At 46.7% G+C, this 119,305-nt stretch overlaps 3 protein-coding genes across 8 annotated transcripts; 1 reads left to right on the forward strand and 2 right to left on the reverse strand.

The window, feature by feature from the left end:
* Window positions 1–3,877: 3,877 nt before the first annotated feature.
* On the forward strand, window positions 3,878–29,731 carry Nde1 (nudE neurodevelopment protein 1). Of its 6 annotated transcripts, none has more exons than XM_027387921.2 (9): window positions 3,878–4,021; window positions 8,085–8,208; window positions 9,017–9,170; window positions 14,121–14,269; window positions 20,437–20,573; window positions 22,562–22,741; window positions 24,626–24,717; window positions 26,767–26,912; window positions 28,471–29,731. In XM_027387921.2, exons 2-9 carry the CDS (start codon window positions 8,126–8,128, stop codon window positions 28,562–28,564), a joined length of 1,035 nt encoding a protein of 344 aa, XP_027243722.1. In that variant the 5' UTR covers window positions 3,878–4,021; window positions 8,085–8,125; the 3' UTR covers window positions 28,565–29,731. The 6 variants fall into 6 exon arrangements, with proteins under 6 accessions (XP_027243722.1, XP_027243727.1, XP_027243725.1 ...); XM_027387926.2 differs by having other exon boundaries at window positions 28,345–29,729; XM_027387924.2 differs by lacking the exon at window positions 28,471–29,731 and adding an exon at window positions 28,166–28,333.
* Window positions 29,732–38,738: 9,007 nt separating this feature from the next.
* Window positions 38,739–118,988, reverse strand: LOC100771006 (myosin-11). The gene is made up of 31 exons (XM_035453412.1): window positions 118,641–118,988; window positions 111,993–112,149; window positions 96,888–96,915; window positions 91,558–91,660; window positions 87,888–87,980; window positions 85,718–85,781; window positions 85,009–85,107; window positions 79,929–80,072; window positions 75,362–75,457; window positions 73,310–73,428; window positions 72,438–72,590; window positions 70,639–70,812; window positions 68,690–68,863; window positions 67,554–67,668; window positions 65,321–65,514; window positions 62,696–62,817; window positions 62,524–62,593; window positions 62,203–62,363; window positions 60,638–60,750; window positions 52,344–52,348; window positions 48,555–48,617; window positions 48,069–48,317; window positions 45,466–45,678; window positions 45,056–45,268; window positions 44,663–44,824; window positions 43,701–43,829; window positions 43,375–43,463; window positions 42,370–42,493; window positions 40,930–41,138; window positions 39,019–39,127; window positions 38,739–38,918 (listed from the first exon to the last, which is right to left on the reverse strand). Exons 1-31 carry the CDS (start codon window positions 118,983–118,985, stop codon window positions 38,742–38,744), a joined length of 4,266 nt encoding a protein of 1,421 aa, XP_035309303.1. The 5' UTR covers window positions 118,986–118,988; the 3' UTR covers window positions 38,739–38,741.
* On the reverse strand, window positions 58,333–58,975 carry LOC118239729 (myosin-11-like). Its single transcript, XM_035453411.1, has 2 exons — window positions 58,688–58,975; window positions 58,333–58,592 (listed from the first exon to the last, which is right to left on the reverse strand). Exons 1-2 carry the CDS (start codon window positions 58,844–58,846, stop codon window positions 58,350–58,352), a joined length of 402 nt encoding a protein of 133 aa, XP_035309302.1. The 5' UTR covers window positions 58,847–58,975; the 3' UTR covers window positions 58,333–58,349.
* Window positions 118,989–119,305: the final 317 nt, after the last annotated feature.

Raw genomic sequence — 119,305 nt, forward strand, 5'->3', positions numbered from 1 at the left:
TAAGAGTTTTTCTATTTGGGCTTTGGAATCCAAGTTTTAGACTTTTATTAATTTTTCCCATTTTACTCCTTTCACTGGCTAAGCTGTTGTATCAGAAGTGTTGAGACCTTGTGTCAAACAAAATAAAAGGCAAGGACCAACATCTGAGATTGTCCTCAGAACTCCCAGCTCTCCTTGCTCAGCTTTCAAATTTCTCTTAAGCACTTAGGAAGGCTAGGACAATCATGTGTTTGAGAGAAGCCTAAGCTACATAGTAAGAGCCTATCTACATCAACAAAGCTAGAGAGAGAGAGAGAGAGAGAGAGAGAGAGAGAGAGAGAGAGAGAGAGAGAGAGAAATGCCCTATTAATTTTATTCCCCCCCTTCCTTATTTTTTGTGAGACAGGGTTTTTCTGTGTAATTCTGGCTGTCCTAGAGCTCACTAATATAGACCAGTCTGGCCTTGAACTCACAGAAATCTACCTGCCTCTGCTTCCTAAATGCTGGGATTAAAGGCATGCTCCACCACTCCTGAATAAAAATAAACAAACAAGAAACTTACTTTTGTAAACTAGGAATAAAATTGAGCTACGCATGGTGGCACATGCCTTTAAGGCCAGCACTCAGGAGGTAGAGGCCAGCTTGGTTACAAATTAAGTTCCAGGACAACACAGAGAGACCCTGTATCAAATAAACAAAAACAAACAAACAAAAAAAGGCTTCATTGTTTCTTTTTCTCAATAATAATCTTCACGTTTATGAAACAGAGATGACAGATTTGTTTTTGATGTTTTAGTAGCTACTTTGCGCTTGATTCAGCTCCTCAAAGACCTAAGCTAGTAAAAAGAGTTTCCCTCTTCTACCCATGAGGACAGGCAGGCCCCAAGGAAGAGGCGCTGAACATTCTGCTACTCAAGCTCAAAAGCTACAGGGAAATGCATTGATTTTTTTTTAAAAGTGAGAACAAGGCCAGGTACAGTGGCCCAGGCCTTTGATTCCAGCTACTTAAGAGGCAGAGACAAGAAGATTGTAAATTCAAGGTTTACCTAGGCTACAGGGTGAGTTCAGGTCCAGCCTGGGCAACTTAGAAGGACTTTGACTCAAAAGAAAAATAAAAGTGAGCTGAAGGTATAGTTCAGTAGTACAGCACTCTCCTAAAGGGGGCAAGGGATTGATTGATTTCTTTTTGTTTTCAAATTTTTTAATTAATTTATTTTTTTGCATTCCAATCCCAGTTTCCCCTTCCCTCCTCTCCTCCAGCTTCCCTCACTCTCCCGCCCCCTCTTATATGCTCCTCGGAGAGGGTAAGGCCTCCCCTAGGAAGTCTAGTAAGTCTGTCCCATCATCTAGTTGAGTCAGGACCAAGGCACCTCTTCAGCCCTACACCCCTGTGAAGGACTTGGTTTCAATCAATGCTATGGCGTGGGGAGGAGTGGAGTAGGGTTGGGGGGGTTGTTTAGAGTTTTACCCAATAAGCAAACTGTTTTCCAGACTTCTGTTCTTCTTCTGTTCTGTTGTTTTTTTGTTTTTTGAGACAGGTTTCTCTGTGTAGCCTTGACTGTTCTGGAACTCTCTTTGCAGACTAGACTGGCCTCAAACTTGGAGATCTGCCTCTGTGGTCCTGAAATTAAAGGCATGCATCACCACCTCCTGGCCCAAATTTCTGTTTTGTTTTTTGTTGTTGTTGTTGTTTTGGTTTTTTTTAGGTTTATTTCTTTATTATGTATACAGTGTTCTGTGTGCATGTGTCCTTGCAGGCCTGATCTCATTACAGGTGGTTATGATTCACCATGTGGTTGCTGGGAATTGAACTCAGGTCCTCTGGAAGAGCAGCAGGGACTCTTAACCACTGAGCCATCTCTCCAGCCCCCAAACGTGTTCTTAATAAAATCTTATTATTATTTCAGCACTGTATGTAGAAATTTGAAAATTATGAACCCATTAGTTAAAATGGGTTGATTGATATCATTTGGGTAGGATCCACACAGATACATTTCTGCTTTACACTTTAGCTTATAAACTGGGTGCTGATTCCTAACCAGAATCCTCACAATGGTATAAATCATATAGAATTCTGAAGGTGGCAGGAAAAGGCTTTTAATGTATTAAAGATGATTGAGGGAGAGGTAGTAGGCCACTGGAGAGATGGCTCAGTGGTTAAGAGCACTGTCTACTCTTCCACAAGACCCACCCAGCACCTACATGGAGGCTCACAACCATCTACAACTCCAGTTTCTTTGGAATCCAGTGTTCTCCTCTGGCTTCTGCAGTCATCAGGTATGCTTGTGGCAAATGTGCACACAGACAACACATCCATATACATACAGTAAAAATAGATAGATTTGAACACACTTTGGTACTTTCTTCATTTTGTTTGATATAGGCAGTAGGGTTCTTGCATGTGCCTTGATTTCTTTTAAGGAACCATCGAGGAGTCATAGAAGAATTAGAGATAGACCACCCTAATGGGAGATGGGAGGTAGGAGGCTTTACTTGAGTAGCTCATGGGCAGAACATTTTGAATAAAAAAAAATGTGGGTCTGAAGCTCTGTTTGTTATCAAAATACCTTGGGCAACTTACTAGATTTCCTGTAGCTTTATTTTCCCACCTTTTAAACAACTACAGGGGGTATAGCTCAGTGGTACAGTGCTTGCCTAACATAGCAAAGGTCCTAGGTTCAAGCCCAGCATTGTCCCAAAATATAAGATAACTATGTCTTTCTGTCGCTCACCAGTCTCTCAAATAGTAAAATCTGGCATCTGAAATTGTGTTTTGGCTTTACTGTGTAAGGTCTTTGAGGTCAGATCTTTTTTGGTTTATTCACCAGGTTGTAAGATTACCTTGTGCCTAACGGTACTCAATAAATACACTAGTGAACAATTAGAGTTGTTTAATGTCAAGAATTAACAGGGCCTAAGATCCCAGCCAAAAATAAGGCTGAGGCAAGATGCTCAAGAATTCGAGGCCAGCCTAGGCTGTATAGGAAAAAAAACAAAAACAAAAACACAGGGCTGAGATTAGATTCAGTTGGAGAAGCGCTTGCCTAACAGGCCTGGAACCTTGCGTCCATCCCCAGCACCTCATAAAATCCTCTAGGTTGCACAATCCACACCCATAATTCGGAGGTGGGGCAAGACTACCGAAACTTCAAGAGCAGCAGCGCAACAAGTTAGAGGCCAGCCTGGACAATACCAGCCTGGACAATACGGAATGGATAGGCTCAGAAAACCAGCGCCACCACCCACAAAAGAACTTAGCATTGTGCCTGAGTGCCTGATCGTTTAACTAATTCATGCATTGTACTTACTATTTACAAAGCTCTACAGAAGCGTTTTACAACTGATTTAGCCATGAGCAAAACCCCATTTTATCCACGAGTAATTAAACGACTGCCCCAATATCACACAGCTAACAAGTGGAAAGGGGTAGAACTCAAAGACAAGCTCTTCTACACTAAATTACGCTGTTTGAGAAGAAATTATTGCTAAAGATTCTATTTGGGGTGTAAAGGTCTGAGAACAAGGGCCCTTGTGCGCTGGGCGAAAGGTTGTTGTTTCCTACGCCAGTTTTGTCTCAGTGCATTCAAGGGTAGTGTAGCATTTCTGGATTTGGGTAGGGAGCTTGCAAGTGCAACCCGAAACCAGCTAATCTAAAGCCCGGGGTTCTCCGACCAACGGCACCTTTGTCTTTTCTGGCGCAAGAACAAGAACGGATGAATGTGAAGGAGAGGAGTGCGGGTGTTCTCCGGTGCGTGGCACCGCGTGCATGGAGCCGCCTGCAGGCCCTCTTGCACACCCGCCTTCCGGGCCACCGGCCCGCGCCTCAGGAACCCCCTCCCGCCCAGCACCACCGGGGCTTGGTTGGCGGCGACGCGCCAGGGCCTAGGAGGAAAAGTTTCCAAACCTCGCTTCTCGGCGCTGATTGGTCGAGACAGACGCGGCAGCCAATGGGAGACGCGGGCTGCGAGGGGTGGCCGGAGCTGGGACCGCGGTCAGGCCCTGTTGGCCCGCGCCTTACCGGGATCGTCGCCGCCCGGGCGGGGTAAGTGAAGCCAGGTTGCGGGCCGGGGGTCCCCATGCCCCGCAGCGCCCAGCGGACGAGTCCCCAGGCCTGACCCCCCACCTTTCCACCTTCCATCGTGAGTTCCGCCGCTCGCCCTGGCCAACTCTGTTCCTCTTCTGCTGACCCTTCCTCAAGCCCGGGTCTTCGCCTGCCCCTTCATCCCGCAGTGGCGGTGTCCCCAACTGCTGCCGCACGGGTACCGGTTTGTGTCCAACTTCCTCCACGGTGCCTCTTGGGTCTCGGCCGCCGAATGTTTCAAGTTTCTCCAACATCAGTTTAGATGGGATAAACCCAGTTCACCTACCTCTTTGAGGTCGAGGGCATCCCGAGTCACCTTGGCTCCGAAGCGACTTTATCTTTCCCTAGTCATCTCGGTTTTGTGCCAGGCTGTGCATCCATCCTCTTGCTTTTTAGCTGGAGCCTTCCTCGATTTCCCCAATAAAGAAGAAGCCTTTTGCAGCAGGGTGGAGGTTTGTGATTTTTCTCTGTCTGCTGGCTGTTTCTGGGTATTGTGTGCTAGGATAACTTCTTAGGGCTGGGGTCGGTGCTTTTGGAGTACATCTGACACAAACTACTCCCCAAACCTGAAGTTATCTGACCATGCACTCCTCCCAACACACTGGTATTCAACCTGTTTTGAGATTTAAGCAATTCCTTTTTACAGCGTTCTATATGAAGTTTTAAATATCTGTGACCAACCAATCCCCTTGAAGTCTCAGGGGCCTCTGGTTTTTATATGTTACCTCTACTTGGTTTGCTAACTTGGTTTATCCTGTGAGGATATTATTTTTGCTTCCAACGTGTGTTCTACTTTAGAATTTGTGAGCCTGGTGAGATTAAATCTCCTTTCCTTCAGAGGGAATTTCCTAGTGTGAGCCTCTACAGCCTGCACTGGGGTGCTTGGTATATAGCCCAACTCTGAGTGGGTATTAAAGAAATGATTGAAAAGAGTTGGAGGGGGCCTAGGCCACTGTAGGAAGATTCCCTGGCACCTTGATCAATAGAATAAAATGACCTTCCAACAACAATTTGATTGATTTGTTTTGATTCCTACTCAAATATAATCCTCACCCCACCCCCAGTAATGGAAAGTGAACTCAGGGCCTTGGGCATTCTAGGCAGGGCTCTCTATTCATGAGCTACATCCTTAGCCTACCAAGTGTAACCCTTTTAAAATTTCAAATGTAACCATATTTTCAACTCAAAAACACAGTTCTCTGTTGAGGTGAGCAGAATAATAGTTCATTCTAGAACCCAATAGGAATGACAGTGGCCCAAGAGCAGAGATTCTGGTTTCCTCAAACACCATGCTTCACTGCTGGTTACATGAGGTCTTACTGGTTACAGAATAAAGAAAATAATAAGTTAAGGTGTTTAACCAAATACAGTGCTAGGGGCTACAGACACAGGTCACAGCAGGGAAAACCCTAGTAGAGTTTGGATTAGTGGAATCTAGAAGTCTTCTCAGAACACATTTTAGGTTTGATACTTACAAGGACCTTAGGTCAGATACTGGGATGGGCAATGAATAGCTTTCAAAGGTACTAGAAATAGCATGAGATAATTGGACTCTGATATGCAACATTTTTTTAAAGATTTTATTTATTTATTTATTTATTATGTATACAACATTCTGCTTCCATGTATATTTGCACACCAGAAGAGGGGGCCAGAGCTCATAACGGATGGTTGCGAGCCACCACGTGGTTGCTGGGAATTGAACTCAGGACCTCTGGAAGAGCAGTCAGTGCTCTTAACCTCTGAGCCATCTCTCCAGCCCGATCTGCAACATTTTTAACTCTACATTATTTTGAAGTTCAGGTATTTGGTTTTTAGAATCGTTAACATAGGTGCGGCCTGCCTGCCTGCCTGCCTGCCTGCCTGCCTGCCTGCCTGCCTGCCTGCCTGCCTCCCTCTCTCCCTCCCTGCCTTAGCTTCTTTTACCAACAAGTCTGTTGTAAAGAAGTGTGTCAGGAGCAAGTACTTAGACTCAGTGCCTGTTCTAGCCCTTCTCTGGCACTTTCCTCCCATCCCTTTGTATCCCTGTTGCAGAGAAGGAAACAGCAGTTACTGTGAGCGCTCTTCTACTGTAGTGCATTTTGTTCTTATTTAACATCATCAGAGTTCTCCCGTTGTTCTCTGCTGGTGCTTTTCCATGTTACAGAATGGTAAGGACATGTCCTTGCATGTCTTAGTACTTAAGGATCCTGAAGACAGAAGCTAGGCTTACTGACTCTTGATGTATTTCACACTTCTGTAAGTGCACGCTGTATTCCCATCATCATCATATTGGTTATGTGTGAATATTTGGCTCCTTCTTTCTCTTCTCTGCCTCCCTTTCAGCTTTTTTGTTTGTTTTGAGACAGGTTTCTCTGTATAGCCAGGCTGGCCTCGAACTCAGAGATCTGCCTGCCTCTTCCTCCCAAGTACTGGTATTAAAGGCGTGCTCACTCTCCACTTGCTTTTTTTTGACCATTTTATACAAGTGTATAATACATTGTGGTCATATGCAGCCCTACACTCTCTTAGATCCCTACCCCTCAAATTCCCATTCCACTTTCATGCCTTGTTTTGGTTTTGGTTTTGCTTTGTGATGCACAGGTTTATCTAGGGCTAGTTGAGTCTCCACCTTTTTTTTTTTTTTTTTTTTTTTTTTTTTTTTTTTGAGACATGGTCTCTCAGTGAATCTGGAGCTCACTGATTGGGCTAGACTGACTAGCCAGCTCTAAGGATCCCCCCCCCCCCCCGTTTCTATCACACAACTGTCCGGCACTGAGGGTGTAGCCTAGCTTTTTACGTGAGTGTTGGTTGGGGGCTGAAACACAGGTCCTCATGTTCATGCTGTGTGGCAGGCACTGTGCCCACTGAGCCATCTCAACCCCCCTCTCCCCCCAGGTCTCACAGTGTTGCCCAGGTTGATTTAAGGTCCCTGACTTGGGCTGCAGCCCTCCTCCTCCTTTCTTGGACTCCCAAGTGGCACCACTGTACCAGACCCCTGTTGCTTTCTAAGGGTCCCTGGGCTCTTCTCCCTTCCTCTGTATTCTGACTTCTTTTTCTACCCAACTTCTTTTTCTGGATCAATGCAAAAGATCCCCATTTTACTCCTTGGCCCTCCTCAGCCAGCCACGCCACCAGGATGAACCCCTGCGTTGAAGAGTCCATCTGCCACTCTCCACACTGTGCCCCAGTGGCATCCAAGCATCTTCCCTGTCTCTCTATCTCTCCTTTTTCTCATTTTTTCCTTCCCTCTTTCCAGCGTCTTTCTCTGTGGCTCAGGTTAGCTTAGGATCTCTCTATTTTCCTGCCTCAGCTTCCCAAGTCTGGGATTACAGGAGTCTACCACTACATACAGTGGGCCAGTAAATTTGTTAATGTGTTTAAAAAGTTGCCTGTGACTTAACCCCTGGCTTTTAATCTGTTCTATTTCCTCAGCTCCCCCACAAGCCTAGCTACTTTTTATCTGTGTATCTAGTGTCCTCCTTTCCCTCGTCCATCAGCTCTCCTATTTTGGTTTTCTTTGAGATAGGGTCCCACACTGTCCTTGAACTTGCCATCTTCTTGCCTTGGCTTCCTGAGTGTTAGGATGCCAGGAGTACAATGCTTTCCCATGCTACTCATGGGTCACCTTCCAGCCTGAATTTTGGACTCCCTGAGCTCACCTAGGGCTTTGTAAAAATTTACAAGTAACTTGCATCTTCCACAAGTCCCCTTGAGAGGAGCAGGAAGAAGGTATCTTATTTGGATCTGAGGTCCTATGCTAGGTACCAAATTCAGGGATCTCTCTCTCTCTCTCTCTCTTTCTCTCTCTCTCTCTCTCTCTCTCTCTCTCTCTCTCTCTCTCTCTCTCTCTCTCTCTCTCTCCCCTGGGCTGTAACTGGAGATAGGATACTTTTTATTTAGTTTTAGTTATTGAGAAAGCATTTTTTTTCCATCTGATCTAACATGAAGTTCAGGGCTTTTAAGTTTAATTTTTTTTTTTTTTTTAATTAAAGACCATCTGTTTACCCAGAAGTTGCTAATGAATTTTAAACTTTTCTCCTAGACACCATGTCACAGGAAGAGTGAGGTCTGGGCCATTTTACCATGGAGGACTTGGGAAAGACTTTTGGATCAGAGGAGGAAGAAGCCAACTATTGGAGAGACCTGGCCATGACCTACAAGCAGAGGTTAGCCTTGCAGTGTCCCTCACTGTTTCCTCCTGGGATGATGGTGGCTGCCTACATGGCAGCCCCGAAGCCAACACTGCTGACCCAGGAAGAAACTAGAATCACCTTGCTCTACAGAGGCCCCTGAGCCTTAGGGAAGGCAGTCTGCCTGTGGCACAGCTGGGAGAGGCAGAGTTGGGATTTGAACCACAAATACTTGAGGTGCCTAACCATCCTCTTACCTCGTTGTATATTCTGGATTGGTCTTTATCTATTCCTAGATGTCAGGTCTTCTGTAGGGGACCTGTGCTATCAAAATAGGCTGGAGAGATGGCTTAAGGTTAAGAGCACTTGTTTCTCTTCAAGAGGATCCAGGGTTAGTTTCCAGCACTCACATGGTGCCTCACAACCATCCTTAACTCCAGTTCCAGGGGATCTGATACCAGGCAAAACACTCATACACATGAAATAAAAATGAAAAAAGGTAGGTTCGTTTTAAAATCTGAAACTGGTATTCCAGTGCACATATCTAAGAGGTGTGTGTGTGTGTGTGTGTGTGTGTGTGTGTGTGTGTGTGTGTGTGTGTGTGTATTTTGGGTTCAGAACTATGTAGTTCAGGCTATCTTTGAATTCTTGAGCTTCTTGCCTCAGCCTCCTGAATGCTAAGATTACAGTTGTGTGCTTCAGTGCCGGTTCTAACAAACTGTCTTCTTGTCCATAAAATTGGAACAATGGTGGCTGAATAAAGTCATGATCCACAGACCCCACTGCAGCACAAATACCCAGCATCATTAATTCTGTGATAAATTTATTTGTAATCCTGCTTCAGGGCAGAGAATACACAGGAAGAACTCCGAGAATTCCAGGAGGGAAGTCGGGAATATGAAGCTGAATTGGAGACTCAGCTACAGCAAATTGAAACCAGGAACCGGGACCTCCTGTCAGAGAATAACCGCCTTCGAATGGAGTTGGAGACTGTGAAGGTGAGGGGCCTAGGGGACATGTGTACAGGCAGGTGTAACGTGAATTTCCTAGCCTGGCAGATCCCGCTGCCCTTCTCTGCCCCAAAGAAACACTGGATGCTATATTAGTATAAAGCTGTTGGCTGGTGACTAGCATTTCTTACTGTCTAGTTCTGACTTAATTATTAACTCATTTCTATCAATCTTAAGTATTTCCACGTGGTCTTGGCTTACCAGGAATGCCGGACCTACATCTCCTTTACCTGCTACATCTCCGCAGAGAAGAGAGGAGAGCAATTTCCTGTTTGTCCCTGCTTATATTCTGATTCTGCCCAGCTACATCACTTCCTGCCTGTCTGTACGGACCTCCATAACTCTATGGTTAGCTAGTGGCAGATTCTGCCCATCTACGTCAAGTAGATGGCATGCAGGTGTTGCATAACTAAAGAAGCAGTCTTGTGGGGTGAAGTGACTGCACGCAGGCCCACTCCCTCCTGCAATCCTGTCAGGTGTGTTTTGCCCCAGTGGGTGGAAATCTTTTTTTTTTTTTTTTTTTTTTAAGATTTTATTTATTTATTATGTATACAACATTCTGCTTCCATGTATATCTGCACACCAGAGAGGGCACCAGATCTCATAGCGGATGGTTGTGAGCCACCATGTGGTTGCTGGGAATTGAACTCAGGACCTCTGGAAGAGCGGTCAGTGCTCTTAACCTCTGAGCCATCTCTCCAGCCCAAATGTTTTTTGTTTTTCTTTTTTTTGTTTTTTTGTTTTTGTTTTTTTGAGACAGGGTTTCTCTGCGTAGCTTTGGAGCCTATCCTGGCACTCTGGAGACCAGGCTGGCCTCGAACTCACAGAGATCCACCTGCCTCTGCCTCCCGAGTGCTGGGATTAAAGGCACGTGCCACCAACGCCCGGCTGTGGGTGGAAATCTTTGGAAAACAATTCTCACACTTGGCCTACAGCCCTTCTTGGTGGTGGTCTGTATTGGTTTCACAAAGGACATGGCAAAGAGAGCTCATCACAGGCTACAGTGTCATTAGAATTACAGATTCTTGAGACTGAGTAGGTAGCCCAGACTCACTATGACCAACCCTGAACTGTAGCTGAGGATGGACTTGAACTCCTGATCCCCTTACATTCACCTCCTCAGTGCTAGGATTAAAGGTGAACACCATCATGCCTGACTTTAGAATGACTGCTTCTTATATATTACAAGGTATAACATGGTATCTCTTAGTGACATGTGGCTATTGAAATGAAAGCTATTGAGGGAAAAATTAATTCTTCTGGTAACACTAGCCACAGTTCAAGTGCTCTGTAGCCACATGTGACTCATGGATTTTACTTCTGGACACAGGGATCACAGAATATCATCTAGAACATTCTGTTGAACCATGGCAGTCATAAGCAGGTTTATTATCTGGGTACTGTAGTTCTATTTGGACCCTTTGTCTGTAGTTTATTTATGTTTTTATTTACCAGTGATCAAACAAAATCTAAAATTTTAAATGGGAAATTCCAGACATAAACAATCTATACGTTTTCAATAACTTAATATGGTGTAATGTTATAATCATTCTATTTTGTAATTATTGTTAACTTTTTTTCTTTTTGAGACAAGGTTTCTCTGTAGCCCTAACTGTCCTGGAACTTGCTCTGTAGACCAGGCTGGCCTTGAGCTCATAGATCTACCTGTCTCTGCCTCCCAAGTACTGGGACTAAAGGGGTGTGCACCACCACCACCTGGCTATTGGTAATTTCTTAGTTTGTATGCTAAGTTTTATCACAGGCAAACGTGGGAATAACAAAACATGTATAGGGTTTGGTGGTGTCTGTAGTTTTGGAGGATGTAGCAGAATGTCTTGGAATGTGTTCTTTCAGACAAGGAGGAGGCACGGTGTTGCTTGAGACTGGACACTGTTGTGAGGGGCCAAACTTTGCACTATAAGATAGTGAGTAGTACTCCTGGCATTCATCTGCCAGAAACAAATAGCACTCTGAACTCCTGAGGTTGGGATAGCCAAAAATACTTCTGGGCTATCGAGATGGCTTAGGTGGTATAGGCGCCTGCCACCAAGCCTGATGCCCTGAGTTTGATTCCTGAGATCCACATAGTGGAGGGAGAAAACTGATGTCTGCAAGTTGTTCTCTGGTCTCTGTATCCACAGGAGTGGGTTCTCTCCTTCTGTCTATCATGTGGGCCCCAAGGTCATCAAGCTTAGCAGCAGTTGCTATCTTACCAGCTCAGTTTCAAGGTTTAAAAATATGTATTTAAGAGGGCTGGAGAGATGGCTCAGAGGTTAAGAGCACAGGCTGCTCTTCCAGTCTTGAGTTCAATTCCCAGCCACCACATGATTCTGACAACCATCTGTAATGAGATCTGGTTCCCTTTTCTATCATGCAGGCATACATGCAGGCAGAACACTGTATATCTTATAAATAAGTTTTATATATATATATATATATATATATATATATATATATATATCATAATGAAGCTTCTCAGAAATATCAGGATTTCTAACTGTCTTTGAGAGATGGAGTCCTGGCTTCTTCACAAGGCCTGCATTGTCCACACCAATGAATAGCTGAGCCCAGCCTGTCCTGGTCACTGTTGGAGTCCTGATTTTTCAGTATATGTCCAAACATTGAGGAGAGGTCCATTGTCAGGGCTAGAAGCTGTGGGGAGGAAGGTTTGTGGCATGGACAAATGTTGGGGGAGCCCTTAAAGGCCTTTCATAGGGTACATACATACCTTCAGTGACTTGAGTAATTATATGCTTCAAGACTTGTCCTGGAGCTTGCAGAAAACCTCTTCATTATACCCTCTGGCCAGAGGCATGAGGCTCAGTAGAGAGACTGAGAGAAGAAATGCTGTGGAGAGAGCCTGCCACCTGTAATTGCCTGTCAGTATCAATCACCTATGGCAGGTGTGTCTTCAGCAGCCTGTGAGGCATCAAACAGCACTGACTGAGGCCTCCATCAGCCTTTCACAATCAGTCCCAGATGGAAGCTCAGTGATGCATCAGTTTTCATGTCCCCAAGTCAAACTATCTGAATCTATGCAGGCAGAGCATCTGGGTCTCCACATCTTCCTGGGATCACAGTCAATGATCTCGTATCCAGTTTCTTTTTGCTTAAGTGCTGTCTGATCCTTGCCAGGAAACCCCAGAAGCCTTAGGGTGTTGAAGGCCCCTCCCTGTTGTCATCTGGCAAATCATTTATTCCTTTTGAGGGCCATCATCCCACCTCTCAGGCATGGGTACCATGACATCTCCTGGCACATCCCATTGTCATAACAGCTTTGTTTCTTGAATCTAGTTAAGAAGAGGAGCTGGCCTTTATGTATTTATCTATTTAAACTTTCTTGATGGCCTGCATGGAAATTACTGAGTGTCCTTGCTTTAATAATACATGCTCTGGTGGCCCTGATCTTGGCTTAGTTGTTTGTTGCAATGCAACCTTGGACCAGGCAAGTAACTGAGTCTTAGTTTCCATATCTCTTGCATGGAATCAGATGAATTAACACATACAAGCCCAAAGGCTGACCCACAGTAGGTACATGTTATCTGTTCCAAATGGGCAGCAGCTAACCAATGAGATGTCATATGGACTGTTCCTTGCTCTTGGAAAGTACTGGCCAGTCAAACTGAGCTTCTCTTCCCTTACACTGCTGGGGAATGTCTTGGATCAAAAAGTTAGGATGGTTGTTACACTAAGTATCTGATTGTTTCCTTTTGTGAGGTACAAGCAACTAATATCATTCCTGCTATTTTGCTGAAGTACAGTGCTCATGTGTGAAGCAGGGCCATATTGAGTTGTAGCTGAGTCCTGGGCGAGTGCATGTGGCTTCCTTTGGCTATGGACACCTTGAATGAAGGTTGTTGGGCACTGAAGGGACCAGGTGAGCGAGGACAGGAAGGCAGGTGCTGAGAGGATTAGCAGGAACATGGTTGGGAAAGTCAGGGCATGCATACTTTGAATGACTGTTACTAACCCCCAGCATCTTCTGTTGTCCTGGCTAGTTTTGTGTCAACTTGATACAAGCTGGTGTCATCTGAAAGGAGGGAACCTTAATTGAGAAAATGTTGCCATAAGTTGTTACTGTAGGGCATTTTTTAAATTAGTGATTGATGGAGAAGGGCCCACCCCATTGTGGGTGGTGCCATCCCTGGGTTGGATCTAGGAGCTATAAAAACACAGACTGAGCAAGCCATGAGGAGCAAGCCAGTAAGTAGCACTCCTCCATGGCCTCTGTATCCGCTTCTCCAGGTTCCTGCCCTGCTTGAGTTCCTGTCTTGACCTCTTTTGATGAACAATGATATGGAAGTGTAGGCCAAATAAACCCTTTCCTCCCCAAGTTGCGTTGGTCATGGTGTTTCATCACAGCAGTAGTAATTCTAGCTAGTACAACTGCTTCTCACCTGAAATTTCATGTCTGTGGAGAGATGTTTACTGAGCCTAGGAGAGGCTGGGAGAGGAGGCCTCGAGCTGCCTCACAGGAGAAGTTAGAAGGGATAACTCAGGAACCTAAAAATGAAGGGAGAGACACTCCTTAAGATATTGGGGTCATGTTGAGGCTGTGCCTCTGTTGGAGACTGAGAATGCTCACCTAGCACGCATGACACCCTGGGTAATTGGAAGCTCTTGCCTGTAGTCCTAGCACTTTGGAGGAGGAGGCAGGAAGATCAGTTCAAGATCGTCCTTTGCTTCTTGGGTACACAGCTGGTGTGAGGCCAGTCTGGGATACATGAGACACTCTCAAGAAAAGAAGATGAGATACTGTTGCTGGTGTGGGAGGAAGGGGAAGAACTTAAATTCAATGCCTAAAGCCATCACATGTATTCCACAGATAGATGGCACCATCTGTGAGTGACGTCCCATATTTCATGTGTTGGTGATGGGATGTGAACGTGGATTGTCAAAATCTTCAGTTGCTGACCTGGCTTCTGTTCTGTCCTGAAGGAAAAGTTTGAAATGCAGCATTCAGAAGGCTACCGGCAGATCTCGGCCTTGGAAGATGATCTGGCTCAGACAAAAGCCATTAAAGATCAACTGCAGAAATACATCCGGGAATTGGAACAAGCCAATGACGACCTGGAGAGAGCCAAACGGTAGGTGGGGCAAGGTTTGTGAGGAAGCAAATACTGAATTGAGTGCGAAGAACTTGGTGCTCATGGGCAAGATGGAACATGCTTGGTGTTCTTCCTGCCTTCCTGAGGATGCGAGTTTCTATCTAGTTTCCTCTTGCTCCAGTTTGAAAGACTACCCTCAGGATCTCTAACAGGGTAGGACTGCTTGTAACAGACTTGTGCTTATCTGAAAATATCTTTGTTTTGCCTCCATTTATGAGGGCATGTGTGGTATGGTGTGGTTACCCATGTGCACCCATGATCATTCATGTGTGTCAGAGGACAACCTGGAATATTCAAGGCCCTAGCCTTTCATCTTAGACTCAGGGTCTCTTTTTTTGTTTTATCCTGTGTATGTCAGCCTAGCTGGTGTGAGCTTTCAGAGAAGTTCCTGCCTTCTGTCTCCACCCACCATCTCGCTGTAGGAGAGTTGAGACTGCAGACACTCCCATTGACAGGTCTGGCTTTTACATGGACTCTGGAGATTAGAACTCAGGTTTTCACATTTGTGAGGCACTCTCGTCCAAGTGTTGACAAGTTTCTGCTGTGCCTACAGATAACTGCTTCTCACGCTTATTGATTTGTTTATCTATTTATCTATCTATCTATCTATTTATTTGAGACAGGGTTTCTCTGTGTAGCCTTGTCTGTCCTGGAACTCACGCTGTAGACCAGGCTGTCCTGGAGCACACAGAGATCCAACTGCCTCTGCCTGCCAAATGCTCAAATTAAAGGTGTGCGCCACCACTACCCTGCTGCTTTACACCTTTGTTATGTTTACTTTTTTATCCTCTTGGTTAGAATATGCCTGTCTAGTTTGGTTTTCTTCAGGTGGATACACACTGTTTATTTAACCTTTTATCATTTCCTCAAGGGTATTGAACTCAGTTCCATTCCATATTAATTTTTCATTTATCCTGGTATCTATTTTTGGATTTATATTTGGTCTAGTCTATAGTTTGTGGTATGTGTCCTGGATAGTTTTATGTCAACTTGACATAAGTTAAAGTTATTTGAGAAGAGGGAACCTCATTTAAGAAAATGGCTATAGGCAGGCAAGCCTGTAGGGCATTTTCTTAATTAGTGATTAATGTGGGAGGGCCCAGTCCATTGTGAGTGGTTCCATCCCTGACCTGTTGGTCCTAGGTCCCATAAGAAAGCAGGTTGAGCAAGCAGTGGGGGAGCCAGTAAATAGCAACCCTCCATGGCCTCTGCATCAGCTCCTGCCCTGCCTGAGTTCCTGCCCCAATTTTCTTAAGTGATGAACAATAAGTGATCTGAAAGTGTAAGCCAAATAAACCCTTCCTCCCCAAGTTGCTTTTGATCATGGTGTTTCATCACAGTAATAATAAATGTAATTTAGACAGTAAGTGAAGCCACATTGTGAAGCGAGCCACTGTCATTTCCACACATATATCTTTGATCAAAAGCAAATCAAATGGTCACACTGAGTAAGAGAATATATTCCACCCACAGTGGGGCTCCAGTGAGGGTGTGGGTGCGGGGGCAGATAAAGAATTGGTACCAATAATGCAGTTTCCATGCCGGAAGATGGTGACAAACCTTTAATCCCCACACTCTGGAGGCAGAGGCAGGAGGCTCTCTATGACTTTGAGACTAGCCTGATTTACACGAGTTCCAGGACAGCCAGAGCTACACAGTGTAGTCGGAGTTTTCCTCTGCCCACAGCCGCTCCCAAATAATCACTCAGAAACTTAATATTGATTATAAATGCTCAGCTGGTAGCTAGGCTTGTTATGAGCAAACTCTTACATTTTATATTAACCCATATTTCTTTTCTACACTCTGCCAGCTGGTGGTACCTATATTAGCATCCTGCTCCCTTTGTGTTTGACTGGCGACCCCTCTGACTCTGCCTTTTCTCTTCCCAGTATTCTCTCTGTGTCAGGCTATCTCACCCACCTAGTCTCTTCCGGCCCAACTTCCTTTACACTGTGAGAATATATGTCGCTATGATTAACTTCATAAGCAAGCTGACTAGTCAATAGCTGAACAGGTTAGGCAGGAGAGCCAAACTGAGAATGCTGGGAAGAAGAGGGATGGAGTCTGGAGTCAGCAGAAGAGAGAAGCAAGATGGGCATGCTGTACTAAGAAAAGGTTCCAAGCCACATGGCAAAGCTGCCATGTGTGTACTGGGAATTGAACACTGGTCTTCTGGAAGAGCAGCGAGTGCTTTTAAACACTGAGCCATCTCTACAGACCCTTTTTTAAAGATTTTAATTGTATCTGTGTATAGATATGTATATGTAGGTGTCAGTGGATGCCAGAGGTGTGGATTCCCCGGATCTGGAGTGCCAGGCATTTGTGAGCCACATGACATGGGTGCTGGAACTGAATGGGGGTCCTCTGCAAGAGCAGTACAGTATGTACTTTTATCTGCTGAGCTATCTCTAGCTCCAGAGGTTTGGTTTGTTTTTAATGGAAATTAAAACAAACGAAAATCAAAACTGTTCAGCACTCTGTCATGAAAGTGGGAGGGGCTCGTGAGACCCCCCACATCTTCCCAAGGATTGACAGATAGTTAATGGTTACAGCTGAGACTTCCTTCAGTAGTGCAGAACTACAGTGTCCATACACCTGGAAGCAACCGCATTGGCTCATTGGGTCACACATGCTAAAGACATAAAAAACGAAGGAAATAACACAGGAGGGGGGTGGGTGACAAAATAGGGTAATGAGTGGTCATGGTAAACATGATCAAAATGATGTTCATGTATGAAAATGTCATAGAATAAAACAAAAGGCATTGTTATCCTCCACCTCAGGTCCCCCATAACAGAGTACTTTGTACTCAGAGTTGGACATCTTGCTTTTTCACTTAACAATGGATGCTGGAGATCTCTGTCTGTGGAGGACATAGAACACCCTTGTTTGTCTACTGAGTGGTTGACACTGGCTGATACTGTGATGACTGACTTGTCCGGCTCATGGGACTGGATGGATGTCTTACTGCCTCCTAGTTCCTTTTCTGACATGTGTCTCTGTAATGAGCAATCTCCTCTGATGTGCACCTATGCAATGGGGTCCCATAAGTGGAATGGCCCTGCCTGATGACACACATCTGTCAATTTATATTCCCAGTGGCTCTGTACCAAGTCCTTGTTTTCCAATTTGCCTCTTTAACACGGTGTTTTTTAGACTTAGGGTTTCTGCCAATCAAATAGATGAGAAATGGGTTCACCTCAGCTTTGAATTCTAAAAGACCTGTAGCTATGGTATTCGTTTTCTATGAGCTACATTTTCACCCACCATCCCTCTCTCCCTCTCTCCCTCCCTCCCTCCCAAATCTGTATTTGGAATCAAATTGAGAGTTATCTGCATACTGGACAAGGGCTCTATCACCGAGCTAGGTCTCTCACACTGGTTTACACTTTTTTTGTTTTGTTTTTTGAAACAGGGTTTCTCTGTGTCATGCTTTACACATTTTGAAGCTGGAGTTTGGGGGAGAGTGAAAGGGGGTCTTCTAAAAGTTTAGACAGGGTTTCATGTAGCCTAGACTGGCCTCGTACTCACTCTGTCGCCAAGGATCCCTTTACTCCTGACCCTTCTGCCTCTACCTCCTAAGTGTTAGAATTAAAAATGTGTCACCCTACCTGGTATATTGAAACTGGATTTGTGTGGGTATATTCATTGTTTCATCTTAGTCTGTGACATGACCGCAAAGTATCTGGAGGTTTTTTTGATTTTGTGTAATGTGTGCTTTAGTTAGTGTGCTTGGGTTGACTTTTGTGTATTCGTAACAGTCAGTTAGGAGGGCCTTTTGTTATCCAGTCTTTTGAAACACTTGACTTGTGCCAGGCATGGTAGCACACACCTTTGATCCCAGGACTGCGGAGGCAGAGGAAGGCAAACAAACGAACAAACAAACAAATAAATAAATAAAAAAGGTACTTGGCTTATGTTTTGATTGGTTGTTTTTCTAGTTTGGGAGGGGGCAGGGGAATGAGACAGTGTTTCTTTATTTACTCCATGCTAGCCTTGAATTTGTAATCTTTTTATGTTATCCTCCCAAGTGTTAGGATTACAAGGATATATAGTTACACCTGGCCTACTGTTTATATTTGAGACTCTAGGGAAGTGTGAGTTTTCTACCTGTAATGATTCTTCACTAATAGTCTTTCAAGTCTGTCTCCTCTTGTGTCTGTTGTAGCCCACCCACCCCACCCCCACCACTAATACCAATTGATATTTTTCTTAAGGTAGTAATAATTTAACATTAGCTTATTGAAGAATCTTTTTTCTTTTCATTTTTTATGTATGTGCAGTGTACATGTGTGTATATGCATGTTTTCATGTGTGTATATATGCATGTGAGGTCTGAGGTTGATGTTGGGACTCCTCATTGCTCTTACACCTTATTCATTGAAGCAGGGGTCTCTCAGTCAAACCCTGAGCACACCTAAATGGTTGATTGGTCTAGTCAGCTTGCGCTGAGATTCTTTGTCTCCACATTCCCATACAGAAGCTACAAGCAGACCACCATGCCCACCGGTATTTACATGGCTTCTTGGGATCCCAACTCTGTCTTTGTACTTGTAGCAGTTTCTTTAACCATTGTACCATCTCCCCAGCCCAGAGGACCAGTTTCTTTACCGCTTGGGCCTCCTGAGTCCTGAGCACGCATCTGTTTTGCCAGAAGCATCCATGTCCCTCTATCTAGAAATTCCTAGATGTTTGATTTTCTTCATTGTCATGTCAGGGATATTGGACATGGAACAGATCCTAATGTTAGTCTCCTGAATGTTTTCATTTTGTTGTTACTAAGTAGGGGCCTTAGGTAACTTTATCCCATCTGCTTTCTTCTAAGACCCTTTGAGAACAGGTGCTAACATGATGTAAATAGGAGTGTTGAACAAGCTAACAAATTGAGCCCTCCCCTGCAGTTGCAGGAACAAGACCCCAGGGAGCTTACAGGGAGGAATATTGTGTTAATTGTAGACTCCAGACCTGCTTCCTAGATGCCTTCTGGGGCAAACACAGGGCCTCTACTTAAAAGTGCCACCATGAACATATCTGTATGAAAAGCCTGTGGTTTACTGCTTGGACCACTTTATTCCTGCCTCATGTCACACAGATGCCCTTACTACCCCTGATTTCTGTATGAGGAATCAGATTCGGAGAAAGTAGCTGGGTTAGACAGAGTTACACTAAATGGACTCTTTATTATTATTATTTTGAAGCTACAGCCCTTGGTGCCTTTACCACAATTTACTACTGTGTTCTAGTGAAATACCTACCCTGTTCACACAGGAGTGACTTTTGGAGGGCAGCTGGATGGAGGGTTGAGTGCCCAGAGCTTTTGAAACTTCAGTTTTTTATCATCACATGTGTGTGCATGGGGAGGGAATCCCCCTGCCATGTTTTTAAGAGGGTCTGTAGGTGAACCTGGAGCACCCTATCTGGCTAGGCTGGCCAGGCAGCCAGAAAACCATCTAAACTGGCATAATAGGCTCACGTCACGCTGTGTACCCAGCTTTTTATGTGGATGTTGGGGTTCTTAGCTCAGGTAGGCACTTGAGCACTTAGTGACAGCCATGTCTGCAGCATCACTTTCTTAACTTTAAAGTCACTAAGAGATGAATGCTGGTCTCTTCTCTCTCTCTCTCTCTCTCTCTCTCTCTGTGTGTGTGTGTGTGTGTGTGTGTGTGTGGTTGTGTGTTGTGTGTGTGTGCGCGCGCGCGCGTGTGTGTGTGTGTGTGTGTGTGTGTGTGCGCGCGCGTGTGTGTGTGGGGTGTATATGTGTATGTCTGTATGTGTGATGTGTGTGTATGTATGTGTGTGTGTTGGACTATTCTGAATGCTAATTAGCATTCCTAGACAAGCTGGAGCTGGTTGCCATCAATGATGGGACAGAGCATGTGGTCCTGATGGGCAAGGCCTTAGGTCATCACTAAGTGCTATATGGAAATCGCCAGACTTGACCCCAAACACAACCTGGCGCATATTCTCAGCTCAGATGATGCCATTTTGTGTGTGAAGATCCTGAGGTCCAGGAAGCTAACAGACTTCACAAAGCCTGTGGTATTTAGGATAGCCCAGGCACATCTGCTGTCACATCTTCCAGGTCCCCAGGCACCAACAGATGCTGCCATTGCTATCTTGGATAACTTTGTGTTTCTTCTACCCAGAGCCACAATCATGTCCCTGGAAGACTTTGAGCAGCGCTTGAATCAAGCAATTGAAAGAAATGCCTTCCTGGAGAGTGAGCTGGATGAAAAGGAAAATCTTCTAGAATCTGTGCAGAGGTTGAAGGATGAAGCAAGAGGTCAGAGGCTTCCCCTGTATTTCCCTGTGTGGCACCTCTCTACCCAAGACAACATTATTCTTGGCCTTGTCTAGCACTGCCTTCCCAGGGAGTCTGGAGCTGTTTGGTATATGAGCAGGCCTCACAGAGCTGAGGGACAGCTCTTTGTGGACACTTGCCAGGATGGGTGCCCAAATTATCCAAGGCTGTCAGTGATCACTGGGATGGCTGTCAGACACCTCCTGTCTGAAGGAAAAGCCTTGGGGTGGACAGATTCAGCTCTGTTCATGGGTTTGTCCTCCTCGGTTCAGGAATGACTCTTCAGAGAATGATTCCACACATACCAGGCAGGCTTGAGACCCGGCAGAAGCACAAAGGTTTCTTGGGGATAAAAATGCCATTGTGTTGTTGGCCAACTTCTCCTCTTGGTCCAGGCATGAAGATGTTAGAATGATGAGACCTTCATTGGTGAGCCATCCAAGCTGAGTGCTCAAGAGAGTTTGTTCCAAGTCCTAATTGTTTATTTTTATTTTTCAAGACAGGGTTTCTCTGTGTAGTCCTGGCTGTCCTGGAGCTCACTTTGTAGACCAGGCTGGCCTGGAACTCACAGAAGTCTGCCTGCCTCTGGCTCCTACATATTGGTATTAAAGGTGTGCCGTCATGCACGTCCCTTTATTCTTTTTTCTTTCTTTTTTTTATGACAATTTAATTTCCAATGATGTAGTCACTAGATAGGGTTTTAAGAGCAACAGTCAAGTTTAAGTAGTTTTAGATTTCAGAACATGTTGGATCCCATTAGGAGTACTCACTGGAGCTGGGCTCGGTGGTGCAAACCTGTAATCCCTGTACTTTGGAGGAGGATCATACTTGGCTTCAGAGCAAGTTCAAGGCCAGCTTGGCCTACAGAGACCCTGTCTGAAAAAACAAAACAAAACAAAAAAAACTTTGGATGGGAGAAATTCTCAACTGATTGATAAAGTCAATCAAAATTTAAAAAATTAAAATTAAAAAATTAAAAAACTCTGAAATCTGGAGCACATCTGGTCCAAAACATTTTAGATAAGAGCTATTGGCCTCTTCAACCTGTAGCCATCAGTAATGAAGATGCCAATAAATCATAGGAATTTGTTTTGTGGAATGTTAAACAGTTATTAAAATGAGTGGGCTTTGGTAGACATGTCATGGGGCAGATGGGCCAGGCCCTTCATGGAAGGGGAAAGATACAAGTGGCACATCTACCTGCTAATGTTTCCTAAAATCATTTGTATCATGCTCAGTGGGAGCCTCTAGCACATGTGAACAGTATACAGAGGAAGTCTGGAAAGGCCAAGTGGCGGTAGACACTTGGTGACTGGGAGGATCTTTTTGCTGGATACTTAGCAAAAAGGCAGTCATCTGCTGAGCCTTTGCCTTACTGATCTACAGGTCTACCCAACTTTCTGAATTGCTTTTCCTTCTCCCCTCTGTCTCTTTCCAGTACTGACCAAAGCCTGGCACTTTGGGCTTTCTTACTCCCTCTGAAGGTTTCCTCACTCCCTTGCCATTGCTGAGTGCATTAGCCTAACTCAAAGATGTGGCTTCCTCTCTTCCTTTTCTCTATACTTCCATCTGGTAGCTGCTGAGATTTCAAGCTTGCCTGCTTGGGTTTCTCTTTTAAACTCTAATAAAATTGTCCTCAAATTTCAAAAAGAAAAGAAAAAAAAATAACATGCAGAAAAAAACAAGACTTGGAAAAGGACCTGGGGGTGGGAGTTCACTTGGGATTCTGTCTATACCACAATGTGAAGTCTTTTTAGCCATTCACATTGTGAAGCATGTACCATAGTTTTACATTCTTCTGTATTTCATTCAGAAGGAAAGTGCGTTGTTTTTTCACAACTGTTAGGAGGGCATGTTGGTGTCCCTCCAGTCAGAGTTTCCAGTCTGATTTCTAGGTCGTAGTCCTCTTGTTTTGGTCCTGTCCTCACCCAAAAGTAAGGCCTCACATTCTGGATCCTTTCCCTGCACAGATCTTCGGCAGGAATTGGCTGTGCAGCAGAAGCAAGACAAGCCCCGGACACCCATGCCAGGCTCCGTAGAAACTGAAAGGACAGACATGGCTGTGCAAGCCACAGGCTCTGTGCCATCCACTCCCACAGCTCACCGAGGACCCAGCTCTGGTTTGAACACACCAGGAATATTCAGACGTGGTGAGGAAATGGGCCAGAGGGAGATTTTTTTTTTTTTTTTTTTTTTTTGATTCAAGGAGTTTGCTCTTAGGCCAGATGTTGTGGTGAATGCCTTTAACCCCAGTACTTAAGAGGCAGAAGAAGGTAGAGCTTGGAGTTCAAGGCCAGTCTACATAGTGAGTTTTAGGATAGCCAGGGCTTTGTAGAGAGAGAAACTCTGCCTCAAAAATGAATGGATGAATGAATTAATGAGTGAGTGAGTGAATGAAAAATTTGCTCTGGCAAGAACCTCGTGTGGGTCCTGGATAAGATGGTTCATGTCTGGCTCAAGTTAGAGAGTCATGTGGGGACGATGGTGGGGCAGGCTGAGTGAGGCATGGCACATCAGATCTATCTAGAAGAGCGTCAACTCTTGCCTCATGCTACAGAAGGTGTGGATCTATCCTAGCAGACCTCTCCTTGTACCCTCAGAGGCTAGAAATCCAAATGTCTAAATACTACACACAAGTAACAGTCAAAAGCACCATGAGTTGGGCATGATGGCACCTATCTGTAATCCCTGTGTTCTGGAGGCAGAGGCTGTAGTATTGAGAGTTCAAGACTAGCCTGGTCTATATAGTGAGTGCCTGTCTCATAAATAAGTAAATATTTATGAGGGGAAGAGGAAATGGGTCCAATGTAATTGGTGTGGTTAAATTGAACATTTTGAGTTCTGTCTCCAGCGTTTTGACTGATTCACCTGATGAGTCAGGCCCCTGAATGCAATAGACAATTATCAAATGCTTGTTGTATGCTAGACAGTCTTTACAAAACTTCATAGTAGGTAGGACCTCACAGAGCTCTGTCACAACCTGCCCTGCAGGTGGTAGTCCTATGTCCCTGAAGTCACCTAACCAAGCTGGCTGGTTCCAGAGCATAAGCATTAGCTCAGTGTAAGCCTTGCTTGCTGTGTGGTTTTGGGGTCTCAGCCCAGAGCAGTTTCCTGTGTTTCAGGGTTCACATGACTCAGTTGGTGTCTTAGTCGCTGTTGCTGTGAAGGTACCATGACTCAGGCAACTCATAAAAGAAAGCACTTAACTGCAGGCTGGCTTACAGTTTCAGAGGTTTAGTCCATTATCATTATGGCAGGGACCATGGTGGCAGGCAGGCAGGTACTTCCTGATCCACAAGTAGACATACTGGGCCTAGAATGGGCTTTTGAAACTTCAAAGCCAACCCCCAGTAACACTACCTCCAACAGGACAACACCTACTTCAACAAGGCCACACCTCCTAATCCTTGTAATCTTTCAAACAGTTTCACCCCCTGGTAACTGAGCATTCAAATATATGAGCCTATTAGGGCCATTCTTTAATCAAACCACCACATGGGGAAACAAGTTAGTGGTACCAGCTGTGTTGGGGGAGGAGCTTATAACAAGTTTATATTTACTTAAGGGGGTTGCCGTGGTGTGCTGGTGGTTAGGCCATCAAAGGCTGTGAGTGCTGCTGTTTGATGTGGGTTGCTCAGCTGGCTATGATGATGCGTGGCTACAACCTTAATGCCCAGACTGACAGGAGGGACGCCGCCTCCCTTCCCAGATTGTGACTTTGTTTTCACCATGCGTATATCTATACTGGTCATTGTTAATATTAATGAGCTATGTGGAATTCTTAGATGTGCCTTGGCTTGGTTTAAAAAGATTAACCTGTAAAAAAATAGATGTTTAAGACAATCTTACCAAGAACTCAAAAATAGACTGGTGGACTCTTGGTATGTTGCTCAGTTAACTCCTTAATGAAATAAGATGGTGACCAGAATCAAAGTGAAGGTGTCACTTCCGTCCCCATCCCCACAGTCTGAGTTTGGTGACAGTGGGACACAGACTGTAGGATACTGTGTGACCCATGCTTCTTGCACACCCAGGTCTGGACAGCTCTAATAGTGGAACACCACTCACACCTGCAGCCCGGATATCAGCCCTAAACATCGTTGGGGACCTGCTTCGGAAAGTTGGGGTAAGCGCTGACCTCTGCAGGGTTTTGTCTGAAGGTGATTCTAGACAGGGCCTCTTTGCACAGAGATCTGAGTTTTAGATGAGGCTAGGCCTTCTATGCCTTTGAGCATCTTAACTCATGAGGTGGGAGTTTCATTGCAGAGGGGTCGGGTGCTCGAAATCCAGGTCTGCTTTTCCTTCTCAGACATCTTCCATCTTTCCTCCCAAGGGATTGGGGATAATAAGGTGGTGTCTATGCTTGTGTCCCTTTTTCCCTTCCTTCCTTCCTTCCTTCCTTCCTTCCTCTGTCCTTCCTCCCTCTCTTCCCTCCCTTTCATCCTTCCTTCCTAAGATTGAGTCTCATTTTGTATCTCAGCCGCACACTCCTCCTGCCTCACAGTCCCAAAATCTAAGATTATGGCTGTGGGCTACAATGCTCAGCTGTAGATTGTTTCTTAGTTTGAAGAAAAAAAAATCCAAGGACCATTTTAAAATGGATTAGTCCTCTTTCCTCCCCCCTCTCAGTCTGTCTATAGAACATCTCAAGAAGAGAGAGCAATATTTTTAGGTTTGTTTCCTCCGAGTTCAAAGCCTTGCTTTGGCCCTCTGTGCAGGCTTAATGAAATAAACAAGTGAATGGTTCCAGAAGACGATTACTATTGTTGGTATTTGGTGAGGGTAGTTCTTTTTTGGTTTTTGTTTTGACACAGGATCTTGCTATGTCACCTTGGCTGGCCTAGAACTTACAGAAATTCTCCTGCTTCAGCCCCTTGAGTGCTGGGATTACAGGTGTGCATCACCATGCCTAGCTCATATTTCACTAGGTGGAGTTAATGATTTTTCTGGGAAGTTTCTGGATATTTTAGGTGGGTAGTTTTAGTCCTTGTAGATGTACTGGGTTCTACTGAGGACCCCTCGGAATCTTGGGAACACAATTTAGGTTGTTCTCTCTCCCCTGGCTCCCATCTCTGTTTTTTTGACAAGGGATCTGGAATCTGGTTTTGCTGGACTCACACAGATCTGCCTGCCCCTGCCTTCTGAGGGCTGGGGTCAAAGCTATCATGCCTAGTGGCTCTCATACTTTTGCGTCCCTGTCTTTTTTGTTTCCTTGAAGGCTGAGGGAGGGTGTAATAGGAAGAGGGTCAAATGGCCCAGAGTGGCCTCAAGTTTGCTGTGTAACTGAAGATAACTTTTAACTTCTGAACTTCCTGTCTCTTCTACCTCCTGAGTTTTGGGGTTACAGGTATGCCATACCTGTTGTGCCCAAGTCACAAGGATCCCCTAAGAGACCAGGGAGACAGACCAATAATGCAAACGCACAAGGTTTATTAATTGTTCTATCCTACTGTGGGAGGGACCCCTTCTAGCAAGCTGATGCAGCAGCCTCCCAGAGCGGGTGAAGTTCCCTGTCTATTGCTAGGTTTTAAAGACAAAAGTTACAGGATTACGTCAGTAGGTACGGGTAGGTTTCTGATTGGCTGACATTTGGGAAACAATCAAGAAAGTTTTCAAAGTCATGTTTTTGGCATGAAATACCTGTGTACCAGGTATTCTCATTGGTCAGTGCTGAGAGGGAACATTCTGTGGTTTCTATGGCTTTGTCTTATTACTTGCAGGTGGCCTGTTGTACACAGATACCAGTTGCTTTCAGAACTGTATCCTGGAGACAATAGGGGAGGTTTTGTTCTCCCCTGGAGTTTCTTTTGTGACCAAACAGTTCCCAGGAACCAAGTACCTAGGAGGCTGGGGGGATCTGGAGTTTCTTTGTGTTCAGTTTTGGTCCTAGGCTCCTAGAGGCCAGAGGATCTGGAGTTTCCTTGGGTCGGAGGTCTATATGTCTTTTCTGTAGCCTGTCATGGCTGCTAAAGCAGGGGCTGAGTGAGGGTCTGGTCCCTTCATTCCTAGAAGTGAATCCTTTGAGTTTATTTTACCCCTTTCAATACCTAGTTTATGAATTGCGGGGGATCAGATCGTGGGCTTCATAAATACTTGGCAAGCACTCCCTCCTCAAGCTAGATATTCTCCAGTCCCTTGTCTATACCTCAACTGATGAAAGTACGTTTCTTCCCAGGCCCTGGAGTCCAAACTAGCATCATGCAGGAACTTCGTGTATGATCAGTCCCCAAGCCGGACAAGTGGGCCAGCCTCAGGGCGAGGAACCAAAAACAGAGATGGTGGTGACAGACGGCCAAGCGGCACCAGTGTGGGTGATAAGGGGTCAGTACCTTTGATAAACTCTGTTGGGAGGCATTAGGCTGCCCCATATCAGACACTAGCCTCAACCCCCTCCTTGTCTCTAGTTTTAAGGCTGTAGGATTATTGCAGCAAACCTTAGCTTCTACTTCCTTTTTGTGAGAACTTCCTCTGTAGCCCAGGCTGGCCTTGAATAAACCCTTTGCTTGCAGCCAACTTAGATATCTATTTTGGGCAGGCAAACAAGGAGAGAGCGGAAGTCCTATCCAGATCCCTTGCTGGGGAGTTGCACTTCCCCCAGAACATTTTGTGAGTTGGGATACAATATATACTTGTGTATGTGGAGGCCAAAGGTCAACTTTAAGTGGTGCCCCTCAAGTGATGTTCACCTTGATTTTTGAGGCAAAGTCTAATTGGCATGGAACTCAAGTAGGCTAAGCCCCAGGGATCCCCCTGCCTCTGCTTCCTCAGTGCTGAGATCAAAAGCATGAGCCAGCATGTTTGGCTTTTTACATGGGCATTGGCAATGAAACTCAGGGCTTGATGCTGCAAGGCAAGCACTTTTACCAACTGAGCTATCACCCAGCCCTTGTTTTTAAATCTGTAAACCTTCAAGAAACTAAGGTACTGAATCAGTCCAGCCAGACCAGATCCCTGAAAACTGCCACAGGAATGGGAAACAGCACTGATGCTAATGCTGCTTTTATTTTCTCACCCATAGAGCCCATAGCTGCCTCTAGATCTAGGAATTCACCAAAAGAAGCCTGCACTGCCCTGGGCCCAAGGCCATGTCAGTCTGACAGCTGTAAGGCAGGCACTGGAAGGAAGTGAATTGATAAACAGTGCACACTTAGCTTCTGGACCTTTAACACATATTTTTAAGTGTATTTATTTATTTTCAAGACCAGGCCTCACTGTGTAGTCTTGGCTGGCCTGGGGCTTGAAGGGGACTGTGCAGACCAAAGAGCTGCCTGCTGTGCACCCTGTGTGCTAGGATTAAATGCATACATACCACCATGCCCAGTCAAAATTTTTTATTTAAAGTAGATTTTTAAAAATTATAGTTATTGTGTGTGTAGTACCCACATATACACAGTGTGTTTTCTATAGTTCATGTGTGAAGGTCAGGGGACAGCTTGCAAAAACGTCAGTTTTTTCTACTGAGTGGGTTCCAGGGTTGAACTTAAATTTTTTTTTAGGCTAAGCAACAAACATCTTTACCTGTTGAATCATCTCTTCAACTTTAATTTTTTTTTTCTTTTTTTGCTAAATTCAAGGAGCTGGAAATGTTGCTCAGTAGACATAAGCCTCTGGGTTCAACTCTAAGCACTCCCTACTGTAAATGAAGTGATCAAGAAGTGAACACTTTTGTAGGGTCTTCTGAGATTGGGGGCTTTTTCTGCAGCCTTTGAAACCAGGGGACCAGATAGCCAGTATCCTTTTCTTCATTTCACAGGAGAGAAAATTGAGACCCTGTGAGACTTGTTCCCGCTCTTGACATTTACTCTTAGAACCCCTGGGGCCCTGTGTAGCATCTGGGAAACTGCTCTCATCCAATAAATATGGTTTGCTCTGTCTGAAGGTCAGGAAAACGCTTGGAGTTTGGGAAGCCAGCCTCACAGCTCTCGTCACCAGCGCTGCCGTCCACTCAGGGTGTGGTCAAGCTTTTGCTTTAGGACGCTTGGGAACTGTGCCCTCACCTCTCTTACCCCTTTTGTATTCAGCTTTTGGTTGTTTTATTTTCAAGTTAGTTTGAGAAATAAGAGCCAGCATCACCACCATCCACTTGGTGCTGTGCAGCCCAAGGTGATGGGCTGTTGGCCCAGTTCCTGGCAGTGTGTGTCATAGAAATGAGCTGGTTGTCGCCCCCTCCCCTACCCTGCAGGCTGCTGATGGGGCCACACTGTCATTTAAACCTAGAGTTTTAATGGTCTCCAGAGGTGTTTTGAATATGCATGATCTTCAGGGGGAACTAGAGCCCAGCTCAAGAGTTCTCCTCTGCAGCCTATTTCCAGCTGAAGCTCTCTTCTGGAACATTCTCCCAGTGCTTTTACAACATGGTTAAACTGTGTCTAGGACTGGGAGATTACAAAGGCATTTTTTGATTACACAGCATTTCTCTGTGTAATCCTGGCTGACCTGGAACTTGCTATGTAGACCACACTGGCCTTGAACTCATGGAGATCTGCCTGCCTGCCTGCCTGCTGGGATTAAAGGCGTGTGCCACCATCACCCAGCTCTTTGGCACTCTTAATCTGCCTCATGAAGGGTTTTAGAGATGGGTCTGACTCTTAGGTCGTGGGAGATTATCCTCTGTAGATAAACCCAGCTTTCTATCTTTTCTGAGTCCCTTTCCCTGATGTAGAGGTGACATCTGCATCATGACCCTGGACAACTTGGAGTTGGACTGGCCCTTTGTTAATGCCATACCTAAGAACAAGACTTCATCCAGACACTGTAGAATAACATTGGATTGAGATCTCTGGCTCCCTTGGGATGCAAGGAAATCAGCACAGGAACTGTAACCCCAGACTCACGTCTGTCTGTCTGTCTGTCTTTCTGTCTGTCTGTCTGTCTGTCTGTCTGTCTGGGGTGAAGCACTGCCTTACACTTCGGTCTACAGAGAGAAGCGCACACTAATTCCAGAGCTGCTAACTTATTTTCTAGTACATGGGGCAACGCTGGCCATGAATTGGGCCTGGGATTTTCTGAGTGCTGCCAGCATTCGCAAGGTGGCTTAAGCTGTGTGACTATTTGTTCCCCTCAGACATTCTAACCTGGGAAAAAATAGACTTTATTTTTTATATTAATAACAATAATAAAATGGAAAGAAATGCCTGCTCTGCTGCTGTGTGTTTGTCCTTCCATGTCTGTGCACAAGGCCCTGAAGTTCATTTTTGTTTAGCCATATGCAGTTGCTTGTTTGGATTTGGAGGCACCTGTGCACATGCATGGGGCTCAGAGATCAATATCTGCTATCTTCCTCAGTTGTCTGGGTTGTGTGTGCAGGTGTATGGGTGAGTATGTGGGCACGTATGTGCACAAAGTTTGATTGGTGGCTTACTTTTTGAGGTAAGGTCTCTTATTAAACCCAAGTTCATCCATTAGGTTAGGCTGGCTAACAAGCTCCTAGAGTCTCCTTTTCTCTGCTCTTCATGCCCAGCTTTTATGTGGGTACTGAGGATCCGAACTCAGGACATCATGCTTGCAAAGCATGAATGAATCTCACACACTGAATCTGTTCTTTGAAAGTTCCTGTTGAAGTCAGCTTTTCAACAGTGATTTGGGGGAAGTGTTTGTATGCCGTTCCAGTTATATTAGCCATCCAGTGGAAGGACAGGCTTTCTTGGTGTCTGTATTTCCTGTATCATCTTTTTGTTTTTAACCTGTTGAATTGGGCTTTGGAAAAGTTTGTGTGGACTATAACTTTCGTATAGCATGTCTACCTAGAGTACTGTGATTGGGAATTAAAGGGCCCTGGCCTGCTACTGTAGGGTCTTCATGCTAAGAACAGTTTCTTAAATGGTTATTGGGGGGGGGGCGGGGTGAGATAGCCTCAGCCTTATGGTCAATTCTGCCTCAGCTTTCCAAGTCCAAGGATTATAGGCATGGGCCACCGTGCCTAGGTGTTTGGGTTTTTATATTTTTTAAACAGTTTTGTTTGAAGATGAGTGTGCTATGGAGGCAGATGTGGCCTACAAGTCTGAAATATTTATGTTAAGTCCACTATTTTTGTGTGAAGGAGTTATTTGCCACAACACTCACGTGGTATTCAGAGTACAGCTATCTTTATGTGAATTCCAAGGGTTAAACTCAGGTCATCAGGCTTACACTTTTATGTTGTGAGCACCTCTCTTAATTATTATGTGTCTGGCTTTTGGAGGTATTTTGCTGACCCACTCTGCTGGACAAAAATACAGTGTTGTAATTTAAACAGATCAAGAATCCTTGTGGAAAAAAAAAAAAAAAGAATCCTCGTGCTTAAAATTCTGATTGAACATGCTGCCCTTGAAAGGCTTGGGACCAGAAGTACCTAGTGTGGTGAGACTTTGTGCTATAACAGATAAAGCTTGACTGAAGATCAGAGTGCAGAGCTATCCACACTAGTTAGCAACAGAGGTCAGGCAATGATGGCACACACCGTTAATCCCAGCAATTGGGAGACAGAGGCAGATGGATCTCTGCTAATTCAAGGTCACCCTGGGCTACATGATCCAGTCTAAAAGGGAAACAGCTCATAGAAAGGTGATCCCAGCACTTGGGATCACACACCTTTAATCCTAACACCAGGGAGGTGGAGACAGGGGTGATTGGCTGGGCAGAGAGGAATCTAAGGGAGGAGGAGACGAGAGAAGTGCAATCTGGGGGTTTGTAGAGGCTGATGCAGTCTGTCAGTCTGAGGATGCACAGTCAGAATTCCTTCAGACAGGGTCCCCCTTTGGTCTGAGGGTTCAGTAGAGGTAAGAACTAGTGGCTGGCTTTTTTGCTTCTTTGATCTTTCAGCTTCCCCCCACCCCACCCCCAATATCTGACTCCAGGTTTTATTATCATTAATACTGATTAGAATTCGTACTAGAACCTAAGACTTTGTGTATTTAGGATGTTGTAATATTTGTAGCTTGGAGGAAGGACCCAATTCTAAACACAGAATTCGTTGGGCCTTTATGTATGCCTTCTACATGTAGCTTGAAAGTAATTTTTCAAACAGGGTCTCATATATAAATCATGCCATCCCAGAACTATGTAACCCAGGACTTTAGGTTTTTCATCCTCCTACCTCTCCTTCTCCCCCAGCAAGTGCTGAGAGTACAAGCATAACACCCCTGTGCCCAATGCCTGAAGGTAATTTTATTCAATAATTTTAATGTGTCTGAGTTTTGATCATGACCTATTCCATTTGAGATTTTCCAATGTTGGTGCAAAAGTGTCTTCAAAGGTGTTGGGACATTTGGATTTCCATACCAGATACTCAGCAGAGACAGGTTTGGTTGAAAAACGCTGTCCTTAGTACTTCAGTTACACAGGCTGGTACACAACCTCCCAGCTGCTTGCATCCAAATAAAGTCCCTCACTCAGGCATGTTGCATCTCTCCATGTTTGTTTCCCCCAATTTATGAAATAACCCAAAAAGGGTTACTGAGAAGATTAAATAAGAACACCCTGCCCCGTCCTGTATAAGACAATAGCTTGATAAAAGAGCCAACTCCATTCTCGTGATTTACAACCTTTTATTAGTGAAAGTGTCCATGGGTACAACCTGGGTGCAAGTAAGACAGTGTGGTCTCTGTTCTCAGCCCTTGGAGCAGTGTTTCCTTTTTAATTCACGTGACCAAAAAAGTCACTTGGTCTTGGTGAACTGTGCGTGTCTGAGGTGTGGCAGCCAGGGAGGGAAGGGGAATTTTCAGACAAGGGCTTTCATCCTGAGCTGGAGTGACTGGCTGGTCAGGGAATGATTTGGGAGTGGGCTTGGGGCAGTGGTACCCAGTTAGGTAACTTGCTCATTTCATGTAAACAAAGTTGCTAGTGACTGGTGACTGTGATTGTTCTAAAACCTTTATCTGCACAGTCCCAGGGAACCCAAGGTCTGGCCTGCATCTCTTAGTTGGGTTTTCTCTGACAGCACATCCTAAAACCTGAATTCACACCCTTTGTATAGGGCTGTGGGTCAGCTCATGGTGAGGGGTGGGGTGATGTCTTCAACTTGAGAATGAATGGAGCCAAATGCTAAGCAGAATCTGCTGGGTTCTGCTGTCTTTAGTGTTTTGTTTCCCTGCCATGTATATAATTCTGGATTTATTCACTGGCTTTGGTTCCATTGAAGTCTGAATCCCGAGCGTCCATTTCTTCTTCAGAACCATCTGTGTTTTCAATAACTCTGCGGCCTCCAGCCCTTCTGGAAGGAACAAACGAGGCCTCATTTCCTCTCCTATAGGTTTTAAGCAGAAAATACACATCTTTAGTAAGAAAATCTCCCAGCAGATTGGAAGAGGTTTTTTTTTTTTTTTTTTTTTTTTTTTTTTTTTTTTTTTTTTAAATCAAGGGCTGAGATCAAACACACACTCAATGTGACTGGGTCACAAACAAATTCAGGGTGAGTCCCCACCAGTCTTAATAGTCTGGGTGGTTCCATTTATTCAGTTGGCATGGGATGACTGGCTTTTAAAACATGTCTGGTTTGGTCATTTAAAGATACTTAGGATTCTGGTCTGCCATTGCGTTGGGCTGGGAAGAGAAAAAGGACGAGACAGGTGGAGAGTAGCACACACAGGCCTGGTGAGAAAACGTGCTGTTTATAAATTTCTGTCACAACTGTGGGAATATAAAGGCATGGTTTTAGGTTTTCAAAATGGACTTCAAAAGCAGAGTGGCAAGACAGTTACACAGAAGACACTCACTCCTTATTGAGTGACAACAGCGCCCTCCCCTGGTGTGGAACTTCCTGCCCTGAGTCTCCCACGGTGGAGAGATGGTGTCTGTCTGCCTTTGCTCATTTTCCTCACTACGGTGGCATGATGCATAACACAAAGTGGATGCTCAATGAATATTTGGAAATTGTTAGTCTGAGGTGCATGTTTGTTCTAGTGGGCAGGGCAGCCCTGAACCTTCACAACCTTGTGTTCAGCCTCTGGCCTGCTCCTTCCTGGCTATCCAAGTATACCTGATTTTACAGGAAGGGCTAATTATATAGAGTGCAGCTTTGGGTGAGAGGGGCAAGTAGGAGGAAAGGTGGAAAAGATCAGCTTATTAACAGCTAACCTTTGCTATTTCACAGAAGGTTATATGGATTTTCCATGATCCAACATATGATCTTGTTGGGCCCCCACCAGCACAGCCCTATTTGACCTGAATTTGAAAACAGGTGCTAACACATTTTATACAGTTAAGGAAGCCAGTGTTGGGTAACAAAAGCAATTTTCTGGTCATTCAAAGTCTGGAGGGAAAAGCCATGAGGGTGTGCCCACCCACTGACCCATTCTTTAGCCCAAAGGAACAGCTGAGACAGGTGACACACCAGAGGCACAAGCAGGCACAAACCAGTGTGAACCTTTTGGGATTTCCCAAGACGAAGCAATCAGGAATAAATACTTCAAAAGTTGTAGCCACTCCCAAAGTAAGACACCTTGGTCAACTTCAGAGGGCCACTTGAAGGGCCACTTCCTTGTTAGAAGACGAACTGCCTATGCCCATTTCTTCTCAGTGCTGTGGGTCAGTGAGAAGGGGCCTAGAGTACAGTGTGGAGAGGTAACTGTCGGTGGCCCTCTCTTCATACAGCTACGCTCTTGCTTGGGAACCCGAACCCAGTGGGTGGTGGCCTGGGCTGGAAACAGTGTTTAAGTCTACATCAAGATTATAGTTACTTTGCCTCTTTTGGGACAGTCTATATTTGCTGACTCAAAAGGTTTGTCCCTTGACCTCAGAAACAAGGCATGCCCTAGTCATCAAGAGAGTCTGCAGGGTCATGATTCCAGTGCAGCAATCACTACTGGAGGAGGTGGTTCCAAATCTAGACAAAAGGTTGATGATACCAGCCTGTCGGTGGTGGCTCATGTCTTTAATCCCCGCACTTGGGAGGCAGACGCAAGCAGATCTTTGAGTTCAAGGCCAGCCTAGTCTACAGAGCAAGTTCCAGGAGAGCCAGGGCTACTCATACCAACTCTCAGTTATAGGAAATAAGGGGACCCTGCCAAAGGTTTTCTTAGAGGGTCTCATCCTGGAGAATCATGGGTATTTCCAAACACTTGGGGTTTATTCTAGGCACTGTGAGCAGAACAGGCCTCCACAGGAGCGTGGAAGCCTCTGCTATTTTGCCAGGACTTTGTGTCCTGTTGACTGGAGAAGACTCCTCTGCTCCCCCTTGCATCCTTGGGTATGCTTTCTGTCTGCAAAACCTCAACCAGCTTTAAGTCTTTGGCAAGAAGGGCAAAGTTGAAGTTCTACAAAGGACAGCAAACAATGGTGTCCATGGCCTCAGTGTGTGGGACTGGAGGCTCCATTGAGCCTTTGTTATTGTTGCCTGGCTATACCATACCAAAAAAAAGAGGGGGGGGGTGTTGCTTAAAATCCCAGAGAAGCAGAGATCTTCTTGACAAGTACCTCAAGTACTTTGAGTCCATTCCCCTGTTCATGAACGTGTGCAAGCCCACAGGCCTTCAGAAAAGGCTCCTACAGGTAATGTTCAATTCCTACCCTCATGCACTGAAAATGCTGTGAGCATTGAGCACAAGTTCAAGCCATTTGAAGCCCTGGTATCTGTGCTTTGGCAGGGAGTCCTCATGTCCTTTGGACAGGACAAGTTTAACAATGAGTAGATGAGTTTCAGGGCTGTGGTCACTGTGGCCCTGTGTTTATTATTCTGGACTGTGGCCCAGGCCATCGAATAGAAGCAAGGTCATTCTCTAGGGGTTGTGTACCTGTTTATAGAGAGTGCACTGTTGAGTATCCTGACAGTGTACGAGTGGCCTCTCGTGCAGCTAAGAACAGCCCCATCTACGATGCACGAAGCCCTGGGCCCCATCCTCAGTGTCACATAAAACAATGCAGTGGTGCCTGCCTGCAACTGTGACACTTGGGAGGCAGAAGCAAGAAGATTTCTAGCTTAAGGTCACCTTTGTCTACATAGTGAGTTCAAGGCCACCCTGACTCAAAACAACAAAAGCAAAAACAAAACAAATGAAAAACAAAACAAATCATGCAGACTTTTAAAATCTAGTGGAGATTATTATGATCAAGGTGTTTTGCTAGAAGTCATGTTGGACAAAATGCCAGAAGGATGGATGATAACTCAAGAGATGAGGTCTGTTCCTTTCTTTTACAGTTCTGAGCTAATCCAAGCCTTCAGATTTTTTTGGGGGGGGAGGGTCTCACAGAAATTTGCAAGGACTTGGAAAAGGGAGGACACAGGGAAGGGGTGCTGGGCACAGAGGGAAGGGGACAAGGAAGGGGTGCTGGGCACAGAGGGAAGGGGACAAGGAAGGGGTGCTGGGCACAGAGGGAAGGGGACAAGAAGGGGTGCTGGGCACAGAGGGAAGGGGACAAGGAAGGGGTGCTGGGCACAGAGGGAAGGGGACAAGGAAGGGGTGCTGGGCACAGAGGGAAGGGGACAAGGAAGGGGTGCTGGGCACAGAGGGAAGGGGACAAGGAAGGGGTGCTGGGACGGAGGGATGGAGACAACATGACACACAGGAGCTGCAAAGCTGGAGGCATGAGATACCTGGTGGCTCACTGCGAAGTTTCCTGTGTGGGGGGCCCTCTGAAACAGAGAGAGTCCCCAGAGGTTACCATCCACACTTGGGAGGGAGCCAGTTAAGTATGCTAACAGCACTAGCTTCAACTGAATAATGAAAGGTACTTCTAACTCAGCATGAACCAGAGAGCCAGCCTGGAGAAACTGGCACTTTAAACAAGGATAGGCACCATTTAAACTGTCCTCCCAAGTCACTTGAGAACCACCTAGAAGTCCCGGCATTGTACAAAGGTAAGAACATTTGAAAAGGCCAGTCTGAAAGGTCAGTGTTGGAACAGATGCAAGTGTGTGTGCCCTGTGTGGATGTCATTGTCATGGACACTGCCTACCTTTTTTTTGTTTGTTTGTTTTGTTTTTCAGACAAGGTCTCACCTGCCCAAAGTTTACCAATTGGGCTAGGCTACCTAGCTGGAAAGTGCAGGAATCCTCCTGTCTCTGCCTCCCCAGAATTGGGATTACAAGAATGTGCCACCATGCCCAGGATTTATGGGATTGAATTTGGGTCCTTGTGTTCGAAGACTAAGCCCTTTACCAAGTGAACCACTGCCCTAGCTCTGGTCTCTGTTGGCTTTGGCAGCTAAGTGGGAGGTGGCAAGCAACATAGCAAATGTTTCAGGCACATGGAAGGGCATTTACCCAGCCAACAACACTGAAACCTGCTCAGTGATTTCTTGTCTGCTGGTAGGGTTTACCAACCTCATACAGCTCTAGGGTTTCATGTTTCTGTGCACCTAAACTTGGAGAAGCTGATACATATTGGCATGACAAAATGGTTTGGTTCTATCTTGAGCCTGTACCACCTCAGGTCAAGTAAGTTAGGCAGAACCCACAGAGATGGTCAACAGGACCTCAAAGAACCATTAAGTCTTAGAGAGAAGAGCGACAGGGGCAGATAGGTGAGATGACTGTCCCCCAGCCCTCTGCCACTCAGAGCAGAGGGCCCAATCCCTACCAGGGCACATTCTTTGGGTCACTGTGGAAACAGTCCCTGTGCACTGATTAGCACTGGGGCATCTCCCACACCTCTACTAGACTCCAGAAGCTGGGAAGGATGGTCTCTGGCCTGTCAAGTAGGACCCATAGCACTCTCATCGTGAGGGATTGGAGGCTTCTTGTAAAACAGATCACTGAAAGTGGAAAGATGAAAAGGAAGTGAGATGGAACCTGGGTAGTCCAAGGCTTGATGGATTTGTGATGGAGAAAGAGGGACAGTCAGGGGAGTGAGCCCTGTGAGGCCCAGGGAAGACAGTGTATTCAACAAGAGGTCCTGTGATGGACACTCTACCATGAGCTATTGGCAGCCACGGTGTAGCCTAAAGAAGGCCACTGATTGATGCTACCTGCACATTGTGTGTGGAAAGGGGTGGTAGAAAAGCAGGACTAGGGTTTTTCACTGAATGGAATAACTGAAGGAGAGTGATACCACAACCAGGTGCATTCTGGGGATGCAAAGCTGATGAGGGCCAGGTTTAGCAAGGCCTTGGCTATGCCGCAGAGCTCAGCACAGATGTCAGGGAAAGCTGGTATGTATTTCATTATCAACTCTGTTTTCAAGTTAAAACACAAGTGAGGTAGGTCATCAGTGGACAGTTTAATGGGAGATGAGAAATCCACTTGTGGGACAGATTTAGGTGGTTATCAGAACACTCAGAAGGGAAGCAGCAGTTGGGGTGGCATCTGGTTTGTGTCCTGGCTGTGCAGAAAGTGTTATGCTAGGTTTGGGCTGGGCACCAGCCAAACGAAGCCAGCAAAGCAGGAGAGGGCTACAGAGTGAAGAGGCATAAATGCGCAGGAGCATAGCTGACCATGGAAAGAAAGCTGGGGCTCCTGGGGGCCATGGAAGAAAACATGGAGGGAGCAAAGACCACAGGGCTAGACAGGTAGCTATCACGGGCAGGATGCCCACAGTGCGGTTAGAGTCTAGGCTCTCTCATCATATCCCAGAGTGCAACAAGGTCAGGGGACAGAAAGCAAGGCTCCTGGGATATTAAAATCACAGAGAACAGGGGCGTGAAGAGAGGCTGGCGTGTCCAGAATGACATGGTACAGAGTGGGAGGCAGCCTTGAGCAAGAGGACTGAACCCAGTCCCCACGATAGTGTGGGCAGGGCATCTTCATGAGGGGCCACCTGGCGACTTCTGGAGACATTGGTAATTGTCACAGTGCTGGGTAGATGGGCCTGCTAAACACCCTATATGTACAGCCTAGCCCAGCCCTTCCTGACACGGCAGTGTGCCTAGGGTGAGAACCTGAGGTAGAAGGTTCAAAAAAGAAGATAGGAAGTGAGGGATGTCCTCCCTGCAGTAGTTGTCCATCCTGCAATGAAGGATAGGATTCAAGAGATGGAATCTTCCTCAACCTCCTCCACACAGAAGGGGGTGGGACATGTGGGTTAAAGAATAGGAGTTGAGTTTCTCAGAGGCCATGCCCTGGTCGCTCTATGCCTGCTTCAGCGCTAGACAAATAAAAATGTGCAGTGAGTCACAAAGGCGGGAGAGAGTTGAGGGGGTTTTGGGGTACAGGGATATGGAAGAGTGGAGGTGCAGGGCAGGCACTTTAGGCTGGCAAGTCGGTCTTCCCCCCCCCCCCGCTACCCCCTCCTCAGCTCCTCACCTGAGCTTGCTTTTGAGGGCATTCACTTCTCGGCCCATGGCCTCATTACTCTCAGTGGCCTCATCCAGCTCCCGCTGCAGCTTCCTGCGGTTGGCATTGATGCGCTGGGACTCCTCCTCGGCCTCTTCCAGCTGCCTCTTCAGCTGCTTGACCTTGGCGTTTCCTTTCTCTGCCTGCCAAGGAGAGGACAGTGGGTCAGCAAGGCTGTATGCGTGGGGCCCCAAAGCGCCGGGTGAGGCCAGAACAGTGAGGAAGGGCCGCAGCAGTGGCTACCTGCTCCTTGTACTGTTCTGCCATCTTGCGTTCATCTTCCACCTGCAGCAGGACCTCCTTCAGCTTCTTGTCCTTTTGCTTCAGTGACTTGGTAGCAGCTTGTTTCTCTCTGTGGTGGGGAGGAAAGGAGGTATCCTTGTGGCTGGTATGTTAACTAAAACATGGCATCCTGTCAGGAGCCATGTGGCCTAGTTTTGGACCAATGGATCTCCAGATGAGGTAAGAGACCACAGGGATGGTCTCACTCAGCAAGGACCATTGGACTTCGGGACAGCACAGAGCATGGCTGGGACCTCAAAGCCTATGTCTCTTTTTTTCTCTCATTACACTCATGATTCTCTTGGTAGTTTTAGTGTCACTTTGTCAGTCATGCCTGGGACAGATGTAGTCATTCCTGGAAACCCCATTTTTTTCTCAAATATTTTCCCTTGAAATTCTTTGGGAGCTGATGCTTCTCAGGCTTCTTGCCTGGAGATACCAGCTGTCACTTCAGACCCTGGAAGGTGTTCTAATTCAGTGCTGACAGGATCAGATCACCCCTATTTCTGTAAATATTCTTTGAATAAGATTGTTGTTCTTGAAAATGTGTGCCTCTGTCAATCACCTTTTAGTTTTGTGCAGATAGGATGTACCTGGCTCAGTATTTGGCTAAGCTAGCAAAATGATGTGTTGTCTTTGGTTTAAAGATGTTTTGATGTAAAAGTTGGGGGAAAAAAACATACTTGATGCATTTGCTTTTGCCAGAGGTTAACATTGGAGGATGGAAAAAACCTGTTTGTTAGTATGGAAAAACATGCTTTTTATGTATAAATAAAAGTGGCTGGAGCTATTTGGGGAGGGCCACTCGTATGAAACTCATCTATTGGTCAGACAATTAATTTCTTTGCACTGAGACCCCCCTTGCCCATCCCAGTATCTGAACCCGGGCTGAGGCTGGACCCCAGCAGCATCCCAGCTTCCAGGAGCCTCAAAAGAATAAAGAAAGGTGAGGTATCTAGACATGGTACAGCACAAATGACCTAAAAACCTCTGGTGAAGAAATGAGCCATCTACAAAGGTTCCCATTTAAACCTTTGTGAGATACCCCTATAGGAAAATGTTTGATCCCCAGCAGGACCAGCTGTTTGGCAAGGTTGTGGAACGCTGAGTTGTGGATCACATGGGTCAACAGAGGCAGGACTCAAAGGTGATAGATATTTGCTTCTGGTTCATCCCCAACTCTCTGATGCCTGATCCATCATCTGCAGGCGAGCTGACCCCAAACCAAGCTGCTCCATAATGACTTTCCCGCATGATGAACCACAACAAGCCCTTTAGTTTGTCACAACAATGAGAAAAGGAACCAATATATTCAGCATAAGCTGTTTCAAAGTGGATGGTTAAAGTTGGGGATGATGGAGAAGGAAGGACAAAGAGTGTTTTTGTTGTAGTTGGGGGTTTTTGTTTCTTTGAGGTGATGCAAATATTCTAAAACTGTGATCGTTCTACACATCTGCAAGTAAACTAAAACCCATGAAAGTGTGTGAATCATTCAGAAAGTGGGTGTAAGCAGCTCAGAATCTTTAAAACATTAGGTTCCTATGGTTAAGCAGGGAAGCCTACTTGTGTATGTGGGCTGGTAGCTAGACCTTTTAGGAACCTGGTGGCAGGCAGGCAGGTACCCACCAAGGCTGGCTCATGTGTGGAGGACCATCACCATCCTAACACAACTAGCATTTGAAGGGTTTGCTCTTGGCTAGAGGGAGGTCTAGTATTTCGTGTCTCCATATTGTCCTTAGCACATCCTTGCACTGTGACCACCCGTGAACTCCATTGTCACACACCAGAAATGAGGCTCTTAGGGTAAATGATTCCCCTGTTGTTCCTGTCCAGTCTCCAGAAAGCTGGGACTGCAGCTCCAGGGCCGCATACCTGGCCTCCTGCTCCACCTGCTCCTCCAGTTGCGCAATCTTAGCCTCCAGTGCCGCCACAGTAGACTTGAGCTTGGCTTTGACAGCACCCTCTACCTCCTGCAGCTTGCTACGGAGTTCCTTGTTCTGGCGCTCCAGCTGCTGCCTTGCACTCTCATTCTTCTGAGCTGCACTGCGCTCTGTGGCCAGCTCATTGCTCAGTTGCTCAGCCTGAGGAAGAGGAGTGGCCATGAGGCAGGAAGCTAGGGTGGATATCAGAACAAGTCTACTGCCATGGGTCCCTGAGGCTCTCTCCAACAACTGCATTCCTTGTCACCCTAAGACTCATCTCAGAAGCTTCCTGTGTTACCTACACTGAGCCAGGGACCTTCTGTTCAGTTCTTCCCATGCTCCCTAGACACTGACAGGCTACTGGTTGGTCCCTGGCACCTACCACAGAGGAATGCTCAGGACATTTCCACTCCACAGAGGCACCAAGGACCCTTGGGACTGGGCAAAGAGTGGTGAGGGGAAACACCAGAGCAGTTCACCATGGCCATGTGATAGAGGGAGCCAGATAAGAACCTGCAGGTCTGCCCATAGTTTTCTGAAGGTAGCAGACAGGTATAGGCATGGCACTAGTGATTAGGAGTGTACTTGCTGGTTCTCTGTGTCAACTTGACTCAAGCTAGAGTCATCAGAGGAACGAGCCTCAGCTGAGACAATGCCTCCTTGAGATCCAACTGTAAGACATTTTCTCATTTAGTCATCAATGGGGGAGGACCCAGACCATGGTGGGTGTTGCCATGCCTGCACTGTTGGTCCTGGGTTCTATAAGAAGGTGAGCTAAGCAAGCCAGAGGAAGCAAGCCAGTAAGCAGCTCCCTTCCATGGCCTCTGCATCAGCTCCTGGCTCTAGGATCCTGCCCTGTTTTGAGTTCCTCTCCTGACTTCCTTCAGTAGTGAACAGCAATGTTGAAGTGTAATGTAAGCTAAATAAACTCTTTCCTCCCCACCTTGCTTTTCGGGCATGGTGTTTTGTCCCAGAAATAGAAACCATAACTAAGACAAGGAGGAAGGACCCTGTGCCTTGTTTTCAGGTTTCCTTTCTCTCCCCCATCCCTGGAGCTGACACAAAGTAGGCCTATGGTGCATGTTACTTAGCCACTCCAGGGCTTCACCTAGACCCAGTCTCAGGAAATCCAAGGCACTTTGTTCCTTTGTGGGGAACATGGCCAAGTAGTTTTGCCTCACTGTAGCCCCCAGATGATCTGCTATTTTGAGTCTAATGGCTGAGTGCCCAGTACAGGCTGTCCTGTGTAGAGCAGAAGCAGCCACCCTGAACTAAATGGGTAGGGCAACCAGACAGGGGTAGGTTGCTTACTGAGCCCACTGTGCTAATTTAAATGACCCAAGGAGGTGTTCCCTCCTTTTCCCCTCACCCTGACCTCAGTATCTCCTACCTGCAGGGTAGCCTTGCGGACCCTGTCACTCATGGCCTCCATGTTGCCCTGCTCTTCCTCCAGCTCCTCCTCCAGCTGGGCGATCCTTGTCTCCAGGCGGCGCTTCTCATCCTGCAGCGTATTCCTGAGGGGAATGCAGAGCTGCCTTGGTACCCATGGGCCTTCCCCAGTCATAGGACACTCTCCCTGGAAAGCTGCTGTCTCAGGTGGCCTTCACTCTCTAACTCTAGAAGCAAGCTCAGGGGAGACTAAAGTCACCCAAGATCACCTTGTGTCATGGTTTGAATGTGACATGTCCCTCTTGAACTCATGTACTAGGGGCTTGGTTACCAACTGGTGGCCTCTGATAAGTGACTAGATTCTGAGGCTCTGACTTAATAAATAGGTTAGTTCCTTGATGGATTCAGAAAGTGATGAATTCCTGGATGATGAGAAGCAGGACACAGAGGCTAGTTGGAAGAAGTGGGTTGCAGAGGGGTAGGGTAAGTGTGTGTCCTTGGGGACTCTACTCTTCTTAAATCCACACAGACATTTTCCTGTCTGCCATGAGGTGACAGCCTCTTCATTATGCTCCTGCCACCGTGATGTTCTGTACTAGCCTGAATCCAGGATCAGCTGAAGATCTTGGGGTGAATCCTCTGAAATCACGAATCAAAACAAGCCCTTTCTCCTTTAAATGGCCTCTTGAGCCATATCAGAGCAAAATTATATTGAACCAGCTAGGAAGTGCTGAGCTGGGACTCACATACAGACCAGCATCAGCAATGGGACAGGAAGGATGTCTGCCTTTGTCCCTGCCACCACTCACTCAGAATGAATGAAATAGCACATTTCCAAATCAGTAGGTGGGAAGACCACAGGGTAGACCCTTTCCCCAGCCCGGGGTCTGTCCTGTCAGGGCTCTGGTGAGTGTCGGGTTTACTGTCGTTGAAGTGAGGGTTCCAGGGCGCACTCATGCTGGTTGTTCTCTCACGCCAAGTCCAGCGGCCTCCCCTGCAGCCTCACCTTCCTGACAGGCTGCTAGCCAGCTCCTCAGCCAGCTCCTCCTTCTCCAGGTCAGCTTGCTTGCGAGCTCTCTCAGCTGCTGCTAGGTCCTGAAGCAGGAGAGAGAGGCTCTAGCTATCTTGCTTCTGTCATCTGCCCTGCACAGCTGAAATGCAGTTCCCCTTCTGAGCTCAGGGAGGTTCTCTTTGCTCTTTGTGGAGGGAGGTCCACTCATTCAGAAAGAAGCCAAGCAGAGGGAAGGAAATCTGTGTGCCTAGGCCTGGGGGAGCAGTGTGGGTCCCACCACAGCTCCATGTGAGGCTGTCACCAGCAGGGGGAGCCTCTACCTCCTGGAGCTGCATGAGGTCTGCCTCCAGGCTCTTGGCTTTCTTCTCATTCTCCTTTGAGGTGGCGAAGATCTCATCTCTGGAGGCACGGGCATCATCTAGCTCTCTCTGGAAGTCCTTCATCTGAGCCTGCATGAGTCAAGAGGACAAGCGAGGTCCACTTCACTCACCTGGTTCTGCACAGGGTTACCTCTGCATGCCAACCCCTTGGAATTTCCAGTTTATCATGCTTGGGTGGGCCCCAGGCCTCCAGTGACAGAATTCTCCATGTGAACAGAGGGGAGTGAATGTCAGGGCCCATAAAGATGGCTCTGCTTCATCTTGGCTCGAGGTCAGAGAGTTCAAAACTGTCCTAAGTAAGACTTAAAGGTCTAAGGCATGGCTACAGTAGGATGTTTGATCTTGGCCTTGGGTATCTTATCTAAATAACAACAGACTTAGTCTGAGGTGTGATTACTCTTGACCCTCAAGACCAGATAATGGGAAATTAAGTCTAAGGTGTGGTTACCAAATGCTTGGAGGATTAAGGAAGAAAGTCTGTTTGTTCCGTGTATATGATACCGTGTCCCCCTTTTTGGTTAAGGTATTTAAGAATGCTGAAGAATAAACTTGACACATTCAGTATTCACTGGATTGCCCTCCTGACTCTATCCTGTGTCTCTGTCTTTTTCTTTTTCTTAGCGTCTTTATTTGCCCTTTCTCAATCCACACTCCCCCTCTCAGATCCAGTTGGCTGGATCCAACTGAAGCCCCACAAAGACGGAATTTGACAAGTGAACAAGAGCCCAGCAATGGTGCTTCACTCAGAAAACACCACCCATGGCTAAATAGTGACGCAGAGTCAGCCACTGGCCTACACCTGATAGGCAGGCTGCTTCCTGAGGTCTCCACATGGATGTCCCTGGCCTGGGGAGCCATGTCTTCCTCCACCTACACTCCCTACTGAACACAGCATTACCCACCTGCAGTTTTCGAAGCTGCTTGATGGCTTCCTCCCTCCCTTTGATGGCTGAGTCAGCCTGGAGCTCCAGGTCTTTCAGGTCCCCTTCCAGCTTCTTCTTGGCTGCTGCTGCCAGAGCCCTCTGCTTCCGCTCGTCTTCCAGCTCTGTTTCATACTCATGCAGCTGAGCCAGGACCAAAGGTACAGGTTACCGGATGCCCTCAGAGCCCTGGCTCACTTGGCTGCTCCCTGAGCTCCCAGGCACTCAGAACAATCCAGTGTACGTTGCTGGGGGTGGGGGTGTCCACTACTTCCACCATGTGTGTTTTAGGGGCTGAATTCAGGTCATGAATCCTGGCAGAAAGTGGCAGTGGAGGATGGGATGTCCCCAGTCCCCAGATGAGAACTGGCTCACCTGCCGCTGTAACTGCCTCCGCTTCTCCTCATTCTGCTCATCTCGAGCCTGGAGATCTCGTTCAAACTGGCCCTTGAGGGCCTGCATGTTGACCTCCAGCCGCAACTTGGCATCCTCAGTGGCCTGCAGCTCATCCTCCAGCTCCTCCAGCTGGGTTTTCATCTCTTCCATCTGGGTCTCCAAGGCGCGCTTGGACTTCTCTAGCTCATGCACCTGGTAGGCAGAATGGGCAGGGCCTTTGCTCAAGTAAGGCTTCGCCCTCACGGGATGGAGGCTTCATGAGGCTAGAGCGGTGGCCTCGGCCGCTAGGGCCTGACATGACTCCTGATGGCTCAGCCCCAGCCGCTGTTCCCTGGCCTCCTGTGCCCACACCAGACTGACGCACATCACTGAGACTCAGTACCACTTACATTCTTGCCCACGTCATCCTTGGAGCTGACCAGGTCTTCCATCTCAGCTTTGAGCATCTTGTTGGTCCTCTCCAGCTCCTCTTTGGCTTCCAGGGCCTCCTCAAGGGCCCGGGCTAGGGACAAAGCCTTTGTTTCCTTTTCCCTGGCCTCTGCTTCAGCTCGGTCCCTCTCATCCGCATACTTGGAAGAAATGTTCTTCTCCTCGGCCAACAACTGAAAGAACACAAGGCTCAGAGGCATCCCCAGCATCCCTGAAGCTCATTAAACCCCAGATAATGCAGAAGCTCCCATCACATTGAATGTACCCAGTGCAAGTGCAAGCAATTTAGATACACATGGAAGTCAGTTAAGATAATCTTACTTTCTCACTGCTAGAACAAACTGCCCATTGGGTGAGAACATCCTCCTACTGATGACAAAGTGACACTGAATAATGTTTTTGTTGCATGACCACAAGCACTTTTCTTTTTTTTTTCACAAATATCTTTCTTACAAAGTTAGGTTATGTACCATCCTGGGGTCTACGGTTATGCACATGCTTGGAGAAAAGTCAAAGATGACTCTGTTCCAACTTAGCTCTCATTTGATGGAGGAGAGAGCAGCGTGTTACAGACCTAAACCCACACTTGCAGAACTCAGTAGAGACAGATGGACAGCAAGGACCTCCTAACAGCCCAGGTGACATCGAAAACAACAGAGTATCGACAGGAAGGCAGTGAAAACAACTTCTGGCCCTCTAGTGAATAATGAGATCGTGGGCACAAATGACAGTCCAGAGCAGAATGGCTGCTGGGGAAGGAAGGAACTGGCTCAGCATGATGAGGCCAGTCAGGGGGAGCAGTGGCCCCTGAACCCCTAGCATTTGGACTCACAGCACAATCTGTAAACTGAGTTTTAGAATAACACTATATCACATATAAAATCATGTTTATAAGTATGGATAACATATATTGGAGCTAGTATTTAGGAGTTTGGGTCATAACAAACTCATTTATCAGAACAGTATGACTGCACACTTAAAGGATGTATTCATTGAAGCATATGTAAATTTATAGATATAAAGATATTAAATAAAAATTAATTAATATTAGTGTTTTGAGATAGTCTTGCTATGTAGCCTAGCCCAGGCTAACCTTAAATCTATAACCCTCCTGTTTCATCTTCCTGAGAGTCAGAATTTCAGGCCCATGCCATCATGTCTGACTGCAAATTATTATTTTGTTTTGTTTTGTTTTTTTGGTTTTTTGAGACAGGATTTCCCTGTGTGGCTTTGGAGCCTATCCTGGCACTCGCTGGGGATATCAAGCTGGCCTAGAACTCACAGAGTGAGCACTGCCTCCAGAGTGCTGGGATTAAAGGCGTGCGCCACCAATGCCCGGCTCCAAATTATTTTTAAGTCTTTTTTTTAACGTTTGTTTATTTCTCCCTCTCCCCCTGCCCCCCTGTATGTACATGTGTGTGCCACAGGATGACCAGAGGACAATTTGTAGAAGCTGGTCTCTCCTTCCACCAAGTAGATTTGGTTTTAGAGACTGAATTTAGGTCATGAATCTTGGCAGCAAATGCTTTATAAGTTGAGCCATCTCATCAGCCCAAGTATCCTTTAATACACAATGAGACATGCTAATGGAGAAGCTCACAGATGCCTGTGATTTGCTTTGAAATGCACCCAAAAGATTAAATATGCTGGGTTTTGTGGTTCATCTTTACTATAAATAACTAGGTTATGTCTAGGCATAGTGGCTCACACCTTTAATATCAGCACCCGGGAGGCAGAAACAGGCAGATCTCTGTGAGTCTGAGGACAGCCTGGTCTACATTGTGAATTCCAGGCCAGCCAGGGCTACATAGTAAAATCCTCTTCCCTCACCCAACCTCCAAAAGTAGGGCAAAAGGCATGTAGCACACTGTTAATGAATGGTTCTGGGAATGACTACACAATTGCTTTAAATTTCACATAATGAAGAATTTGGGGAAAGTGGCATTAACTAGTATACACTTCAAGGGAAGGGGCTGTGCCTCAGTTGATAGAATTCTTGCCTACCACTCAGGAAGCCCTGGGTTCAATCCCCAGTACTGCATAAAACTGAGTATGGCACACCAGTGACCCCAGTGCTCCAAAAGTAGAGGCAGGAGGATTACAAATTCAGAAATTCCAAGTCATTATAGCTACATATTGAGTTCAAGGCCAACCTGGTCAACAGGAGACCATCTCAAAAAAAAAGTGGAAAACAAATGATATGATCTGAAGAATAGATGCTTGGAATTACTTATTAACACCCAGCAGTGCTTCTGAGTATTTGCTGAGTAGATGGGATAAATGACCCTCATTTTATTAGGGCTTGTGATAGCCTAAGGCTATGTCTATGGGCAGTTTTCACAGTGTTTGTGCCTAGAAAACTCCCAATGGTAAGCATTCTAATCTGTTCACGCCCTGACCTAGTGGCCCTTATATGTCATGGTCACCTAAGATGAGACAAGACAGTCTTCCACTGCTTCCAGCAGAGTCCAGGTGAGATTCAGACTCACGGTGCCACCTCAGTACCGTACAGAACTGACCTCACCCCACGTTCAAGGACAGGGCAATGAGTTCTCAGCGCTACCTGATCAAATTTCCTCTGCTTCTTTTCCAGGTTGGATACCAGTTGTCGCTGGTTGTCCAAGTCCACGACCAAGTCATCCAGCTCCTGCTGAAGCCTATTCTTCGTCTTCTCCAGTTTGTCATAGGCGGCAGCCTTTTCCTCATACTGCTGGCTGAGGCCCTCCATCTCCTTCTGCAACCTCTTCTTCCCCTCCTCCATTGCCTCCAGGGTGCTGGTAAAGTCCTGCAGCTTCTTCTTAGAGTCTGAGAGCTGGAATGGCCAAGAGTTGGGCCCTGAGAAGCGAACCCTCATCCTCCTCACTGAGGAAATCCAACAGCAGAGGGAACTAGTGAGTAAACAAACCACCCAGGCCCAGAGGAGTGGAGAGAAGCAGTGGGGACCCCAGGGAAGAGGGATCATAGTAGACCCTGGAGGTAAGGAGAGGACCCATGGTGGGCCCCAGAAAGAGATGAGGATGTACGGTGGGCAGTAGCATGCTGTCCACACCTGAATGTTTAGCGTGGAGATGTGGCGCTCCAGGTTTTGCTTGGCCTCCATCTCCTCATCTAGCTGGTCCTGCAGGCTGTTCCTCTCATCTTCCAATTGACGTAGTTTGGTGGACACATTGAGTTTCTGCCGGGTTTCTTCTTGAAGTAGCTCCTACAACAGAATGTATGCATGGGGGTCCCAGGGACACCCCCCCAAGGAAACAGGCTCTCCAGGTCTCCCAGATAGTGTAGTAGGATACTCACTTGAGTGTCCTGAAGCTGGGACCCAAGGGATGACACATCCTTGGCCAGTTTGATGGCCTTGCCCTCTGCCTCATTGAGCATGCTTGTGACACTCTCTACTTCATTCTGAGGGGGGTGAGAGACAGGTGAGTTGAAACTCATATCACAGGTCAACAAGAAAAGCCCTTTTTTACTGAAAGTACATCATGCACCTGTGTGGAGGGGTAGGTGATGGGTAATATTCTTTTGTATATGTTTTTCTTACTGTTTGGCCAATGAGGCAAGATGATAGGTGGGATGAGGAGGTGAGAAGAATTTTGGGAAAGGTAGGCAGAGGAAAATCACAAAAGAGTCGCTATGTAAGGACTGGGAAGAAAGGATGTACCAGGAGTTCTCCAGTAAGATAAGACCATGTGGAAATACTTAGATTAATAGAAATGGATTAATAATTAAGACGGAGCTAGCCAATAAGAAGCCCTAGCCATCTGCCAAGAGTTTAATAATTAATATAAGTCTTTGTGTGTTCATTTGGAGCTGGAAGCAGTGGGACCTGGCTGGAAAGAAATTGCCAGCAACAGGTAGGTAACCTGTGGTGCCCAGTGACAGAAAATACCCAGGAGGGTACCCAGAAAATACCCTCTAAGAGCCTCATTATGTTGACTGGGCCCAGTTAGGATCCACCAAATTGGAGTCCAATTCCCCACCAAGGCTGGCAGAGATGAGCTGCAGATCTGAGAGTCCCAGTGTTGAAAGTCACTCCTGACTTGTTCACTCCTTACTGCCAGGGAGGAGACTGTAGGTAGGTCCTGCTCTCACCCCCTACTCAATACTCTTTCATGACCTTTATGGCCATCACCAAAGAGGTGGATGCTAAAGGCATGGAGCAGAGCCCCTCCCTGCATCTCTGTTCCACACCAGTCCTGATGGCTCTGCACAGGTGTGTCTGGAACGTACATCTACAGCCCCCACCTCACTTCTCCCATTTATAATGAAGCCGTGGGAGTGTCCCTGTGTATTGGAGTAGCAAACCCCAGTGGTGTTTCCCTGCTCCCTAGCCTGAGCTTGTGATCACAATACACATCAAACTTGAGGCCATTCTTTGGAAATTCAAACAGTCCAAATGTGTCTCTGGAGGTAAAACCAAAGGTAAACAGGCGCTGTCATTCATCAGCTTCAGTTGCCTCTGTTACTTGGAGTAAACACCAACATACATCTAATTGGGGCCTCAGGGGCCTTTTCTATCTAGTTACTACTTCCTTTTCTGGTCCCATTCTGTACCATTTCTTCTCCCAACTTGTCAGCACTGTGGCCTTTGACCCCTTCTACTTTTCACATTTACCACTGGGTCTTTGTATATATTACCACCTCTGCTTGAAAACATATGCATCTGAGTTAGTCCTCCCAAGGGCAGCCTTTGCTGACCCAGGCTACCCTAGTATTTGCCCTTGCAAGTAATATGTGTGTCTTCCAGATATTCTCTCTGTGTTCATGGCCATCTCTCCCACCCCACTGGGCTGGAGTTCAGATGGCACAGAGACATATCTGTCTTCTTCCTCTTTTATCTCAGGATTAAGCACAGTGCCTGCACTAGGTGCTCAAGAAATGTTCATTAAGTGTATAAATGAGATTTTGAAAGTAAGAATTCACACAAGGAAATGCAAGAATGTATCTCGAGGAAGCCAACTTGCTGGCAACCAAAGGATGGTCTGAGAGGCTGAGCAGAGGTCTCTTGCAGTAGAGCAGCAACCTGGGGATGCTGTCCTCACCTGTAGCTTGTGAACCTTGTCATTGAGCTCAGCCCGGGCACGTTCCCCGTCACTGCACTTGGACAGCACCTCCTGCAACTGCACCTCCAGCTTCTTCTTTTTGTGTTCCACCTCCTGCTTTGCCTGGCCCAGGACACGCAGCTCCCCGGCCAGGTCTGCATTCTCCTTCTCCAGCGTCTGCTTGCTTTTGTCCAGGTTTGCCTTGGCCTGCCAAGGGAAGCAGAGGGAGGTGGGCTTGTCTCTTCCTCTCCCTGCACCTCCCCCTAGTCCATCTCATCCAAGGGAAGGGACAAAGGGAGCTTAGAACTTCCGTAGAACTCCTTGGATGCCAGTTTCTTAACTCAGGAATCAAATCAAATCATACCTGGAAGCCCCATCAACCTGCTTCCATGTCCCCGAGGTCTGCTCTATATGGGATACCTAATTTTAGGACATATCCCACAAAAATAAGGATTCCCATATCTTTTTTAACAACTTCGTGTTCTGTCTTGTGTCTGTGGTGTTCTTTACTCAGATGGCTGCATTTGTCAAAATGCATTGAAAGGTACACTTAAAGTGGGTGAATTTAAGTTGGGTGGTAGTGGCACACACCTTTAATCCTAGTACTTAGGAGGCAGAAGCAGGTGAATCTCCATGAGTTCAAGGCCAGCCTGCTCTATAGACAGAGTTTGAGGACAGTCAGGGCTACGCAAAGAAACACTGTCTTGAAAAAAAAAAAAAAACAACAAAAAAGTGAATTTAGCCAGGTATGCTGCACACAACTGTAATCCCAGCACTCCAGCTGAAGCAGTAGATTATCATGAGTTCCAAGATAGCCTGGGCTATAGAATAAGACCCTATCTAAAAGTAAGAAAAGTGTGTGTGGGGGGGTCTGTTTGCATGTTTCAATAATTCTGACTCACAAAAAACAAACTAAAGACCTGGCCTTATCTTCTCTCAAGGCAAAACCTAGCTGATCTAGGCAGCGGCTGCTCTGTTAGTGGGACAGAACCACTCCATTTGGCTCTGATTGCCACCATTCCCTATTATCTTTCACATTTATTGTCTAATTTCCCTGCTATCTCTGTGATCAAGTTGTTTTACCTAACTGCATGTTGGGTCACCTAAGGATAAAAACATGTCTGGGTTAAAACAGGAGGGGAACTTCAGATGGTGAGGAGGACAGAAGACGAGCAGCTCCTGGAGTCCGGGCAAACCACTCAGCTTCCAGACACCTCACAACACATCTGGGCTACACAATCTCTCAAAATCTGAGAGTCACGAATCTCATAGCTTTTTGGGTTGTAGGATATTTGTATCTGCACATAAAGAAACACCTTGGGGAATGAACTCAGGCTGAACACGATTTGCCTCCTTTTCATAGACAATATCCCTACATCCTGAAGATTGTTTTACTATGGTATACCTGCATTCTGACTATGACCCATCTCACCAGGTCTGGGGTAGGATTTTTCACTTGCAAGGCACAGAAAGTTCTGGGTTTTAGAAGCATTTCAAGTGCCAAAGTTGTAGACAAAAGTGGGTGAAGTCTGCCGCCATGACATGGTGTCCGGGTGTTTCCAGAGCACACACCCTTTTGAACTGCTCCAGCTGCTCCGTGAGCTCCTCCACTGCCTGTGTGTGCTTCTGCCTCATCTCCTGGACCTGGGCCTCATGGGACCGTGTCTCCTCATCCAAGGCCTTCTTCAGCACTGTCACCTCCTGTTCCCTCTTGGCTCTAGGGGAAAAGAACACAGTGGATGACACTCAGGTCAGAGACCAGAGACAGGTTTGCCTGTGATCGTACTGTGCAGGGACACAGGTTCTCCTGGTACCCAGAGCAGTGTGAGCCAGAGTGACTTGCCTACCTCTCTAAACCTGTAGTCTTGTATCAGGTGTGAAAAAGGGAGCATATTGCTCCCAGAACCTCTCAAGGCTGGCAAACTAGCATAGAAACTATAAGTAAGATTGTGTCTGTGGTCTGCAGATGTCCCTTAAATATTAACACTGCTTGGATTTATCCAGTACTTACTATGTTCCTACCATATGCCAGGCCCTGAGCTAAGTTTTTCTTTTCTTGAAACAGGATTTTACTCACTACATAACCCAGAGTGGTCTCAAATTCACAATCCTCCTGACTCTGCTTCTGAGTGCTAAGATTATAAGCATGAGCCACCAAGCCCAGCTGGGCCTGGTTTCCATACATAGCATCTGATCCTCAGAGCAACCTACAAAGCAGTGATGTCATTTGCAGGTTAAGGGGAGAATCAGCTTAGGCATGGGGTCCCAACCACCCTGTGACAGAGCCACAACACCAAGGCAGCCTGATTTGGAGCTTTTTTAGCCACTGTTCTGCGGTTTTTTTTTTTTTGTATCTCCAGTGGGGGGAGGGCAAAAAAGTGGAACTAACCTTTAGTACATGTATAAAACCCAAAGAGTGGGGAATGCTGAGTCATAGCTAACAGAGTTGCCTACCCATAGGATATGCTCAAAAGGCTTATATGCTCACTAAATGAATAAATGACTTATGTTCACCAGAGACAGCAAATTGTCTGGGATATGATTGTCTCCTCTATTTACTTGTAGTGAATTCTAAGTTGGAGAGCAATCTGATGTTATTTTTAAAATTTATCATAAAAATTTATCATATACACATGTACACATTCAGAGGAAGAAATTACTTACAAACCCTAACTATGGGTGGAACTAGAGGGAATTTTCCTTTTTGACATCTATCATTTTAAAGTTGTTCTTGAATTCTTTACTACTGCTCTCCTGCAGATAAAATTAAACATACTCATGTTCTAGACAGAACCAGGAAGGTCAGTGATTTCAGATCTGCTTGGAGTCAATGGCCCCTGGTGTCCAGCCCCTGTACCTGAGCTCCTGTTGTGTGGCTGTGCTGTCCAGTGTGTCCTCCAGTTCTGTCTTCAGTGCCTCCAGCTCCTCCCCCAGGTCTCGCTTCTGCTTCTCAGCCTTGTTCCTGGCAGCCCGCTCTGAGTCCAGGTCCTCCTGTAGGTCTGAGACATGGCCCTCCAGCTCTCGAATCTTCTTTAAGGCATTGTTTTTCTGGGAGATCTCTTCATCGAGCCTGCCCAGGATGGAGCACCAAGATTAAGACCCTATAAGCCAAAGCTATCCAATGCCACAAAAATCTGTCCAGGGACTGGATCCTGTGTCCCAAAGTGCAGGAGGCTCAGCTTAAAGAAAGCACTGGAGAAACCAGGATTGTCAATCACATGGGCCTGTTTCCTTCAATGGAATGGAATGAACGATGCCTAGTCACCTGGAATGCCACAGCAAAGAATGGTCAACCAACCTGGTGATTCTTTGCTCTTCTTTTAGGAGACAGCCTCCCTTTGAATCCCCCAATATCCTGAGCATTGTTTAAGGCCTGAACCTGCAGTGAATAGGATAAATTCCCACAAAAGAGTCCCCTTGTACTTTACATCCTCCTGCCTCAGTCTCCTGAGTGCTGGGATTACCATGACATTCAGTTTTGCTATCCAACTTGACTATGAAGAATGAGAAGGCCCAGGATGAGGGACAAGCAGGTGCTCTGATGTTGTGCTTACAGCCCAGTGCCTGCCAGAGAGATCAGAGTCTTTCTGGGTGACCCAGCTACTGTTCCAGCACAGACTGAAGCAACATTTTCCATTAGTTACCCATCTGCCATGCTCTCCAAGTTAGAAAAGAGAGATGAGACAGAAGACTAATCAGAAAGCCCTGGGTTCGGGCCCCAGCTTTGCCTCTTACAAGCAGTGATAGCAGGAACCTCCTCAACTCCCCCAGAGAAGTGAGCTTGAGAGTGGCACAATGGTTGGGTGCCTGAGGGTGCTTCTGGGAATGATCTGAGCACACAACAAACAGGGTGGTAATTGTCGCTTGCTGCTACTGTATCTGCATCTTGAGGCCAGCCAAATGCCAGGTGACTCAGGCTGTGTGACCAGGAGAAGTGTGGCCAGAAGCTAGGGAAGAAGCCCACGTGCACAGAGAGAGTAAGATGGGGAGGAGGAAAGCCACCCAGTCTAGACACGTGGTGGATACTGAGAGAGATGGACTCAGTGGGTGACTGGAAACTCAAAACTGGCATTCAGATGACAAATTCTGGGCACCCCAGATGCTGCAATTCCATTGGAGTAGGGAGGCTGCAGAGAGGATGAGTTTAGAGGGAAGAGAATTCAAATATGAGATTTAGGGGTAAGAGCATAGTTGGGAAGGCTTGCCGGAGACCTGGTCTGAGAAGCAATATCTATCCTAAGGGCCTGTGGCCTCCTCAAAGAGCAGAGGGCCTCTGGACACACACACACACACACACACACACACACACACACACACACACACACACACACCACACCTGGCCAGGGCTGCTTGTAGCTCCTCCTCTTTCTTTGCCAGCTGCATCTTGAGCTCCGCAATCTGTGCCTGCAGGTCAGCGATTTGCTCATGGTAATCACTGGCATCACCCTCCAGTTTCCTCTTTAGTTTCTCCAGCTCCTGTCGGTTCTTCTCTTCTTTCTTCAGCCTCACTGCAAAAGAGCCAGGGCTGCCTCAGCAGGGAGACAGGAAGACACCAGGAAGAAGCCTATGCCTTTCTGCTTGGGTTGTGGACACTGGACATTCAGCCCTAGATCCCTCTCTAGTAGAGGGAATACCAACCCTGAGAAAAAGCTCCTTTCCCATCAGGGTGTGCTGCACACACACAGTGCGGAGCCCAGACAGTCTCTTTCCCAGGGTAATCTGCCTTCTAAAGGGTCCTTTCTGATTTTTCTGGTTTATTAGTTTTTAAAAAATATTTATTTTATCTGTGTGTATGTGTATGAGTGTGTGTGCACATGTGTGAGTATCTGGTTGTTTGTGTGTGTGTGTGTGCACATATGTGGATCCATGTTCATGTGTGCGTGTCTATGTGAGTGTGTATGCACATGTGTGTGGGGCCTTTGGAGGGCAGAAGAGATCTCGTGTAGCTGGAGTAATAGGCATTTGTGAGCCTCCTACTGTGGGTGCTGGGATCCAAACTCTGGTCCTCAGGATTTAGCAGAAAGTGCTCTTAACTGTTAGGCCATCTCTCCAGTCCCTGTGTATTAGTTTTAAAAGTTTTTAAATAATTCTATTATTTTATAGAATAGTGGGGACATTTTCATAAGGCACACATGGTGGGACTTTGCTTGTCTTTGCCTCAATTACTCTCTCTCATCCCTCCTCCCCCTCACCCTGTCCTCTTTCTGTATTCAAAAGTTTCCTCTTTCTGCTTTCATGGTTTTCCTATTTTGAAATCCGATTCCATATGAGAGCAAAGCTATTGTCCTTTTTCGCTCCCTATCTCCCTCTCCTGTCTAGCCACCTGCCCTACCTTAATACCCCTTCCCTTCCATAGGTCCCCTTCAGTTTTCATGTCCTGTGCTCGTGCACCTATTTAAAATCAAGACCCTGTGCTGAGGGTGTAGCTCTGCTGACAGTGCGTGCCTAACATGCACAAGACCCTGGGTTCAATTCTTAGTGCCGAGTAAGTTCACCTGTAATGCTAGCACCTGGGAGGTGTCAGCAGGAGGATCAGGAGCTCACAGCTGCTAGCTTTGGCTACACAGTAAGTTTCAGGCTAGCCTAGGCTACATGAGACCTATCTCTAAAAATAAAGCAAAATAAGTGCAACGGGGTGACTCTGTGGTAAAGGCACTTGCAGCCAAGCTTCACAATCTACATTCAGTCCCCAGAAGCTGCACAGTAGAAGGAAAGAACCAACCCTACAAAATCATCTGTGACTTCCATGTGCATGCTATGACATTCATGACCACACACCTCATACACACACACACCACATCACTTATACAGACACCATACACATACAACCACACACACACACACACACACACACAAAGCACATATACACACACACACACACACACACACCACACATACACACCACATACACACGGACACCAACCAAGTAATAAATACATTTTTAAAATGGAAAATAAAATTTTATATAACAAAAATATATAAAACAAAATATTAAAATCTGGATTTGTCTTTGAGCCGAATTCATTTCATTTAACATGGTTTCTGGCTCCACCTATTTCCCTACTCACCCTCCAGTTCTGAGATCATGGACTCATGCTTGCTCTTCAGCTTTGTGAGATTTTTAGCTTTTTCTTCCTCTTCTGCTAGATTGGTTGTCAAGTCACTGACCCTCTCTTCAAGGAGTTTTCGTTCCTTTTGGGGGAAAGGGGAAAACAATCATCGAAGTGGTTTCTGATTTTTCCCTCCATGGTCTATGTTTTATTTCCAGCAGTTTCTATATGAACATTTTAAAGACAACTCCAGATGATAGAAGTTCTTTAGGAACTTCTCAGGTTGCCCACTTCTTGTCTCATGCCGGTGTGTCCTGCACACTCATGTTCAGCTAAGGGCTTCCCCATTCCTGCCACATGACAGCTTGTCTCTGCCTCAGAACCTTTGCAGGGCAGGTCAACGCTCTATTCCTATCTGTTCCTCAATCTGCATTCATGCTATCTCCTCCAGAAAGTCTCCTTGGAGATTTTCCTTCATGCCCTAGTATTCCACTCCTAACAGGGTGAGCATCTTCAGACCCTGGTCACAATGGTAATGGTTACTTCTGTCTCACTAGCGCGTAAGACCCTGTGCAGGACATTGGCTTCCTGCTCCATGAGTGTTCTGATCCACAGAGAGCCCAACCCACAGGGGACACAGCTGATGCCCAGTTTGAATGGAGTCATCTAGCTTGCGATTACTAACTGAAGTGATCACTTATCCCCATTTTCACAGGGTGCTTCTGCCATTAATGCTGGACGTGTGACCCAGACAAGCCTGGCATATCTAACTCACTTTTGAAAGCTTGTTGTTCTGATCGTCCATGACCAAGATGTCATCCTCCAGTTTCTTGATCTTGGCCTCAGCTGTGACCTTCTCAAGCTGTAGTTTCTGTCTTGCAGCCTCCTCTTCCTCCAGCTGCTCTTCCAGGTCCTTGGTTGGGAGAGAGATAAGGATCACAGCCTTGCTGGAACAAAGTCACTAGAGGAGATTTGAAGTTAGCTAGTGTGGAGGCTGGGATGAGGATGCCCCACACACTGCTGTCTCCATCAGAAGGAAGACCAATGCTTTGCTTCATTCACTATCAGTGATGTGTTTAATGGGGAGTGGGTACCACACTCCAGACATTCTTTGATGTCATTCCTTCCAGAGGCAGGAAATCAGGCCCCATGAATGTGTGGGGGACTAAGAACTCTCAACACAATTGGAAGGAAGTAATAGGTTGTAAACTCAGAGGCCTGGTGAGAATGGAAGTCATTGCAGCTTTCTCCCTCCTTCTGAGGGCATTCTACAGCCATGACAGGAGGGAGCCCAAGCACCCACATGAAGTGGCTGAGAAACTGACACCACCTGCTAACAGCCATGCAAATAAACTACAAAGAAGCTGATCTTCTAGCCAGTTTGAACCTTCAATTGACTGGCCCTATTTGGGATCTTGATTGCTAACTTCATGAGTGACCGTAAGACAGAATCATTCGACTAAGCCCCTCCCCACGTGCTGACTACTAAGATAAATATGAACTGTTTGAAGCTGCTATGTATGAGCTGTTTTGATACAGTGTAATAGCTGACACAGTTATCCTTTATACTACGTTACTAACAGGAAGTGGGTCAGCACACAGAAGACAAGGCAGGCTCGGGAGTCTTGTGTTCGGTCCCTGCCCTAGCTCTGTGGTGTTGGGCAGATGGCCATTGCTCTTAGTGGCCTTAGTGCCACCATCTTCCAGCATCAGGGCCATGTACCATCAGATGCCTCCACGGAGGGTCCAGTGGATCTATTTCTGCCATAAGCTGCCCCTGCAATGACTTACCAGCATCTGCTGAGCCATCTTCTTCCTCTCAGCCTGTAGTTGCTGGCCCCGGTCCTCCTCTTCCTCCAGGCGTGCCTCCATCTCATGTAGGATCTCTTCCAGTTCCTGCTTCTTGGCTGCCAGCCGGACCCGCATCTCCTCGGCCTCAGCATACAGTTCTGTCTCTGCCTGCAGCTGCTCCTGCAGCAGAGTCTTCTCCTCGGACAGCTACATGCAGGGTTAGGAGGTGGCCATGTCTCACCGTGGGCTGGGCCTTTGCATGTGCTGTCCCCACAGCCCTCTGCACACTTCTTTTTTAATACCTGTGTATGTTTCTGCTCCAGTTCCTTCAGCTCAGCCTCTGCCTTCTGCTGCCGTTCCTTGATCTTCTGCATCTCCTCCTCTTTGGCCTGCATCTCTTCCTCCTGCCGTGTCACCTGGAGCAACGGCTTTACCTGCATATAGATATACATAGCCATCATTAGTGTTTTTTTGGCCGAAGGGAGCCATTTTCATCAAATATGGGATTGCTTCTCGGCTACAGATGATTTTTCCATCACCACACTTGGCGATGTCAGGGACATAATGAGCCGTTGAAACAGGAATCAAGACAGCAGTGGCATCAGCAGCTAGAGGCAAGATATATAGCTTACATTCTAGAACAATTTCTGAGACCCTCTTCCACAAGACAGAATTGCTGAGCCTCAACTATTAGCATGGCAAAGGTGTGGGACCTTTCATTGTTTCTTTTTTGGAGTGCTGGGGATTGAACCCAGGGCTGTGAGCTTTACCACTGAGATACACCCTGAGTCCATGGGCCTCTTATTAGATCAGTTTATTAGAACCAAATGAAAGGAGAAAGAACCAAGGGAGCTGGAGGTGGTTTATGCATCTTTGCAAGGAAAAAAGAAGAAAAAATCCTCCATTGCTGTTTCCCCGCCATAGTCACTTTCAAAATTTTTCTTCTGGTCTGTTTTTTTTTTCCCCTGTGTAAAAAATAGTCTTGAAGGTTGACCATGGTGGCATATACCTCTAATCTCAGCACTGGGGAGGCAAAGGCAGGGGAAATCTCTCTGTGTTCAAGGTTAGCCTGGTTTACATTAAAAAGTTCCAGACCAGCCAGAGAGACCCTGTCTCAAAAAGGAGAACAAAAAGGCAAGTATTGAACTGAATGCTTAGTTGTATATTCTGTTCTCATCATTTAATTCTGTTCCTCTTTTGTATTTTGTTCTCATCACTCATTGTTTCTTAGCTCGTGCTGTCCATCAGTCTGTGCAACCCCAGTTCTGTACAGGCATTGCTTTTACTAGTTGACTTCCCACCACCATCCCCATCAATAGGTGAACCAAACCAATGAGTCTGCTTTGGAAATGTTGTCACTGTCAAAGAGGCTGTGGAAGGTGCCCTGAATCCCTGCTTTTCTTTATGGAAGATGGTCCCCTCAGAACAGTTCCTTGGAATGTGGGTTCATGGGAACATTTTCAGAGAGCAGCTTCCTGTCAGGCTTCTTCTTCAACTTGCCTGACACCCAGACCCTCTGCCAGTGAACCCCATGGTTGCCTTCACACAGTTAGCAGGATTTGCAATTACCTGTTTCTGGGACCTGCTTGTTATCATCTGCCTCTCCAGTTATCTGGCATATTCATGAAGCCACAGACCATAATACCAACTAATACACACCTGGCATACAACAGGTACTCAGTAAGTACTTTCTTGGGGAAAGAATTTACACACTCAAGGACATGTAAGGGGAATATATAAGTTTACAGTCAGTTAACATGTCTTTGTGCAGCCAGTGATACTGTCAAGGCCAGTGGTTCCCAAAGGCCCTGCAAGCTGCAAGGAATAAAATGATCTACCAATTCAAGCAACAAGTGAGGACTTCCTGCTTCATCATGCTAAGTGAAAGCACCAATCCTACAAGGCACCACACCACAGGACTCCATTTACATCTAAAACAATGGGGTACAGAAACAGAGGGAAGAAGTGGGGCCATTAGGGGCTACACAGAGAGGTGGGTTTGTTACACGAGTGCAATAAGATGGATTCTTGAGGTGACAGAAACACCTTGATTTGCCTTAAGGTCATGTAACCCACAAGCCAAAGGGGAGGACCTTTGCAAGCCTACATCTGAGGTCTGACTTCAGGCCTCTATTTCTACAGCCACTTTGGACCACCTCCCACTCCCACATCTAGAGAAGATCTCAGAAGGGTTTAGGGATGGGGAACTGGAGGTGGTCAGATGACTTCTGGGAAGGTGTAGAGCTAATCACTCACTTTCGTGAAGAGTCTCCACCATTGCCAGTTGCGGAGCTTGAGGTAGGCAGCACAATTCCTCTGGATCACCTTCATGGCTGTCAACTGTTGCTGCCTCTTGGTGAAGGCCCTGGGGAGAGTGGGGCAGGGATTTGTCAGGTGCTTCCCTCATGGCTCATGGCATCATTCTCTGTATAGGACATCCTCCATCCACTCTAGCCAAGTCTTCCTGAGGACCAGAACCAGCGTATTATCTGGTCAAGCTAGTTTGGCTGGCTCCCAGAGCCTTTCTCAGTAAGCAAAGGAAACTCCAGGTTCACAAATACTTCAGAATCAAAGCTAGAAATTATATCTAAGAGAAAGTTCTATGCTGTTGTTTCTATAAGGATCCTTCACACCCCTAGTTGTGCTAGTTGAGTTCTGACAGACTTATTTATTCCTTAGTAGTATTTCCCAATCCTTAATACCAAATCAGCATTATATTTCTTTAGAGCTTCTGGGTTTTGAAAAACTACAGAATGGTGACTACAAGCCCATTCTGCCATGTTAGCTGCCACATTGACTGTGGGTACACTTAAGAATACCAATTATTATTAAGAGTACCAATTATTTTGGGAACAGGAATGATGCCAAGAAAGAATTTAATATAACATTTAAAAAATTAGGACTGTTGTACTAAGGACCCCCCAATATCTGGACTTAGCTATATTGAGTCTCTCTGACTCAATCAGGGCTGTGCAGATGTGGTGTGGACTATATATATACTTGATGATAGCACACACTTCAGGCTTCGCCATCTGTGAGCTAGATCTCTCTGGGGTGGTTTGTCTTCCTCCCTCCCTCCCTCCCTTCCTCCTTCCCTCCCTCATCCCTCTTTCTCTTTCTCCCTTTCTTTTTTTTGGGGGGGGGAGTTGAGAGAGGGTTTCTCTGTGTTGCCCTGACTGTCCTGGAACTAGCTCAACAGACCAGAGATCCTCCTGCCTCTGCTTCCCAAGGGCTGGGATTAAAAGTGTGCACCACCATGCCCAGCAGGGGTGTCTTTCCTTGAGGAACCTGAGTCTTCACCTGGACACCAAGTGGAACAGGTAAAATATTACAACTTCTAAGGTCCCACTTTATGAATCCTATTTGAACATGGGGCTAGAGATACAGGTGAATAATCTTTCCTCTGATACGTGATCAGAGCCTAAGACTTGTGAAATGAAAACCAGCCACACTCTAAGCCCTTCCTGTGGATCACTACATTAACTCCTCTACAACAGTTTCCTGAGGTAGAAATGATCACACTCAGGAGAAAGCTGAGCACATAAACTGAGGAATTGAGAGGAAAAACCCAGGTCTAAAACTCTCCAGTCCATTGGCCGTCATTCTGTCCTTCCTGCATCTAAAACCAGCATATACTTTTCAGTTGGGTGCTTCTTGTTCCTCTCAGATGGAAGCTGTTGATTAAGAACACGTCTTAAAATAGATGGCTTCTTGGAATCAGGGAATCCCAATACAGGGCTGGAAATCCCCTTCTCTGGACTTTTTGTTTCCACTATGAATTTGGGGGAACTTTTAGGATACAGGAAACTGTGTTTACTTTCTGGCCAGGTAGCCACGACACATTGCCTGGAAGGCCATGATGACATCAGTAATCTTCAGGTCTCGTTCCTCTTCCAGGTGGGCCAGGACTCCCGTACGGAAGAAGATTTTGCTCTGCCCAATCCTATATAGGTTGGGGTCGAGTTCAAGGGCTTTGATCTGAGGAGGAGGGAAGAGGAGAGTTGCCATTTTCAACTGTACCATTTGTTTAGTGGTGACATGTGTTTAAGGACCATCCCACCACCCAGATGGGCAAATAAGACCCAAAGCCAGGAGGTGTCACAATTTGATGTCTGGAAGGGTGCAGGATTAAGCTCACCATGAGAATGCAAGCTTGCTTTCCATCCATGAAGCCTTTGGGGATGGCGTTTGCTGCCAGGATCTCATAGCTTAAAACACAGGACAGAAGTCACTCAACACATCTCCATCTTTCATGCTTTCTTTAGGGCTCTTGCCTCCACTGCCACACCAACCCCAGAAGGATCACTCACCGTTGCCGGAACTCTTGGAAGACAATCCTGTTGGGGAAGCCCTGACGGCAGATGCGGATGCCTTCCAATACACCATTGCACCGCAGCTGCTCTAGCACTAGAAATGCATCCAATTTTCCAGACTGTGGGAGTGGAAGAGGCCACTGAGCACTGGAGCAGCAAGCCCCAGACCTCAGGGCTAGAAAACATACCTGGCAGTCAGTCTATGGGGTCTTCACAGGGTTTAGCTGAGGGGCAATGTCTGCTGTTGCCATCTCTGGGTTTCTAAACTTTTTTGTCACCATTTGTCCCATAGCCCCATTGTGCCTCATGGTGCTAGCACCCCTGGGGCTGTTTCCCCCTCATCATCCCTTCCCTCAGTTCCTGGCTAACACCACCCCTTAGCTCTAACCTTCCAAGTCTCTCCCAGTAAGTTTCTTAAAAAAAAAAAAAAGCAGATGTGGTGTACATGTGTATGTATTCATTTTCTTGCATGTGTATGAGAGTACAAACATGTGAACATGTGTGCATATGAATGATATGTGTGTGATGTGTGTGTGTGTGTGTGTGAGTGATATGTGAGATGTGTGTATGTGCCTGTGTGTGTGTGTGTATGTATGTGAAGTCTGTGTATTCATATGTATGTGTGTACCTTTGGAGGCTCAAAGTTTGTGTCAGAAATCATTCTCAATCACTCTTCTATCATATTCATTGACTCATTCATCCACTCAAACTCAAAGTTCATCAGTCTCTTAGCTGAACTGTTCTGGGGATTCCCTGCTTCTGTCTTCTGAGATTAAAGTTACAAGTGGGCCACCATACCCACCTACTATTTATGTGGGTTTCTGGGGTTCCAAATCCTATTTGTGGCAAGCACTTTAAGTGGCTGGGCCTGTCTCTTCTACCCAGACAAGCACAGCAGCTTCCAATTTGGTCCTCTCCCCTCAGTCCTGCCTGCCCCTTCTAGCTTCTCATTTGGTCTAAGGCATCATTTTGATCATGACCTACTGCCTAAACTCCATCAGTGGCTTCCTACAGTCAGGGTGTCATCACAAAGGGCTCCATAATCTAGTCCAGTCCTGTCCCTACCTCACACCGTCACACAGAAACAAGGGGGCTGGAGGAGGGCTCACTCCATACAGTACCTGCCTTGTAAGTGCAAGACCCTGAGTTCAGGACCCATGTAAAAAGCTGAGCATAATGCCATGTGCCTGTAAGTATAGAACTCTATGAAGGGAGGCAGAGACATGAGGATTCTGAAAAGCTCCTAGACCAGTTGAACTGTCCTACGTGGCGAAGCTTCAGGCCAGTGAGAAAGCTGTCCCACACAGAAGTGGAAGGTGCCTAAGGACTGATACCAGAGCTTGTCTCTTGACCTCTATAGTACACTGTTTATGTACACCCTATATCCATAGGCATGAACACACACACACACACACACACATGTGCACAAGGCAAAACCAATACAAAATGACCTAGCTATAGTTTTCTTATCTAGACCCTCAATTTCTCACCTCCATATATTTTCTTACCCCAAGCCCTTGACCTAAAATGCCTCCAAACATACTCATACCCCACTCTGCATTATCAAACTGATGCCTAACCATTTCTTTTTAAATGATACTTATTTTTTATGGTGTATCTGTGTGTATAGGGGGGTAGGTGTGGGCACAAATGTGCCACAGTGCATACGTTGAGGTTAGAGTGCCCTGAAGAAGTCAGATTTTCCCTTCTACTATGTGGGTCCCAGGTATGCAACTCAGGTCATTATCCTCGACAGCAAGAGCTTTACCATCGAGCCATCTCCCCAGGCCATTTCTCCATTCTTTTTTGATTTTTTGAGACAGAGTTTCTCTGTGGCTTTGGGGACTGTCCTGGGACTCGCTTTATAAACCAGACTGGTCTCAAACTCACAGAGATCCGCCTGCCTCTGCCTCCTGAGTGCTGGGATAAAGGCGTGCACCACCACCACCTGGCTCATTTCCCCTTTCTTAAGGTTCTCGCAGAGGCAGCTAGTCCAGCTTTTTGTTGTTTTCGGTTCTAGCCTGTGTATCAAGGTTCCTGTGGTCTCCCACAACCTCAGCATCAGTGACATTTGGGGTTCACTAATTCTCTGTTGTAGAAACGATGGGGCACAGGATGTGATGTCGAGCAGCCTCCCTGGCCTCTCTCTACTAGATGCTGTAGCAATACCTTCCACTTGTGAGAAGCAAATGTGTCCCCAGTGATTTCTCCAACCCTGTATCCTAAGTGTCAGCCACAAACAGCAGCTCGGCAAGCATTTACTTGAAGAATGGAAGGAGTGATGGCCTCACCGCCCATGACACTACCTAGTTGAACAGTCTCTGCAAAGATTCCCTTCCTTCTTTATTTCCTTCCTTCCTACTTCTTTTTCCTTCCTTCCTTCCCCTTTTCCTTCCTTCCTTGATCTCCATTGCTTTTAGGCATGGGTAGTAGGCCCCAGATCCAGACAACTCTCCACATGTGTAGATACAGGCCTTTCTTGAGGATGCTTAGGGCAGGAAACAAGGTCAGACCTCTCTTTCTGCCCCTCCACCTTGTTTGCCTCGTTGCCTCTCAGGTTCCTCTCTATAGTCCTCCAACACTACCCTATGGGCAGGAGCTCCATGCTGGGGGATACCTCACCCTCTTTTCATGGTTGGGGATGATGCAGCGCACAAAGTTAGGCGTGGTATTACGCAATGTAGTCATCAGCTTCCCCAGCTGTTCCTTGTAGAGCTGGCCCACGGTGCGGAACATGCCCTTCTTGGTCTTAGAGGCGCTGGGCAGTGAGCTCTCAGTCATCTTGGCCATCTGGTCCAGCCCCACAATGCGGTCCACTGTGAGGTACATGGAGGGTGACATTAGCCTCTGACCCCTACAGGGGTCCTGTACCTCTGCCACTAGCCAGAAGACCAAAATGTGATGATGGTGGTCAAGGGACATGTTTTGTGCAGGTGATACTCTATGGGAGACTCCAGACCCCAACTAGGGGCATACCATCCACATCTTTCTCTCTGATGGTAGGGTAAGGGCCTCTAAGTAGTGTCAATTTGGGCATCCTTGAGAGCACCCAAGCAGCAGAATAAACCAATGTTCTCTGTTTGGTCACAGAGACCAAAGGAGACAGTTTCATTCTTGGTACTAACTCACTGAGTAGCCTGGCCCTGGCACTGTATTGTGTTTCAGCTTCCCTTTCTCAACTATGGCAGCAATAGCAGCACCTAACTCCCAAGGATGGAATGTGGCCACAAGGCATAGAAAAGCCTGCAGCTGCACAGTAGCCTTCAGTACTTCCTCTATCCTTGGGGATTTGCTGAGAACTGACCATGTATGGGCCCTAAGCACACACCAAAGGCCCTGCCCACCTCAGTTCATAGGTAACCATCGCTAACAGAAGGAGGTGGACAATGAATTATACTATATCGGGTGGTGAGGTTTACTTAGAAAAATCAAGAATAGATAGTGAAGGAGAGGGTAGGAGTGAGAAGAGGAGAGAAAGGGGAGAGGAGAACAGGATGGGGCAAACAAGAGGGAGAAAAGGGGTGATCTTCCTGAGGCAGGGTGATGTGGAGTATCTGTCTGAGAAACTGATCTTTGAGCAGATACAGAAACAAAGGAGTGGTCACCCAGGTGTCCACCTTTCCACAAATACACAGGTGTCCAATGGATGAACGTTCTTGATCGAAGATACAGCAATTGCTCTGAGGAGGAACTGAGCAGACTGGTAAGCGCTCAACAGAACAAGCAGTGGATAATATTACTACCACAGAGGAACTTTCACTTTGGGCAGGTGCTCTGCCACACAGCCACGGCCTTCCTGTTTCTTCTTCAGAATGGAATGAGAAGTGCCCATAGGCTCAGCAGGTGCTGCCATCATGGCCAGTTGGTGCAGCACTGGATAAAGCCAGAGTTTCCTATGTGTCCAAGCTCCAGCCCCAGCCTGGGCTTTAGTAGGGGGACCCTGGTGCAAGGCTGCACACCACTGGTGAGAATTAACCTCATGTAACTCCTGTGGCAAGCAAGATGAGGTGCTGACCCAGTTTACCAATGAGGACATCCAAGCTTAACTGTTAGGCAACACGTCTAAAGTCACAACTCGTATGTTGCAGAGACAAGACATGAAGTCCTTCTGACTTCATCATGGGGACTGATTCATCATGCCTAAGTTAACCCACTTCCTGGGCCCTGATACGGGACCTTCTTGGTAAATCTAGGAATGGGATAGAGGAGCTCAATGTCCCTCACTTAAGAAGAAGCTATGAACTGAATTTTCCAGGGAAAAGAGACAGATATATAAGTTAAAGATTCTACAAGGCTGACAGATTGGTAATTCCGGGGAGTTGAAAAGTTGCAGACCCAGAACCAAATCATCTTGGGCTATCTTTAGTCCTTAAATGGCCATTTATCATCTATATCCATGCCCGACTTAATATTAATCTGATTATCACAGACAGTTTGAGGCTGTCTTAACAGACTGCCAATTTCCACTGACCCTAAAGCTAAAATGTCTTCAGGTCCCCACCAGAGCCCTTAAAAGATTACCTTGATTTATGACTTCCTTTTGTTATGGAACATTAAAACATCATAAAACCATGTCCACAATAAGACATGTCGTTTGGAGTATCCTGAGCTGGTGTTTTCCAGCCACAGTCACTCACACTTGGCTTAGAATAAACTCTTATTTCCTATAAAGGGAGAATTGTGTGTTGTGTGGACAAAAGTGTTTCAGTGTGATAGCATGTGACAGCTTGATCCTCTCCCAGTCCCCATGTGGGGCCTCCCAGGCTGGGGCAGATGTAGAAACCAGGGCAGTAGGTCTCAGGTGTTCAACCTTCTAGCTCTTAGCTGCCTCCAGGACAGGAAGGGAAAGCCTTACCATCCTTCCACAGGTCAGCCACAAACTTGTCGGATGAGGCATTGAGGAGTGAGGTCACATTGTCATTTAGTGGGTCCATGTTCTTGGTAAGCCAGGCACTTGCATTATAGTCCACCTGCCAAAAGCCACATGACATCAGGCTCACTTCCCCAGAAACCTCACCTCAAAGCCCAATTCCTCCCATATTTCTCACATCTCTAGACATCAGATGGGAAATGCCATTTTTGCTTCCACTGATATAATAGATCTCTACTGACATCAAAGAAGAGATCAATAGGTCAGAATCTTCAGGGACCCTGCACATAGTAGGGCATTCACCAGTGGTAAGCCAGAGCCTGAAAAGCCTCTTGCTCTTCCATACAGCCTCATAGGGGCCACTTTTTGCCATAGCCTCACACTAAGCCCCGGAATTGAATGAGGAAGGTAACAGTGACAAAAGCTGTCCTAGACACCCCATGCTTCCCCCATCGCAGGGCAGCTTGACAGGAATCCTCATTATTAAATTCAGCACAGGGGCTTCTTCCCCACTGTCTGATAAATAGGGCTTATTTTACTGTGCTTCATCACAGTACAGGGAATTGAACCCAGGATGTCAAGCAGGGTAGGCACGCTAGTCTGTTCTCTGTGGCAGTGGTAAGACACCAGGACCAAGAGCAGCCTAGGGAAGGAAAGGGTTTATTTGGCTCAGAATTCCAAGCTAGAGTCCATCACCAAGAACAGTCAGGGCAGGGATTCAAAGTGTCACATCCATAGAGAAGGACACAGTGGAGCAAAGGTACCTATGCTGCCTGTTTCTGCTTTCTCCTGTCACCCAGGAGGTGGTACCACCTGCATTCAGGGCAGGTCTTTGCACCTTAATTAATGGTCAATACAATTATCCCCCAGCCCAACAGGCCCACAGGCCAACCTTACCTAATTCCTCAATTGAGACTCTTCCAGAGTATTCAAGATCTGAGACTAACCTTCATAGCAGGCAAGTGCTTTGCCACTTAGTTACATCCCTAGTCAGTTATCTTGGAAGTCTTGATACATGGATATATAGAAAATGAGTCTTTGGAGGCCACAGCCATTGCCAAAGCACCCTTGCTGTGAACACCCACCAACCCTTGAAGCAGAGCACCCCTCAAGACCAGTACCTTCCCAGCATAGTGGATGATAGAGAACTCGGTTTTGTCCTTTAGCTGCTTGGGCTTCTGAAATTTGGGATGGTTGCCCTGCTCTGAGCACAGCTTCTCCACAAAAGACTTGTCTGTGGCTTTGGGGAACCAGCATTCTTCATCCAGCAGGGCCAGCACACCCGGAGGGTTGTTCTGAGACACAGGAGGGCAGGGTCACCACCAGGCAGGATCACCTCCAGGTAGAGTCACTACCAGGCTCACCAGGAAGGACCAACCATCCAGATGCCACACACACACAGCCAGGTGTGGTGGCACAGGACTGGAATCCTGGCAAAATGTGGATAGTGGAGGCAAGGAGGATCAGGAGTTCAATGATTGCCTTGGCTACAAACAAGTTCAAGGCTAGGCTAAGCTAAATGGGATACTAATTAACTCAAAAAAGTATTTCCCTCTCCAGAAAGAGAGAGGTCACACACAGGAGTGGCACTGCTACTCCATTTTGCTTATATCAAAGGTGAATCCTTGCCCTCTTTCCTCTATCCTCAAACCTATCAAACCATTACCATCTAGTTGCTACACAGCTTGAGCGATTGAGAGCAAGAATTAAGAGGACATAAAATGTTTGCTGCTGCTCATGCTGGGTAATATGCATTACAAAGATTGCATTCCCCTCTCCTGCTTTGAGTGGATATGGAACTCAGGGCCTAGAATCTGCTAGGCAATCCCTCCATCACTGAGCTTTATTCCCACTCGTTGTGTTGGTTTGGTTTTGAGACACAGTCTCCTGGGCTTTCAGACACAGTTTGAGACACTATATCCCAGGCTGCCAGAACTCACTATTCAGTCAACACTAGACTCAAATCCTCCTGCAGCAATCCTCCTGCCTCAGCCTCCTGAGTGCTGGGGTTAGGTGTGAGCCACCTACCCAGTTAAGATTACATAAGAATTTCAGAAGAATCTGTTTCTTGGTTTCTTTATAAACTTACTCAGGATTCCTTTCAGCAAAACTTTTCCTGTGTTTGAGAGGGTCTAAATTAAGGTGTTGGTGTGTATCCTTCATCCTGGGGGAGCTATGTCCACGTTGAGTACTCTGACGCATAGAATCATTTCCTGATTGTCTTCCACAGTGTCTTACCAGTAGATTTGGTTTCACCACTAGCTCTTCCAGGAGATGAGGGTCCATGCCCATCTTGTTCATAGTTATAGCCCCATCCCTTAAAGAAGAGGCCCAGCATGCAGTGAGTGTTTTCCTGTGGTGACTTTAGAAGTTTGGGATACATTAATGGACAAAGCACAGACTCTCTGGGAATGAGTGAGAAGGAGAGAAGAAGAGACAGACTGAGGAAATTGCATTATGGTGGTGTCTGTCCTAATCCTACCACAGGAAGGCTGAGACAGGAGGACTGTCGTTATCATATATCAACCATGAGTGGTGATGCATACCTGAAATTTCAGCACTGGGGAGCTGGAGGCAGGAAGATCAGAGGTTCAAAGTCATCCTCAACTACACAGTGAGTTTGAAGCCAGCTGGGGCTACAATGAGACCCTGTCTCAAACAAAAACCACTTATGTATGCTAATAAAAATATCTTTAAACTTGAAAGTAATAGATCACTTGCCTGGTGGTGGCAAGGTCCTGGTGTGTAACCCCAGAATTGCTAAAATTGTTTTGCTGAGGACCAGCATGATTAATCTCAACACTTAGGGGGCTGAGGCAGGAGGACTCTTAGGACTTGAGGCTAGCTAGCCTGGTCTACATACTGAGTTCCAAGTGAGTTGGCTCAAAAAGAGGGGAGGAGTGGTATAAAAACAAAACAAGTTTGATTGTAAACGTAGAAAGCATGGCTTAGTTCCCCAAAACCCCATTTACAGCCTTCCAGGACTTGCCCAGAGGCACCACCCACATGGAAAGCATGCTCCGACTAGCTGTGTGCAAGTGGGCCAGCGTGCACAGCGCCAGCCCCTCACCGGCCGCTCAATCAGCTCGATGCAGGGCTGCAGGTCCAGGCCGAAGTCGATGAAATTCCACTCGATGCCCTCGCGCTGGTACTCCTCCTGCTCCAGGATGAACATGGTGTGGTTGAAGAGCTGCTGCAGCTTCTCATTGGTGTAGTTGATGCACAGCTGCTCGAAGGAGTTTACCTGTGCGCATGCATGGAGAGGGAGGGCCGTTGAGATCATAGGATGGGGAGTCCCACTTGCAGGAAGCCCCATGGCCCAGACCTGGCTCTCTGAAGAGTCCTTCCTGCCACCTCAGCACCCAGACAGGTTCAAGACTCAAATAAGACTTTGTAAAGCCCCATATGGCTAGCAAAAGTGATCCACACCCATACCACAGGGCACTCACCTTACATGATCTATATATAGACGGACTAACCATATAATGCATGTTCTCGTCATTTCACAGACAGGGAAACTGAGGCTCAAAGATAGGGTGACCCCACAGTAGAGCTCTGTGATACATCTGTCAGCCTCTAGGGCTTTTATTCCTCTGAGAAAATTCCCTCTGATTCATGGGAATGGAACCCAGACACTCTGTGTTCACTATGTGAAATATGGTAACGATTTGAGTTTTGTGCTTGGCTTGGAGGTGACCCATTGGCTCAACTCAAGTGGACAGGAACCACTAAGACTTCTACTTTAAGATTTGGGCTGAAGCTCTTAGACATGAGACACTCTTTTCTTTTTTTATTTTTTTCTCCATTTTTTATTTAAATTAGAAACAAGATTGTTTTACATGTCAATCCCAGTTCCCTCTCCCTCCCCTCCTCCTGAGGAGGGCACGAGGGAGCAGGAAGGTTGAGTCAAGGGAAGAATTGAGAAGAGTAAGATAAGAGATACCATACTAGAGGGATCCATTATAGGTTTACAGAGAAATCAAGCACTAGAGAAATGTCCAGAGATCTACAAGGATGGCACCAACTAACAATCTAAGCAACAGTGGAGAGGCTACTTTAAAGCCTTCCCCTGATAATGAGATTGATGACTACATTATATGCCATCCTAGAGCCTTCATCCAGTAACTGATGGAAGCAGAAGCAGACACCCACAGCTCAACACTGAACTGAAATCCAGTTGCAGAGAGGGAGGATTGATGAGCAAAGGGGTCAAGACCAAGCTGGTAAAACCCACAGAAACAGCTGACCTGAATAAGGGGGATCTCATGGTCCCCCAGACTAATAGGTAGGAAACCAGTATAGGACTGATAAAGACCCCACAAACGTGGGTGTCAGTGAGGAGACCTCAGAAATCTATGGGGCCTCTTGTAGTAGATCAGTACTTATCCCTAGCACATGAATGGACTTTGGGAGCCCATTCCACATAGAGGGATACTCCCTCATCCTAGACATACAGGGAAGAGCCTAGGCCCTATCCCAAAGTATATGACAGACTCTGAAGACCCCCTATGGAAGGCCTTAGCCTCCCATGGGAGCAGAAAGGGTATGGGAGACACTCTTTTCTAAGATTGTTAAGTGGCAATATGGAGCTCTGGCACTATTTTGGCACCATGAAGGGAGAGCTGTTGGAGATGGAGCCAATGTAATAGAAAGCAGAGCAGGTAGGTATTGCCTACTGCTTCCAGTTTTGCTGGATATCCAATTTATACAAGCCAATACATAAATAGTGGATTTATGTCTCTTACACACACTCAAGTATAACCTTAACCAGATAGCTTCCTACCCATAGTGCCTATCTGTATATAGTGCCTTTCTACAAAATAATAATGTCTCAAAGCCCATCCTAGAAGACCAAAACCATGGATTTACCTCAAAGATCTCAAACCCGGCAATATCCAGAATCCCCAGGAATGAAGCTCCCTGACGATGGGTCTTGTCCAAGGCTTTGTTCACACGGCTGAGAATCCACCGGAAAAGGCGCTCATAGGTGGCCTTTGCCAAGGCTTCAATGGCAAAGTCAGCCTGCAGGACAGTGAAGAAAACATGGTATTATCAGGAGGAAAATGGAAGAAAGAGTGGTAAGACTTAATAGCTGGTTAGGTAATGAAATATACCACCCATGAGAAGCCTGTGGGGCCTGTTCCCACCCAGGGTCAATTAGAGCCTGTCAGCCTTGCTTGAAAATATACATAGACATTTCCACAGGTCAGGTCTCTAAGGTCAGTGATGTGTGAGGGAGTCTGCTTTCAGTCGACAGTGTCCTCAAGAGTTGGCATAGTACTGAAAACATTTTAGCATTGGATAGATGAAATAGATGAATAGAGGCACAGATGGACAGGTAGAGGAATGGTAGATGGATCGCTGGTGGATGAGGGGATTGGTAGAAGGGTGGTTAATGGGTAAATGGATGAATGGGTAGGTGAGCTGGTGAGTGGAAGGATAGATGGTTGGGTCAACGTGTGGATGGGCGGGTGGATGATGAGTGGTTGGTGCTGAAAGGATGGTTGTTGGATAGTTGTTAGTCAGATGAATGCTTGGATGAACAGGTAGATGGTGAGTGAGTGGGTGGGTGACGGGTGAGTGGGGAGATAGCCAGGTGGGTGGAGAGATGAGCATGTGGGTAGATAGACGGATGAATGGCGGGTGGATGAGTAGGTAGGTGGCATGTATGTGGAATGACAGGTGATTGGATGTGTAAATGGATGGAAGGTGTGCAGCATAAACAGCCACAGCATCATTACCTGTTCTTTGGTCTGAGCTTTCTGTACCACATCCCGTCCGACTTTGATACGTGGGGTCAGGATGGCTCTGGTGAAATCTGTCACATTAATCCCCACAAGGTGGCAAACTTTCTGAGCAGCTGTGTGAGAAAAAGAAGCATTTTAACCATGCCACCAAAGAGAATAGGTGCCACTGGGGATGCCACTGTCATCTACACTGTTTATTTCCCTTTAAAGGAAGAGAAATGTAAGTCACCACCTATCTGGCAGTGCACACCTGTCATCCCAGCACTTGGGAGACAGTGGCAGGAGCATCAGAAGCGCAAGCTCATCTCTGCCCCAATAGTGAGTTTGAGCCCTGTGTATGCTGTGTGAGACCCTGACTCAAAAAATAAAAGGCAAACAAAAATGCCTATAAAAGAAAGAAAAAAGGAAACTATAATGTATCTATAAAGTCTATTCTGGTCATAAGTATGTGACTTGTTATATACTACTGTGTATATCTTTGCATTTAAAAACTTATTTCCAAGACCGCATAGAACCATACCCTCAGCTGCTTCCTACACACAAAAACTTGTCTATCCCATGGTGTGTGTGTGTGCGTGTGCGTGTGCGTGTGCGTGTGCGTGTGCGTGTGCGTGTGCCTGTGCCTGTGCCTGTGCGTGTGCCTGTGCCTGTGCCTGTGCCTGTGCCTGTGCCTGTGCCTGTGCACACATGTCCAGCAGATAGTCATAAACTTTAGGATTTCTCCATTGCTACACGAGCTCTCTATTCATGTCTCTTTCTGTGGACTCTCCTGGGTAACTGGATCCTGTTCATGGACCACATTTGGGGAGAGTATACCACAATATATGGCCAATGGGGTAGCCTCTGTGCGCCTGTAAAGCAATACAATATATAGTCTTTGGTGGTTCCAAAACTGGAAACTTTATGTTCAGCTGCCATCAAGAGTGGTGGGGGCCAGGGGACTTTCTCAAAAGCACAAAATGTGGAGTATTTTCAAGAAAGATTGCCAGAATCAGTGGGGGAAACCAAATAGGGGAACCCTGGTTCTCAGATAACTATGAATTTCAGATAAATAACACTTTGTAGTAGAACCTCATTTCAAAGGTTTTGCTTTTATTTGTGTATATGTATGTGAGTCCATACACGAGTGTGTGGTGGCTGAAAAGAGGGATGGAAACCCTAGAGCTGAAGTTACAGACAGTTGTGAGACAGTTGACCTGGGTGCTGAGAATCATACTTGGATCTTCTGGAAGAACAGTGAGTGCTCTGAACCTTGAGCCATCTCTCCTACCCTAAGGGACATCCTGTGATGGCTTATCTGAAATCTGGGTTCAACTGTGCCACCTGTTTTATCTGGCACTCCTCATTTGCAGGGAACTTGGGGTCTGTCTCCTCAAAAAGATTGTGCACCATAAGAAGGGCTGAGCTGGCCTTTTCTGCTGTGTCCCAAGGCCTGGCAGAGTGTAACTGCTTAGGCAATAAACCATAGGAGGCAATAAACCATAGAGATGACCAATGAGGGTCTGTCTGGCCTGAAACACTGAACTTCTGACTTTGTGCTGTGGGATATGCAGCCATGAAACACTTGAAGGAAGAGGCAGTGACAGCAGAAAGCCCCCATAGCCATGCAGCACATGTCCAACACCTGAGTGAATGGCTGGGATGGCAGATGGTGCTACCCCTATGCACGCTAGGGCCTTCCTATGCAGACACACTTCTAGATTTTAACTTACACAGGAGGCACCATAGTGAGCTAATAACAGTGATTAATAGTAAGTCAGGCAGCCAGCATGGTGGCACACACCTGCCATCCCAGCACTTGGAGGATCCTACTAACCATAAAGTAACAATGACAGTAGTAGCAAATGACCTAATTATTACAGTGTATTATAATAAAAGTCACAGGAAGGTGGCCTTCCTCAAACCCCCTCACTGCGTTGTCTCTTTTAGACCACAGCTGACTGCCATGTGCAGCCATAGATAAGGGGACATCTACATCACCAGGGCCTGAGTGGGAGCTGCCCTCCCATCCCTGAAACTGTCATCACTGGGACAAGTGACAAGTACCTGTATTGTCAGGCATGGATGCCTGGTCTGTGTTTCGTTCCTTCTTGAAGACAATGTTTCCCAGCTGAAGGACGGATGAGACCACCTTCAAGATGGCTGAAGTAGGAAGAGAAGAGTGGATCAGATAGTAACAATCCAAAGTATTCTGTTGGTTGACAATCTAATCACCACTGGACACCCATAGCCAACCAGTGTTATCCCTCTGTAGACCAAGTTCTGAGTTATTGAATCTTGACAAGAGTCAAATTGCCTGGATGTGGGAGCTGAGTATTGCTAGGAAGTTGCCGAAAACCTTGTTTTGCATGGGGTTTCTCTATGCTGCTGGGATTTTCCAGCTCCAGCCGTGGACCAAATGTAGTTCACTGACTATTATGGATGAATGGATGGAGGAAGGATGGTAGATACATGGAGGAGCGATGGGTGGAGGGAGTGTGGACTTAAGGATGGATAAATGGATAGAAGATGGACACCTGAGTGTCGACGGATGGGATATGGATGGCTAGACAGAGGGATATGTGTGGGAAAAAGAATGACTGGGTGAGCGGAGGGTGTGTCACTGATCAGTGCCAACAGTTGTCCTAATTGAACTGTGCAGTCACCATGTTCCGTGAATAAAGTGTAGAAATTCTGTCTTTCTTTGATCCCCAGGCTAAACCATGGGCTTTAGCTCCTTCATAGCAGCTGGCCTCACACCGGAAGGGCCAGACCCTGTCAGAAGGAGGAAGATCAAGTTGCTAACTGCCAACCTATCCACACACCCACTGCCCGCCACTGCGAAGCTGCTACAGAGAGGGCACTGGTAAGGATGCTCTTTTTCATACCAACACCCACAAAAGAACTTTGCAAACTAGGATGTGCTGCCCTCCTGATTCTCAAAAGTAACAATCTAACCTAGGTATTGCCAAAGTGCCTGCAGAGTAAAGGTGAGTCATGTAACCCCAGCTCAGCCTTGCTGAACTCAGGGCAAAAATCCTCAGGCAGAAGGCAGTCCCGTACATCCATGGGATGTTTAGTAGTACCCTGTCACTCCCCAGTAAGATTGCAGCATTGGCCCCTTCTAGAGCTAGGACAACTAAAAAAAATGTCTCCAGACCTTGCTAAGTGTTCCCTGGGGTAAAGAAAGAGTCAAGTCACCCTTCCTTGAGAATCATTGGTCACAGTGATTGTGACAGACTGATGAGCATGGAGGACTCCCAGGGACTATAACTATAACTCCACTTATGGTGGCAATAGATAATCTACCAATCATCTTTTCACCAGGGCAAAGGTGACCACAGTTATCAGAACTGATGTTTCTTAGTATGATAGGAACCAAAATCTAAACGTGAAATCCACCCACATTGGGAGCCAATTTTAAAAACCAAGTTTGGGACTAGACAGGTGACTCAGAAGATCAAGCCTGATAACCTGACGTGTCCTCTAACCTCTATACATGCACCATGGCACAGTCCACCCCAGAAGATAAATGGTTAAAATCTTTTTTGTTTTAGCTTTTCACTGGGTACAGTGGTACACTCACATAATCTCAGCACTGGGGGGACTGAAGCAGGAACAGTGAGAGCTCCAGGCCAGCATGGACAACTGTGCAAGGCACTGTTTTAAAAAATTAAGCTAAAAATACTTTAAAAACATACACTTTCTTGCTAGATAGTCACTCTAATTTATTGAAACCAATATAATCAGGGCATAAAATTGGTACTTTGATACATTGTTGCTTGTGATAAAGCTCACAACAAATATGGCTGTCAAGTTCTCTCCGGCACATTAAAATATTCAGGCCACATTAATAGAGATGAGATGTGGAGTGCCATCAATTCAAAAGTCTGAGGTAGGATCGTGACTCTCTATAGTCCCTGGAAGGATGTACACAGGGATGCTAGAAGCAGCTGTAGGGCTCCCGTTCTGGCCCTGTTCTCAGCAGCTGTGTGACCTCAAATGACGCATCAGTCTCTTGGGGCCTCTATTTTGCCAACTGAAGAGTAACAAAAGCATCTGTCCTGTGGTTGATTGTCACAGGGTTCAACAGCACAGCACCTAATGCAGCCACTGTGAAATAGTTTATTACAGTTTTAAATTTTGTTACATTTCATTTTACTTATTGGGTTGGTTGCTTGCTTGATTTGTTGTTGTTGTTCTTGCTTTTTGAAACAGGATCTTACTATGCAGTTCTGACTGGCCTGCAACTCACAGAGATCCTCCTGGCTCTGCCTCTTTAGTGCTGGGATTAAGGTATACCCCCATGCCTGGGTTTGCTTGTTCATTTTCATAGCTGAAACAGGGTCTCAGTCTATACCCCTGTCTGCTTGAGCTCACTATGTAGCCCAGGATGGCCTCAAACTCATAATGACCCTCCTGCCTCAGCCTCCAAAGTGCTGAGATTACAGGTGTGTGTCACTATGCCTTGCTAGAACATGCCATTAGAATTAAGAGTTCATTTAGCCTGGCTTTCCACCTGGTCCCTGACATGAATTATTCAAGAAGTTTAAGGGTCCAAACTTCTATTCCCATAGGCAAAAGTGGGGTTCTGAGAGTGAACCGCAGCAGCAATTCATTATGCATTCTTGGGCAGACCCTCTTGCTTCTCTGCCTCAGTTTCCCCATCTACAAACAAGCTAATCACAGCTGCCTCATGGGGTGTCTATGACATTAAATAATGGACCTAAAAACCTTGACATCATGTTTGTCTGACACATACAAGACCTAGACTCCATCCCCAAGACTTCAGGGGGCATAGCCGTTGGTAGAGAGCTTGCTTAGCTTGCAGGAAGCCGTGGGCTTGATGCTCAGCACCATGTGCAGCACATGCCTGACATCCCAGCACTCAGGAGGGAAGAGGCAGGAAGATCAGGTATTCGAGGTCACCTTCAGCAACACAGTGAATTCTGGGCTAGCCTGGGCTATTTGAGATCTTGTCTCAGAAAGTTAAAAGTCCTGCTTTGTTCCCTACAAACTTCTCTTACTCTCCTGTGAGCATTTATAACAGAGGTCAATGTTTTTCTAAAACACGATTTAAATGGTCCCATCTGTCCCCCATTTACAGGGCAGACAATAATAACTTTTATCAATCACCACTTCAGTTTATTCCTGCTTTTTTTTTCACTGTTTGAATAAAATACACTGAACACCTTAGTGTCTTAAGGGGAAAGCAAGAAGCGCATGGGTGGGGCCCACTCAGTGTGTTTTCCTAATCTCTCTTTGTGTTTTCTTAAAACCGGATTAGGCCCTAAACTGACCCTTGTCCCCAAGAAGGTGCATCAGATGTAGGGAGTTCATGGTCTTGGCTGCTGATGTGGGGCCAACTCTGTCCTCGGACTCTCTTTTTCTGGACTGTAGGTTATCCTCTAGGCACCAGCTCATCCTGTGGGCCTTACTATAGCAACTGGATGTTCTGGGACCCGAGCATGTAGGAAGGGAGGCCAGTTTATCACAGTTCTGTCTTGGTAAACACTGAATGCTAGAGCTCATCAGAACCCGAAGGAAAAGAGTTTCTGGAGTCACAGTACTGAAGCCAGCAGGGGCCTAATGGGCTTCACAGCCAACTATGGAATGATGTTGGTCAACAACAGTCCACTAACAGAGCTGAATTCCCAGGAAGAGCCTGTGTCTCCATCACCTCCTTTGGGTCTGGTGTGTCTATGCTCAGCCCTAAGAGCCTGTTGCTAGGACCTTTACCTCCCTATCCCACGGCCCTAACATCATAGGCAGCTAGGTAATGCACATATGCACCTTGGCCCACCAACCCAAGCTAGTGAGATGCTACTATTTGGGGCTAAAACAGAGAGCCCCTCTACACTTTGGCCACAAACCCAAAGGCTGTAAGAGCTGGGACACAACTGCATTGCTGTCAATAAAACTACAGCCTATATAGGGACCACAGTGCTGAACAATGGAGGACCAGAAAGCAGCTTTTAGAGAAATTGTTGAGTCCCTAGAGCATACTGAACCTGCAGCCAGCATGTCTGAGTTTTTCAATATAGGAGTTATTATGGTTTGATTCTGGATCATCCTCCATGGGATTGTCTTCCCAGCTCTTGGTCCCCAGCTAATGGTGCTAATTTGAAAGCCAAGAGGCAGGGCCTGGCCTGTGGGGTAGGCTGAAGGGGGTTCCTTCCCACCCTGCTTCCTGCCTGCTGTGATTTAAGGAGCTCTGCCACGCATTCCCACTGCCATGATCTGAACAGTTCCACCATGCTTTCCCATTCATGATCAATAGAGACCCTCGGAGACCATGAGCCAAGATAAACCACACTCCCATCTTAAGTTGTCCAGTCAGGTGTCAGCAGTGAAGCTGAAATAACTAACACAGTGAATCACTTTTTTTTTCCTGCTTAAGTCAGTTTGGGTCAATTGCAACCAAAAAGTGTTACTTCAGCCACTTGTCTAATAAGCCACGTATGGCAGGATTACTCATCTTTTCTTTGTTTTCCTTCACTCCATCTCTCCCTCCTTTCAAGAGGTCAGGAACTCAGAGAGAAGCTATCCCCCCTGACCAGGTGAGGGCCAGTAGGGGAATCCCTCAGCACCACAGACACAAATCCAGTCTCCTAAGTCAGAGCATGAAGCTCACCTAGCTGTTCCTCGTCATTGAAGCCCATGATGGACATGGCCTCCAGCGTCTCCTGGAACATCTCATCATCTTGTGCAGCTGGGATGGGCACAAAGCCATTGGATAAAAATGTATAGCTGTTGAAGCTCTCCAAAAGCAGGTCACCTAAAAGAAAGAGGACAGTGAGTGAGTGAGTGAGTGAGGAGACACACTTCTACCTTTAGTATGACACAGGGTCCCAGCAACACTCTGGGCCATCACCATTTCTCTCCCTTTCTCAAGGTTTGGGCAGTTAAAACCCTTCCTATATGTCATTATGTACGGCCCTCATCAGCCAGTGCTGGTCTCATATGGTGGTGCAGGTCGTGTCCTATGCCAGGGTACCAGACAGCTAAAATCTAGCCTTGTCTCCACTGCTCAACTACAGTCATTAACATGGGGTTGCTTCTACTCAAGGAGGAATGTGTCTAGTTTGAATTTTCATCTCTTCTTACTTACTTGAGTGTGTACATAGAGACACATACAATACATACAGACATAAGCATAAAACATACAATGCATGCATATACACACATGCACACACATACATACAGATGTACACATATGCACACACACATATGCATATATGCACACACATATACACATCTATGCACACATACACACGTAGGTTTTTGTTGTTGTTGTTTTGAAACAGGTTCTTACCCAGGCTGGTATCGACTGCCTTCTCGGTGCTGGGATCATAGACATACACCACCATGCCCACCTCACCCGTGTGTTATGTTTATATCAAATATCACACATGCACATATGTTTTAAAAATAAATTGCTACGTCGGGCGTTGGTGGCACACGCCTTTAATCCCAGCACTCAGGAGGCAGAGGCAGGAGGATCTCTGTGAGTTCGTGGCCAGCCTGGTCTCCAGAGTGAGTGCCAGGATAGGCTCCAAAGCTATACAGAGAAACCCTGTCTCGAAAAACCAAAATAAATAAATAAATTGCTACATAAAGCAATAGAGAGTAAACTAAAACAATAACAGATTTACATACCTTAAATAGTATATTATGTACTGCCCTGCGTATAACAAACTATTTCAGGATACCAAATTTAGGTCTTATCTGTTGAATTCATAAAGCTATGGTACTTAAAGCTTTCGATCTTGCACCTCCTCCTCTTTCTTCCAACTATTTCTAGTTGAATCAGTAGACAAGCCTTTTATCAGAGGCTAACTAATCTGGCCTTTTAATAATAAAGTTTTATTGAAACAGAGCTGCCTCCATTTTCTTGTGAGCTCTCCCCCACTGTAATAGTAAGCAGCTATAACTGAAACAGTCTGGTTCTCAAACCTTAGGATGTTTCTTGTCTGGCTCTTTGGTGAACCTATTTGCCAATCCCTTATTTATATTATTACATCTAATAAAACTTGTTTGTGTCAGGTTTACTGGTACATACCTGTCTGTACAAGCCTATAGGCCCAGTGTTCTGAAGGCCAAGGCAACTAATCTCAAGTTTAGGGCCAGTCTGGTCTACTGAGAATGAGACTGTTGGGAGTGAACATCCTCTGAGCCATTTTGTAGTACATAGAGCAGGGAAGACTAAGAGAGAGGAGCTCATAGCCTGCTGGTGAAGGCTTTCTAGGGGTGGCCTGTGAGGGGAGCACCCACACCCCTGTATGTGATCCTTTACCTTCATTTAGGAGGTAAGGTTCCCCAGAGTGAACTTGGTGGAATTGTGCTTCTGTTTGGAACTAGGTTAGGAGAAGGGATAGATGTTGCTGTGTGTCCCTGGGAAGGAAGTTTAGCAACAGTGTCTCAAGAAAAGAAAGGCTGTTCTATGAAAAGTCTCTCTCTCTCCCTCCCTCCCTCCCTCCCTCCCTCCCTCCCTCTCTCCTCTCTCTCTCTCTCTCTCTCTCTCTCTCTCTCTCTCTCTTCTCTCTCTCTCTCTCTCTCTCTCTCTCTCTCTCTCTCTGTGTGTATACAGACACACATGTGCTCTTATGTGTGCAGTGGTGTGTGTGAGTGCCTGTGTATGAGCGTGAGTGTGAGAAGCCTGATGTTGACGTCAAGTCTTTTCAATCACCACCCCCACTCCCCACACACACCTTATACTTTGAGGCAGGTTCTCACTGAGGCCAGAGCTCACAAATTCAGCTAGACTAGCTAGTCTGGGGATCCCCTGTCTCCACCCTGAGAGTGCCGGGATTACAGGCAGGAGGCCATGCACTGTCAGCCTTTACACGGGGTTTGGCAGACCTGGAACTTGGGTCTTCATGCATGTACAATGCTTTCCCCCAAGTGCCGTCTCTCCAATCCCGCAGCCATCCTCAGCTGCTTTATCTCCTTTGCTGCTGTTTGCTTTTCATCCTGCCCATTTTTAGCTTTTCCTTTCTGCCCTCATTGTTACCCTTCCAACACATCTACTCCATGCCAAGACAATTAGAGATACGTGGAGTAATATCAAGGAGACACTTTCTTTTTAAGCCAAGGTCTTTCATGGGTCAGGGTACCTTGAAGCCACTTGATGAATCCAAAGTTGAATGTACCCAAGGCCAAGGTAACTGAAGTTTCTGCGTTCAGAGAAACATGGGACTAGTCACGAGGACTTGGGTCTTTGCCAACACCATTATCCATGGCTTGGAAAGATTCACAGGCATTTCAATCTCTCAAACTTTCCTTCCTCCCAGCTCTGTCCTCAAGAATACAAATAAGGCTGGGTATGGCAGTGCATGCCTATAATCTCAGTACTTCAGAGGCCAAGCAGGGGGATTGCTATGAATTTCAGAGTAGCCTGAGATACTTAGTGACATCACAACTCAAAGAAAGCAAAACAAAGCAACAAAAATGCAATTGGTCCTAGACTCTCTCCTGTTCCCTGCCCCAGCTGCCCCTGCCCCAGCTGCCCCTGCCCCAGCTGCCCCTGCCCCAGATGCCCCTGCTGTGGGAAAGCTTACTGTAGAGCATGAAGCAAAATGCAGCTGGAAATCCAGAGGGAAGAAGGGTGGGTAAACAGTTTCAGCAAGCTACCCCTTTGGGGGGGCTCCCACTGTGAACTGCTGTCTCATCTATTTTCTGGTAGTATCCACCCAGTACCCCTGATTCACCTCATGCTCCGTGTTCCAGAAGGCCAAGGTTCAAGAACATTGAAATGAGGGGCAACAACCCCTAGTGCAGGGCTGTGAAAAATGCCCCATTGTGGCTGGGCTGACCACAACCCTTTTGTAGCTTCCTTTCCTTTCTCCTTTTATTTTCTTTTCCCTCCATCTATCTTCCTTTCCTTCTTTTCCTCTTCCCCTTCCTCTCTGTTCCCTCTTCCCCTCCCTCCCTCGCTCTCTCCCTCCCTCCCTTCCTCCCTCCCTCCCTCCCTTCTGGTTCTATTATGTAGCCCAAGCTGACCATTGACCCAGCGATCCTGCCTCCCCTGAAATGGCAGGTGTGCTTCACACCCCAGTCCTTTTGCTAATCTTAATCAAAATAATTTAAGGGCAAACAACTGATGGAAACCAAGTTCGTGTTGTTGCCATCAGTTTTCTGACTTAATCCTAACCCTAATCATAGAATGTGGATTCTGCTATCCACCCAGATTCACCAGTGTGTCTCTTTCCTGGCTGTAATTTTGATGTTCCTTTAAGAATTTGATTCCTCAACTCCGAGGCTTCTGTGACAAACCCCTCCCACCCCCTTCAAAAAAGGAAAGAAACAGTCCAGACAGAAAGAAAACTGTGACAGGATTTCTGAAGTGTTACTCTTCACAGTTGATGGCTTTCGCTGGGCGTGGGGGAAGGGCTAAGATTTTGGCCACTGGGGGTTTGACCATGCTTCAGTGAGTATATGGACAACATAAATTGAACTTGATGTCTCTTTTCTTTTCTTTTTTTTTTTGGGGGGGGGAGGGTACATAGATGGAGAGGCAGATCTGGGATGACTGAGAAGAGAGTGTGACTGGGGTACATTGTGTGAAATTCCCAAATAATCAATAAAAATATGCTAGAAATTTTTTTTGATTCCTGCATAGCCAAAGCTGCTTATTTCTTACCAGAAATACATGAAAAAATTAATTTACAGTAGAAATTGGCAAATATAAGTATGCTTCCTGTTCTTATAAATATAAAGTTTTATTGAAACATCCACTCTGCTGGTTTCTGCATTGTTGTGGCTGTTTCTATATAATGGGCAGAGTTAAGCAGAATCTTGTGCCCTGCAGGGCAGCAGACAGTGGCTATTTGGCCTTTAAAAAAAAAGTCTGTTTGGCTGGGGTATAGCTCAACTTACAGGACTTCTGGGGTGTGTGTCAAGCCCAGGGCTCCATCCCCAGAATCAAAGGAAAGGACAGAGGGAAGGAGGGAGAGGAGGAGAGGTGTTCATGTACAGAATCACAACACTTGGGAGGCAGGGCAGGAAGATCGGGGTTTCAAGGCCAGCCTTGGCTATAGAGTGGGGTTGAGGCTAGCCTGGGCCACAGGAGACCTTCAAAAGAGAACAACAAGACCTGTATAATAGAAAGCCTTGAATTTATTGCCCTCCAAATTCCTTCTAAACTCAAAATATGAGGTTGGGCTTTGGGCCCATGCCTAGAAGCTCAGCACTTAAGAAGTTGAGGCAGGAGGATTACAAATTCAAACTAAATTGGAATACACAGCAATTTTGGAGCTACCACCCAGACTACAAAGTAGAACTGATCTCAAAACCAAACCAAAGCCAGCAACTAAATATAATTGAAGGGTTTTTTTTTGTTTGTTTGTTTGTTTGTTTTTTCTTAGGCAGGGTCTCATTATGAAGCCGTAGTTGGCCTGGAACTCACTATGTAGACAGGACTGACTTCAAACCCATAAAGATCTCCTGACCTCTGTCTCTTGAGTGCTGGGACTAAAGGAATGTGCCACCTTGTTTTCTAAACAGGCATCTAAGTCATTGTCATCTACTTCCTTTAAAGTCACAGATTGTAACTGAACCTGAACAGTTAATGCTCTAATGTGTGCTAATAGCTATCTACTTACTGAATGAAGGCCACACTTGTGTACCAGAAGGGGTGGGAACTGTGTACCTGCCTCCCCAGCATCTGATCTGTCCCAGTCTCTGACCCTGAACCCATCAGGACAGACACTCACTTTTCATCTTTTCCTTGGCTCCAGCGATCAGATAGTAAAAGATGTGGAACGTTCTCTCGTCCCTGGCCTGGCGAATTGCCCGAGATTTTTCCAAAAGATCTAGTTGGAGAGGAGTTAAGGACTCTGGGGCCAGCTCAGGGCTTCAGCTCACAGCTCAGGGAGTCAACTTCCAAAACCTAATTACTAACCCATCCTGCCATGCCAGCTGCTGCAGGTGTCCCCAGGCCTGAGAGGTTCCCTGGAAATTTATAAGGGACCTAAGAGATGGCAGAGTTGGCCACGATTTCTGATGCAAGAGCCTGTGTAGGGCAGCTGATCTCAGATGAACTCTTTAAGGACAAGGGATTTGGCCTTGGGCAAGACTTAGCAAAGAGGTGATGAAGGCCACATGACAGCTGGTGCCAAGCTGGCTCTAGCTTTATCCCAGCACATGCTATAAACATGATGTAAATTAATTCTATTCTCCAGACATCATCTCTGTCTTACCCACAAGGCCCAGAGTGTTGAGTAACCAAGCCCAGGGAGGGAGATATCAGTCAAGAATCCAGCATAGGCCATCTAGTGTTTGTAACCCTACTGCACAGTACCTCCTTTTAAATACAAGAAGGATTGTTCCAGAAGGAACCCAAGGGTCTTCAGAGGGGGAGGAGATTCTGTGTTTTGTCTGGTCCCCCTTCCCCTCATAAGGCCCTAGTTCAGCAAAGGATACATGTCTCGATGTTGGCACCCACGATGTAACCAGTGACATCAAAGTTGATGCGAATGAACTTGCCCTGCAGAGAGGAGAAGCAGCTGATGGGGTGGCCATGCTCAGCACAGACCCCACACCACAGGCAGGTAGGGAGGTATCAGGGGGCAAGTAGGAGCAGGTGAGACTCTCACAAACACTCAGAGCTCCACAGTCCTGCTGGGCCACAGCAAACAGCATGCCCAGGCCTATCAAACCCATGCAGGGAACATGATTTGTTCATGAAACAACTAAATCATTCATGGCTGTTCCCAAGGGGGTAGGGAAACTGAGGCTGGCATAGGTTAAGTGGCCTGGCATGACATTGCTCTTCAGAGGTGGCCGTCAGTCACAGGCTTTTCTATACCAAGTGGATTAGGCTGAAATGCTTTTGTGTGTGTGTTGGGGGTGGTGGTGGTGTTTGGATGCACATGTCAGGGGACAATGTCAAGTGTTATTTCTCAGGCACTGCCCATCTTGTTGCTGAATCTCTTATTGGCCTGGAATTCTCCAAGCAGGCTAGGCTGGCTGCTCTGCCAACCCTAGGGAGTCTCAGCTTCCCCACTGTTGGGACTATGAGTATCTGCCACCATGCCTTGATTTTTCTTGTGGGTTCAGGTTCTTGTGTTTGCAGGGCAAACACTTTACTAACTGAGCTATCTGAGCTCCGGCTCATGCTGTGAATAGAAGCCCTGGCCTCACAGATGCTAAGTCATAGCCCTCCCTTAATGGCTCACCTAGACTCCACACTTGTGTTATGAAGAGGATCTTGCTAGGTAGCCCAGGTTTGCCTTGAATTGACAATCCTCTTGTCTCAACCTCCCGAGCACTGGGATTGCAGACATGCATAACTATGTCTTGTTCTGTTCTCCTTCCTCCTTCATATAAGAGGGAGGACATTGAGATGGTTTGTGTGAATAGGGCATGTTCCGTAATCACTGCTCTTGGCACTGTGTGAGTAGCTGCAATGGAAACAGGCCTGGGCAGCAAAGTGAGGCCCAGATGGAGCTTCTGGGTGGGCAGGAAATTGTCTCTTTTAATTTTTTTCTTTTTTTTCTTTTCTTTTTCTTTTGTCTCTCTTAATTTTTATGATTAATTTTGTTTTTATTTATGTGTATGTGTTCATGTTCCTATGTCTGAAGTGTATGTGGGTGCCCAGGGAGGCTTGAAAAGGACATTAGATGCCCTAGAGCTAGAGTTACTGGCGGTTGGAGTCCAGTAACGTGGACTCCAGGAACTGAGCGCTGCTCCTCTGTAAGAACACGAAGTGCTCTTAACCACTGAACCTTCTCTACAGCTCCCCTCAGGGGCCTTTCCATGGACCCCTGTCCCAGATAGTCACAGGTCCAAGAGGTACCCTGCAGGAGCAGTTGTCTCTCACTCTGTTTGACAGACATATCCTTCCTTCTGTCCCCCTCACTAAGGAGACTGCCTGATGGAGGCCTCGCTTCCTTGCGCATGAGGACAATTCTGGTGTGTTGTGGCTTCCGCCACGCTTCCTCTGCATCCTTCAACCCATCTTGAGCAAGGAATAAGACAACCTCGGGACCTGGGAAAGTGTACACAGGACAGTCACACCTGCCAAATACTTGTCCCCAAAGCAGATCCCCTTTGTCTGGAGCCACACCAAGATTTTTCACTGTGATTCTTGGTGCCTAGGTCAGTGCCAGGTGTATACCATATGCTTAATAAAAATCAACTTAACAAATGAAAAGGGGGGGTGGTTTATATAAAACTGTCCACCAGAACAATTGTATGCAGTAAGTGTTTAGTCAGTATTTGGTAGAGGACAGATATGTGTGTTATTGAGTAGGTACTCAATCCATGCTTTGTTGAATGAATGAATGAATGAATGAATGAATGAAGAGTATTGCATGTGTCTAATTTGCAGTAGGTGCAAATTAGTGCAGTAGTAAATGTTAGTTAGATAAACCACACATGTTAATGTCTAACTGAGAATGGATGCTCAGTGATTGTTGGTTGAATGAATGAGGACAGGAGTACGGGGAACAAATGTGGTTGCCCTCTATTTACTCTAGTCTTTTAGTCCCAGAGGGCCCTTGTACTCTTACAGTCTGTGTTCTTGGGGGATATGTGACATCAGGGCTGCCCACACCAGTCCCAGAAACGCCCATAGAGCTCTGCTACTTACAAAGCGAGAAGAGTTGTCGTTCTTGACGGTTTTTGCGTTGCCGAAAGCCTCCAGGATTGGGTTCGCCTGTAGAAGCTGCTTTTCCAGCTCCCCCTAAAATTCATTCACATCTAGTTATGGGGGAATACAGCCTAGGGCCTGACACAAAGCTCTGCCCTTTGGCCATGGGCTCTGTCCTGTTCTCAGCCCCTCCTAGGCCCCAAATGTCACATCCAGATGTACAGAACCTGTGCAGAAGAGCTTTCTGCTAGAGAAGACATCTGCTTCCCAGAGACCAATGTTATTATATCATACAGTACTGGGTTGCCTACAACACCATGAATGGCGCCCCATAGGAGTGTGCAGTGTACAACCTGCCCGCTGTCCATGGTGATACCACAGGTCAGTCAGGTTTGCCTTCTTCAATTTAAGCTACCACAACCTTCCCAACTGCTTAAGCGCAACTTTAAAGTTGCAGCATTTCATCTGGCAGGCCTGGACTTCCGACGTTTCCTATGGAAGATACTTTGGGAGGCTCCAAACCCACCAGAAATCCTTTTAAGCAGCTGCAGAATGAAGCCTCGAAGCTGCAAGAGCTCTGTCTAGCAGATTAAATGCAGCTGAGACTGTGTGCAGCCCACCAGGCCCCTCTGCAGGGCTCTGGTGTGTGAATACAGTCATGTGATTAATGGAGGCAAGGAAAGGGCCAACAAAGTAAGCCATGCCAAGAAAGCAAAGAGATGCCAAGGCACAGAAGGCAGTGGTTGCTGCTGCCTGGCCATCCCCCTGCAATGCAGTCTGCAAAATAAGATGCAGATGGCCTTATCTTCATGGAAACCCCAGCACCAAATGGACCTGGCTCAGTGGAGAAATTGACAAGAAGAGTCATCTACTTTCCTTGGTGAGTAGGAAGAGACTTGAAGTAATTGCATCTACCCATGCTGACTCAGGGTTTAAAGGTTTCCCACAAAGCTCCCTCTTGTGTAAAGAGGTTTCTGGCAGGCATATTGAAAGGCCTTCCAAGGAGAGCTTTGAACATAGAGACCTCATCTGATGGATGATGCGACTGTGGCCCAGAGCCATTAAGTGACTTGACAAAGGTTACACAGCCTATGTCAAATAACATCCAACTTCTTGTCTCAGAGAAAGTAGACAGCCATCTACCTACAACAGATTAGTTGGCTTGGCACACCCTGGATGGTCTCTTCTAGGCTGGGACACATGTGCCAGCCCCACAAGCTCTGTCTCAGAGTCCAGTTCACATATGAAGAAGTCCATGCAGGGCTAGGTTTGTGCTACACAGCTGGGACCTTACCGAGCCACCAAAGCTAGTGTATCACAAACCCAAGATGGTTTCAAATATCTTCGGTGAGGCAATTGGCATGCAGGAGAAGAGACACACATGACACACACATGCACAAAGACACACAGGTGCAGGGGACAGAGCTGGGGCAAGAAGGCAGGGAAGGTAGCTTTGCCCTGGCTGGGTTTCCCACTGACCAAGCCAGGGCCACTCTGGAGCCTGATGGTCCTAAGATGCTCAACAGATGGGATGGGTCATTCCAGTATGTTGGGAAACCAATGGTGGGCACAATGTGGGAAGGGATGAGGTTTATTCTGAACTGGGACAATCCATCCAGTCTGGAGTGCAGCCTGGCAGGAGCCCCTGGGCAGCTAACATGCCCCATTCTGTACTCTGGCATCACCACCACCCACACACTGCATGATATTTTGGTGCCTCTATTTGTCTGGGACTGGGAACTCAGGGGTTTGCCCTTTTCCCACATCCACTAGGGGCCCGTGGGTGCAACAGATGCATGCAGGTCTTAATCCACTCTGTGCCTCCCGTCACACCAGGAAAACTCTGTTACTCACGTAGGCAAAGGATGGGCCTTGCTGCAGTGGGACAGCACAGTATGAAACAGGTGTCAGTGCTTCCGCCTTCATATCCAAGCCCACCCCACATTGGGAGCCCTGGGCTGGGCTCCTACTTGCCGTCATGGCTACTAGCCCCAGCCCATAGTGATCAGCTCCTTCCCTTCTACTATGCTCTAGCTTCTCCTTCCTTCTTTCCTTTCTCTCTCCCTTGCCCCCTTTGTTCCTGTGAGACACTGTATAGCCAGGCTAACTCTGAACTCAGGATTCTCCTGCGTCAGCTCCTGAATGCTGGGATCATAGGCTCACACCATCACAATCGCCAGACATCTCATTTCCTAACTGCTAGAGCATCAGTGGATCTCTTCCTTCCTTCCTTCCTTCCTTCTCTCCCTGCCTCCCTCCCTCCCTCCCTCCCTCCCTCCCTCCCTCCCTCCCTCCCTCCCCTCCCTCCCTCCCTCCCTCCCTCCCTCCCTCCTCCTCCTCCCTCCTTCCTTCCCTTTCTCTCTCCTGTTTGACAGGGACTCATGTTTCCCAGGCTGGTGTCAAACTTACTAGATAGCTGAAGATGAACTTGAACTTCTGCTTCTCCTGCCTTTACCTCTCAAGTGTTTGGATGATAGTGTGCACTACCACATCTGGTTTATGAGGTGCTGGGGATGAGCCCAAAGCTTTGTACCTGTTGGGCAAGCACTGTACCAACTGAGCCCTAACCCCCACACCGGCCTCTGTTCTGATGGGGGAAGAAATGTGTCTGCATATACAGAGAAGAAGTGTCCAGCCCTCTAAAGCTGGGTCATCCCTCTATGTCTTATTTTCATTACATAGAAAAACGCTAGGTGGGGGAGAAGGGAGATTCTCTGTCACACAAACTCAGGCCAGTGTTCCCTACACATAACCCTAACACACTGATCTATGGTTCTGGGCTTGTTTAAGGGGAAAAGGTTTCCAGGTTATAGCCAGAACCCATCCCCAGTACCTGAAACCTCTAGGCTCACTGGTCACTGTGCCAGTCTGTCACCCCTCAGAACAGGAAGCAAGATAGAGGGTGTAGAAGCCTTTTCTGTCTTCTCCCTGTCCTCAGCATCCATACAGAGGTACTGACAGGTCCCAGGGTCCCATAAGGGACAGATGAGGGATGCAAATGGAAGACAGGAAGAGAAGCAAGGGAAGGTTCTAGAAACTCCTCTACTTTTCCTTGTAAACCCTCTTTCTACTGGGCCACCGTGGGCCTTTGTGGGGTTTTTGTTTGGTTGTTTTTTTATTGTTGTTGTTTGCTTATTTGTTGTTTTTGGTTCTGTCCCTGCAGGACCTCATCCTATGGTGTATGGCTCACAGCAAGAACCTCAGCCAACAGTGAATTAGGGACCCATGCTGAGTGACCCCAGCATCTTTGTCCCCTGAGGGTAGGACATGGGGTAGTTGCAATTTGAGATGAGTCCTACCCCATAGGGACAGTATGTGGGGCATATTTTCTGGCTCCAGATATGCAGAAGCATATAAGGATAAAGGCCAAGGCTCAGGAGCACTGGAGTTTGTAGGACAATCCCCACAGCAGGAAATCTGGTCACAGTTACCAAATTTAGCAGGGTCACTGCTAAGAAGTGTTCCTGGAAGAGCTCAGTGCAGGAGGCTCAGTCCCCATACTGCTGGGACCATACAGGCATTGCAATGGGAGGGGATTCATCAGAGCTAGCCCACTCCACCCAAGGGGATAAACCCTGGGGGCATAGGCTGAGTTCTCACTCTGGTGTTTTGTTTGCTCAAGTCATCTATGGCCTGGTATGGCCTTGGTGACAAGCAGCTTGTCACTTACCGTGATGCTGCTATCTTTCTTGCCCTTATGTGAGGACGCCACCACAGCCAGGTACTGGATTACTTTCTTCGTGTTCTCTGTCTTCCCAGCTCCAGACTCACCTCTGAAAGACATGAGTATGATGACCTTACAAGCCATGGAGGGCCCTCAGCGTCATCACTGCCAATCCCAGAGTGGGAAAACTGAGGCTCCTCCTGGAAGGGGCATTAAATGGCTGTTTTTGTATGCAGGCGCACATATGTTTGGATGAACATTTGTGCATATATGTATTGAGGCCAGAGGTCAACCTCGGTAGCCATGTACCTTTAAAACAACAAAACAAGGCCAGTTATTGGTAGTGCACGCCTTTAATCCCAGCACTCGGGAGGCAGAGGCAGGCGGATCTCTGTGAGTTCGAGGCCAGCCTGGTCTCCAGAGCAAGTGCTAGGATAGGCGCCAAAGCTACACAGAGAAACCCTGTCTCAAAAAAACAAAAACAAAAACAAAATGGCAAAAAACAGGTCTCTCTGGCTGGAACTGACTAATTAGGCTAGGCTGGCTGGGCAGTGAACCCCAAGTTTCTGCCTATCTGTGTCTCCCCATTTTGAGGTTACAAGCTCATTACTCTGCCTAACTATTAAAAAAAAAAATTGAATCCTGGAGATCAGAATTCAGGTCCTCAAACTTGCATAGAAAACACTTTACCCACTGAGCTCTCTCCAGGCTTGAGCCTGGGATTTTCAGCTGAGCAAATGAACCCAAGTAGACCAGGCCCACAAGCCAGGGTAGTCCTCTAGAAATACTGCAAGAAAGAGCCCAGAAGAGGGAAGAAGAACCTGAGCTCTGCTACAAAAGATCAAACCCCAGTCTGTTCAGCACTGTCTGCTAAGAGGCATTGTCAGCAAACTGGGACCCAGAAGTGCTGGACAAGAAATAGGCTTCCATGGAAGAAAAAGGGTATCTTCCAGACCAGCAGACACTCGAGAACAAAGAATGCTTTATCCCATGAGTCACTGAGCAGAAGCAAGGCCCTCTACCCTCATCAGAATCCCTTGAATACCAGGAAGCCAGATGATAATCTCAGGTGAGTACCAGAGGGTTCCTTTGGTTGGAGTAATTTACACTAATGTGCTCTGAGCTGATAGCTTCCCATGGGTGGAACACTGTTAGTCTAATGAGTCAACTCTTTCTAGAGAACGAGGAGCTGCTACCTTGATCCATCAGAGATCACTGCAGAGTGACTTCTCCACCCATGAGCTCAAGCACCATGTCTGGCTCCCTGTCTGCTGAGAAGGAAGGACAGACAGGGTTTCTGCTCACTTTCCTTCCACATCATCTTCTGCCCAGATTTTTTTTGTTTGGTTTTCCTTCCTTTGCTCAAATGCTCTTATTTTCTGAGCTTACTTCATATCTCATGATATAAGAGAGACTTGTTTTTAAGTTTTTAAGTCTGCATAGGTCAGCCTGGGGTTCTCTGGGCTGAGCCAATGGCCTGACTGAGCATAGCTCTGTTCTTCTCCCTAAATAGAACAAAAGAAATTAACTTTCTCTGCCAAGGGTGCCTCGATGACTTCGCTCAGGCTGGAGAAAAGAGAGAACCACCACAGAGTCCTCTCTCCAGAAACTATGTCTCACACCAGCTTCCTGTTGCCCCCTGAACGGGGCACAGTTTGAACGAGAACTGTTCTGCACAGGCAGTGTGTCTGAACACAGTCCCTAGCAGGCGGTGCTGCATGGGGAAGCATGGCCTGGAGAGGCAGGTTACTGGAGGCTGGCCTTCAAGGGTCATACCCCAGCAGCTCAAGCTCTCTACTCCCTGTGGGTGCCAGGTGGGAAATGACTGCTGCATGTTCTCACTGCCACGGACTGACCCATTGCAGCTGCTGTGATGGACTGCACGGTCACGGTGGTGTGAAGTCCCTGCCATCCCCTCCTTTCCCAAAGGACACGACTACTGATTTTTCTAAACTTTGGAAAACAGAGTTGACATTGTGTATGTGTGTGTGGTGGTACTAATTATTTTGCATGCCCAATCTCCTTTATCTTCCTCTCAGCACCACCACCTCCATTTATGGAGGCATCTGTGGTACTGCGGAAAAGAAGTCTGGCCAGGAACAAGTAAGCAACTTGTTCTAAATCACGCAGCAGGGCAAGGGCACATTGAGTTCTCCCTGGTTCCAGTGCCACCCACACTCTCACTGTTCTACCACACAGGCTCTGTTCTCTAGTAATATGGATTGTTGACAGGGTCTAAAGTCACCTAGGACGCAAACACCTGGACAGGAAGTGAGGGAGTTTTCAGACTGAGCTGACTAAGGTGGGAGGAAGACCCATACCGATTATGGGCGGCCCCACCCCATGGGCTGGGGGCCTGGATGGCATTGAAAGGACAAAGTGTTTACCTCTCTGCTTCCTGATCTTTGGTGGATTGTGAGCAACAGGGGCCATGGCAAACCCTTGCTTCAGGGAGTTGCTTTTTATCAGCTGTTTGTCACAGGAAGGACAGAAGGAACCAACACTCCAGTACCAGACAAGGGGCAGACAGGGCCCTGTGTTTACTAGGTGCCTGCTCTGGGCTCACTTGTAACAGCACTTTGGTACCTTTAATCCTTCATGATTATTCTCATCACCTTCTTGGGGAAACTGAGGCTCAGAGACATTGAAGTAAAGTGCTCTAGTTACAGGTACTCCCATGGACAGAAAACAGAAGAATGAAATTTGGACTCAGGTCTAAAAAACAAGACAACCCGCATCCTCCCACCTCCCACTCTGTAATTTTGATGAACAAGAAAGGGAAAGACAGAGGGACATCCCAGCCTTGGACTCTGAAACTGAAATCAGGGATCAAAGAACTAAGCCACTGGTGTATACCGTTGTATAAATTACTTCATTCGAGCTTATGTCAAAACAGTGGATAAGTTTCCCTTTCAACTAAAGGAGAAGCATCCTGGTCAGGGCAGGGAGGGAAAATTCTGAAATTTGAACACAGACCTCACAACTGTCACATCAGTGTCCTGCCCAGGCCCACTTCCTACCACCCCGTACTTTCCCATCAGGCCTTCAGTCTCTGCCCCTGACATCAGCAGCACAACTCTGGGAATCCCCCTTCCCTGTGGTCCTCTAGGCTCAACTATTTCCAAGTTTCTCTGATAAAAATAAATCATCTTAGATGGCCTTGCCAAAGAACACACCCACGTCCCAGGCTCCAGGCTCCAGGATCTGAAGCTGACAGGCTCAAGTGGCTCCAGAAACATTGCCTATCTCTGCTTGGTGACCCTGGAACTCTGGGTGACAATGCTGTCCCCATCTTAGCCCCTGCCCTGGTTCTGAGGAACTTGTTCCCAGCTTCCCATTCCTGGAAGCCTCTGGCTTAACCAGATGGAACTGGGTTGTCATGACCTACAGCTATGTTCACTCCCTCCGTGTGTATGACCTGCACAGTCTCATGGGGACCACTCTGAGAAAAATCCTGTGCTTGATGGAAGATTCTAAAATTTCTTAATGACTTCTCACCATGGAACTGTACATTCTAATTTGCATAATTTTAACTATGGGATAGTCCTGCCTCTCCAAGTTGAACACCATTAAAAGCTTATTACAGACTGTTGTCAGCCTCAACAAGGAGCCAAACTGGCTGTATACTCACAGTTCCTCCTAAATCCCACCCTAATGCAAGCTGACTGTGTCCTCTGGTATTGTTGTTCAACTCCTACAAATCCTGCAAAGCCCAATTAGACAGTACCCATTTTGAATATGATCTGGACTCAAGATATTCATCCCCTATAGCCCTCATTAGATGAATGGCACAGGGGTCAGACAGTCAGACAGCCGGAGTTCAAATATCCGCTCAACCAGTCACCTAAATGGCCCCTGGTAAGTCACTTCAACTCCTGTGCCTTTGCTTCCTTACCTATAAAATGGGTATAAGCTAGGCATTCCATATGGCCACTGGGAGGGTTAAACAAGAGAACACAGCACTCAGAATGATGACTGGCACACAATCATAGCTGCTGTTCCTCCCACAGCCACTCCTTCCCTTGCACTTATGTGCTCTGTCTGTTCCATGATCTCTATCATTGGCCCTTGTGCTAACCCTAAAACCCCACCACATTTCTCTCTGTTTAGGTGTAGAGTGGGCAAGCCACTTCTGCACAGGCTTGGATAGCAATCGTTTCAGGTTTTGTGGGCATCCTGGTTGGTTTCTGTCAACTCGACACAAACCTAGACATATCTGGGAAGAGGGACTCTTAATTGAGAAAAATGTCTCCTTAATGTTTGCCTTAGTGGTAACTAATGTGGGAAGGCCCAGCCCATTGTGGGTGGTACCATGCTGTGTCCTGGGTTATAAGAAAGTAGGCTGAGCAAGCCATAAGGTGTGATAGTCAATGGTCTCTGCCTGTGTCAGATGTCTTTGCCCTATCTTGGGATCCTGTCCTGACATCTTTCAGTGAATGGACTATGATGTGGACTGTGCTATAAGCTAAAGAGTCCCCACCTCCCCCATGTTAATGTAGTGGGCCTTGGAGCCTCATTGTACCTACTTGGCCACTTCACTGTGGAAGCAGCTGTGTGAAGAAATGGATTGCAGATGTGTTTTGATAAAACTCTATTTACAAAATACAAAATGTCTATTGATTTTACAGTGTGAGCATCCAATTTTCTCATCCCTCAGACAGAGGTCCTCAGTCCTGACACTTTCCTCTCTCCTTAGTGTCTCTCTCTCTCTCTCTCTCTCTCTCTCTCTCTCTCTCTCTCTCTCTCACACACACACACACACACACACACACACATACACACACACCCCACACTTACACAAATGTTCAAAAATAAAAGAAGTGAAGAATCTCCCACACCCTCCAACTTACCATGACATTCTGCCCAAGCACCTGGGGCTGAATGGTCATGAACCAAACCCTCTGAAACCATGAGCACAACATGAATAAATCTTTCCTGTTTCCAGTTGGTTATGCTAGAGGTTGTGTCTCATTGTTGGTAAAGTAGCTAATCCACAGGCTGGTGAGCTAGCTCAGCAGGTAAAGGCACCTGCTATCAATACTGATGTCTTACATTTGATCCCCAGGACCCACAAGGCTGCCAAGGAACAACTCCTGCAAGTTGTCCTCTGACTTCTTCATGGACCATGACACTTGTCCAACCCCCAACATATGCACAATAAATAAATCAACTGTAATTAAAAATAGAATGACACCAGGCATCCTTAACTATTGGTTTCCATCATGTGTGCTCTATGACAGGGGCAGGTCTGGGCAATTCAACTGTGAACACATCAAAGATCCCACCGTGGTGATCTTTGTCTTCGTAGACAACAAATGAAGAACAGCCTCACTTACGTGCACAGAATGGACTGGTCTTCACGATCTGCAAAAAAAGAGAGAAAACAGTGTGAATTAGATAGAGTCCTGAAACTAAGGGTCTGGACTTGGCTGAAGCTCCCACATGCAGGCCACACTTGAGGTGGCCAGGGGCCAGCGGCACTGGATGCCCAGGACACAGGGGCCAAAGTGAATCCATGAGGACAACCACAGTCCCTGAGGTGGCCCTTGAAAGAAGCTTGAGCCTGATGCACCTATGAGGCCACAGACCCCCCAGATGTATAAGCTCTGTGGGGCCCAGAGCCTCCCCTGCCCTGATTAGGTTATAGGCTTAGTTCAGGCTGACTAAGTACCCTTGCGGCCATAGGTCTCTTTGCTCTGAGGCCTGGGGAAAGTGTTTTAGCTTGCTGTGTCAGCTACCTCAGCTGGGACATGTTCTGGTAGAGAGCTCTGAGTTGTAAATACCAGCACTTATCTCTCTCCTTGTGGGGTGTGAGGCAATTCAGGTTCCTGACATCCTAGAAAGCTATGCTAGCTAGTTTTATGTCAACTTGACACATGCTAAAGTCATCTGAAAGGAGGGAAGATCAACTGAGGAAATGCCTTCATTAATCCAACTGTAGGGCATTTTCTTAATTAGTGATTGAGGTGGGAGAGCCCAGCCCATAGTGGGTGGTACCATCCCTGGCCCTGGATTCTATTGGAAAGAAGGCTGAGTAAGATACGAGGCACAAGCCAGTAAACAGCTTCCTTCCATGGCCTCTGCATCAGTTCCTTCCTCCAGGGTCCTGCCCTGATTTCCTTCAGTGATGTGGAAGTGTAAACAAATACTTTCCTCCCCACATTGTTTTGGTCATGATGTTTCATCACAGCATTAGCAGCCCTAATAAGACAGAAGCTTGGGGCAGGTTCTTCTGTGCCCAGGGAAGGGTTAAAACTGCACCCAGAGCTGGGCTGACTGATCATCTAACTTAGAGTCCCCACTTGGTTAGGACTAGGGTAGTACAGAGGCCGCCTTTGCTTCCCTCTGGGCCCTTGATTTCTGTCCTTTTGTCTCCTCCCACCCATGCCAGTGTTCACGTGTGTCTAAAAGCTTTTACATAGGCTCTGCTCTCTGGAAGGTGACATGTCAGTGCCCAGTGTTTAAGGCCAGAGACACCCCATCCTCTGACACAGAGGACATCATGAGATCAAAAATCAAGTAGGCATCGTTGACAGCTTCTACTCACAAAGTGTCCCAGAAGGCCAGCCAAGGCATGGATGTCCCTACCTATGAGGGACATGGGAACAGCAAACAACACTCTAACCAGCAGCCAAGAGAAGAGACACCAGAGTGCCTCACCTGATGGGCAATGCTAGAGGCAGCGTCTCTCACATCTATTCCTTGCACTGTGGGCCTCAGCCTTACTTTACCCGACAACACCTGCTCTTCAGGACGCTGTACCTCCAATTCTAGCAAGATGACTGAGTACTGTCTTAAATGGATCAGAGGATAGATGGACAGACAGATGGACAGATCAAAGGACAGATGGGAGGATGGATAGATAGATAATGGGAACAGGAAATCAGGAATTCAAGCCATCCTTAGCTACACAGTGAGTACCAGGCCAGGCAGGGCTACATAGTGAGAAATATCTTAGAAAAGAAAAGAGGGAAGAAGAGAGGGAGGGAAGGAGAGAGAGAGAGAGAAAAGAAAGATAGGGAGGAAAAGGAAAGGGAAGGGAAGGGAAGGGAAGGGAAGGAAGGAAGGAAGGAAGGAAGGAAGGAAGGAAGGAAGGAGAAAGAAACCCAATAAACACTGACTGGGGTGAGTACTGGAGGAACCAGTGCCCTGTGACTAGAACCCAGAAAGCAAGAATGTCTCTGTAGCCCGATAACTTGACAGGGTCTCAGGTAGCCCAGGTTATCATCAATTTCACTATGCAGCCTAGGATGACTGAATGTCTGGTCCATTGTCTCTACCTCCTCAATTATGTAATTCCAGGTCTCCAGCACTCACCATTTATGTATCACTGGGTATGGGGGCCTCGTGTACCTTAGGCAGGAACTTTGCTCTCTGAGCTGTGTCCCCAGCCAGCCCTGACCTCCATTATTTTAAGGAAGGACTCGAACACTGGCAGACCATGGTTCCTCCTTTTCCATCTAACCTGGGGAGGGAGCCAGACTTTCTCAGCAACCTGGCAAGAGCTACTCCATGAGCAGGAGAGATTTATAGGGTCAGAGACTCCTAGGACTCCTGGGAGGAGGGGCAGGCTTCGTGCTTCGAGCCACTGGCAGCTCTCTAGCCCAGGATGTTCCCACAGGAAACACAAGCGTGGGAAGCACAGCTCTGGGCAAAAGAAGTGCCCCTTTGGGTCAACCGTTGAACTGACCCCGGGGAGCTTGCCTGAACTTTCCATGGTTGGGGCTTTTCGTTTCCTCCCTGAGCCCGGTCTTTGAGAGAATCAGGGAGTTGATGGTGAGATAGCTCAGTGTGTAAAGGTGCCTCTGGCCAAACCCGAAGGAAAGAAATGACTCCTACACATTGTCCTTTGACCCCCACACATGTGCACACATGCCTCTGCATACACACACAAAATCAACAAATGTAATTCATCAATTTTTAGAAGGGAGAACAAGGCCTTCTACCCTTCCACACACCCTTGTCCACTCAGTCCTGGTTTTCATGGCTGTGAAATTCACAGGACATGAGCCAGCTCAAAACAAGTAACTTTTGGTATACAACACCACATGAGTGCCACATCTATCTAGGTCCAGAACACTCTGTCTCTACCAAATAAAAGCTTATACCCGTCAGGCCATCACCATGCATCAGCCATTCCCACTCACCCTTGGCAACCCACATGTTCAGTTTGCATCTGTGTTCACATGTCCACCCGCTCTGGGTACTTCACACAGGTAGAAACATAGAGTACCTCCTTTCATGCCTGGCTTCTTACATGTTTGGGAAAGCTATCAGATCTGTACTATACATTACTACTTTATCTGTTCACAGCCAAGTAATACTCCATTGCATAACAGACCACATTTTATTCATCCATGGATAGAAATCTGGGTTGTTTCTACCTTTGGGCTACTGTGAATAGTACTGCTGTAGACTTTCACATGCAAGATTTTATTTGAGTACTTGTTTCCAGTTTTTGAAATATTACCTGAGAGTCAGCACCTCCATGATACAATCTCTGCCTCCACACCTCTCTGTGGCTCGGACAGGGTTCTATCTACTGTCCACCTCACCTGCGGGGCTTTCCCTGGACAGTGATCCAAGTTTCACACTGTGCAACTGTAGAGGGGTTGTTGATTTGTGTGCTCATGAAAACAACTGGCCCGCACAATGAGAAGAAGCATCTTGAGCCAGAGGTATCTTTTCCTAACTCTGCAAAGGTTTCATGTTCTCTCTGGATCCCTGTGACCAAAGATTCTCTCTATTGTAGCAACTAAGTCCCCATGATCATATTTAACCTGTTGTCTTTTCAGTATATTTTGGGAAAACATATATGACATATGGTATTGTTCTTGTTTTCTTTTCCAAGTTGGTAAAAAAAAATGAAAATAAACAAAGGACTGCTTAGCATTATATCCACAGTCACCTCAAAGAGGAAGGAAAGAAAATATCCATCATCTGATGAATGGATTTAAAATTGTGGTATGTCCATTCAATAGGATATTAGTCAGCCATGAAAAGGAAAAGTGCTGATACCTGCTACAACAGTTATGACTCTTGAAAAGACTATACCAAGTAAGAAAAGCTGGTCCCAGAAGGTGACTAATCAAAGGTTTCCATTGACCTTACTTGTCCATAATAGGCAAACTTGACTGCTTGCCTGGGGCTGAGTGAGAATGTGGAGCAACCTCAATGAGTACAAGATTTGGGGAGGGAGGGATAACAAATTTTAATTAAGTTACTTTGACAGCTCTGTATCCTGTAAACAACTCACTAATGACCTGAATATTTATTTATCTATTTTGATTTTTCAAGACAGGGTTTCTCTGTGTGTGTTCCTGGCTTTCTTGGAACTTGCTCCATAGACCAAGCTGGCCTCAAACACACATAGATCCACCTGCCTCTGCCTCTGCCTCTGCCTCTGCCTCTGCCTCTGCCTCTGCCTCTGCCTCTGCCTCTGCCTCTGCCTCTGCCTCTGCCTCTGCCTCTGCCTCTGGAGTACTGAGATTAAAGGTGTGCACCACCACTGCCTGGTATGACTTGCATATTTAAAATTGATTTATTTATACTAGATAGTTCTAAGCTTTTAAAAAATACAATTTTGTACTCCCTCCTTTTCTGTTTGTTGTTTTTGAGATAGTTATGTAGCCCAAGCTGACTTCAAACTCACAACCTTCCTGCTTTTACTTCCGGGAGCTGGGATTTCAGGCGCTGCCGCCACACTTGGCTTATACCACTATGTCTAAGCTATGCTGTACACCAGGCCCTGGAAACACAAGCCAACAAGAGCCACTGTTTCTTGATCTACATAGCTAATGGAGGAGTATGGGAGTTGTGGTGGTTTGAATGAAAATGGCTCCCATAGGCTCATATATTTGAATGTTTAGTTCCTACTTAGTAGAACTATTTGGGAAGGATTAGGAGGTGTGGCCTTTTTGAGTGGGTGTGGCCTGATTGGAGGTGGTGTAGTCTTATCTTGTATCTGGATGGGGAGGGATCTGAGGTTTCTAAAGTCCATGCCAGGGCGAGTGTCTCTCTCTGCCTGCAGATCAGGATGTAAAGCTCTCAGCACCAGGCCTGTCTGCTTCCCAACATGATGATTATGGACTAACCCTCTGAAACTGTAAGCAAGGCCAAGTCCAATGATTTGTTTTTTTATAAGAGTTGGTACAGTCTGAACACTGACTAAGACAGGAGTCAAATGAGCAAAGAAATGTCTGATGGCTATAGCCACACTTATAACCAGGACATGCAGCAGCTCAGATCCCAGGATGCCTCTGTGGCAGCCTTCCAGGCCGTGTTTGTAACTGAACTATGTCAGAGATGTGTAGGAGTGCAGAAGGTGTGTGTGTGTGTGTAGGGGGGTGGGACCAAATGGGTGGGGCAGAGCATTCCTGGACTGACCAAAGCAGCTCAAAGGCAGGAAGAATATAGCCTTGGGAACCCGTGGGCAATGACAGGGTTAACTGTGACTCAGCTTCTAGCTGAGGGCTTGGGGTCCTAAGCCCTAACCCCCATCACCAATCTGCCCTGTCTACCCTTCCTACCTAGCCTCGGGGCTTGCCTTTGGAAGTCTGAGTCTTGGGATATGCCTGGGAGGAGTGGGATAAAGGTCCTGTAATCGCCCCCACTGAGGCATAGCAGGTCAGGACTCCCTGGAGGTGCCCAGCATCCCAAAGTCTCACAGACTGGCTATTTCAGTTGATCCCCAGCTGGAGTTCTTGTTGACTGGCTACTGAGACTGAGGCAATGCAGGCTGCCCATAAAAGGAGAAAGCCAGGAGGAGCTGGAAAAGCATCCCAGGCTCTGCACCTCTTGTACCAGCCTGCTGTAGATATGGCAGAGGGAGGGGACCCAAGGACAAAGAAAGTGACTCCCTACTTCATATCTCCCAAGAGGTTGGCTTCCAGAAGGTTCTGTACACTCTGGGAGGCTTGTGCAAACTTGTCAATCCTGAGATTCCTCTGACACCAGGGCAGCGGACAGCTAAGGTTCAGACATGGCTCAGAGTGTTCCTCATGTCACTTGGAGCAGACAACAAAGACACCAAGACACAGATGGATTCTACCCCAGCTCTGCAGCCCTGATTTTACCCTAGGTCCCTGTGGACCTGGCCCTCCCCTCTTCCACATTCTCTCTGGCAGATTCAGGTAGATTATATAGGTTTGCACCAGGTCCACGGAGGCATTTTATAACCCTTAGAACTGGACCATTGAGGGACACCAGGGACAGGGGACTCTGGTGGCCTTGTGGGGCTCAGTTCTTTCATATCCCCTCTTTTGCCTCCAGTCATGGGAGCCTCTCCCATCTCAAGCTCATGGTCACCTCCCAAAAGATATCCACTGTTTCCTAGATTAGGAGACAGGCCCCAGGGTAGCATCCTTCAGCTCCTGAACCTCCCTTCCCTGTACTGTGGGACTACTTGATTGATGCCCCTAAAATAGACGTGTGTGTGTGTGTGTGTGTGTGTGTGTGTGTGTGTGTGTGTGTGTGTGTGTCAGGGCTATGGCACACAGTAGGCCTTCAGTCAACCCTGGTGAGACAATCAGCTGGGAAACCACATACTTTTCATGCTCCCTGGGTGAGGAACATGTTGCCACATACCAGTATGGGCACCTCAAAGCTACTGGGCAAGCCTGCTTCTCCAACTCAGTCTTTACTATTTAGTCATAATTTTAAGAGTCTTAACTGCCTCCTGTCCTTATAAGAACCTACAGACACCAAAGATTGTGGATACTCACATCCCACTTACATGGGGAAACCTGGTCACTAAGTCTACCCTCACAAATGGGACATATGTCCACACCCAAGAGACCCCAAAGAGTGAAGCAGTTCCTTCAGTCACATGAGGCTGTGGCTAGAAGGTGCCACCTGAGAGAGAGAGAGAGAGAGAGAGAGAGAGAGAGACAAAGAGAGAGAGAGAGTTCCTTACCAGAATCTGATCTTGCTGGCTCCCTGGTGCTGTACTTCCCAGTCTCCAGTGAGCAGTGCCTTCTTGTCAACTCTAACTCACCCAGGAGACCAACCTGAGCTACATATCACATTCAGTGTCAACCTGGATTACAGCGAGCTCTTGTCTCAATAGAGCAAAGATGGGCCCAGGTGGGGATGGAGGTGGGGAACAGAACTGGGGACGGAGGTGGGGATGGAGTAAATCAACAATATGTAGTGATTTGTTTATAGAAGCAGCTAGATTGGTGAGGAGCAACTGTACCTAGAGACTCCGTCACCCAGAGGCACTGTACCCCATCTCACTAGCCAGCCCAGCCCAGGCAGAACTGAGCATAGCCATAAACCTTCCTGGAAGCAGAGACATGACTGTGTCCCATCTTAGAGATAAGTTTGTACAGCGCTGACTTTGAGTCAAACAGCCTGACACTAGATGCTCCCCATCCCAAGCACAGCTGTGCTGCACAGCTGTTTCTTCATGGGGAAAACAGATCTAAAGCAGACTTTTCAGGAGTATAAAATGCTATTCTGTGAGACTAGACTGAGAAAGGCTTAAAACTACCCATGACATAGCTCAGAGCTGTGAGTACTGTGTTGACTGTCATTACCACAGTTGTGTGTGCTTACATGTACACACATGTGAGTACATGTGGTGGCCAGAGTTCAACCTCAGGTGCTGTCTCTCTCACAAACCCTCACAGGGAGCTCACTGATCAGGCTACACCTGAATCCTCCAGCTTGCACTTCTCAGTTCTGGTGTTATCAAGTGCAGAGACTGCTACCAGCCCTCCAGGCCCAGATTCGGTAGTGTCTGTTCTTTTCTCCCCTCATCTGCAGACCAGCCTGTGGGGATCAGGTAGACATGGGCCAGTTCCCCTAAGGCATACCAACCATAGAACAGAGAGACCTGCTTCCGGCCCACTGCTCGTAATTAGCTTAGGCTTGGAGAGGGCTAAGCTGAGAGCCCTAACTGTTTTCTTTTTCATTGACAGAGTCCTCTTGGTGCTGATGAGGTGAGAACAAAGCCCACTCCACACCTCCTAAGGCCTCCGCTTATCAGGTTAGAGTAAAATCTTATCTGCCTTTCACACCTCCCTACTTTGCCCCAGGGACCCTTGGTGATGACCCACAGGTCCTGTCAGAAGGCTTAGTATACCCTACTCACACTCCACCTGTGACTTGCTGAGTCCAATTATGGGCTCCCAAGTGCTCAGCCTTCAACACCCAGATAAGAAGAAAGACCCACAGGGGACAAAAGGCCTTTCCTGGGCTGGGCACCAAGCTCAGCTCAGTCCCACTGTTGGATCAGGCAAACTCTAGGGGTTCTAAGTGTCACAGGTATCAAGTTCAAAACAGTCTGACCCTAGCTAACCTTTGGAAAGTTCTTCACTTCTCTAAATCTCAATTTCCATCTCTAAAAGGGGATTGACAATAGTGCCTGACCTAGTTGGATGACCAACAAGCCATGCGTGTATATTCAGGGGACATCTGTACACACACACACACACACACACACACACACACACACACACACACACCACGAGGGAAAATTTGCTGTTTTCTTAAGACCAACAAGGAACATGTCACTTTAAATTTTAGTTTTGTTTTTATTTAGGGTAAAATTATGGCAAATGTACCATTTATATTTCAGAACTGAGTTTTAAAGCTCCTAAGTGAGTCCTGTCTGCCTGACCCCCCCACCACCCCCGCTTTTGATAAAGCATTGAGAACACTCCTTGCATATAAAAAGCAGGAAAGAACCATTCCCATGTACCCAGGATGTAGCTCAGTGGCAGAGTGCTGGGCTAGCACCCAGGTTTGAAGCCCAGCACTGGAAGGGAAAAAAGAGAAGCCCACAGCAACAACAAATGTTGGAATCCAGACCTGACAGCTGCCTAGGTCACAACATAGCCACCCTACTGAAGGAACTGTATGATTCTCTAGCTAATAGAGTTCAGATCCCTGGATTTCTCACTTGGGGGATGTTTGTAATGTCAAGACATACCAAAGGACATGGTAACCACACATTACCTTCCTTACCCAATTCCCTGTTCATATTGTAAAATCTCCCCACTCAACTTTTCCAGAGAAGTTAGGAAGGTACACCTTCACAACCCCTGCCATGCTGTCTGTCTCTAGTTAGGAAGGTACACCTTCAGAAACCCTGCCATGCCGTCTGTCTCTAGTGCTGAGGTTTAACTTTCCTCAGAGCCCTGTCATGTTGTTGTCTGTCCATGCATTAATATATCTTTAAATAAACTTTCTACTTCTAGAAATCCATTTCAGTGTCCCTCTTGAACTTCATACCCAAGACCTTAAAGAAAACAGCAAGATCTGGGTGGTGGTGGCACACACCTTTAATTCCGGCACTTTGGAGGCAGAGGCAGGCAGATCTCTGTGAGTTCATCCTTGTCTATAGAGTAAATTTCGAGACAACTAGAGCAACACAGAGAAGCAAAATAAGAAAAGAAAGAAAGAAAAACAAGAAATGAAATCTCCAGAACAATGGAAAACAGATTGACAGCAAATTCTACCACAGTGAGTTGAAAGAAGAAGAGTTTAAAGGATTAGAGTAAAAGAAATTAAGACTGATCACACAGAAAGGATCAATAACCTCACAATGAAATGGAAACCAGAGAGCAACAGAGAAATGCCTTAAGAATTCCAAGAGAAAAACGATGCTGTGTTTAAAATTTTATACCTATCTAAACTAGTCTTTATTTGAGCCATGTTGAGGCTTTTAGACATTCAAGGTCTCAAGCACACATGCATCTTATCTTGAGAAGCTGTAGGAGAAGGTGGTATTCAAATAGGAGAGTAAATCAAGAGAGAAGAATACATAGGAATGAGCACAAAAGGACTTCACTAAGGAAGGATAGAGGAGAACTGCAAGAAGACAATAGAGATCCCTGGCAACAGGTACCAGTCATGGACTGGTTGAAGGTAGGTGGGAAGATTCCAATAAAGACAATCAAAGACGAAATATCAGTGATCAACACATTTCTAGACATATGAAGAGGGGGCTAACACATTTTAGAAGAAGAATTTGGGGCAGAACTTAGAAAAATCAGACTGGGGTGGGGGAAAAGGTTAAGTGCTAATTCTAGGGAAAATAATAAGTCATAAAGGAAAAAGAAATCACGGGGCAGTGCAGAACTGAGCATTGAAGAACATTACAGAATCTTAGCAACACAAAGGCTATGTAGTCTCTATCTAATCCTAATAAGGTCAGGTCTGAAGGCTGAGTCCATTGAAATGAAGACAAGCTATACTGAAGTCCATGAGACAAGGCAAGAAGAGTGTTGGGATGATACAACAGGCACAGCTCTAAGGATGGACAAGTTACATTCTGACCTCTCACAGTCAAGAGCCAACAGGTAATGAAAAATGGGTGCAGTAGTGGCAATATAGCATTATTTAAAGACAGATGTAAATATTTGTGGAGAAGGGGCAAGGAGGACTAATGTCCTTCACCAGATTTGAGGAATTGTTTGATGCTAAATCATCAGCCTGTATGCTTTTAATGAAAACAGAAACTGATTTTTTAAAAGATAGTAAGAAATCCTTATATGCACAGACATAGAACATTCTAGTAAAATGTATACTAGACAAGGGTATATGTGATTCTTTGCAGGGAAAATAGTGGGGGAGAAATTCAACATGTGTGCTCTTACACATACAAACAAACAAAACCAACAAAAAAAAAATCCCATGAATGTCTAAAAAATTAGAATCCACAACTGTCTCTAAGGAGGTGAGCTAAGAGTCAAAGTCGGGTGGCCTCTGAACCTGAACATATTATACTTCCCCAAACAAACCAACAGGCACAGGGTAATTTAAAAAGGGAATGTGACCTCATTTGCATATATGCAAGATAAGCATTTTCGTGTGTGTGTATGCATGCTTGTTTGAAGATGGGCACAGACATGAGTGTTCATGAACATGTGAGTGGAAGCCTGAGGTTAATGCCAGGAATTCTCCATGCTCTTATCACCCTCCCACCTGATTCATTGAGGCTAGCTTCAGTGAATCAAACCTAGCTTCATTGATATGGCTAGTGTCGCTGAAGATCCATCATGGTTTCTACCTTCTGGGGTCAGAATTACAGGAGACCTGGCATGCCCCCTGGCATTCACATGAGTTTTAGGGATCTGGACTTTGGTCCTCTTGGCTGAAAAGCAAGCACTTTAACTGCCAAGCCATCTGTAAGCCATCTCTTTAGTGTCCCCTAAAATATATTTTTAATGTTTGTTCCATTTGTTCCTCTCTCAAAGAGCTTGGCTTCCTTTCAGGAAAGAATGTTAGGAACTGCAACATCTAGGCTCTCACCAGTCCCCAACATCTCTTCTAGACTTCCTCTGTTCATATCCTGTCCTGTCAGTAAACCACCCTTCTAGGTCCTCAGCCTCTCTAAAACAAACAAACAAACAAACAAAAACCTATCCACCCATTCTGCCCCTACTGGATTCTTTTTTTATTTCTTCTATTATTCAAAGAAAATATGTTTCATGGACCTCCCTAAACCCCAGAAAACAGTGATGAATAAGTCAGTGCCTCTTTCCCAGCTGAGGGACTGGCATGCAGACAAGGCCCTCCATTATATGGGAGGGAGGAGATTTGGAGTAAGAGAGAGATTAAAGCTAGTACTGGGACACACAGACAAACATCTCTGGGGCTCCCTGACCAGCCAACCTACCCTAATTGGTGAGTTCCAGGTCAGTGAGAGACCCTGTCTCAAAGGAGACATGGGTGGCACCTGAGGGATGTCACTCAAAGTTGTTGCAGCATGTACAACCCCCGTCTTCTTTCATGCTTTGGATACCTGGCGTGGACAGCATGGCGACCAGCACTGCTTGACAAAGGTCCAGCATTTTGACTTTGCAGATTCTGCAGCACCCTTTTTCTTTCATTTTCAATGATTCTCACTCATTGTTTTATGAGAGTTCCTTTATGCCTCTTCCTTTAGGAAATTTTGTGGGGGCTTTGAAGGATGAAAATGTACAATAAAATCGCAACCTCTTTAAACAAAACAATTCTTTGGGAAAAAATCCCCACCACCGTGAAACCAGATATCATGATGACTCTGCACACAGGAATTCCCATTGTCACCTCCTGACTCCACCAAGAGCAGAGAAGCCAAAGATTTACTAACAGGGCAGACCTGACCCCAAGGATGAAGAGCCTACAGTCCAGATCCAGAGCCTGAGGCCATTAAGGGCAAGAGTTCAGCTAGTAAGTACAGAGATCAGAATGTAGGGTATAACGGGAGAGGAGTAAGACACCAGGACCTTCCCTTATGGGAGCCTAAGAGGGGGACAGGCCCATACAGTAAGAGTAGGACACAAAGGGGCACAATTAAGGAACAGCTCAGTGCTCATTATGCCCCTTGTGGGTGAAAATTGATCTTAAATTGTAGTGGAGTAGGCCCGGTGTGGTAGCACACACCTTTAATCCCAGCACTCAAAAGGCAGAGGCAGGTGGATCTCTGTGAATAAGAGACAAGCCTGGTCTACAAAACAAGTTCCACGATAGCCAGAGATGCTACACAGAGAAACTGTCTCAAAAAACCAAACAAGCAAGCAACCCCCCCCCCCACACACACACAAAATGCCATGCCTAGATCTATAGCTGCCATCATGTGACCGTAAAGAAGCAACCAAGAAAATGGCAAAGAAGTCTGATTTGAGGCCGCTGAACCAAACAGCCCGGAAACCTACATCAGCCTGTAGCTTCCTATTATGTGATTCATACATTAATAAGGCTAAACTGCTCAGTTAGCTACTGAGTCACTTCTGAACAAAAGCATGCCCAATTATATGAACACCAGAGCTTTGTACAGTTCACCAAAGAGGTGTCTGAGCTGCTTTCCAAATATGCTTCCATGCAGGGAACCACAGACACAATAATACAACACAGACCAAATTCTAACTCAAAGACCTAGCTGGTGTTTTCCCACTTTGGGTAGCATCATCCAGACCCACCTTGCAGGGCTCCCCCTGCTGGTCTTTGGAGAAATGGCAGGCTCCTGGCTGGACAGATGAAGTTCCTATTACAATTGAGCTCTGGCATGCTGTTGGTAGCCTGGGGCACTTCTGCCTGGTAGCTCCATCTTCTAGGCACACTTGGATTCCTGCCCTCAGGGACTGCCTGCAGAGCTCTTGTCAATTCTCAACTCAGACCGGAGTCCCCTTGATTGTGCCGGTTCCACGTGGCCCTTACCTGGTTGTTACACCTGCTTGTGTTAACTGTGGTCTCTTAGCTACTAATCTGCACCAACACTCCCCATATTGTGTTCCTGTCCATGAATCACTCCTAATATCCTATATAAGAAAGGCTTAGGACTAGAGCGTTTAGATTCCAGATAGCTCTGGGTTTGAGAATATTTTCAGATTCATGAGGTAGCATTAAGATGGGAAACAAGTCTCACATATGTCTTCTAGATATTATCTGAATTTATAAAGATTTTGTTTCTTTAATGGAGGGGTGGGGGGAGTGGTGTCCACATGAGCACAGGTGCTCACAGAGACCAGAAGGGTGCTGAATCCCTTGGAGCTAGAATTCCCAGAATTTGTGAGCTGCCTAATCTGGGTGCTAGAAACCAAACTTAAGTTCTCCGGAAGAGTAGGATATGTTCTTAATAGCTGAGCCATCTCTCCAGCCTGTCTGAAGATCATTTCATTGTTGTGTGTGTTTGCTTGTTTGTAGGCAGGATCTCTCTGTGTAGTCCTGGGTGACCTGCAGCTCTTTCTATTGACCAGGCTGGCCTGGAAGTCACAGAGCTCTGCCTGCCTCTGCCTCCCCACTGTTGTAATGGTGATCCCACACACACCATTCATTATACCTGACCCATGTAGTGTTTCAAATAATTTTGCTCATAAACAAAACTTCATGGCCCAGAATTCTCACTTCCTAGGATTTGCAATAAAATGATATCAAATCTTGAAGCATTTTAGACTGTGGATTTTAGAATTAGGGATGTTTGGCCTGAAGTGCCTTATGCTTAGAAATGGTTTTTGTTGATCAAGTACCAGACTTGTTTTGATGTAAGATGTAAGAGCTCATTTAATTCTCGTGTCAGCCCTCTCTGTTTGGATGGGTGCATTGACTGACTGATTGACTTTGAGACAGGATCTCATTTTGTAGCCCTGGCTGACCTCAAATTCACTGGGTAGCCTAAGACAGTCTCAATCTAGCAATCATCCTGCTTCAGACTCCTAAGTGGTAGGATTGCAGGCTTAGGCCACCACACTGGTCAGGACTACTTGTTGATGTCTTTTTACAGAGAAAAGCAGAGGTACAGGACATTTATTGGCTTGTCCAAGGTCACACAGAAGTGACACCCCCATGCCAGGTGCCTGGGAGCACAGACAGTTCCGCCCTAGAATTCATGCTGTAACTGATACATTGTATTGAGGATTCTTGTTGTAACTAACTGATACGTTGTTTTGCCTCTTCTGAGGAGATCTGGGGATAGGGAGGGAGAAGTGCCTCTGGAAAATGCTAAGTAATAAGGCTAAACTGATGTTTTCAGAAATTAGAATAACAGTGACCTTAGGAGAGGTGTTGGCAGGGAAAAGTCATGAGGGAACTTCCTAGAATACTTTATTCACATCTTCATTGTGTTGGTAACTATTTTACTGTAGTCAGGTATACAAATTAACTTCAGGGGACTCTTAAATTAGCATTTCCCTATTCTTCTGCTATGTATCTGCCACTTTGCCCCAGCAGAAACACTCATTCAAAATAGTGTCAACTGGGTTGAGAATCCCAAACCCCAAAGCTCCCAAATCTGAAACTTTTTAGCCCAAATATGAAGTCACAAAGGAAAAATTCCACTCCACAAGGTGGTGCTTCATACACACAATTGTTTAAAATATTGTCAAAAATTACCTTGAAACTATATAGAAATGAAATATGAAAGAATAATGTTTTTAGATTTGAGTCCCAGCCCCACAAATTCTCATCATGCATATATGAAAATATTCCTAAACCTGGTGGGGGGGCGGGAAAGCTCCAAATCTACAATGACTCTGGTTCCAAATATTTCAGACGAAGGATTCACACCTGAACTTGGAATGTGTGTGCAAAGGCCTTTCATTGGCAGGCCAGCACAGCAAGTCTCACAGAGACATGGAGACTACTATGCCCTTTCACACACAAGGAAATTAAGGCTGGGGAGAAGACATCTGAACACAATTGCAGGTAGCAATCCAGGTCCATGCAGCTCATCTACAGCCTGTTTCCTTCTTCTTCCTCTGGTTGCTGGCTGGGCCAGCATCCTGGAACAGCCACAGGGATGACAGAAGCCAGAGAAGGCAGGCAATGCCCGTATTTGCTCAAGCCCTGGGTTCCCTGCCCCTCCTTGCTGCAGGCTAATGTTCTTTTTGCTTTTGCCCTTTTTTAGTCAAGGCACTGCCTGCCAAACTCCACATTCCTGATGGGGACTCAGGCAGGTGGGGGTGGGGACTGAGACTGAGCCCTGAGGTGGCTCTTGGGCCTGGCAAACTCACCTTGTAGCATGCTTCTGTAGGCCGTGTCGGCAATAGCATAGATATGAGGGGGCATTTCATGCCTCTTCTTGCCCTTGTACATGTCCACAATCTTCTCTGAGTAGATGGGTAGGTGCTTGTAGGGGTTGACAACCACACAGAAGAGGCCCGAGTAGGTCTGCAAAAGAAAACCAGGCTGAGTGCTGGACATTTGGAATGGGTGGGAGACCTCCTAAACCCACAATCAGCAGCCTCATGCCATGGTAGGGAAACTGAGGCTCCTCAGTAGCTCAGCAGGAACCTTGTGGTGAAGGAGACAAAAGCAAGATTCGGTTCCCAGGCCACCTGTGGCCGAGTCTTAACCAGTTCTGAGCTCCCAACCCACCACGAAGCCTCAGGAACTCAACTTGTATGTCTGTGTGTACATGTTCATGTATGGGGCACACAGGCACATGTGTGCAGGCATGTGGAGGCCACAAGTCAACATGGGGCATCTTCTCCAGTTCCCTCCTCTTTATTGTTTAAGATGGCATCTCTCACTGAACGTAGAACTCACCAATTGGACTAGGCTGACTGACAATAAGCTCCAAGGATCCCCCTGTCCCTGCCTCCCCAGCATCAGGGTGACAGGAGTGTGGCTCATTCCACCCAGCTCTTTTCCATGGGCACTGAGAACTCAACTCAGGTGCTCACCGCTTGAGCAGCAAGCACTTTACCAACCAAGCCATCTTCCCAGCTCTCCCAAATTTCATTTTTAATCATATTTTTATTTTTTATTTGGTTAAAAGATAGAATACTACTGAAAGAATGTCAATGGTGTTGGTGGCTCACACCTTTAATCCCAGCACTCAGGAGGCAGAGGCAGGCAGATCTCTGAGTTCAAGGCCAGCCTGATCTACAGAGTGAGTTCCAGGTCAGCCAGGTCTACACAAAACAAAACAAAGAATACTGATAACAATGTAGTTTTTGTTTTGGTTTGGTTTGATTTGCTTTTCCGAGACAGGGTTTCTTTGTAGCTTTGGAGGCTGTCCTGGAACTTGCTCAGTAGACCAGGTCAGCCTTGAACTCACAGAGATCTGCTTGTCTCTGCTTCCCCAGTGCTGGGATTAAAGACATGCGCCACCAGCACCCAGCTGACAATGTAGTTTTTAATTTATAATGAAAACAGCAATGAAATATGCAACCATAAAAGCCTAGGAGAAAGGAGTAATGTGTGAACAATAGGACTGTCCTAACCTTATATTAGTAGGGGGACAATGTGTTTGAATGGTGCTATTATTTATTGAATTCTTAGAAGTAATTTAATAATTTAGGAATGTAAATGATGACAAGTGAGATGGGCACATATCACAAACCGTGCCACTAAAATGCAGCACGGTGTTAACCCACAGCAGGGAGGAGGTGACACACTATAGAATGCTCAAAGGTGAGGGGAACAAAGGCTGGAGGCAGGGCAGTGGGTAGAGTGCTTGCCTAGAATGCACAAAGCCCTGGGTTTTATCCCCAGAACCACGTAAACCAAGTGTGGTGGTGCACTTCTGTAATCCCAGTACTCAAGAGCATCAGGGGTTCAAAGTCATCCTCAGCTACAAAGCAATTTTGAGGTCAACCTGGGCTACAAAAGATCCTGTCTTTAAAAATGAAAGGGTGGTGGGGAAATGACAAGGAATAAATGTGAGAAATAACAACAAAAATCAAAAAGCAAGATCATACCTACTGCTCCTCATAACTGCAAGACTGGCGAGGAGAGGAGAAGGACTACTGGGCTATAGTGGCCCCAATGGTCCAAGCTTTGTTACTCGGCAGTATCTGTCCCTACCCAAGAACTTCCAGGTCAGGAGAGAGTGGAGCAGTGACGGAGACTCACACCAATGAGGGGAATGGAAAACAGGAGAAGCCCTAAGGATTGCTGGGGTGACCATGGGAGCTCCTGGAGTCTTAAAGGACAGTGAGGGCAATACAGATCAGGAGAATGAAGGTTCAGGGGCAGAGAGGGAGGCAGCAAGCAGCATGTGGGCTGCCTGCGGGCAAGTAGGTCTAGCTGCAGCTGGAACAGTCAGAGGGAAGAGGCGTCTTTGGAGGCCAGTAGGGGCCAGGACAGCCTCCAGCTTGGTGGGAGATCTGCTGGTGTCTCCCAGCTCATTGTCTGACCTGTAAAGGCCAGCTGCAGTCACCCTTACACACCTGAGCTCCTGTCTGTCCTCCTCAGCCCCAACCTAAGGCTTGGCATGTAGCGGGTGCTAATTAAATACTTACTAATGACTGCCAAAGGTTATGTTGAAACCTCCCCAAGGGAAGAGGCAACTTGCCTTCACCTGTATGTCCTAGAGAGCTTGAACTGCACACAGTAGGTGTTGAGTGGATACCTTCTGTGCCTTAAATGTGGCCTGTTCCTTCCTATCCCTGACACACCCAGGCTCCCAAAGAGTAGTGCCAATCATTAATTAGCTCAGTGAAAACCAGCCAAGTTCTACCAGTTTCAGGTCTCAGTCCTGGCCCCTAGGTCCCTGGGGCAACACCCCTTTCAGAATGATGTCATTTATGTCTGGGGCACCACCACCATCTCCTACCCTAGTCTAAATCCCAGGTGCAGTTAAGAATACTGGGTACTGGGCTGGAGACACGGCTCAGAGGTTAAGAGCGCTGACTGCTCTTGTAGAGGTCCTGAGTTCAATTCCCAGCAACCACGTGGTGGCTCACAACCATCCATTATGAGATCTGGTGCCCTCTTCTGGTGTGCAGATATACATGGAAGCAGAATGTTGTATACATAATAAATAAATAAAAAAAGAAACTAAAGAAAAGAATACTGGGGACTTGAATTTTAACCCTCATCCTTTTACCTTCTAGCTGGGAGACCCTGGACAAATCTCAACCTTTCTGAGCTTCAGTCATCTTGATCTGCAAACCATGGAGACATACTAGCAATTCTCACAACTTTGCTCCAAAATGACGCACATGAAGTATCTAACTCTGTGCTGTATGTATCAGGTGCTCAATCAATGTCATTATGCTGTCATTATGCCTGAATGTCCTTAGTCTTATAAGACTAGAAAACATGGCACCTTGGAATCTCCATATACACTGTTCCCACTGCCTGGAATTCTTTTCCCTGGTCTTCCCAGACCCATTTTCATCTCTGCTTCCAACATTACCCTCCCAGACCAAACTGTACACTAGTGTGCTAGGCATGGTTGAGGTTTATTTTAGATATGAGGGAGAAAACAGACAGAGGTATCTGGAAGGATCCAGACTGAACTGGACCACAAGAGGGGTGGTAATGGGACGCAAGAGAGAGGAACAACAAGCCAATAGGCTAGGAGCAAGCCGGAAGACCAAGAAACCAGAGACTCTGAGATAAAGAGGACATGTAGCCCAAATGTGTAGGTCATTTGGGAAGTGCAGTTGGGGGAAGGGCAGCAAAGCTCAGGGGCTGGAGAGTTTAGGGTGAGGGGTGGGACATGACAGCCAGGACAACTCTTTAACAGGAGATGCTGGGAGAACCTGGGGACAGCAGTGGCCTTCATCTCTTAAATACACACCTCTAGTTAGCCGTTTGTCCTGAGTTTGAGACCTAACAACTTCCTGGTTGCTTTTACTTCTCCTTTGGAGCCCTTATACACAGCAAGTGCTTAATCTATGACTCAGGCAGATTTGAGCCTGATTCACTGACAAATCCTCTGGAGGAAACCAGGGTCTCATGCTCAGGATAGTCCCTCTCCTGATGTTTGCTTGAGTTCAGAGGTCCCAGCATCCCCTCCCCTCCCATGTTCCAGACAGGCATCTCAAGGCCCAATGCCACCAGCAGGTCCCAGCTGGAGTAGTTGTACTCAAAAAGGATCTCCTTTTTGTGACCGTATTAGGAAGCAGGCCTGGCTGCTCCCCATACTTTATATGGTCAGCCCCAGAGAATCAAGCAGGAGCTGCTCCCGAGGCCCTGGCTTCAGGAAGAGAGAAGGATTGGGAGTGATCGGGAAAAGGCTGACTGAATGACACATGCCAGGGGCAATCTCAGCTTTGCTTCATAACCCTCTAGATGTGCACATGGCCTGACCCTGAACCCCCTCTTCCCTCCAGAGACTAATGGGAATCCTGCATTTATTTTCTACAAGGCTCTCTGTGGTATCCATACTTTGAGTATCTATGCTGAAGACAGACACTTCACCAAGAGTGTACTTCTGCTGTGACTGGAAGACCAGTGACAGCTGGGCAGCCCATGAGGAGCCTTGCTGGTACAGTTCATGGCCACAGCAGAACATTCTACTCTGCTATGAAGAGCATGCATTCACATACACAGGTGCGCAGAATGTGGCCTGCACTGCCACTCTGAGGGAACCAAGTGTGCTCTGCATTTATCTATGTGTATAAAACAGTGCCTGGGGCTCGGTAAAAAACAGGAGTTAAGAACAGTGGGACCACGCCTATAATCCCAGAGCTGGGAAAGCTGAGATGGGAGGGTCTCAAATTTGAGGCTTGCCTGAGCTAAATAGTGAGATCCTGTCTCCAAGCAAATGGTGGGCCAGTTTCTCTGAGTTGAGGTTGGGTGAGGGTGGGAAGGATGAGGAACTGGAATGAAAGGGGGGAGGGGTCTCTGTGCCCTTCCATAGCTTGTTTATATCTGCATACCTTAGCTCTTCAATAGGCCTTAGATCTGACTAGGCAGATACTGACCAAGGCAGAAGACCATAGGCACAGTTGAGCAAAAGGAACAAGTTGCATAAGGTTCAGGAAGTGACACTGCTGTTGGATTTGTTAGACTCTCAGATCTGTACAAATGACCCTGTAAATCACATTTGTCCCCAAGATAAAGAAAGGGCTGTCTCCTCTACCCAGCGTTACAGTTACAGAGGAACACCTCCATACCTGACATTTTATGCAGGCACTGAGGATCTGAACTCAGGTCCTCATGCTTACTTTCCCTACTGAGCTACCTGCCCAGCCTCAACACACACGTCTCCAGAAAAACTTTTTGAGTGGACAGCCCTGCTTCATCTTTGTTGCAAGAACTAATTCATGAGGCTCCGCAAGAGGTAGCCTGCAGTTGTCCTTTTGCTTTCTACCCTTCAGGGGCTTTGTGGAGTGACTTCTTCCAGTGTCCCTATTCAGGAAAGTCCCTGGCGCATGATAGGCCCACAGCTGAGGGCCCCCCCACAGGTCCAACCCCCACCTCCCTGAGCACAGAACAGAGCTGACTACTAATGTCCTGTGTGATAAACTACAACTACTTTGTCTCGGCCAATGACAAAGTACAGAAGAGCCAGGGGGCCTGAGACCAGGAATCAGAGCTGTGTGTCAGGTGTGTCCTAAACCCTGCAGCAGCCCTGCAAGGAACCTATAATCAGAAGAGGAGGCAGGCCCTCTGTCTTAGACAGAACCTTCTAAATGCCAGAGGACAAAAGGTCTGCCAGGACCTTCTGAAAGGCCCCTTGCTTAGGATGAGTACAGCAGAAGGACTCTATCATCAAGGAAAAATCAGGCAGCCAGCCTCCTATCTGAAGGTCCAGAATTCCCTGACACACCCAGATAGCAGGAACCCTACATCATGTTGCTGCAGGCTGGGTCACTCCTGGCTCCCAGACTCATACAGTTTTTATTTTATCATGGGAAGGAGATTCTATGAAGTGATTCATTTGAGCAGAATGATTCCAGACGTCAGTGGGCACACAGTCCTTCAGCCAAGAAGATTGAATCTAATCCTCCCAGAGAAGCCTGCCAGGGATCTGAAGCATCCAGACAGTTTTAATCTGTTTCTAATGATGCTCTGGCCCTGTGCTTCCCACTTTCTGCCATGTCAGAGAATTGTGAGGTGAAGCAAACACTCAGGCCCATCTCTGTCCCCACATAGTGGTGTTGTATCTTGAGGGGAGACTGGAGTCCTAGAGCTCAGTGCTCTATCCAGCAAGCACTACTAATTTTCCTAATTTGGAAAAAAATGTAGGACATTTTACAGTCCACAAGGGTTTTTTGGTTTTTGTTTTGGTTTTTTTTTTTTGTCATTTTCAGGAAGCAAACTGTAGCAGGTGTGTCTAACTTACAGCCCATGGATCATGTGAGTCCCAGAATAGATATGAACTTGGCCCAACACATCTGTAAGTGACAATATTGTGTAGCATTGTCAAAGGTTGGATGCCCTGAAGGGCTGGAATAAGATGCTATCGTCATGGGAGCATCCTTTTCCAGAAGGATATTCAAGGGACACAGCAAAGGACCAGTGATAGCCAGTCACAGCACATGGGTGTCAATATTTGTGTATGGAAATGTATGTTCGTGCCAGAGGTTGATGATGGGTGGCTTCATCACTTGTTCTCTGCCTTATTTTTTTTTTGAAAAGGTGTTTCTTACTAACTAAAGAACTCATCAGTTCAGCTAGCCTGGCTGACTGGCAAGCCCTAGTGTCAGTACATCCCATCATGGGAGTTACAGACATGTGCTGCCATGCCCAACTGTTTACACGGGTGCTGGGTCAAAACTCAGCACAAACACACATAACAAACACTTTTGTGTGTTTTGGAGACAGCCCAGGCTGGCTTTGAACTCCCAACCTTCCACATTTACCTCCCAAATGCTGCGGTTACAACTCTGTACCACATCCAGCACCCAGAAACACATGTCCAGTCCCTTTTCTTCCACAAGGAAGCTAAAAGGAGGCCATAACCCCAAGATACTCACATAGATTAGGCCTGAGAAGTATCGCTCCCTCAGGTTGTGCAGCACAGAGGCCTCGTTGAGGCACGTCAGCTCTGCCATGTCTTCCACCTTGGAGAACTTGGGTGGATTCATTTTTTGGATGTCATCTTTGCCCACTGTGACCTTCTTGCCATTTTCCACCAGCTCCACGACCACCTCATCACCCTTCTCCTCCTTGATGCTGGCAGCCTCAAAGCCCTGCTTCTCTGAGGGGACCCATACCAGCTTCTTGGCCACCCAGTCGGCTTGGGCCATTGGGCTGTTAATGAAGTTTTTGTCCACAAAGAGGAACTTCTCATCATCGCTGAGTTGTCCTTTCTGCGCCATGGTGCCTGGTGGTCCCCTGTAGAGTGCAGAGATGGATTCAGAGTAAAGCCGAGAGACAAGTAGGCCCTCACCTCATCACGTTTAGGGATGAAGGGTGCAGAAAAACATTCTCACAAAAAGCAAATAATAATGTTCCCTGCAGTATTGGTTATATTATCAAAGAAGGCAATAAGCCTAAGGCCCTTCAGGAAAAGATGACATGAGAATTTCATAATGAAACCCAGACCATACAAATGCCTACCAGAGTGAGACTAGATAAGTAAACCAGGACATTTTCTTACAGTGAACTACCACTTAGGGCTTAAGATGTCTGTCTGCAA

This window comes from Cricetulus griseus (genome assembly GCF_003668045.3).
Source record: "Cricetulus griseus strain 17A/GY chromosome 1 unlocalized genomic scaffold, alternate assembly CriGri-PICRH-1.0 chr1_1, whole genome shotgun sequence".
NCBI classification, from domain to species: Eukaryota; Metazoa; Chordata; class Mammalia; order Rodentia; family Cricetidae; genus Cricetulus; species Cricetulus griseus.

Excerpts from the sequence above, each read along its gene's own strand:
- LOC118239729 (XM_035453411.1), bottom strand. The coding sequence starts at position 58,846 with ATGATGGCTATGTATATCTATATGCAGGTAAAGCCGTTGCTCCAGGTG. Across the intron at positions 58,593-58,687 it reads TGGAGCAGAAACATACACAG|CTGTCCGAGGAGAAGACTCT; the intron begins GTATTAAAAAAG and ends CCCTGCATGTAG.
- LOC100771006 (XM_035453412.1), bottom strand. The coding sequence starts at position 118,985 with ATGGCGCAGAAAGGACAACTCAGCGATGATGAGAAGTTCCTCTTTGTG. Across the intron at positions 60,751-62,202 it reads CGTGGCTACCTGGCCAGAAA|GGCCTTCACCAAGAGGCAGC; the intron begins GTAAACACAGTT and ends CACTCTCCCCAG. Across the intron at positions 39,128-40,929 it reads CAGGTGGAGCAGGAGGCCAG|AGAGAAACAAGCTGCTACCA; the intron begins GTATGCGGCCCT and ends TCCCCACCACAG.
- Nde1 (XM_027387921.2), top strand. The coding sequence starts at position 8,126 with ATGGAGGACTTGGGAAAGACTTTTGGATCAGAGGAGGAAGAAGCCAAC. Across the intron at positions 9,171-14,120 it reads TGGAGTTGGAGACTGTGAAG|GAAAAGTTTGAAATGCAGCA; the intron begins GTGAGGGGCCTA and ends TCTGTCCTGAAG. Across the intron at positions 20,574-22,561 it reads GTTGAAGGATGAAGCAAGAG|ATCTTCGGCAGGAATTGGCT; the intron begins GTCAGAGGCTTC and ends TTCCCTGCACAG.